We start from the raw sequence: 119,589 nt of genomic DNA, 5'->3' as shown, positions 1-119,589 counted from the left end.
TCAAAGTTGTTAATATATACTTTCTTATAACTAGAAGTTATAAAGAACAAAATTGTTAACTAACAGTTTTATATAACTTTATGAAATTTATATAACCAAAAGTTATAATAAAATATATTATAGCCTGAAGCTATGATAATAAGCATATAAATATTATTTATATATTATCAAAAGATTAATATTTTGTATATAAAGTTATACAAATAGGTAAGTGTTTGATAGTTTTATAAATTCCTATTAGTAGAAAAATTTACATATAGATGTGGAATTTTGGATTGCATGAAATTATGATATTTTTGTATTAGATGTGATAGTTTGGAATATTTTTTATTCTAGTTGTTTAATACACAATAATCTTTTGATTTAGAAAATTGAGATTTTTTGAATACATGTGAAATATATGACTTGGTCATACGATTAATAAACTAATTTTGCATGTCAGTTTTCTTTCTAACATGTTTTTATGATTGAAAATTTTTGAGTTGTATAAAATAATATATATTATTGCATGTTGTCACATATGATATTTTTATTAATGCAATAATTTCATTATTCAAGAATAATTTTTTCAAAAACAATAGATTCAACTATTTTTTTTTAATATATTTTGTTATATTTTTACATATATATTTAGATAGATTTGTAGTGTTTCAATTTAAGTTTTGAGATAACAAGATCCTTTAAATTATGATATGTTCTCTTGAAATTTTGATTTATGAATAAATTTTTGCACATTGATTTAGATCATAATAATATTTGAATAAAAAATTATTGATCTATCATTGCAATTAGTTTGATTATTGAAATACTTCATAGTTATTTCATGAATAAATTGTGTCACACTTACAAAATCCAATGTGTGTGATGTTTAAAAAATATATAACTTAAATTATCTTTTTCATATTTGTTTTAGTGTTATATATGCTCTCATTGTTTTTACACAACTTATTAAGTTAAGTCATCATTGATAACTAATATTTTTTTGTTGATTTTAACTTTTCCTCTATGATAATATTTCTTCAATTTTATAAAGGCGAGATCTTTATGATATCTTTTATGATTTGTTATTTTGATGAAACTTTTGTCTTGTTAATTGCACAACATTGATGACATACAATGTTAATACTATATCAGGTGTTAGAAACCTAATTAAAGGCTTCAGAAGAGCTTATACTATGTCACTAGTAGTATTTGATTTCATGTGAATGACACTTTATATGATGCTAGATCTAGAAGAATCTTGTAAGACCAACTTGGTCCCCTGAGGTAAAAAATCATACGGATGTACATTATAAAACCAAAAGTTTTTATTTAGTAACCAGTCTACCTATACACTTGAAAGATAGAATAACATGTTGTGCAAATTATCATTTTAATAAGACAATTTTCCCGTCGTTAGGTGGAGAAGAGTTAGTTCTAGAAAAATGACGTGAAATTATTTGGAATACATTGACTTTGGTTTATCTTGATCCTCATACTAATCAATGTGAACTGGAAACTTAAAAGATTATTTGTTTGCAAGAACTTGCAAATCAACTACTAAATGCTTTCATTGATGCAAAGAAAGTGACAAAATCATTTTCACTAACCTAGAATATTCCAATACGAATTGATGTCCTTGAAGGACAATTAATTAATGTGTTGATGTCTGTGAAGGACGATTAAATAATGAGTTGATATCCTTAAAGGGCAATTAAATAATGAGTTGATGTCCTTAGAAGACAATTAAATAATGAGTTGAATTTCCTGAATGACAATTAAATAATGAGTCTAGGGCACGCTTGAAGCGTGGTAGACCCTAAAAAGGCAAACACATTCCTTAGGAAAGGAAAACACAAGGAAATATATATGAAATGTGGCACTCTTGAATAAGTTGCATATAAAGTGAGTTAATAAAATCATGGTTCTAAAAACTGGATCGAACCAGCCGGTCTAACCACCGATCGATCACGGTTCTTGTTCAGTCTAGTCAATTGAGCTGAAAAGAGGTTGAACTGAAATCAGATCAATTGAACCGACGGTCTGACTGACGAACTGGACGAACCAGACGATTTAATTATTTTTTTCCCCAACATCAAAACGACGTCGTTTTGATGAGTATGAAATCTCATTTTCACATTTTCCTCACACCAACCCCTCTCATGGCTGCCCTAGAGCCACCCATTGTCGCCAGTAGCGACCTTCCACTGGTCAAGCGTTGCTCCCCTGGTGGCAGCTACCTCTCGATGCCCCCTCTATGGCACCCATCTCCCTATTATCTGCAAGGTGCTGTAAGGCCTCCCCACTATCGTCGATAGCGACCTCCCACTGGTCCGATGTTGCTCCCCCAGCGGCGGCCACCCCTCAACGTCCTTTCTACGACGCTCAGTTTTTTCTTGTTTGCTAGGTACTATAAAGTTCCCCCACTATCGCTGGCAACAACCTCCTATTGGTCGAACATCACTTCCCCCCTCCCCCCATAGAGTGCTATAACGTCGCCCTTCACTTCCCGGCAACCCCAAATTCACACCAATCCAACAGACCACCCCCTAACACCCGCACCAACTTATTAATTATTATATAAAATTTAGATAGAATTTAAATTTATTATATATATTTTTAATTTTTTAAATTTTAATATATATATATATATGACATCACCGGTTCAACCGTCGGTCCGACTAATAAACCGATAACTTTTCTAGTTCAATGACCGATTTGGTTCTAAAAATATTGATTAAAATAACTTATCAGTATCATGCAGCCCTAAAGAGGCACAATTTAAACAAATAACCCTATCAGAGACATATATTTTACAATTAGCTCTTGAAAATGTATAAGTACCTGATATTGATGAGATCTTAATTATCTACTTATATATGAAAAAAAAAATATTGAAATACTCTTATCATTGAGAATATATTTTCTTTCCAAGTGACTATTGACATCATAAGAAATGATGAGGATCCCAAAGTAAAAACTATGGATGAATGTCAACATAAAAAATATTGGCCAAAATAGAAAGAATACATCCCGAAAGAAATTAAACTCATTAGAAAAATGAGAAGTATTTGGACTTGTAGTCTAAATGCTTGAAGTTGTCAAACTTGTTGGATATAAATGAATATTTATAAGAAAGTGCAATGAAATCACGAGATATAAAATGTGATTCATAGCTCAAGGTTTCCTGCAGAGACCTAGTATTGACTACAGGGAAACATATTCTCCTATGATGGACGCAATCATATTTATATATCTAATTTGTTTAGCAGTCTTAGAAGGATTGAATTTGCATCTCATGGATGTCATTACTGCATATTTACATGGATATTTAGATAATGACACACACACACACGCACACACACACACACACATATATATATATATATATATATATATATATATATATATATATATATATATATATATATATATATATATATATATATATGTCCCTAAAGGATTTCAAATGCTTGAAACAACTAATTCAAAACATTATAGCATATACTCAATTAAGTTACAAAGATCCTTGTATCGATTAAGTAGTCCAAAGACATGTGGTACGATCACTTCAATGAATATTTTGAGAAGTATGTATGTATTATCTCATTTGTCTATGCATATTCATTATGTTGAATATTTGCAATTATTATAGTATATGTGGAATATTGAATTTTGTTGGAACTCCTTAATAGCTTACAAAAATAGTTAACTATTTGAAAAGTAAATTTGAAATGAAAGATCCTGGAAAACAAAATTTTTTCCTCGACCTGCAGATCGAGTACTTTTCAAACAAAATATTTGTTTATTAGTCAACATATACAAAGAAAGTCTTGAAACACTTTCATATTGGTAAATTACATCCATTAAGTTTTTCGATGATAGTTCGTTCACTTGAAGTGAAAAAAAACCCCTTCCATCTTAAAGAAGATAATGAAGATTTACTTGGTCCAAAAGTATCATATTACAGTGTTATTGGTGCACCAATGAATCTTGCAAATTATACATGACCAAATATTGCATTCCTTGTTAATTTGCTTGTGAGATATAGTTTTACACCAACTTAGAGACATTGGAATAAAGTCAATCATGTACTACAATAACATGAGTCTATGTTATTCCAAAGGATTAGAATCTTAATTGTTTGAATATGTAGATTCGACTATCTGTAAGATCCCCACAAAGCTCGGTCTCAAATGATGTATTGTAGACCCCTTTTAAAAAAAACAGGGGGGACATTTTTTTTGTTTGGGGGGAACACCCGGGAGAGGAAAAATTCTTCCTTCATTTTTTTTGAAGTAGAGGGGACCTCTTTCTAAACACAAGCAGCACGGGACGCTTGGTGATCCATCAGCTGCCCGCCCATGCTGGTGGTTGAGGGCTTCATGCTTGCTGAGGGATGAATAGGAGAGCCGGTAATGGCTTGAAGGACAAGATAGAAACAGGGGGGAAGAGGTTAAAAAAAAAGAGGTTTTTTTCAAGGAGGGTTGGTGTATTCGGCAGAGGAAGCAGAGGGGGAAACCGTAGAGGACACCAAAAGGAGCCATTTTTTGGGGTTGACAGCAAACGGGTTAGTGAATGCTATGCTTTCGAAATCAATTTTGATGTTTTATTTCATCTTGCCATACGTATTCTCATGATTCTGTTATGTTATTATTTGTTCAAGAACTGATATTTCACATACTGGTGCATGAGATAAAATATTGGTTTCAATGTTTTAATATTGAGAAGCAAGTTAATGTGACTATAAGATGGGATTTTCGCTACCTATTTATGCTACAAATATTCCCAATTCTTTTCCTTTCTACTCCACCCGGACAAACCAAACAATAGGAAATGGAGATGGAAGAAAAAAGAAAGGGAAGAGGTCTTACGGAGGGGATGTCTGAAAAGAGTATCTAGGTGAGAGAATCAAGGAGAAATAAAAAATAAAAAAACAAGGGAATGGGATTTTTTTTCCGGGATTAAGAGGAAGCTCTCTAAATGAAAGTTGTGTTTAATTAATTCATCCTTGAGGAATGTGGATGCATATAATCTCACGGGTGCCATTCTCGTTGTCTTCCATCAAAGCCAAGGATTTTCGCCTTTTTGGACAGGAGAAGCTGGTCAACATAGTTCTCGACGAAGGAAAACGCGTTGATGTATTTTTGTGGAGGAATAAGAAGATCTCCGTCGGAGTTCTTGGCAAAGTTGTGCAGCGATGAGGGGATGTCGGCGAGTCTGCACAGCGGGAGCATGAAACTTTTCTCTCTCATGAAATGTCATTAAGGCTAACTCCAGTTTGTCTTTGATTTTGGGAGCAACATTTAATGAGGGCACCATTAGAAGCCTCTATCCCCAGTTCTCATCATTAGTCAAATGTGTTTCTTTATTGTTTTATTTTTTATTTTCTTATTTATCTATTATTATTTTCTTAACCCATAAAAGCTAGCCATCATATGAAAAGCTATCTTGTACTCCATGTTCTAATTTCCATTGTCTCCACCGACACTACCAACCCACTACCAATCTCACATTTTTTCTAATTCTTTCACATTTTGATGTCCAAATTTAATCTTCCTAAATTTTAATTTTTAAATTTAATTTCCAAAATTCCGAATTCTTCAAAATTAATTTTCGAAACTTCATTTTCTCAATTCAAAAACTTCATTTTCTTTCAAATTAATTTTCAAAACTCCAATTTCTCTCAAATTTAATTCCCAAAATTTAAATTCCTAAATTTAATTTTTAAAAACTCCAAATTTTCAAATAATTTCCAAAACTACAATTTTTTTTTTTAAAAAAAAACTTTTATTTTTAAACAATTCTCCAAAATTCTAATTTCCAAAATTCCAATCTTCACATTTATTTATTTAATCATTATTATTTCGTTTATTTACTTATCTACTCATTTTTAAAATCCCATCTCTAAATAACTCTTCAAATTTTCAATCTAAAAAAAATTCCACTATTCACGTTCATTCGTTTAAACATTATTTTTGTTATTATTATTATTATTCCATATTCATTTATTTATTTATTTTAAAAATTCCAATCATTAAAGTTCAATTGTTCAAAAATCTGACTTTCGAATTTAACTTTCCATCTAAAAAATATTCCACTATTCACGTTCATTCATTTAAACATTGTTTTTGTTATTATTATTATTATTATTTCATATGTATTTATTTATTTATTTCTTTTAAAAATTCCAATAATTAAAGTTCAATTCTTCAAAAATTTGACTTCCGAATTTAATTTCCAATTTCAAAAATTCCACTATTCATGTTCATTCGTTTAAACATTATTTTTGTTATTATTATTATCATTCCATATTTATTTATTTATTTCTTTTAAAAATTCAAATCATTAAGGTTCAATTCTTCAAAGATCTGACTTCCCAATTTAATTTTCAATCTAAAAAATTCCACTATTCACGTTCATTCGTTTAAACATTATTTTTGTTAGTATTATTATTATTCCATATTTATCTATTTATTTATTTTAAAATTTTCAATCATTAAAGTTTAATTATTCAAAAATCTTACTTCCGAATTTAATTTTCAATATAAAAAATTCCACTATTCACGTTCATTCGTTTAAACATTATTTTTGTTATTATTATTATTATTACATATTTATTTATTTATTTCTCTTAAAAATTCAAATCATTAAAGTTCAATTCTTGAAAATCTGACTTCTGAATTTAATTTTCAATCTCAAAGATTCCACTATTTATGTTCATTCATTTAAATATTATTCTCATTATTATTATTATTATTCTATTCATTTATTTTACAAATTCCAATAATTAAAGTTCAATTTTTCAAAATTTCGTTTTCCAAATTTAATTTTTTATCTCAAAAATTCCACTATTCACATTCAGCTGTTTAATGATGATTTTCGTTATTATTATTATTCCGTTCATTTATTTATTCACTTATTCATATATTTAAAATCTTATCTCCAAATAATTTCTCAAAATTTCAATCTCTAAATTCAATCTCCAATCTCTAAAATTCTATTTTTCGCAATTATTTACCTAATCTTTATTATTTCATCATTATTATTATTCCATTCATTTATTTATCCACTTATTTGTTTATTAAAATTCTATTTTTAAATAATTTTTCAAAATTCCGATTCCCAAATTTAGTTCTCTGAAATTCCAATTCCTTTCAAATTTAATTTCTAAAATTCTCATTCCCACATTTAATTTCTAAAAGTCTGATTTTCAAATAAATTCTAAAACTTCAATTTTTAAGCAACCTTTGAGACTCCAATTTTTCAAATGAATTTCAAAAATCCGATTTTCTCTCAAATAATTTTAATTCCATTTTGGATTTCAAACAATCTTCTACTCCTCTTGATTTTAATAAGCATGAATGAACTTTTCATAACTCCGAAATAATATAATTTGTGACATTAATTCATGCAAAATAAATGGGCTGTGGTGGGGGCCCTACATAAGTGATTTCATGAATTGATTGATTGATTTGATTATCACACATGATTGATTCATTCTGCTTTATGACATGCATGAGATTATTCTTTTAATTGTGTACTAACCCTCTTTTTTTATAGCGCATTGATCGATTGATGCCAAGGTATGCCCCGTTCTCACTTCGGTCGATTCTTTATTGAGTGTTTTGATTCCCTGACGTGCATGATCACCTTGAGTATTCATAGATTTCCACATCAATTGCCCCAACAGCTTCATTTTATTAGTAGAGACCCGACTTTAGGGAATTAGAAGGGTGTTACAGTCTTTACCGAACCTTCCCAATAAGTAACCTGACCCTCGAACCCGATTCGATTTTTCGTAAATTATCTTTTCCAAAAATAAGGAGTCACACTTAGGGTTTTCTTTCTTATTTTGTTTACCCTTTTAAAAAAATAAAATAAAATAAGTGGTGACTCCAATTCATTTTTCTTAATCAATAAAATCATTTTTCAAAATAAAAATCGAGCTCGCCATCGAGTGGGAAACGCATGAGCCGAAATGCGGGGTCCACATGTATGTATTTATCTATGGTGGTAAGACAATATCGTGGAAAGCAAATAATGGAAACATATGGACTACTCTCCATTGGAGGTAATGCTACCAAGTTAATAATGTTGCATGCATTACACAGATTAAAGAATGATACATTAAGGGTGACAGAATCAAGCATATATCGCCCAAGTCTTCTACTTTCATTAACTCTAGAAGAGTGAAGAAATTGCTATTCGACAAGTAAGATCAAGTGGCAATTTAGTAGATCTATTCACAAAGGCATTGTCAACTGCAATACTCAAGAAGCTCATTGAAATACGTCAACTCAAAGATCTCCATGTTGTGCTACTAGAGAAAATATAATCATGTCAACTTAAGGGAGAACTAATTGATAAGAATATCACTACGTTGTACTTTTTTTCCCTTTGTCCAGGTTTTGTCCTATTGGGTTTTACTTGCAAAGTTTTTAACAAAGCAGTTGTAGTAATCCAAAAGAATATTGTACTCTTTTTCCTTCACTAAAGTTTTTCCTAATAAGATTTTAATGAGACATATTCTTATGATCATCCAAGGGAGGTGTTATAAAATATAAGAATTTATCGGATTATGGGAACTTGTGGATGATCATTCGTATTAATGTATATCTTTTTGTAACTCCTTATAAAAGATATACCTCTAATAAAACTTCATTATGTTATTTTCCTACATTTTAATTTTTCTTTTTTCGTTTTCTTCTCATTTCACTTTATTATATATATATATATTATGGAAAAACAAAAGTTCATGCATGATATTTTCTTGATTTAAAACTTGGATCCCCAAAAAAATAAAAATAATAACGCAAGTTATACAACCTGTTTTTTTTTCTCAAATATTTATTTTTAAAAATTGTTTTTAAGTTAAAAATAAAAAAATAAAAATTTAGTATTTTATAAATATAAAAGTATTTGACAAGTTGTTTTTAAAAACATTTTTGTTTTTAGAATAATTTTTCAATTTTGATTTTATACAAATATTGTAAATTTAATTTATATAATATTAATTAAATTAAATTCGAGTCTTATTAAAAATGAAAATAGTTTTATAATTACAAATAAATTAAAAATATAAATAGTTTTTTAAAGTAAAATTTGAATTATATTATTATAGTACAATTATAAATTACATTTTTAATAAAAAAATAACTGCATTATAAAAATATGGAGATCAACATTTTCCTAAATTTTTTATTTATTAAAAATGAATAATAATTTTTAATAGTATTGTATTTAAGATGAATTTAAAAACAATGACTTTATTTAACATGTGTTAAATTTTTCATTACATATATACATTTAGAATTGAATTATAAACAAAGTAATCTAGAATGAATTGATTTGATCAGCACTTAATTGGATCAGTTTTTTAAGTTCTAAATTATTTTTAAAAATATATTAAATTCATTAATAAATTTAATATAAAGTTTCACATGATTTGAAGTTTATTTTTCTAGTAAAAAAATTTACGAAAATATATTTATGTGCAGAAAGAAATAATATAGTTATTATATACAAATTTTTATCCATAATTTTTTTTTGTATGAATTGGTTCACTACTTGAGTTTCAGTTCATTTTTTAAAATTACTAAATTCGTGAATAAATCTAATGAATTAAGTCTTGCTTAATTTGGAATTTATTTATTTGGTAAAAAATATCAAAAAAATATGATCCTACTTAGAAAATAAAAAATAGAATCAATCTAGACCATTTTTGTCCTTTTTTTATATATTTTAAATGCATCATTATTTAATTTTGAAGTTATTTTTAAAAATTATTAGACTTATTAGTCAATGACATTAAAATGTTATTTGTTTTATTTTTACTTTTTATCGATTTATTACTTATTTCTTAAAATTTTTAATAGAATAAAAAATGCTAAAATATTTAACTTTTTTCTTAATAGTAAAAGTAATAAGTTATTTTTTCTTTACTTCCTAATACTTAATAAAATAAAATATTAAAAAAACAAACCATTTAAAATTCAACACTATTAAATACTATCTTAAGTTCTATTTAGAATTAAGTTAAAAAAAAAAAACACTATCTAAGGAGTGTTTGAGTGTTTGGTAAAACCTAATACTTATTATTTAATAATTTAAGTTAACTTCAAATTAAATTATACTTAAGTTGTTGACTTAAAACTTATTACTTAATTTTTACTTTTAAGTGTTAAAGTTATTTGATAAGATTAATTTAAAATTTATTTTAAATCATCAAATTGACATATTTATCATCATAAATTATAATTAGAGCAAAGAAGGTCGAATAACAATGAAGATTGTGGAGTAGCAAAAAAATCATGAAGGTAACTATGACAAATAATGATAAAAAGATAAAATAAAAACGTGAATTTAAGAATAAGTTAATCGTTTTTATTTATTACTTAAAGTTGTGTTTGATTTTAAATCATACTATTAAATTATTTTACTAAATATACTTAATTCACTTAATATATGAAATTAAGTTATTAAATCACTTTAAGTTATTAAATTGATTTCCCAAACATCCGTTAAGTCTTACTAGACTTGGTGTTTATTGACATAATAAAAAATTTGTACAAATATAATTATATGCAAAGAGGAAATTTGCCAAGTCATTGTTTCATTTATGACTTTTTAATATTGTTGAATTTCATAATTTTCTTGTGCTAATTAAATTGATTTTTTAATCTCAAATTATTTTTAAAAATTAATATATTTTATGTTTCAAGTGTGGTTTGATTTGAAATTTATTTGCTCAATGAAAATTTTGAGAAAAGTTAAAAGAAATTCTGATTTAAAAAAAAAAAATCATATTTGAAGATTTTTAAAAGAAGACAAACATCATATTTAATTTTATTTAATTTTATTTATTTATTTTTATAATTTTATTTTGTTTTGAAAACCAGTAAAAATAACTTTTATTTTTTATTTCATTTTGTTTTTAAAAAGTGAAAACACAAAATAATGTTCAGATGATACTATGAATTTTTAAAAATAAAAAATTATTTTTAAATCACCGTGAAACAATCCTATGACCCATGGGAGGAGTTTACTAATTATAGTCATCGATTTAGAAAACAAATTTATCAGGGTAAGTGTTGTAATTATGTAAGATATTGGGGATTTTAAGTAATTACACGAAGATCGCACTTGCATACGGAGGCTCCACCGGATACCGAGATTAGTCTTTAGCGGTGGGGGAACCTCACGTAGTAAAAAAAGGAGAAGCCACCGGCACATCAAGTTCCCAGTGATTTACCGCACCAATATCAAATGACAGACCAATGAAAATGCAGCATGGTGAGTGAAAAGTGAGAAGAGTGGTTGTATCGTGTGTGGAGGTGAAAATGGGGAGGGACTGGGACAGTAAAAATGTAAAAGGAGGTAAAGAAGAAGGGAAAAAGCATACTGAGAATGGGACAGATGGGGCTTTAGGTAAATTGACACGTATGAAAACCTGGCATTCCATAGACTCCCTACTAGCAAAGAAATAGAGAGATCGCTGGCCTCTTTACTCCTCGGCTCTGCCTCTCTCTGCGAGATCGGATCCTCAGCGATCCGGCACCCAAAAATCTTTGGAACCTTCTCGCATTACCAAACCCTAAGTCATCTCTCTCTTCCCCAATTTTGATCTTTTCCTTTTTTTCTTATTTTTTTGTTCAATAGTTTTCGTTCCTTGGATCCTTTGAAAACCCTAGGTTCTGATGTCAACTGCTAATTCATCGGCTCCCACTGGTCCGCATCTTTCGCCGCGATATTCACCGGACGGTCACAGTAGTCCCAAATCGCGGCGCTCGGCTGCTCGGGGCGCGGTGACGTCGCCCTGGACGCAGGTGGTGCGTGGTGAATTGGAATCGATCATCGCGGCTCCGTCTTCACCCGTATCGTCTCAGGAGCAAATTGTGGTTTCGTCTGATTGCTCGCCTACGAAAGCGACTTCGGATTCTCCGGCTTCGCCGGAGGATTCTTCGCAAGTGGAGGCTCAACTGGAAAGTTCTGATAACGGCAACGGCAATGCCGGTAAGCGGCCGGCGTGGAATAAGCCTTCGAATGGCGTTGCTGAGGTTGGGCCTGTGATGGGGGCCAGTTCTTGGCCCGCTCTTTCAGAGTCCGCCAGAGCTTCTGCTAAATCTGCGTCTGATTCATTGAAAAGTCCCACAGATGGATCCATCTCGACGCCGCCGGCTCAGGTTCACGTTCAGGTTCGTCTCTGAAACAATTACATGATATTTGGTTGTTGAGATAGAGTAGGAAACGGAAAATAAAAGAATTTTTAATCTTATTTTTTATTTCTCAAAAGAGGAAAAGGATCACCTGAACTAGTAAATCAAGTTGTTGAATCAGGTTGATTGCGTAGCCCCAGATAATAGAAAATCAGATAGTCATTCGTGCAATTTCTTTTGTTGTTTTAACCATTGTTTCAACAACAAACAATTTGTGTTGATGTGATTGATTGTTTACATATGCATATGTACTTTAGGGGAGTGGAAATGCATCTTCTCCTTCACACAAACAAGTCAATAATAATCCAATTCCTAGTTCCACTCCGAGCCATGCTTTACCCACACGCCAGAAATCTATGAAGCGCGGTGACCGCAGTGGAGGGAGTAGTTCTGCCAATGCCGGCCTCCCTCAGCCGGCAGCTCCTCAGGGCCCAGTAATGGAAGTGCCTCCTAATAACTCTTCTCCTAGAGATCATACGAACAGAAGTATCCATCCGGAGGGTGGACAAAGGGGTGGATTTGTGCCACAATCCCATAGTGGTAACGATTACCCACATCAACGGGGTTCTTATCGAAAAGGAAATAGTGGCCCTCATTCACGGGGAGATGGTTCTCACCATCACGGTTATGGGGGCAGGCGTGACCAGGACCGTGTGAACCATGATTGGAATCCTCATCGAAATTTTAATAGAGAACCCCATATGCAGCCGCGAGTTGTTGCTAGGGGCTTTATTAGGCCCCCATCACATTCTTCTACTCAGTTTATTGCTCCCCCTCATCTGCGACCTTTTGGTAATCCCATTCTTTACCAGGGTAAGATGTAATGAAGTTTTGCATTTTTGGTATGCAGGCATATGCTAATAACTGTCCTTTTCATTTTCAGAATTGGCATCTCCAGTGTCTCAGGTGGTGTATGTTCCAGCTCCGCATGCAGACCCCCTCAGAACCGTGCCTTTTGTTGCACCAATGCCTCATCCAATGTTTTTTCCTCCCCAGGATCATCAGTTGCATGCTAAGTTAGTTGCTCAAATAGATTATTATTTCAGGTACTTTATAGTTGTTGCAATTTTTTTTTAATGTAATTTGTTATTATCATCTGCCATTACCTTTTATTATTGTATTTTAAGACTGTCAGAAATTTTAACAGCTATTGCATCTCATATTTGTTTATTGCAGTAATGAGAATTTAATTAAAGATATTTACTTGAGGCAGAACATGGATGAACAGGGCTGGGTTCCTGTTAAATTAATAGCAGGCTTCAAAAAAGTGAGTTTTTTCTGGGGAAATATTTAAGTGATTTCTGCCTGTTTGTTTATGATGTTGCTTGACAGGTTTTTTGATGTGTTTCTTATTCTTCTTAAACACCTGTTCTTATTGAACATCTTGGATTACTGCTAATCCTTAGGTATGAATGGAATATCGTCCATCAATTTATGCATTTCTTTTCAAATGGAGAATTTTAGGTGGGTGATGGATTAACAAAAAAAATAAAAATAGATGCATCAGGTTATTTAATATAGGGTTCATGTGAAGACACTTATCTGGGTGTTTTCCTGCAGTTAGTAGTTATCCACCTTACTAAATTGTTCTACTCTATGTGGTAAAATTATGATGGTTTTCCTTTTCCCAGCTATGCTAACAGAGTTTGTTATTATGCTGCTTTTATGGAAGTATATAATCGCAAAGTCCTTTTTTGGATGTTTTCATTATTTTATATCAACACAATGTTTAGAAAGTAGTTGCAGGGTGGAACTCTAAAAGCATGATTTTGCATAGGGGAGTTGTTCTGACCCGGTACTTCACAATTCAGGACATTCTATTGTACTTTCCCTTTCTTTAGTCTGAAGCTATTTGTCTCCATATGACTTATGTTATGGTCCCATTGCCTGATTATAACCCTACAAATAGGATTACTCTATATTTGAAGAATGAGCCTTCATGCTTTATGGAAGTTGTAAAATTTCATTTAGTCTCTCTATGTTGTGGTCAGTAGTGCTTTATATGTTAACAAGCTACATTGTTGTTGTATTTGATTTTTGTCAAGTAAGCTGCTGATTTAATCCCAATCAGGAGCCACGGGACTGATTCTTGCAGATCATGGAATTACCTGCAAGCCCCACTTATGTTCTCCTGCCTTGTTATCTACATGGTGCCTTCAATTTGAACTGCACCAATGCCTACTAAGATGGCCATTACTATTATTTGTGAACTGCCATCTATTTTTTCTGATTCACAATTACTTTTTCTGCAAATGATACCATTTCTAACTTCCTACTAACTCTTAGAGTCTATTATTTTTTCTATTATCTTTCCCAGCTCAATCTCAAAATCTTCATATCAGTTGTGCCAATTTCATGGAGATGGTTTAACGATCATCTGTTATTCTGTAATGTAGAGTATCACTGATGTTTGCAAGAGTTTTCTTTACTTTGGTAGTTTTTGATCAATCAAAGGATAATTCAGGTTGAATGAGGGACTGGTGGTGGTTTAGGGTGTTATTGTGGTTGGTTGAGGTTTCGCAAAACAACAATCTTAACAGGGTGTTGAACAACTGTGGTTGGCTGGCCAGTTAGCCTTTTTTTTCTCTTCTGGGTAAATATCCTAGAAAATTTAAGTCCATCGTCTCTGCAAGAGAGCTATCAGAAAGCTTGCTTCAGCACATATTAGTTTTGAATTAGGCATTCCATCTCTGAATCTGTAAATGAACATTTTCTGCTTCTGGCCAACCACTGGGCCAAAGAAAGCCCTTGATACTTAGCCCAGGGCTTAGCAACTGTATTGTCACATGTAAATCTGTCATACACAAACTTTAAGAGCCCATTGTCATTCTCTGATGTTGTTGTTCCTGTTTTGGCCTTTGGGCAAAAGGTGGTATTAAGTATGATTCATGTCTCAGTTTGCCTGCAGCATTTGTGACTTCATGGATCAGGTTTACAGTAACTTCCGGTGCATTGGAGAGGAACAATAATGTAGCCAAACTGGACTTGCTTTCTCAAGTTCCGCAGTTTCCATGAAAGAATACTAAGAGAATCAGCCTTGATGTGATTTAGGACACATTGGCTGTTAGTTCTTCAATATCAAAAACAACATTATCTGTGAGTTGTAAAGTGAAGATCCAAGCTTGGTGTTGATTGGGGGGTGGTAAGATATGCTATACAGCATTAACGGATTGGTGGTCATGTAAAATATGCAGTGTGACTTTGCCTCAACATTCACAACTAAAACAACTGGTGTCATAAAGTTGGATTTCCAAAAATGACATTCATTATTTCTCCAATGTGTCCCTCGTTTTTTCACCCTTTTCTTTTTCTTGAAATCCCTCCTTTTTTTTAGTTTTTATTCCCTTTTTCTATTTGTGGTTTTTTATTTATTTATTTATTTTTAACTATGGAGAAAACTGATTGCTTTATCATTGATGATTTAATTCAACCTGGCTTTTTGCAGTTTAGGACATAAATTTGGACGTAACATAAAAGGATTGTAACTTCTTAACACAGTCTTGGCAGTTGAAATTAATGTGTGATTGCTGGTGTCTGGTGCAACTCTAGAACCTGGAGACAATTAGCCTAGTAGAGTTATCAGCTTCTTTTATTTTCCATTCATGCTCTCTGAAAGTGTTACTGGTGCTTCCTGGGATATTTAATGTTATTGTTATTTTAAAACATTATATGAAGTGCTTTGTGATATCTTGGCTCTACTCCAGTTTCCAAGAGATGAAGATGATATAATATGCTGCCTGTTCATGGTGTGGATTTTATCTCTGGTAGTTCATGTTTTGAATTTCACTGAGGCAGTGGACTGTAATTGTTGGTTCCTTTTTCTAAACTCCTGTTCTTTTCACAGGAATTGGAGGGGAATGGATTTGGAAATATTACTTTTGGACCAAGTCATTGGTTTTCTAGAATTGGAAACTATAAAATCCTCTTTTAGGATTTTATAGGTCTCAACTTTTGGTCAGGCACTCAGGATTTGTAAATTATAAGTTTTGGGGATTTGAGCCTCTTCTAGTGGAGCCTTCTAATATCACTGTTCCCATTGCAGCCTCAACCACCACTTCCGCATCTATCCCCACGATCACATCCACCTAGGCAACACCAGACCACCCATTGATACTGCCACAACCATTACTGTTGCCATCATCACTACTATTGGCACCACTTCCTTTGCATGCACCACCATGCTGCTGCCATTGCCATTTTATACCACCTCTACTGCTACTGCCGCTTGACTCATAATTACCTCTTTAGCCCATCTCAACACTGCTGCTACAGTTGCCACCACCACAACCTTCACTGCGCCACACCACAACACTGAAGTCAAGATTATTATTACTGCCACCAAATGCACGCACCATAATATCTAGTACTGCCTTTGATGTAGCCACCACTCCACTCACCACAACTGCTGTTGTCTGCATTGGCCTTCCACCTGTACCTCGCCAATTTCAAGTTGTACTTCATCTTTTAGGTTATAAAACATGACAAGTGAACTGACCTGACTGCTAAAGCAATACGCAACTTCACAAGGTTAATGAGTTCTGAAATCAATCCTACCCCCCCCAACCTCTTTCTTTCATCATCCAATCTCCAAGGAAAATAAAGAATAATCATGTAGGGTGGTGACCTTCTAGTCAATCAAGTCAAAGATGGCTTGCTCAAATCATGGGATGATTTCATATTCTCGTCTTTTGTTTTTGTCTGAGTGTTGTGCTTTATTTTTATGACTATAGGTCTTACATGAGCAACTCTAAACAATTGCATGGGGAGCATTATGAAACTATACAGTGTTCTTTTTTTTCTTCTTTTCCATAGGGTGAGGAGGGCAAGGGAGGCTATAGATTGCATTTGGAAAGCCTGTTCAATGTCTATGCAAAAGCATCTTACCTTAATGAACTTTTGATGATTTCATCTTTTGTTTTTGTCCCAATGTTCTGCTTTACTTTTTTGAGGCAATGTGACCATGGGTTTTACAAGAATGATTCTAAACAATTATATGGGGAGCACGATGAATCCATGCATTGTTTTCCTTTTTATTCTTTTTACTTTGAGTGAGGAGGGCAAGGGGTGCTATAGATTGTATTAGAAAAGCCTGTCTGATGTCCATGCAAAAGCATCTTACTTTAGTGATCTTGTGATGCATCAACAGGGTGTAATTGAATCATGAGTTGATGAACCCTTCTTTTTTTTTTTTTTGTATACTTTTGAAAGCCATATTGGATTTTGATGAGCCATTCTCATTGATATGATAGTGAAGTTCTTTTGGCTCTAATTTGTAGTGCGTGCTTCCTTATAATTTCATTTTAAAAAATAATCTTCTTTATTGGGCTGGTCAAAACATATGTTGGCCATTACATCATCTATAATTGGGAATAATTGATCTCTTTATCCATGTAGTTCTGTACTTCATCATTTGATTCTTTCTCAGGATGTGATTGTTCTTTTTGCCATTTTGACCAACATATTCATTGAAGTGTAAAGACTGTAGTTGTGGATGGTGAACCCTGTTCTTGAGCTACTGGCTAATACCTGCATGGGTACACAAGTAATTGGAGTTGGAAATTTAAAAATATAGACCATTTATCAATACATGAAATGTAATCAAAATATTGTAGGCAGGACTAATCCAAAGATCTGATGGAAGCACAGCTTTAATTTTTATGTTTACAGGTCAGGATTTTGGCATACTTCTGAAAAATCTTTTAACAACCTTTTTTGAAATAAAGGTCATATGTAAACTGCTGATATTTGCTTAAGTCTCTATTCATCTTTCATTTTTTCTTTACTTTCTGATTCATCAAGTCTATTTCTTGTCTGCATTTGTTTGTTAATTGCATGTATTGCTGTTGTAGAGGGTGCAACTTGGTTCCAAATGAGTCTTAACAATTCCAAATCAAAATTTAGGCCATTTGCTGTTCCCTTCCCGTGTGTGTGCGGCATGTGCGTGTGCATGTGTTTTTTTTTTTTAAAATTCTTTTCTTCTTGCTTTTCTCTTTTAAATCTCAATTCCTTATGGATGAATATTTCATGGTGTTGCACCTCTGCTACATCATTTTCTCAAGATTTTAAAGCAAAGTCTGTCCTTCTGGCTTCTTTTTCAGGTGAAGCTTTTGACAGAAAATATCCAGCTTATATTGGAAGCTGTAAGAACTTCTACTATTGTGGAAGTACAGGTATCTTTCTAATAGCTGCTTTGGGTTCAAGTAGACAAGGTTTACTGATTGTGAGATTAATTATACTGTGCCTTTACTTTTTCCTTTTTGCGGTATATCATGTTGGTTTTTCCCCCTTCATTTTCAATAATCCGGCTACTCTTTTGTTATTCTCATATTGTCCCTTCACCTTATATTATAGGGTGACAAATTAAGGAAGCGTGGTGATTGGATGAAATGGATAATGCCGCCATCTGTTCAGTTCTCTCCTCTTTCAAGCCCTCAGTCTATTGGAAGTTCTAGTTATGATACGCTGGCAGCTCGTTTCCAAAATGTCACACTAGGGGAGCAGACTACTAACCACAGTACTGTGAGGAGTGAAGCAGATGTCCATGTTGAGGCATTCTCAAGTAGATCATCATCTGGAGATTTGAATAGCCAGTCAAAGCCATACAGCAGCGAGGGGCCCAGCCAAGTTGGTGTTCAAGGAGGTCCTGATCGCTCAAATTCAGCAAAGAATTTCAAGTAAGAGAGACATGTGCTGGTGCACATCTTTTTGAGGAGGGTTGTTGGAGGGAAATAGGGGAGGAGGGAATTAATGACAATGGTGAATATCTTTCATTTTCTCGGAGATAGTGGCCTTGCCATGACATGATGAAATTGATTTCTCATGAGGCAGCAGACAGACAAACTAGAAAGGGGGAAAAAAGAAAAAAAACAAAAAAACCTACTAAGAAGTGATCAAAAGACCAAAGGAAAAATGCTTTTTGTGACTTGAGCTAGTACCATAAGTTTATTGGGATGTATGTATGGTTTTACTGGATGTTGCCTTTTTACCTCATTTTTATTGGTGGCATGGTTGGCATTTCCATCTGGGGAATTTTGATGCTATTTCCCCTCGCAGCCTCTCAGCTGTTTTTCTTTTTAATCTACGGGGTCAGGTTACCTCCAATTTTAGGAGGGAGACTAATCTAATGAAGAGTGATGGAAGAAAGGGTTTGGTTGGTGTGTATTTGCGTCCTGGCAAAAAAAGGAGGGTGGATCTGTTGGATGCTGCTGCTTGTGCTACAACTAAAACTTTACGCCAGTCAGGATCCTGGGTGACATGATCTTTTTTAGTTTTTACTATGTTGTTATATATATATTATATATACATATCTTACATTCATATGTATACTTTCTTTCTTCAAGACCGGTTGAAGATTTTACTACATAAAATTGGCCCCCTTGTCGGGCTCGAACCTTTGAAACATCCGGGTGAAGACTGGATTTGGCTGTGTTTTGCTTGTTAATTTCAAAATTGGGTGTCTGGGGCCTGACCTGCTCTGGATTATCAGATAAAGCCCAATTTTGTGCTTGCCTTTTATAGACAGTAGAACAAACGGCTCAGGCTGGGCACACAAGGGTAGTTCGTGCCAGTTTTAGAATGAAGACTGGCACACATCTTCCTTCTGCCCAGATGTGGCTAATTTATCTATAACCTGTCTGGTAATGATGATCAAGGTGCTGTGGGTGCGGGAGTTCACTTGTGTTTTCCCATAAGGTTTTAGGAGAAAAAGCCTCTTGTGGGTGGGATTTCACTGTGTTCACCACAGGGGTTTTTTTTGTAGCTGTTAGTTTCCTACTCGTCATCTTTGATTGATTTTATTCTTGTCCTTTTTCCTGAAGGTCCGGATACGGTTTTAAGTGTTATAATTTTCTTTGATGGTAATCTGTAGGTGGTGGTTGTTTGTGGAACTGGAAAATGCAAATGGAAAGTACAATTTCACTTTTTGTGAAGGCTTGATTTGTTGGGAGTGTAATGTGGATGGTAGTCCGTCCTACATCCCTCGGAAAATGGCCTTGCAGGAAATCATAGGAAGCCATATCTTGTGATGTCTCGCAAGATGTGATATATGGGGATTACTCAATTTACTTTCAGAGCTTCCCATTGAAATTCAAATTCAATATGACGCCCAAGTAGGTCATTTTATACTTTCAGTCAGGCATCTTTGCCAGAAATGAGGAATGTGCACTATGGTCAAAATTACAAATCACCTTGGCTTTGAATTTGGGCACCTGGTATGGGGAAATCTTGTACCAGAGGGCTGTGGAGGGGAAGGAGACGTGATTTGATTTTTTAAATTTCCAAGCTTTCTAGGCCCAAGGAGTTGTTATCACTTATCAGAGGCAGTTCTTGGCACCTGTACGATGGTTTAGATCATCTCCAAGCTTGTGCTGGCTGCTACCTGCCACAACTGTTGTTACATATTCTTCATTTGCTTAATTGGTAGTCCATGGAAAACCAATATGCAATTGCATGTTTCCCAGTTTTTTTTTCTATTTTTGGAGCGTGCTTATTAAAACCGAATTCCAAGTCATCAAGATCCAAACACGAGCTCATTGAATGCTTGCCTCCTAAGCTGTCTCCACATGTACTTTCTCTTCTCCTGGTTGCTGGATTAGCTATTTAATTTTACAGAGAATGAGCTGTAGGAGAGTAACATCTGAACAAATCTTATTCTCTCACTTTATTTATTTATTTTTTTCCATTACGGGGTCAGTTTTTTCTGCTTTCCCACCCTTACAAACAAGCTTCTGACGTGATAGAATGGCATATCCATTATCTTTTCCATACAGAGCTTTGGGCGAGACAAGGGTGAGATGGGTAGGCGGCATTGGCCACCATTTTGGGGTGGAGTTTATAAATTTTCAGGCCATTTGTGGTGGTTTGGCCAATCACACATGCATACCAGAGCGCAACGGTTAACGTGGATCTGCAAGTGGCTCAAAAGTAGGAGCTCACAGTCTTATAGATACGGCAACATGAGCCCTTCATTAATAATAATAATAAGAAAAACTTCCTTCTGGGAGGGCCGTTCCTCACTTCCTCTCCGTCATTGGCTTCTACTATTCAACGGGCCCACCACCAATCCATGGAATTGTCCTTGGAACTGGTGCAGTAGGTCTTTCTACTAACACCCAACGGTTTATGACACGGTGCACGCCTTGCTACAAAGGGTCATAGCCTAAGTCACATAAACATCACATAAAAGAATCAGAATCTGATTAACAAGAAAAAAATAAATATTACATATATACACACATATGGCAGTTTTCTCTGGATACTCAGCATGATGGTTTGATGGGTCGCGATCAAATCAAACCCACTAGAGGGGAGGATTGCCCTTCGCGAAATCAAGTGAACAAAGTACAATATTTTCACCCTGACTCTCTCTCTCTCTCTCTCCCCTCCAAACTAACCCTTATTTTTTTCTTATAAAAAAACCTTTCATTTTATAGGTTGCAGTCTATGCACACATATGGTGACTAGCATTGCCGAGTTTTCTAAACATGCCCATGTTTGATAGGCAAAACCAATTATTTGATTTTAAATAAATTTTATTATTTGATAGTGTTAAGTACGGTTTATTTTTTTAATATATTATTTATTTTAAAAAGATTCAATATTTTGACTGTTTGTTTTTATTCAATTAAAAATTTATGATAAATCATAAAAAATAAAAAATTTAAAATTTAAAATGTGAAAATAAATTACTCTAAAAAAACAAACGCTGGCAGAACCAGAACTTGGAAACAGTAGAATAGAAAACTATTTGAAAAGGAGTGGTGGTGGGGGCGTTTTTGGATTTTGGAGGAGAGACTTTGTAGGGTGTGTAGTACTGTAAAAGAAGAAGAGAGGTGGTGGTGTGAATAAGCTTGGACAGTCTATGCAGAGATGACAGCTGTCTCTCCCGGTGACTAGACTCTGTGACACTGATGATCTGACCAACCTCTCAATCCCTCCTGTCTTGACTTCTTCTGGACCCCTCTTTCCTTTGAATTTCAAACTTGATTTACTACTTGGTTCGTTGCCTCTGTGTCCTTTGCATCGCAGTAATTACATCACCCCTTCCTTCCCTTTCTTTCTTTTCTTTTTTAACAAAGTTTTGGCCACATTGATCACTGTAAATGACCCGTCTGGTGGACTTGTGTTGCTTTTTCCCGGAAAAATCCTATCTTTGCAACTTGATTTCTTTGTACCCCTCGTCGGATCAAAGGACGGCCAACTCATAGCGAATCTTGAAGCAATGCTTCACAAGCAAGAATCAAGCTACGTCAGCAGCCATAAGGCTTATAACTTCCAAGGACTTGCATGCTTCATATATAGATATATATATACTTGTGCAGACCCAGAAAGAAGAAAACAGCATCAGTATTAGCATTGATTGATTAATTGGTCTGGTACTTTGCCATCTATGTAGAAAAGGAAACATAGAATTACTCTAAAAATATGAGTCTTAAATAGAGCAAGTTTCTCTGGTGTTCATAGTGTTGGATCAAAAAAGCAATTTCCTTATATAGTTGGAAGGTGGGTCATCCCCATTCCCCACGAGAATGAGTAGAGAGATGAGAAGAAGTGAACAGGTGATCTACCCATTTAAATCAACTACTTGAAAAAGTTGGGAAATAAAGAAGAAATGAGAGTAACAGCACCAACTAAATCAAACCATTTAATCACTGGTTTCTTTACTCTTGTACTAGGTTCTTTCTGTATCTTTTTCTAACTTTTATTACTCCCAACACATGACCAATATAAAAAAAAAAAAAAAAAAAAGAGAAATGCTAAAGGAGCGGTGGGACGGTGAAATCTTTTATCCAGGAAAATGATTGCACACAACGAGAAAGAGAGATGGTTTCTCCAAGAAAAGCAAGTGCGAGACTGAGAGATGACCAGTGGCAGTCCATATTATCCCTCGAATAAAAAGGGTGTTGGATCAATTATTTTTACTTTTTGATTTATTTCTGACCATCTATATGCATGACACTTCAAATAGAGGGAGTTTTTATTTTTTATTTTTTCTTGAAATCTTGACAGTGGGTGTTTGCAAAAAAAGAGACGGAAGTTCAAGAGAATCTGCTGCTGCAGAATTTAGCTCAGAGACTTGTTCTTAGTGGCGGCATATCTCTCTTTATTTCTCTCCCGTCTCTCTAGGATCTCTCTCCCTCTCTCTCTCTGTCTCTCTCCTGTGGAATAAGGTCAGTCAAATCCATCAGTTTTCTTTCTTTCTCCATACACATATACACATGAGAGAGTGTGTATCGGGGGCGGCGGTTTACAGGACTCAACAGATGGACCAATGGCATTTCACTTCATCTGCCTCCGCCTCTACGGGCTCCTGGCTCAGCTCCACCCCACCACATCCCACCACCATTTTCAATATAAATTGGACAAGTGTTTGACAAGGGGTCACACATACTGATACATATCCATCACATTAACTTAAGTCTTCGATTTCTAAATTTACAGTAGACAATAACATACATCTTTTTCTTAAAAGGAAGGGTTTGTCTCTTGTTCCTAGAACTGCCCTAACTGTTTTTTCCATTGTTTTCTCACTGTACAATAAATTGAACTCGGTACTTGATCCAAGACTGAGTTAGCTTTTGCCATACTTTTTGGTCATCTATTTGTATAATATTCTTATGAAATGTATATATGTTTAGTTCAGGGTGATAACAGAATTTTAAGTATGGGAATTAGAATAGAATAAAATAAAGTAAGAGTAGGTTAGTAGAGTTGGGCCTGAGGCTCTGAGCAGAGGGGGGCTAAGGAAGGGATTGGGTTGGAGACTTGGAGTTGAGCCCAACTGCCCAAGCAAAGCAATTAATCCCTGAGAGTGAAAAGTGAAAGCACAGGGAGACTGGCATATTGGCACGCCCGTGGCGCGTGGTGAAGTACCCACAATATCACAATAGAGGTGACCATTGACGCTGCTACTGTACTAGTATACAAGCATCGAACACTTCTTTGTTTCTTTGTTTCTCTCTCTCTCTCTCTCCAAATGTTGTCATCAACAGGTGGCGAAGAAGCCAACTTGAGCAGCGGCAACAATAACAATAACAGAGTCTCGTCTTCGTCTTCAAAATCCTCATCAACCTCTTCGTCTCCATCACCCTTCTCACCAGCTTCGTCTGTGCTCCCAACCCCAAGAGGCAAAAATATGGAAGAGGTCTGGAAAGACATCAATCTTGCTTCTCTCCATGATCATCCCTCCCGAGAGGATCTCTCTGTGCTCACACGTCCCCAGAATCCTCACGCCAACTTCCGAGGTGTGATCCTCCAAGACTTTCTCGCTCGACCCTTCAACAAGGAGCCACCCACCAGTGTTGCTTCTCTTGACCAGTCCACCGTCACCGAGGCCCGCATCTACGGTTCTCTGCCGCCGCCTCCGGCCACTGTTTTGAGCTTGAATTCGGGGCCTGAGTTCCACTTTCTTGAAAGCTCCCACCCGGCGAGGCCACACTCGCATTTGGTACAACACAACCCCATTTCAAATGTTGCTTCCTTCAGCGCTCCTTTTGATGCTTTAGCTTCCTCTACCGGCTTGACCTCCTTTGGGAAGAAGAGGTTCTCGGAATCCGACAACAATTCCTGCGATCGACGGCATAAGCGTATGATCAAGAACCGTGAGTCCGCTGCTCGATCAAGAGCTCGAAAACAGGAACGTATCTTTCTACCATCTACCTTGTTTCATTATATAAAATCAAGAGCTTGCAATTGTTTTCTGAAGCTATGCTTTTGTTTTTGTTTTTGATTTTGATTTTGATTGCTTCATGTTTCCCATATTTGGCGATTCTTATTACAGGCTTACACGAATGAGTTGGAGCTTGAAGTTGCCCATTTGATGGAAGAGAATGCCAGACTCAAACGACAGCAAGAACAGGTAAATAACCATGAAATGGACCCACCATTTTTGGGGGTTCCCCCTATTGAGCTTTGAACACTTTGGAGTTTTACACCACAAGGTGGCTGGTCGGTTTTTATTGGTTTATTTGACGTTGATGCCTATTTTCTTTCTTTCTTTTTTTTTGGGCAGTTAACCTCAGCTACAGCCGCTCAACTTCCCAAAAAGAACACGCTCCATAGAACTTCAACGGCCCCATTTTGACGAGTATCAGTGCTTTTCTTTCCCTTAATCACCTCCCCCAGCACAATTCTCAGATGGGAGAGAGTGTTGATGGGTGTGGATGTTTTGTTGGCTGATGAATCTCTCTGCTATTGGATAGTTTTTCTAGGAAAGAACCAAGAGGGAATGAGAAAAGAAATGTTTTGGCATTTCCAAACAAGTAGGAATTTTGTTGGGTCTTGTTTTCCTTATCTGTTTCACTTGGCCATTGACCTATCATCTGTAGTCTTTATTTTCATTTTTTTTTTGGTTTTCTATGAATATCGATCATACATATAAATATATATATATATAAAACATATATATATATATATATATATAAAACATATATATTTGCTTCTCTTGTAGCAATGGGTGAGAATTGAGGTTCTTTTATGAGTGGTGGGGAAACAGCGGTTAAATGCTTTCGGGAAGATGTACAGTAGGAAAGATGGGACGTTTTGTTCTTTACTGACTATCACTGTCAACGTCTTCTCATCTCTTCCTTCTCTCCCCCCTCTGTCTGTCTTCCCCTTGAGGCCCATTTCTCGCCCTTTATGATTACAGGCATTTATGCACCCTTTTGTTGGATTCTGGTATTTTGCTTTTTTGCTTTTCTTTCCTGTTTCCATGATTTAAAAGTAGGAAACAATGCCATCCTGATTGAACCACAGTCCAATGAGAGGACACCTAACCCTGCACTACCAAAACCCCATGTGGGTCTCTCTTTATCCATTCATCCATCACTAATCCTACTTGTTTTTCTGTAATTCACTTTCTGGATGGTGTTTTATATCTTCGGCTAGCGCTTGTTAATCCCCTTTCACATCTCCTTTTCTTGATTGTACTCCTGATTCCTGATCCCCACCCCATTTATGATTCCAGAAAAAAAGCCTTGGAGAGCCCATGACATTAAACCAAACAAAACCCACCCATCTAAACCATGGGAAAAGCAAAACTAAACTTGAGAGGGTGGGTGGTCACATAGCTGGTACCAGAAGAAGCCTTCTCAATAATTATCACCCTATACTACTTTTAGGGCGTGGCACCACTACTGTGTGTGTCCCTTATCAAACAGTGTCGAATTGCATTACAAAAGGTCGATAGATTTTTGGAGTTGTCTGTGGGAGATTAAATTCATGGGTCAGGCTATGTATGGTACCCCCAGGTACATTTTTGGTACATCTGGTGGTTTCACCCTGGATTTTTTCATCTTTCCATCTCATATCATAGAATTTCGAATGACCAGGATGAAAAGTTTAATGGGCATCGATTGATTCCATATCTGCAAATTTTTCTACAGTACTGCCCTCACAAAGCCTCAGGAATTTACGCTATACTTGAATGTGGATTTGATGAATGTCATTTTCCATTAAAGAAAGGAAAGGAAAATAATTGGAAGTTGTAACTGTTAAAGAAGCTTTTGGTTTTACTGCGCAGCCACCGATGTTCGATGGACGAGATGATATTTAATATCTTGTATAGAGAAAGGGCCCATGAGATACGGCCTGTGAGATCAACCTCATTTAAAAAACTGACAGCTTCATCAACCTTTTCATCAAATGTCTGTTTCGCCCTTCCATAAATGAATCTATTACAAAGACGATCAAACGCTTAAACAGAATGTAAATTCAATTTAGCCTTATCCATCAATAAATCCGTTGTCGTCCAGCGGTTAGGATATCTGGCTTTCACCCAGGAGACCCGGGTTCGATTCCCGGCAACGGAAACATTTTGGTAGTTAGGGTTTTTCTTTTAAATTGAGAGGTTTTTAGAATTGTAATTACTTCCTGTAGAGTGAAGAAAGATCAAAACCCGATCTAAACTCCAAAAAATTGCATATTCCATGGGTTTGAAAGAAATTATTTTAGAAAAAGATGGAGAAAAGTATAAAGCTCCATTAATAACGAAAATATTTCTAAAAAAAAAGAAAAAAAGAATTGACTTCAATGAAAATTTTTCTCCTAGATATAAAGGGAAAAAAAAAAAACTTTCCTACATGGTAATTTGGAGAAGAAAATTTATGTGGTAACTTGGAGGCCAGGAAAAAAGGACCTACATATAGATTGAGAAGGTCTCCTTACCAATGATGAAGACATTTTGACATGTTCATGATGTCTCATAGATATATGTAATGTGAGTGTTTGTTGTGTTTATTTTAGACTACTTGATGATGGCTCTCTTATCCCACTTCATTTACTCATGACTTATGAATTTTATTTGAATGTAAAGTGGGACATGTTCAAGTCATTACATGTGTTGATTTAGATTTTGAAGGAAACTTTTGAGTCCATAAGGTCTATGACTAGTTATTTGTTATACTTTTTCTATTAAACTTGTTTGTTGAAGGTATATATTGTAGAAAGCAATTGCATTATCCATGAAAGTGGTAGAGCATATGGTAGTTATCAAAGTCACAAAGAAAAATATTTGGTTAAAAGGCTTTGTGGAATAGTTGAAATTAAGCAAGGAAGTTATGGTGTGGTCAAATTGTCATTCACTTGACAAAGATCAAGTTTTTCATTCTAGAACAAAAAAATATTGATATGAAATACCATAAAATTAAAGAATGGATTTCATTGAGACAAATGTTTCTATCGAGGGTCCATACACAATAGAATGAAGTTGATATGCTAACCAAAGTTCTTAAGAATAAGTTAAAACATTGCTTGGAAATTAATTAATTTTTAACTTTGTTAAAGATATGGAAGGTTAGAAGCTTTTACCTATAAAGAAGTAAAGTCTAGTACCTTGTGTTAAGATAGAGCCACCTATGATTTGGTGGTTTCCTAACACCTTGGTAATAGGCCCCTAAGAGTGCTTCATCACCACCCCTTGCATGAGCCAATATTGAATGTTATAAAAAGAGAAAGAAAAAAAAAAGAGAAAAAAACAAGAAAAAGAAAATAAAAGGCTAAGAATAAATATAGTTGAAAAAGTTCTAAGTACCATGAAAAAGGATAGTAAACTCTGCAATAATAGAGTTGAAAAGTAATCAGAGCTAACATAGAGAATGAAGTGGAAAGCTTTATAATGAGAAGGGCTAGAAAGAAAAATTAGCAAATCTCATAAATTGATATTCATTTACTAATAGAGAGAGCAAATAGGGAGACTAGAACTATTACAAAATTTTCTTGAAAAATTGAAGCTAACTCATGATTCATTAGTATTCACAAGTTTTTAATTTTGTTTTGTCTTTATGTTTGAGTCCTTTATTTTGTTCTTGTTTTTATTACTAAAAGACTAGTAACAAGTTGATGATGGTTATGATAATAACTTAAACATAACATTTTAAAGAGTTGTTTAGAACCTTTTCAATGGTTTAAACACTTATTACTGACCCATTACCTCATATTTGATGCTTTGACCCTTAATTTTGGCATTTGATAAGTTTCCTTGGTTTTTAGTGTATTTTTTCATTGATAAATAGGAGCAAATACTGCAAGAACACTTTCAAAGGTCTCAACAAGAGCATGGAGAAAAAGAGAAAGGTTGAGAAAGACCAAAAAAGACTAAGCTAAATGATAGGAGTAATCAATCATTCTAGAATACATGATTAATCACATTGAATGAGGATGTGTAATTGTTCCTACTTGAACTTGTGAAATAATCAATAAAAGGGCAGGAGGTTAAAGCTAAAAAAGAGGGCAATCATGATAACAATGAATAGTCTAGATAAGAGTGTGATCATCCTCTTCAAAGTTGAATGATTAAGCACTTTACATATTAATTCTTAATCATCTTAGCACAAAGAGGAACCATGAAAGAGTATGACTCAAGAAAATGATTAATTATCCTCATTTATGCCTCCAACAAGTGATTAGTCAAGCTATGGGTGAGAGATTCAATTGTACACACTGACTTTAATCATTCCGAGCACCACCATTTCATGTAAGGGAATCTAAGAGCATGCCTTGGAATTTATGCAATAATGGGCATAATATATTGATTAAAGGTTGTAGTGATCTATGTCCTTCCATATAGATATTGTCAACTCTAGGCCCAAAAAGCTCTCATGGCTTTAAAACATGTCTTTACAGTTAAGAGGAGTCACTATTAGTGTTGAGAACTTCTACTATCCAATATGGGATTTTAGGATTTTACATTTACTTCTTCATGCAAACATAACATCCATATTGTGTCCCATGAGATTGTGGGACCATTTAGAGAGACAAACACCCTTGTGAGGCTAAACAAAATCTAGATCGTCATTGATATCATTTGTAATAATTTACTCTTTCTTATATAGATATTACTTATTTAAGCCTAATGAGCTTTTACGATTTTAAAACACATTTACACAATTAAGAGGAGTTTACTACATATATATTGTTGGGAACTCTTCACTTAATTAATGTGAGATATCACATTTGATAATATCTATAAGGAGGGGGAGTAGGTACTCCTAAATATGTTTTGATGATAAAACATGGTTAAGTGAACTAATAGTTTTAAATCAAGTTAAGTTTCAAGTTTATATTAAGAAAATCAAAAGTAAATTTAGTCACCTAAGAAAATGCAAGGAATATGAAGGTTTGGATGTGTGAAGGCCCTTCAAGACTAGTATAACTTCCGTAAGATGTATTCTTTGGGTGCACTTAGGTTCTGAATATTTTTCATGCAGTCTATTATACTTGGTTATCATAAAATCGAGTGTTATTGTTCATATTTTTATTTGAAACTAAGTTAAACTTCAAAAACCTTAAGCAAAGTGATTCCAAATTGCCTTATAAAGCTCTTAAAAGATGTTGCTTAAATGTTAGAAAGCTTCAAGGTTGAAAAAAGAATGTTTTCGGGTTTTTTTGGTCAAATCGATCTAGAGGAAAGCCTAAATCAACTTAACTAGTTAGAAACCAATTGAACTGGTTGCCCTTTCCCAAGTAAGGCCTAGTTTAGGGTACAAAACTTCTCTCTTCCAGAGAGTTTACTTTCCTAGTCTTAGCTACCCCTTTCCTGGTCGAGGTCCAATCAAAGCTAAGAACCAACTATCATTTGCCATGCATTTAATGCTTAATGGCTAGTCAACTAGTCAAATCGAAGCTTGACTGTTCAAGGCCTGTTTCTAGAGAAAAAGGAGTTTGAGGAGGTTGAGAACCTATAAATTGAGAGCTCCTATGCATTTATTGACAAGAGAACACAAGCATTGATTTTCCGAACTACCATTTTTTCTCATTCAAAAACTTTTAACTGTTTGTGCATTGATTACTCATTTGTAAGTTACTTAAGTGCACAAAATTGTTCATCCTATCTTCTCTTATATTCAAACATTTATTATGCTAGGTTGAGCAATGTTTCAAAAATTGAATTAGATCTGTCGGTTTGATCAATCGGGCCATCGACCAAAGTTTGATCCGATATGGGTTGCCATCTAAACCAAGATAGCTATCAAACCACCACCAAATTGGACAGACCAATTGTTGAACCACTAACTTGGTGAATTAGTCTGCTAGTTCAAACTTGAACCCCCTTTAATTTTTTTGGCAAAACAAACCCAACCAAATGAGCCTTAATCCTAGAAGCCCAACTTCATGTGGGCTATTTGTTAGACCTTGTGCTGCTTCTTGGAATGTGTTTTTGGTGAATGACCAATATAAAGTTCGTTTTGAAAATTTCTTAAATGGAAACCAACATGAGGATTTGATGTTTGGGCCTAAGGCTCAAAAGATGACTAGAACACCACTTAACTACTTTTTAATTTATATTTGGCATTATATATTAAGAAATAATAGAAATGATTCTTTTCAAAAAATTTATAATAATAAAAGTGTAAATAATATAAGTAAAATAATGTAATATTTTTTAAAATTATAAAATAATCGGTGTTAGCCCAAGGGTTCTCCTAATTGTGTTTTAATGATAACAAATCATGGTCAAGTTGCTAATCATTTTGAATTGAAAAGAATTTCAGGTTTTAGTTTGAAAATTCAAAAGGATATTCGAGAAATTCATTAAAAGACCCAATGGATGCAAGATTAAGACAAATGAAAGACCCTTTAATCATAGGAAACATATATAAGATGAATGCATGAGTGCACTTAGGATTTTCATATCTTTTCATGCATTTTTAAAAACTCGTTTATGCATTAAAGTTAAATTTCGATTAAAACCCAAGTTTTAATATATGAACCTTAGGCAAATCACTTTAAATTTGACATATTCATTTACCTAAAGACCTTGCCTAAATGTTAAAAGTAAAAGGAATAGAAAAAGATAGGTTCTCAGGCCAAAAATGGTGAACCAGTGAGGCACTGATAAATCGGCTTAACCAGTTATAATATCGGTTGACTAGTTATGTCTTCCCGGACAAAGGCTAGTTGAGAGAAGCAAAGATATTCTCTATCTTCCAATAGCCTTTCATTCCCAGTCGATGGTTATGTCTTCCAGATCGAGGTCTAACGGTCATCTGTCATGCATTTATTGGCTAACGGTTAGTCAATCAGGCGACTCTCTGCTTGATCGGTCAAGGCTACTTTTTGGCATTTTGGCTCCCAATGCTAAAAATCTATAAATTGAGAGTTCCACTTTATTTATGAGTATAAGAACACCTACATTTATTTGCTTACTTACCTATTCTTGACTCAAAAGCTCTCATTCTTTTCTTGGTGCATTAAATCTCCACTTGCATATTCCTTAATGTACCCTTGTGATTCTTCCTAGCATTTGAATTGTATTTGAATCTTTGTTGAGCTTGGTTGAAAAGTTTAAATTTGTACTTGAGTGTTCTTATGAGTGTTAAAAGTTTCAAGTGAGTAAAGGCTTGAAGAGGTTGTGTAAGAGACCATTGGAGTCGAAATCCAAGTGTAGAGGTGTTGGAAGCTTGGTTGAAGCTTCAAGTATAGTGGAACCCTCACTTGGTTAAAAGTTTGAGGAGAGTGGATGTAGGTAAGGGATGTCAAACCACTATAAAATATAAGTTTGTTTTTTCTAACCTTATCTCTTTATATTTGTGCTTCTTTTGTTTAAATATATTGTATTTGAAAAATATTTTTTTAAACCCAATTCACCCCCCTCGTGGGTATTTTCCTAATTAAGATTAGTCTTTATTTTCTCAATAGACTATATAAATTTTAATTTATAGGTAAAATTTAATAAAATGTTAATATATTAATATATCTATATATTTAAAAATATTAAAGTATTTTAAATTTTAATTATATATAAATGATATATTTATAACATCACTTATTTGATTGCAGTTCAACCATCAGTTCGACCATTGAACCATAAACTGGTAATTTTTCCAATTCACTGACTAGTTCAATTATGAAAACATTGAGATTGAGTGAGATTAAACTTTTGTTTATTTAATGAGGTTTGAGTGATTTAGAGCTTCAAGGGTGTTGAATTTGAAGAGACTTGTACATGCCCATTGGAGTGAAATTAAACTTTTGTTTATTTATGAAACTTTTGTTTATTATTTATTTTTAAAAATTTTTAACTTAAAAAAAATTAAAATATTTGAATTTTTTCCTTAATATGTAATAAAAAAAATAAAATATTAAAAAAAAACAAATAACTTAATATTTAACACTATTAAAATTATTTTTTATTTAAAATTAAGTTAAAAAAATAAAAACCACCTAATCCTTTAAAAACATATTCTCCCACAATGAATCCACAAGGCCGACAACCAAGAAACAAGTCGCTAAGGTTACGGGTGACTGTTGGGTGACCAGCCGACTGGTTGATCAATCGGTTAACTTGACCAATAGCCACTACACAGTACACACTACCAAGTACCAACCAACCGATCGATTGGCCTGTCAACCGCTCATGCTACTGTGAATGCTTTATGCAGTTTTCCACTCCCAAATGATAAGGTCTGGCTTTTGTGTGGAACTCTTGGAAAATGGTAAGTTTTCACCAGCTTCAATGCTAGAATCGTTTCATCCAATTTGTAATTGAAGGCTACTTCCATGAATAGTTTGATAAATTTTCTTTTCAAAAAATGGCAAGTTGGTGTTTGTTTTTTTTTATTTTTTGTTGAAAGTAATTTATTTTCAGAATTTAGGTGGTTTGTTTTTCTATTTTTTCATAACTTATTATAAATTTTTTACTAAAAAAAAAAAAAATCAAAATATGTAACTTTTTCTAAATAGAAAAAATAACATATTAGTTTTTCTTTACTTTTTAATACTTAATATAAATAAAATACTACAAAAACAAATAACCTAATATATAACACTATTAAATATTAAGTTTCTATTTTAAATTAAGTAAAAAAAACAAACACCATCTTTTATAAAACAAAATACAAAAAAAACCTTGAATAAATTAATAATGTTGTTTAAATGATAAAATCTTCGTTTCCAACACAAGCTAATATATTAAATTAATAACCTCATTAAATACATAAAATAATAATATTTTAAAAATCCTTAAAAATTAATAATTAATAAATGATATAATAAAATTTAATGATATAGTATTAAGTAACTTTTTATGACTTTTATCTTTTCAAGTCACTCCTCGAGATCATCATATACTCGAAACCATTCTATCTGTTAGAAAACTCTTTACCTTTTAGGGCATTAAGTTTTGATATTAATATTTCTTATTAAGAGTCTTTCTATTTTTTACGATTAATAATCATATTTTATTTTTGTTATCATCAAATTTGATTTTATGAAACCTTGGAGTAACGCTACCATCAAAAAATATTTTTTTCAACAATGCGAGGGATGATGGTGACATGAGGAGATCAAATGCCTTTCTTGCAAATGTTACTGTGCAAATTTAAAAAGGGTATTCAAGAAGCTAGATATAGCAGGTCAGGTGGCCAAAAAACAAGGGAACTCTTTCTCTGTTGCAGAAGATATAGACAGTAAGAATACTGCAAATGATCCTGATCCAAGGGAACTGCAGATTGGAACACAGTCATAACCACATGAGAAGTCTGAATTGATAGATTTTACAAATGACTATTTAGAATCCATACCCCCTTAGAAGCCAGCTACATGGAAGGAAGAAAACCATATCACCATCTCTTCAGTTAGTTCCTCCCTTTTCTGAAAATTTTCTTCAGCTCCCATGGAAAACCTGCACACTGGACAAGTTTTCCGGCACATGTTAAACCATTTATCGATGCAGGCCTTATGGAACTTGTGCATGCATGGAAGAACTCTGGCGCCCTGCCCCATCCCCTCCCTGTATCTGGACAAACAAATACTACATAACTCACACTCATCCCCCTCACCTTCCAATTTCACTTCTGCTGAACCCCCCTTGGCCTTTTCCTGACTGCCCAACCCTACCGCCACTTCATAAGTTGAAGCTTCCTTGATGCTTTGCCGGGATCGCAGACCAATCAAATTTAGAATGAAAGCCAGCAGTTTCTTGACCATAACCATTGGGTTCACAAAGCTTAGACATTTCTATTACTTCTTTAATAACAGGGTTGGGGAGTTTTGAGAAAAAAGGTATGCAAGTGAGGAGTCACTTTGTTTGTTTTGAGTGGTTTGGAAGGGTTGTTAGATGATTTTGATTTTTGAGTGTCCAACACAAAGCAGTTGCACCTAATCAGACTCTTACCCTTGACCTTATTTTCGAATTAATTTTGGGATAGAAGAAGGTAAAGACCTAACACATACTCAAGCTTCATTCCCTTCTTGGGGTGAAGTTGTCATCGAGCAGCATGTCATCATTCAGTACTGAGGGAAATTAGCAGCAAGCATTTGCTATGTACATCAATATCTACTCACTCATGGCTCTATTGAACGCAGTCAACATACCTTGGATGTCGCAGCACTCCCGAAAAACACTTTGATAGAGCCATTTTAACCATCCTGATCTGTGAAAGTATCCTGCAGAAGTTTGATTCACTAGAGAGTATTTTATTGCTTCAGATATATCCCTGCAGAGGAAGAAGGATAGATGCATGATAGCTTTCATAGAAGAGCTATAGCCATTCGAATCTCAAGTTTCAACTTTCCACTGCTTCATCAGCCCAAAATATAATTGGCCGTGCAGCACCTAATCCCTTGGATTTTCACAGTCCAAAAGCCTTAGTGATACAAAACTGGCTAAGAAACCCTCCCATCTCAGACTAGATGCTCATGCAGAAAGTCATGGGAAAGAAAAATCAGAAATTTTCTTGGAAAGGGCCACAAAGAAAGCATCACTTGCAGAAAGCTTTGGTGAAAGGTTTAAAGGGGAAGGGTTCTTTGGTTGCACATAAGCAACATAGTCAAGGGCTGACCACATAAATAGAGGCTTCATCCATAATCAAGTTTTTGCCAGGTAAATCTTCAACTAACCTGATTTTCCACTTTTACAATAAGCATACAAAGTTCATTTCAGAGGGAAGCCACCATAAGATTTAAGCTCCGAGATGATTTTAGCACTGATAATTGTACTATTCCCAATCTCTTTAAGAGGATCTAATGAGAATATATCAGGTAATAAATACATAGAGGATACACAGTTCAGTTCTTCATTAGGCTACATTTCAGGAGAATCAAGAAATGTGGCATATGGTTGATAAGGAGTCTACCGATAGGAAACTTGGACATCCTTATCAGACATTTACATTCTATATAAATTTATCAGGTGAACCAAGGATTTCATAACTAGACAATTTACATAGCAGCTTAGATGGTAATTTAGCAGGGAAAAGATATAAAGAAAACCCATATCAAGAAGGTGGTCATTTAACCAGTTGATTTGGTACAATCTTCTTTAGCAAACTGCAAGTCTATGAGATGCATGTACACAATGAACTTAAGCTGGGCAGAATACAAACCCTCATGTATTGCATGTAATCCTCAAGGTTGAGCCTCAAGATGCTGTCATTGAGACTCAAATTCAGGAATTTTCAGTTGTGATGAGATTTAGAGGCAAAAATACAGGATGGCTGGTGGTATTTTCCTACAACTGGGAAGAGAACAAAAATTAACCTTCTAGGACTTGATTAAATTGCAGCACAAAGCTACCTGAAGAAACCTCAACAGATAAAATTTTATAGCTGTTTCTAGGAAAAAAGCACGCTCAACAGAGACAAGAAACAGAAAGCAATATTTCCCAACCTAACAACATAAACCCTCAATGTATAGAGCAGATACAAGAGTAATTTAGTAGTACAGAATCACTCCACTTGAAACATTATCTACCTCAAACATATTTAATCTGTAAAAGGTTCCAGCTGAAGATGCACTGAAGTGCTGATAAATTATTCACTAGATTAATTAGAAATATAGGATTTGAAGTAACAATTGACATTTAAACTGTTCAATTGACTGTGATCTTCCACTTGCTCTTGGAAAGAATAGTGCATCTGTTGAAAGAGATTGTCCAACTGAAACAAATATGTCAGACTATTGTCATAACCCACCAAGAAAATCCTCTTCTTGATGATGCATTAGATTTCATGTTCCAAAATTCAGCTAGAGAGTACCACTTTGATATTCCTTGTTGGCAGAATCCGAAGCCACATCACTGTCTGGTTTTTCAATGTCATCAGCTGCAAGTATCTTGCCATCCTTTGGCACCAGGGAAGGGATTCCATCCACTACCTATTAAACAAATAAGCATGAGAAATAAAATCTATTTAGATGTAGGACAACCCAAGGATGGTTGTCTATAACCAAATAAGTGCCTAGGTTTCAATCTTTTAGGGTTTAAGGAATGAAAAAAATTATGGTAGCGAGGAAAAGTAAAATAAAATATAAAGAAAGATAAAGAAGAAGAGAAAGGAAATTTAGAATCTCACTAAGGCCTTCTAAGAATCTCATTTAAGAGAAAATCAATGGAGTCTAATTTAAAAGAAAATCAATGGAGCCTCATTATTGAAAATAACAAGGTATGCAAAGAAAAGATTAATATTATTGATCATCAATACTTCATTAATCACATTTTACATCAATCTAACTGATATAGTAACTAATTCTCTTATTTCTTTCTTAAAATTATTATATCTTCCAAAAAAATCAAAATAAATCAGAAACCTCCATTTCAGAATTAGAAATTTACTTTATAGAAACTTCTTGTTGTAAAATTTCTAATAAAGAATACTTTTAAATTCTAAGGACTCAAAATAGAAACTTAAGAACAAAAAGATTATTTTAGAAAATAGAAATTATTTTTTAAGAAAAATTCTAAAACTTTCCTTTTTTCTTTTTTTTCTTGAATACACCCCAAAGGACTTATCCCCACCAACTCCTCTCCCCCCATTTGAAAGAACTCAACTCTGTCAAGTTGAATGCTTGATAAAACTCATAAAGGTCAGGATCAATCTTCTAAAATCAGTGGCCATAAAAAACCAAGTATTCTTTGAGTGTGGTTTGTTTCAACATTTTACCAAAATTTTCTGCCATCTGCCTCCTTGACAAGTTGATACAATTTGATCTTCAAGAACATTCTCAATCTCGTTATTTTGTTTACAGCAAGGTGGTAGTTAAATATCAATGTCCACACTCACATTTTCTAAATGACCATGATATGCAAGCAAATCTTCCACATTAAATATGGATTGAAAAGCAATTCTAAGAGAAGTTATAGCAAATAAGCATTTTCACCCATGTGCTTTATCACTCGGAGTGGGCCAACTTTCTTTAAGAGAAGTTTTTGATGTGCCAAACCGAAACCTTTCTGAACATAAACAAATTATTACTAGATCACCATCTTAAATTGAATAAACTTTCGATGCATATCTACTACCTCCATAATTTTTATTGTTAGTCTTAATATTTTCTCACACCTCTTTATATATGTTCCGGATATATTGGGCAAAAGGACCTTCCTCATTGATGTGAAATGAATTAGGCACTGGTAGAAGAACAATGGGTTGCTTAAGCTTTAACTCACATGCAACCTCAAAAGGAGAATACCCAATAGTGCAATTAGTGGCACTACTTTAAGCAAATTCAACTTGTGGTAGGATGTTGTCCCAACTTTTCAGTTAGTCCTTCACAAGACATCTTAAGAGATTACTAAGGTTGCAATTGACAACTTCTATTTGGTCATCACCATGTGGATAGAATAAGCTTGAAATTTTCAATTGAATGCCTAATTTGGTCCATAAGGTCTTCCAAAAGTAACTCACAAATTTGACATCGTGATGAGAAACAATAGAAGTTGGAAGTCTGTGTAACTGAACTACCTCTTTAGGAAACAAGTTAGCCACATAAGAAGTGTATGAAGCCTTCTTAAATGGTATAAAATGTGTCATCTTTGAAAATCGGTAAACCATAACAAATATAGAATCAAAATTGGGTTGTTTCCTTGGTAATTCAACTACAAAATCCAAGCTTAAATCTTCCCAAGGTCTAGTTAGAATAGGTAAGGGTTTATATAAACACGCATTTTGCTTAAAACCTTTTCCCAACTGGCATGCTGGACTTTGTTTGATAACCTTATAAACATCCTTCTTCAAGCTAAGCGAAAAGAATCAATCCACCACCAAAATAATAGTCTTATTTATCAAAACATGTGCCCTCACATGTCCTCCATGGACTTCCCATATTACATGATCATTATTTTTATAAAACTAGCACCCATCTAAAATCTAGGAATCAGCATGTGGTACTTCTGAATCATTCAAAAGAAAGGCCTAAACAGTTCCAAAATCAGGATAACAATGCTTCAATTTCCTCAAATCCAGTCATAGTGGCTGACATGTTCACCAAAAGAAGAGCATCTCAGCTACTTTATTCTGAACTCTGCACAATTCTTTAAATGGAAGGTGAATGATTGAAGAAATTCACTCCATTTTGCAGATCAACTATCAAATTTCTTTTGGGAATTAAGGTATCGCAAGGCTTCATGATCAAATTACAAAACAGACTCTCCATGACTAAGATAATACTGCCAATGTCAAACTGTTTGCACCACTTCATAAAACACAATATAAGATGTGGAGTATTTCTTTACTTCATTGAGTTTCTGAGTTTCTTATTAAAGTAAGTCATGGAGTGTCCTTCTTGGATAAGAATTGCTCCAATCCCCACATGGGATGCATTACAAGCCAACTTAGTCTTGATTTCCTCAATTGCCTTGCTTGCTGCCTTGGTCTAAATAAATGGACCAAATTTCATGCACTATGCAGCTGGGGCCATAATAGTGCTGAAATTTCGAATAAAAAATCAGTGGAATGTGACCTACCCATGAAAACTTTCCCTTGTAGGCACTGGCCAATTAAGGATAGCTTTAGTCTTTTCCAAATCAGCTGTGATTCCTTTGGAAGATATGACAAATCCAAGTAGGGCTCATGAAAGTGCATTTTTTCAAATTAATATCAAACTTTCTAGCCTTAATAGTCTACATTACTTGCCTTGAGCGTTTTTCATGCTCTTAATGTGATCAACTATAAATAAGAATATCATCAAAATTAACTACAAATTTCCCAATAAAAGAGCACAATACCTGAGTCATAAATTGCCCAAAGGTGCATTTTAATCCAAAGGGTATGACTAACCCTTCATATGGTACATCCTTGGTTTTAAATGTTTTCCATTTGTCATCTAACCGAATACATATTTGGTGATACCCACCTTCTAAATCAATCTTTGAGAAGATCATAGATCTTGCTAACATATCTAGCATAATGTTAAGCCTCAGAATAGGAAATTGACGCTTGATTGTAATCTTATTAATCGTATGACCATCCACACACATTCACCATGATCTATCCTTGTTAGGATGAAGTAGGAACACCACAAGGACTCAAGCTTTCTTGAATAAATCCTTTAACAAATAACTCATCAACCAATCTCTTCAACTCTGCATGCTTTGTTGGGCTTATTGAGTAAATTGGTAAATTTGGTGATGACGTACCAAGAACTAGATCAATAGCATGCTGTGTATCATGCAGTCAAGGAAGCTTATTAAGCAATTCTTCAGGGTATTCGCCTGAAAAATCAGTAAGGATGTTTTTCACTTCAACCAAAAATTCCTTACTTTTTTCTTTAAGCTTATTCACAACAAAAGTCATTTAAGGAAGAACAATATTAGTCTCCATACTTTCTTTTTCAAATTCATGCATAGTAAGCACCTTTTCCTTATTGTATCACTTCTTAATTGGTAGAACTTCCTTCATTGGATGGAGAATCTTCTTATGTTTGTTGTGCTCAAGAGTTTAAGCATATGGGGAGTCATCATCTTGCACTCTTTGATCAAAAAGCCACTATCTTCCAAGCAAGATATGGGCAACTTTTATTGGCATAACAAGGAATGTAACCAAACAACGAAAGCTTACCAAAACAAATGTATCATCCACTCATGCTACTCAATATGGATTTTATTTCATATTAAGCTTTTGAACAAGTTCTTATAAAGCTATATTTGAACTACTTCCCCCATCAATAGTTAAGGAGCATAATGTTCCTTGGCAAAAAACACAAGTGTGGAAGATGTTAGTTTGTTGTCAACTTCTTCCTCTTTTTCTATTAGAGCAAACAATAGATGTTGCATTACATCGCTATGACCTTCAGTTAAAGCATCATAATAATCACCTTCTTCTTCTAGTTGCTCTTTTTTATGGCTCTCAGCTTCCTTTGGATTAACTTTGGGTTCAGGTTTTGATTCTTCAATATAGAAATGTAGCCCTTTACTTAGACAGACAACAACATAATGACTATGTCTCCCACACTAATAGTATAATGGAGTTGTACTAACCCTTTTTTAGCAACATCCATGGGAGTTTTCCTTTAGTAAACTGTCCCTTAGCCGCACTCGATGATTGCTGATTAGTATCTCCCCCATTCACAAGATGAGGAGTGTTGGCATTTGTTTTTACATAGGGGTTTATTTGATACCTTGGTAGAGAAAGACCCCACTTTGTGACCCTTCCTTCTTTTTCTTGAATACACCTTGAAGGACTCATCCCCATTGGTAAGGGTAAGAGTAGCTCTCCCCTCACACCACAATGCATCAGCAGCACTTAAGGAATGTGGTTTATATCATCAGCATAGCTCAAAGAAAAGTTAAACAATTCGTTCAGGCTATGTTGGGTTCCTAGAAAATTCAAGGCAAAGAAAATAGGGAGAAAAACTATAAAGAAAGAAAATGGTTAAAAAAAAAAAAAAAATCTCTTGTTTGATTATCCAAAGAAAAGTTGAGGGATCGAACTTTCCTCACATTTTTTAAGAAAAATGGGAAGGAAAATCTTTTAGCATTTTCCCTCCTCTTTTCCTAGTGATTTTTTTCCCCACCTTTTTTCATGGCATTTAAGTATATGAAAATCATTTTTCTCAACATTTTTTTCTTACAACTTTCAAGGAACCAAACATAGCCTAAGGTTCTAATTGGATCGCAAAACTTTTGAAGGAAAGTAAAATGGAAAGAAAACAAAGAGGAAAGCAAGAGCAAAGAAAGATCAACATAAAATTGAAAATAGAAATGTTTTAAAAATTTAATAATTTATGATCAAATGTTTCTCCAAGTTTATTTCTCTTATTTTTTTCTCTCTTATATAAAGAACAAAGAATTGGAAAATGCATTAGTTTCTAACTAATATTTATCATATTTGATTTTTCTTCCTGTTCTCAGCAGTAAAACAAATATGAGCTTTTAGTTTTCTTCCTCTAAAAGCACTTTCATGGTCCAAAGACAGCCTAAGTATTCGAAATTGAAGGCAATTCTAGCAAAATTTGCACAACTTGGGAACATGGATTTTTCATAGCCTTATGTCACTTACAGAAAATAAAAACTTCACATCCCAAAACACCATAACCAAATATAAGGATAAATTATTCGACCAAGCCAATTCAGACGAGAAACCCATATCTGAAACATTTCAGTCATACATTAGAAGCAAAAACATTGAAGATACATGCATACCTATATTTTCTCAATTTCAATACATATACATAACAAAATTGCAATTGAAATTGAAGTGAAACTAAAGAGATTTAAGAATTAAAACTCACAGGATAAGAAACGCCAATGGCATCACTGATCAAAGAACCTGATTCCTCGCATACTCTGCGATAAAAAAAAAAAAAAAAAAAAAAAAAAAAAAAAAAAAGTCCTTATTTATTTTATTTAAAAAAAAAAAATTGTGAAAAAGAGTTTAGGGCTTTTCTGAAAATAACCGACCTTAATGGTTGCTTGGATAGTGGGCAAACAAGTATCTCAGAGAGAGTCTTGTTGATTCCAACCCTGGCATCTCTCAGAAGCACCCTGCTCACTCTCACCATTTCATTTCTTGTTTTGTTTATTTCCTTGGTAGGGTTTTGCTGCCTGGTCGACGGATAAATCACAAAGAGAGTCCAAACGGCGTCGTTTTTAGTTAAGACTTTAGGACAGCGTTAATTGTCCTCAACGACGTCGTTTCCAGCCTTGCGTCTTCGGAGCAAGACTTGAAAGACCGGGCAGATAGTGGGAGGCGACAGAGCGGAATGAGCTTCGATGGCGGAAATCGAATCGAATACAAGAATCAATCAAAACCCAGTTACATATGAATGGCAAGAATCTCCATTCGAGAACTCTTTCGCTTCAGAAGTTCCATTCTCTCTCATCCCACGATGGTCTCCTCCAAACCCAACATCTCTTCTTCTTTGTTTTGCTCTTCTACTGAAGGTAGAAAAATCTCTCGCTCCAATTCTTGCCTTGCCCTCCTCAAGACATGTCGGAACATGAGACAGCTCTCTCAAATCCAAGCCTATTTAATCATTTCTGGTCTCTTTCGCAAACCCTTTGTTGCCAGCAAAGTTTTGAAGGTCTCTGCAGATTACGCCGATGTCAATTACACTATCTTGATTTTCCGCAGCATCGATTCACCCGATACCGTTTGTGTCAATGCTGTAATCAAGGCTTACTCCATTAGTTCTGTGGCTCATCAAGCTCTGGTATTCTATTTCGAAACGCTGAGAAACGGATTTATGTGCAATAGTTTCACTTTCCCTCCACTGTTTAGTTGTTGTCGGAAGATGGGTTGTGTTGAATATGGAGAGAAGCTTCATGGGCAAGCTATTAAGAATGGTGTTGACAATGTATTGGATGTACAGAACTCAATGGTTCACATGTATGGTTGTTGTGGGGTTGTTGAATGCGCTGAGAAGGTGTTTGGTGAAATGTCTAAGAGGGATTTGGTGTCTTGGAATTCGATTATAGATGCGTATGCGAAACTTGGTCATTTGGTTCTTGCACACAGGTTATTTGACGCAATGCCTGAGAGAAATGCGGTTTCTTGGAATATAATGATGGGCGGTTATTTGAAAGGTGGGAACCCTGGATGTGCATTGAAGTTATTCAGAGAAATGGCCAATGCAGGATTGAGAGGGGGTGAAACGACTATGGTGAGTGTGCTTACTGCGTGCTGTCGGTCTGCGAGACTGAAGGAAGGAAGATCCATTCACGGGGTTCTTATCAGGACCTTCTTGAAGTCGAGTTTAATTCTAGACACTGCTCTGATTGATATGTACAGTAAATGTGAAAGGGTGGATGTAGCTCGTGTAGTTTATGACAGGATGACAAAGAGGAATTTGGTTTGCTGGAATGCAATGATTTTGGGGCATTGCATTCATGGAAATGCTGAAGATGGACTTAAACTATTTGAAGAAATGGTGGATGGGATACGATCAGAAGATGGAGAGATCAACCTGGACAAGGGTATAAAGAGAATTGAAGGGCAAGGACTTATCCCAGATGAAATTACTTTCATTGGTGTTTTATGTGCTTGTGCTCGTGAAGGACTGTTGGCTGAGGGAAGAAGTTACTACAGCCAAATGATTAATACATTTCACATAAAACCCAATTTTGCACATTATTGGTGCATGGCTAATCTCTTTGCTGGAGTTGGGCTAGTTCAAGAGGCCGAGGAAATCTTAAGGAGCATGCCCGAGGAGGATGAGGATTTGTCATGGGAATCATCGTTCTGGGCTGGTTTGCTTAGTTCTTGTCGTTTCCAAGGAGAAGTGTTTTTGGGAGAAAGAATTGCAACTTACTTGATTGAATCGGAGCCCCAAAATATCTCATACTACAGATTGTTACTTAATGTCTATGCTGTGGCAGGCCGATGGGAGGATGTTGCTAGGGTGAAAAAGATGGTGAAGGAAAGAGGTATTAAACAAATGCCTGGTTGTAATCTTGCAGACTTGAAAGAAATTGTTCATGAGTTCAAACTGGGAGAAAAATGGCAACAGGGAATGGAGGTAAACACAATGAGGGGTGAACTGGTTCAGAGTTAATATTTGTGGAGCATTGGTTCACTACATCCACCACTTAACAGGACTTGAAAGGCTAGTCTCTTTTGCCATTACATGCAAAGAGGATTATGAGGATGAGGGTGATGTTGCTAAGGTGAGATCATTCTTTAATGGCCTAAGCAAAGAATTCACATCAAATAAGCAGTAAGAAAGTGGATGAAACTCAAATTGACAGCATATGCTCTCTCTCCCACCCAGGGAATACAGGACATGAACATGATGGATGAAGTGCCTCGGTGACCCGGCTTGTCCTCATTAATAACTACTGCTGCAGAAGAGAAATGAGGTGTTAAGCAAGTTTATTGATGCTAAGCGCAATAAACATCTTGAATCATTCATAATCAATTTTTTTACTGATTGAATTGTAGCTTTGGATGATACTTTGATTTGCCATATATCTGGTTGAAAACCTGGTTTTGAAGCAGAATTTGTTTGCTTCAGTATCTATTTGAGTTAGTCAGCAGGGGCTTTTTGTAGTTTACATGGGTTAACATGAATTTGGAACCCAAATGATCCATTCTAATCTATTGGCCGGCATCTCTAAAAGTCATACCATGTGTTTTAAACCTCCTCTATGATTTTGTTTTTTTCAGTGTAATTCATTTTGTGTAGATGAAGTACTCCATGATTTCTGGCTGCATTTGGCTCTCTCTTTCAAGGTAGCAACTCGAAACTTGAAAGCATTATTTGACCAAAATTCTTCAGGAACTCATATTGATATTTTCCATAGTTCCTCTAGTCCTTTTTTTCATGGTTACTATGTTGTTTCGTGAAATATGCTTACAACATGATACAAAGGTAAGCTTTGTTAGCTCTAGTGATGATAGACTGGTAGTTTGTTTTATAAAGGCAACCAAAGCAGCTTGAGGAAAAGCATTAAATAGGTCACCAGATGTCAGTGATTTCCCAATTGCCAATTGGGCGTTAGGAAGTCATTTTTCTAGCTGCAAAAGGAACATGCAGACCATAAATTATGATTTGAGCAAGTTGTAATCTATGGGATGTATATTTGCTTTTGGCAGTGAACTCATGTAAACGACTCAGGTGGTATTTGTTTTTTTGGTTTTTTGCTGAAAGTAATTTGTTTTTAGAATTTAGGTTGTTTGTTTTTCTATTTTTTCATAACTTATTACAAACTTTTTATTAAATAGAAAAAGCCAAAATATGTAGCTTTTTCTAAATAGAAAAAATAACATATTAGTTTTTCTTTACTTTTTAATACTTAATAGAAATAAAATATCATAAAAACAAACAACTTAATATTTAACACTATTAAGCATTAAGGTTTTATTTAGAATTAAGTAACAAAACAAGCACCACCTTTTGAGATGAAATAGACTTCGATTTATGTGCCGAGACCAAGTGAAGTCTCCGGGATCATTAGTGGAATGCAAGGTGCTAGATTTCAAGTGCAAGTGCAATACGGCAGACGCCTTAGCAAGGTGAATGCAACTAAAAATACATAGCAATATTATAAGATATAAATAAATCCAAACCCCCATCCAGGCAACAAAAAGTTTAATAAGAATAAAAATGGTTTAAAAATATTTGAAAAGGAAAAATAAAACAAAATTGTTTAAAAAAAAAGAAAAATGAAGTAGATGGAGCACCTCTCTAACAAGAAGCACACTTCTTCAAGCACTATAGCTTGGGAAGCACAAGCACGCGTGCCTTTCACAACTGTCTATGTTCCAGATTTTATAGCCCTTTCAACAGAGCAATTCTGTTTCACTTTCTAAGATATGGCTTCCCTTTCCCACCATCTGTTCCTAAACTCACCTGTCATTCTGTTTCATTATATCCTGCTTGCCTTCACAAGCCACACTTACTGCAGAGCTTTCCAGTGCCAGCAGCTTATCACTCACAAAGCATCCTAAAAATATACTCAATTCACAAAATAAACTGGTGAAGCAAGAAATGCAGGGTCTAGAAAAAGAAAGTCATCATAGAACTGGGGAATCAAATGATGTTGGTAGCTGTTGCAAAGGCCACAACACCACGAATCCAACAACTATTATTTACATTTCAGAGTCTATAAGACCCCGGTCGACAAAGTCAGCTCCATGAATCCAAATCGAATTTCGTAAACCGCATCATTCAAATCCTTCCAAATGTACCCTTCGGTTTCTCATTCAAAAACCCAGGGGAATTCCCGACGGATCTCTTCCTCCTCCTCTGGAGTGTAATCATTTGTAATGTTGAAGGTCTTGCGTATGTACTCTACGGACTTTCCCTTCATCATGTCTGCAACTGTCTGGCATGTTAGCTCCAGCAAGCTCTGGATGTTCAAATAATTGGCAGCCTGAAAAAAAAAAAAACCAAAAATATTATACAGAAGAAGTAGGTGGTTCACATCACTATCAAAAGTCAAAACAAAAAATAAAACAAATCAATGCACAACAAAACTCATTTCCAAATTTGTAAACTCAAATGTAAAGATAAGCGTTACCCCTATATTGTTACTAAATCTGCTCACTATTTTGTACACTGTGAAAGAGGACTAGACTTGTTTGGAAACATTTTTTAAAAACAGTTCTCAATTGTTTTCAAGAATGATAGTTTGATTGGAAACTCGAATATAGAAAACAGTTTTCTTGGCTTATTCTCCACGAAGGTATGATTCATTTATGTCAATGTAAAAGTTTACAAAGTATTTTCCATATTTTCAAGCGTGACTCAAAACAATCTACAAAAAACAACTAAAAACATTTAGGGCATGTTTGAAAATATTTATTAAAACAGTTTTCAAAAAATTATTTATGTTTTGTGGAATAAAAGTCTGCTTAGGAATTTAAAATATTCTCAAACTTATTTCTTGTGTTTCCAAATATTTCTTAAAAATAATTTCAAGAAGCAAGAAATAAGAATTGTCATGCTAACCAACCTCAATACAGGAATATAACACAGTAGAATTGTAATGGCTTGGATTACAATTCAAAAACCAAATACAACCATTAAAAGGGTATGCCCTACGTCATTGTTCCATGCATGCATCACCAAACTATTGACGAGGTTCCATTAATGCACAGTCCAAACACGAATATTTGGGGGAAAAAAAGGACTTCAACATCACCAAAAGTGACATGAAATTTTACAACTGGAGAGATAAAACTGTACATATTCAAAACAGAGAATCTAGCAACTAAAACCCACTATAGTTTTGGGAACAAAAGCCTCACTATTCCCCAACGTATACACTAGAGCAAAGAACCCTAGGAAATCACAGAAAGATTATCACTCAAAAACTTAGAAATCAACAGAACATATTTTGACACACAAAGAAGAGCGACAAAAGAAACCCGAGCCTCATTACGTCCATGCGAAATTTACCAAAGCAATAGAAATAAAGATAATCAAAAACCGAAAAAATAAAAAAGAAGGAAAAAATCTCACCATGATGAGATGAAACAGAGTAGCCACATCAACCTTGACGAATTCGGCATCCCAGGCCTTGAGGTTATCATCGGCGCTGCGATCCTCGGACTTGGAACTCTCCACGTGCATCTTGCAGTACTCGATCACCATCGCAAGGATACCGCTGGTGACGTTCGGGAGAGGAATGGCGCCGTCGGAAAAACCGGCCTCGATCATGTGCTTGATCGTCTGCAACTCCAACGCCACGATGTCGTCCACTTCGAACGTCACGCCATCGGAGCTCATCAAGTTCACCTTCCTCGACGCCATCTCTCTCTCTCTCTCTCTCTCTCTGTGCAAACGAAAAGAGTAAAAACCAAAACCCTAATCCTAACCGAGTCGCCTTGAATCGAGCGGAGATCGGTGTCAGAGAAATCGCTAAACGAAAGAAGTTCCAGAAGAATGGTCTGTCATGGCAACCGTGAAAGAATGTTAACAGATTCCTCTTTTAAATACAGCTCCAATTACTCACAACTCTAAACAGACCTATCAACACATGCCACGTGTAAAAGTCTCTATCTAACACTAGTATCTCAAGAACTCAGCTTTCAGTTATAACTTGATAGCAATTTAATAGCTCAAAGCTAACCTCTCTCCTTTACCTAAAACATCGATTAAAAAAATTATGTTTTATTAAAAAAATTATCAAAAGAATTTTAAAATAGCAAATAAAATGAATTGAAATTTTTCAATAATTTAAAAAAAAAAATTGCTGCAGACTTTAATAAAATAAATAATTTCACTAATAAAATTTTAGGATTTTTTTAAATAATTAAATATAAATTACTTGAAAATGATAAATTTTTTTTAAAACTTATCTATAAAATAATAGCTCATCATTAAAAAAAAAATTAATAAAATATCAAGTATTTAAATAAAATAAAATATTATTAAAAATTAAATAATATATATTTTAAATAATTATATAATCATTTGTAAATTCATAACTACTATATTAAAGCTAAAATATAAACATTTAAAAAGGTTTTTTTCTTTTTTGGGCTAGGAAAGGCGGTGGGGGACAATGATGGTATATGCCTCTAGGCTCATGGTGGCTCTACTTGGCTTTTAAAATGCTTCCATAAATGACTAAACACTTTGCACGAGGTCATCGCTTATAGCTAGTGTTTGGCAAACCAATTTAATAATTTAATTTAAATTATTAAATAAATTAAGTACATTTGATAAGATAATTTAATAGTATAACTTAAAAGTAAAAATTAGTTTTAAGTAATAAGTAAAAACAAACTTATTCTTAAGTTCACATCTTTGTTTTGTCTTTTTATCCTCATTTGCTTTAATTATCTTCATGATCTCTTTTACTACTCCACGACTTTTATTGTTATTCGACCTCATTTACTTTAGTTATAATTTATAAGGATAAATATATTTAATATAAATTTTAAGTTTATTTTATTAAATAACATTAATACTTAAAGTAATAATTAAATAATAAATTTAAAATTAATAACTAAAATATAATTTAACTTAAAATTAACTTAAATCATTAAGTAATAAGTATTAAATTTTACCAAACATATCAAAGACACGATATACACGATTGTAACCCATGGATAAAGTTTTTTCTTTTTAGAAAACTAGGACAACAACTAATGATTGTGTTTTTATAGCAAATCCAAAAGTGGAGGAAAAATTTCAAGAAAGCAACTTTCTATTTTTTTAAAAAAAAATTTAATAGAAAAATAATATAACTCAACCAACATGGGTGTCACAGCCCCAAATATACCATATTGGGTGCTTTTTTTCCATCCAAAAATGTTTTGGTTAATTAAAAAAAAAAAAAGATATATTGGGTCAAAACTTCGCTTTCCTACCATAAAACCACAATTAGTAATTGAGACTTGTTTGATAACTATTTTTAAAAATAGTTTAAAAATTATTATATACTGTTTTGTAAAATAAAAGTTTGTTTAAGAACTTAAAATGTTTTTAACTTATTTTTCATATTTTCAAATATGTTTTAAAAAATAATTTTATAATCAATACTTTATTTTTAATCATTTTACATACTTATATAATTATTTTTTTAAATAGCTTTTAGAAAACAAGTGAAAATAATATAAAACAACTAAAAGATGTTTTCTAAAAACACCCTAAGAACAAAAAATAATTCGTAGTTGTCAAACGTATTTTCTTGTTTTTTTTTTCTAAAGAACAAAAAATGTTCTGGAACAAGTTACCAAAGAAACTCTTAGGTTTTAACTTTAAACTTAAAACTATTGTTAACTCGATTATAATTTTGACATTAAAAACAAAAAATAAAAAACCTAGACGTTGATATATCAAGAAAATGCTAGTTTAGTGATTATTTTGAAAAAAAAAACACATTGATTTTAATATATATCTTAAAAGTATTTTAAATTTTGAATTTGCTAAAAAAATAAAAAAAAATTGTAAGTATAATTTATATTAATATTAAACTAAATTTAACACGACCCTTATTAAAAATAAAAATAAAAATAAAAATATTTCAAAACTAAAAATAGTAGTAGGATTAGATATTATAAAATATGATCAATACTTTAGGGAAGATATAGTTGTATTTTATTCTATGATATCAATATTTTAGTGAAGATATAGATTGTAATTTTATAAAAACAAATATTATTATTTTAAAATTTTAATAGATCTGTAAGATTTTATTTAAAATGATTTATGCAAATCAAAAGAGTTTATTTTTTTTAATATGTAAATAAAAGTCTTTTCATCACATATAAACATATATTACCAAATTAATTAAAAGGTATTTTAAAATTAATTTTGTCCCAATTTTTATTATAGTAATTGGATTGATTCTTAGTTCCAAATTATTCCTAAAAATTAATAAACTTATTGACAAATCCAATGTTTCATGCTTCACTTGATTTAGATCATGTTTACCTAATTGTGAAATTCAAAAGATATAGTTGTGTATCGAGAAGAAATAAAAGAATTATCATGGATTGACTTTAGTCCACAAATTTATAGGTCCATGAATTTATAATCCAATACATTAAGTCTCACTTAAAAATTTAGAGTTATTTTTGTAATTCAAAAATTTAGAAAAATATAGTTCGACATGAAGAGTGTAAAAAAAAGGACCAAGGCCTTCAATGATACAAGATGCCCACAACCTGACTTAGTGAGTTAGAAGGCCAAGCAAGATCCTCTACTCACATTTTTTAGGAATTAGCCTACTAATGTCATTCACATATGAGTAGTGGATCTTCTCATGACTTGTCATTGCCACATATCCAATAGTTACATTGTTTGCTTCTACTCATATCACCTATATCATGCTCAAGAATCATATCACCTTAATACTTCTATTTACACCATTTCATGTTATGTGTCATCCCTTTAATGCACCAACAACCCTGTGCTTAGCTTTCCTTCAATGTCAAGGTGTCACTCATTTATGCCTCTAGTTGTCATGGCTTAGTGTCACAATCCTTCCTTAATCTCTCACCAAAACCAAGTAGTGTATCATGTTAAGCTCCTAAGAAAATGTGTCAATCTACCCACTAATGTGTATAAGCAGTCTTATTCATGCTATGCCCCCTCTTGAGGGACATGCCTGCTACGACATTACCCTTGAGTACAAAGCCATCCTCTTACCTCATGACCTGTATTCATTGTATCGTTAGCTCATGCATGTCAACCTTGTTAATTCATTCCATCTAAGGCACGCATAGCTTATGTTGTGTGTAACAAATGCGCCCCATGGCATTATGCTCATGGGTTGCACTACATTGATGATACTGAGCCCATACGTGTGTGTTAACAAGGCTCATCATTACACTTTCCTCATGTTTTAGGCTCCATTTCATGCTTTTAGTATGGTATAACCATTGCCACTCATGCTCCATCACGACCATTGAGAGAGTCACTCCCTCCTTAAAAAGCACTTTAAGCATTTCCCTTTTGACAAGAAGAAACATCTTAAGTGCTCCGCAAGCATAATGGATTTTCTAAAATTAAAGAGAATCTGTAAAATATTCTTCCATTTGAAAACTCCTTCTCAAGGCATCCTCTTTGAAAGAAAAATCTCAACTCAAGGAAACCTCACACTTGAATTTTCATTGAGCCAAGCCACCAAGGTGATGTCTTACGTGTGCACACTCATGTGCTGCCATCCTCGAGTCAACACCAAGCCACCACCTAGCACCTATCCCCTTGCACTAACATGCTCTTCAACCTCACTAGCCACCTAGCTTGTCATCTTGTCTTGAACATGACATGTCGCCCAACATGCCATAGGCACTAGCCAATACAAGTTGTCATCACATGACGCCTTGGTCCCACATCAACCTAGTTAAGGTACTAACAAACCACCCTCACCACGTGGAGTCAACACCCTCATCAACTTAGCTAGCAAATACTCATGTTCTTTCTCTTCAAATTACCACAAGGTTGTGTCCCTCTTCTAGCTATTTTTCCTTCTAGAGTCCCCTTCCTATGGACTAATCCTTTTATTCTTTTTGTTTTCCCCCACAGCTCAATGATCCAAGATCTTGTAAATCTCTCTCTTAAACTACTTTCAAATCATCAAAGGTGCACACGTGTACCACACCTTAGAGGGATTTTAATCCTCATGAAAAGGCTTCAAGAAGCTCAAATGAAGAGAAGGATGAACTTTCTATCCAAGGGCTTCAACCTTAGATGCAACCACGCAAATCTTCTTTATCACCTCGAAGAAATCATCATATTTAAGGATCAAGCCCTTCTATACTCTCTTCCTACCGACCTCCTTCCAGATGTGTGACATAGGTTTTATCAACACTTTGTTGCCCACTTAAGACTCTTAAGGGCCTCCTCTCTTTGTCAACAAACTTTTTCATTTGTTTGTTGCCTTTTTAAAAAATTCTTTAGCTTCCTCAAGCATTTCTTGCCATTGATACTATGTGTAGCCTATATTCTAGCAAACACCTCTAAAGGCATGTGATGATGTTGTTTAGTTGCCACCTCAAATAGGTTCAATCTTACGGAAGAACTTCTATGTAAATTATCACAGTTGAGCCACTTCCAGCAATTCCAGTCAACACTAACATGATGTCTTAAGTATTCTTCTAGCATAACATTCACCATTTCAGTCTTTTTATCTGTCTAAGGGTGATTTGCAATTAAAGACTTCAATTTTTTATCCCAATATCTTAAAGAGCTCTATCCTAAAGTTGTCGAGAGTCTATGGATTACTATATCTTTTGGCAATACAAAATGAGTTGCTTCATTAATAAGGCATGCATGCGGCGTAGGAACAAAAACAAGATATTTGGAAAATCAATCCATAACAACAAACACTAACCTATACCCTTGGACATTTTAAAAGCCAACTAATGAAGTCCATTAAGATGCTTTGTCAAGACTCCTCAAGGACAAGCAAAGGTTGTAGTAAACCTGCCTCTTTCTTTCTCTTCATCTTGTCAAGTTAACATAGTAAGCGTGAATTAACATATACAACCACATCATCTTTCATCCTTGGCTAATAGGCCAAAAGAGCTAAAGTCCATTGCTTTCTTGAATGTCCAACTCACTTAGTATCACAAGTCCCCCTCAAAAGTTCAACCTACCACTGGAACATAGAGTTTATGTCCTCTGACGCGCAACAAGTCTTACTCCAACCAATTCTTTCCAATACCATCATGCAAAACTTAATACACCAGTTTAACATATGTTGCGTCTAAGGATGTTTCTTACTTGATTCTAGCATCAAAGTCTATCATTTCACATAATAATGCTTTAATAAATTCTATCAATTCTTTCAGACTTAAGACATCCCAACTCCAGTTCTGCCTGTCAAGTTAGTGTTCCCATTTGAAATTAAAATCAACAAGAAACTCTTGTCACCTTACATGTTTAAGAGTCAACTTCTTATGAGCCTAGAAATAGGTGTTAGCCACAATATCCATCACCATCACAAATTTGGCACTCATTAGATATTGTTTCCAATGCTCTAGGTTTTGGGTCACTAGGGACATCTTCTCATGAGTTGAATGTCATTGCTCAATCTCATCTAACTTCCTACTCTTGGTAATAGAATGTATTACCCACATCTGTACTCTACTCAAAGCCTTGTTTGCAGCATCTATATGGACTTGGAATGGCAATTCCATATCTGGTAATCTTAAGACATGCTATGAAGAGACAACATCCTTCAACTTATCAAAGGCCTTTTGATATTCATCTCCCCAACACCACTTTTGTTCTTTCTTCAAAAGATTAGTTAGGGGCAAAACAATCTTTTAGCACCTACTGATGAAGCGACGATAGTCATTGGCTACCCCAAGAAAGGAGAGTAACTTAGTCACTAAAATCTTGCCTATATGACACTAAGTGACCCAAAAACTTGATCTCAGTTTGTTAGCAAACTCACGTTTCTCATTCTTTACATATAGCTGGTTCTACCTTAGCTATTGCAACACCTTACACAAACGCGCTACATTATCCTCCAATGTTTAGTTGTACACTACAATCTCATCCTCAGTTATCTATCTTGCTTCTTTCGAAACAACATTAGTGCCTTATATGATGCTCTTAAAGACTAGATCAAGCTTAAACTCCAACAACTCCAATTATTTCTTGAGTTCAACCAAATAAGGTTGAGACATTCAATAGGGCACCTATGCAAGAGGCTTAGAACCTAACATCAAATTAGTACAATGATCAATAAGCCTTCTAGGAAGGAGCTTCTTAGGAAGCTTTGGCAATATCACATCATTAAATCCTCATAGCACCTCCAACATAGCATCAAGCACCTCCACAACATGATTTAGTTTAATTTCCACTAATACAACCACTTAGGTACATTTCCTTTTCCTCAATCTCATCTCTACTTGCATAGCAAAGAGCATTCTTGTTTTTTCTTACCTGCCTATTTTCTGAATGTTGTTGTGCCATTGCACAAAACATGGTTAGGCTTCATCTATCACCAACAATTCATTCAGGTGTGGCAATAAAGCCACCTTGGCCATCATGAAAATACCAAGTATAAAAAAAAAAAAATCCATCCAAAGGGGCACTAAGTAGGTTCATTATACTTTCCTAGCGACCTAATTGAAACTATGCATTTTTTGCCATGCCATTAGTCTCTTATGTTTGACTATTTACAACTTTCAACTTGTTATCATCCCTACTAGGTGCTCAGCTTCAAATCCAACCTAGTTGCTTCTTTAATGTAAACAAAATTGTGAGTTGCCTCACTATCTACCATGGCCATTATTTTCTAGCCATTCATCATTTATTCGACATGCATCAACCCCTTATGCACCATCATAATTTTGCATCTTCTAGCATGTACATGGCAGTGATATTTGCTCATTCTAAGGAGTACAAGCAACATTAAAGTATTGTTTTATATTCCATAAGAAGATCTCTTAGTCTTTTGCATTATGAACCTCACCAAAGGGCTTAGGCTCTAAGACTTACACCTTTATTGAGGCCATTTTTACAACACCCAATGTGCTTTGGACAACAACCCTTTTCAATAGTGTGACATCCTCTTAAGGCAAATATATCTTGGCTTGGAACTCCTCCATCATAGCCTTGACATCAACTATGAGCCCAACAACTTTTTTCCTCAACAATTTATCATGTCCCTTCAACAAGTTCCTCTAAACTTCAAGTTCATTGAATATCTCATCCACTCTAGCAAAGAGAGTGGTGTCATAATCATTAAGGCCTTTGCCAACATACTTCTCAATACGAGTAACTTGCTTACATAGTGCCTCCATAGCAATACCACTAGCTATTTTACCTCTTCAACAAGGCTCTAATACCAACTCTTACAAGCACAAAAGTCTACCCCCAAAATTTATCATTGTGCGACACATAGAAGCCCTCTAAGCCAACTTTTTCCAACCCCTACACAATGTACAATACAAGAGCACACAAGACACACACTTATAAGAACCCTCCCACCCCCAAAACCCCAAACTTGTATTAACTCTCAAGTAGGTATAAGAAACAACCAAGGCCCTCTTTGAAAGAAAACTCCTATGGCTTTTCTTGATGTGTTCAAACAGAGAAGACCTAGCAAGACACTCTATTTATAGGTATCAAGCACTACCCATTTTTTAGGAATCAATCCACTAACCCTACTCATATCTAGGTAATGGATCCTCTCATAGCTTCAGCCATTGCCATTTATCGAGTAATTGCATTACTTGCCTCTACTCACACCACTTGTCACACTAGTTGCATTGCTTGCTTCTACTCATACCTCATGTACCATGCTCGTGGGACCACTCTTTTGTCACACCACCTTCATAGGTTTGTTTGCATCATTTCATGCCAGGAACCATCCCATTGATGTGCCAACCCTATGTGTCATGCCTTAGCGTCTTATAGTCCTCGCTTAGTCTCTTATTAATGCCAAGAACTGCATCATGTTGAGCCTCTAAGTGTCACTCATCCCATTAATGTGTGCATAGTTGACCCTATATATGTCAAACCCTCTTGGCCCACATACTTGTTGCAACATTGCCCTTGTGTGCTAGGCCCTACCCTTAGCCCATGGTGTACATCCATTGCATCCAAAGCATGCATAGCTCATGTCATATGTCACAACTATGTCCTATGGCACTATACCCAAGGTTGCACCATACTCATTGCATTGCATCCATGCATGCATGCTAACAAAGTTCACCATTACACCTTGCTAATGTTTGAGACTTCATAATGTGTTCATGGTGTGCATAGTCATTACTATTCATATTTCATCATCACCATGAAGGGAGTAACCTCCTTCCCTAAAGAGAATTTCAAGCATTTTCTCTTTTGAGAGGAAGAGACATCATACATACTTCCGTAGGCATAATGGATTTTCTAAAGTTAAATAAAATCCAAAAAATATTCTTTCACTTGAAAACTCCTCTCAAGTCATCCTATTTGAAATAAAAACCTTCAATTCAATGAAATCTTATACTTGAATTTTGTCAAACCGAGCCACCCATGTTGCGCTTAAGCCCACGATTGCCACCTTCAAATCACCACCAAACCATCAACTAGCCGTCAAGTCATCACCAAGCCACCTCCTAGCACTCATCCTCTTGCATTAACATTCTCCTCCCACACTCATAAGCACCCCAGTTGTCACCTTGTCTTGAACAAGGCATGTCACCTCACATGCCATAGGCACTATGCAGGGTGCTACCACATGAAGCCTAGGTCCCACATCAACTTAGTCAAGGTGTTAACACCTATCTATTAACATTAATGATCACTAGGTCTATGGTTATGAACTTATGTCCCACAATAAAAACAACAAAAAATAACATGATTAATTCAACTTCAAACCTGACCAAACCAAGACATCTTTTTGTTTAATGGATTGCATTTCTTAACGACAGAAAATGACAATATAAACCTTTAACAAACAGCCCATCACTCTGAAAAGGTTGGAGACATGTCACAAATACGTAAATGTGTTCCTTTGTTATGTTCAAGCATGTTCTAGATGAATAATAAATGTGCATAAATACGTAAGGGATGAAAAATCCAGTAAGTGCAATGGGAAATCCACCTGCCTCGTTTCAGACATTAAGAAGACAACTTAGTCAACTCAGACAAATTGGGATCACATTTATCTTTAAAGCAGGGGCGAGCAAAACCCAACTGTTTAACTCAAACAACACTATATCTTTGAAAAATTAGTCTATGATACACAGTGTGCTGGATCTGGAAGATATAGAAAGTTTACTTTACACATATAGGTAAATTAATGGACAGAAGAAATCCCAAAACAAGTTTCAAGTTATAAGGTAATTGCGGCAAATAGCCATTACCTCTGCATTAGGTTTTCAAGATATTTGAATCTCCAGACTAAAGAATCCTTTCATCTTGCCACTTAGGATTCCATGTATTGTGAGGGTGGAGGGCTTGTTCTTGTCTTCTCAGGACCTGCAAGTATGTTTATATCATACATTATACACCTTTGTATGAAGAAGTCCTCAGAATCCTGATGGTACCACATTAAGAAAACCCAATCTAAATTTTCATGAAAATTTCAAGAAAAACCAGCCTATTCAATGAAAAACTACAAGAACCAAATACTACAAAACAACACCAAGACAGATGACCCAGCTTGGTAATTGACAATCTTTTGAAACACTTTTTTTTTTTCTTTTTTTTTTATAGGCTGAAACTCTATAGCTATACTTAAGAGTCAATAAAAAGTTGAGAGTTTGAGGCAATGAAGGAAATATAATTTTAAATTTAGAAAAAGTGTTTCCTTTTAACTTATAGCTTAAAGTTAATTTTGACATTAAACAGTATTCTTAGGTTATTTTATCAAATATAATCTAATATGCTAATGACTTGATTGAGTCACTAAATCAGTTTACCAAATGCCTCCTAAGTCACCTAGGCAATTAATGTTTTGACATCATAACACCAGGCGTATATAAGAGAATCACAAAGCTGAACCCTTGATATATAAGGACATACCATAAACCCCACGGATCTCCACTTCTCGCCATTCTTGGACAAGGGCACAGCAGCAACACATCAGATGTGAGAGGAAATCATCAAACAAGCCTCCCTGTCAAAGAAAGGGATAATAAGAAGCAAAATATTCAAGGAAATTAAACATGCGACACTAAAGCTACCTGTTAATGATTAGATTGTGGGAGAATCTCAAACTCTAGAATAACCCCATTAGTTAATACCCCATCCTTGTATACTGGGCTAGCAGAAAGAAGATGATCAGGATCCAGTAATTAATGGATGACATTTGAATATCCATTCAATAAAAAATTGATCATAAATGAATCGGGATCATCTGAAGAAAGCATACTCCTTATGTGGATTTTTAAAAAATAAATTGTTCAAGGTAAATCTTCAAATGATATGATACCGAATTAGCCAACCATAATCATTGAGTTCACAGAACACTCTCTTAGGTCATCCTATATGGCTGCATAAATTATGACAAGGAGCACATGCAGGTGGAAATCATAATTCAGGGGTTCCTGTCTCAATCACAATATATCCCATATAAGAATCTGATAATGCAGCAGCAGAGAGGAGTTACCGTGATGTTCAACATGTTGCGAAGCTTCCTTCTGATACAGCAAGTATAGCAACAACATGATAATATCATTGAATATGCCATCAATTCATTACAGGCTTCTGCTGAAGCTGATGATCAGAGAAATCAAGGTGTAAGCTTCCAAAGCAATAACAAAGTCATGCATAGAATTTTGAAAATGTCATGCTATTTCAGTTGAAATTCGTAGAAGAGAATCAGAAGATAATTAAGAAAAGGCACCAATAGCATAAGCTTCAAAAGACTGGAAGGTGTATAAAACTCCAAGAGACAAGTTGTGATGTATCTCTTCGCATTTCAATCATATTGTCACAGAATTAATCCAAACTGAAATCCAATTATTATGATATAGATTAACAGTGAGTTCAGAAATCCATAACTCCCAAGATACTGCAATAGGTAAATGATACAGCAATGCTCATTTTAGCATTATGGAACATCAGTTCTAAGAGATTGTTCAAAAACTCACTCTATTGTATCAGTAATGGTGCTCTGCTGATAAAATGTTTTAATATCCACCAAAACAATGAAAGGAATATCCACCAAAATAAAGAAAGGAAGTTCCTTTTTTCCCCTTTCAAGAGGCCTCCTTCATGGAATCAGCCAGCAATCTGTAGTATCTCATTCAAGAAAGTCCAACAAAGCATGCAATTCAATAATTAGGACTAAGTGACTAATTCAATTATATGTTTATCCAACAGAAACTTGGCACTGCCATGAATTTCTCCAGTTTTCTCGAATGATGTGCTATTGGCTTCATACAAACATGTTAAAAAGCATTGGTCCTCCACGAAGAAAAGGCAAAATTTATTTTCATGTTACCATTTCTCAAATTATTCTGCATAGAAACTTTGTAAGTTTATTGAAATGAAATTATTCCACTGAAACAAGCAAACAAAAACCACAATTGCTTTACAAAGAGAGGCAAAACAATATTTCTTCCAGCTACAGAAGCCAAAGTTAGCTCCCAATAAATGCGAAAACATGACTTTTGATCACCCTGTTTTCCATAGGACTTGGTTAAGGAAAGGTAGGTCATTCCTATTCCCAGCTATAGAACTAGATGTTTTCTCCTTCGATACCTATTATTAGACCCTTTGGGAGTGCCTTGGGTCTCGGGCTAAATGGTGACACAACTGAGGGCTGGAGAGGCAATTTGTCTTGCAAGAAGGGGCAGTTGGGGCTGTCCTGATGCAATTAATACTGTTCTGGGGGTTACACTACTACTACAACTCCTCAAATAAATGCGAGAAGCCAAAGTTGGGGCTGTCCTGGTGCAGTTAATACTGTTCTGGGGGTTACACTACTGCTAGAAGCCAAAGTTGGCTCCCAATAAATGTGAAAACATGACTTTTGATCACCCTGTTTTCCATAGGACTTGGTTAAGGTAGGTCATTCCTATTCCCAGCTATAGAACTGGATGTTTTCTCCATCAATACCTATTATTAGACCCTTTTTGGAGTGACTTGGGTCTCAGGCTAAATCGTGACACAATTGAGGGCTGGAGAGGCAATTTGTCTTGCAAGAAGGGGCAGTTGGGGCTGTCCTGATGCAGTTAATACTGTTCTGGGGATCACACTACTGCTACAACTCCTCAAAACTGCCAGAGGACTGGCAGAATCTTATTAGAGAATTTGAATCGTAGGCAGTTGGCATGTAACTGCCCAGTAATTGCATTTAAATGCAGGGCTTGTTCATCAAAAAAATGGGTGGATCCCTTCATGTAATCAAATGAATTGCAGAGACTTGGTGTCTCATGTGGGCTGTTGTCTGAACAAAGCCCAAGCCCAAATTTCCTTGTATATTTCAGTGAGTTTGAAATAAGAAAGGTTTGGCTGAAATAGCCTGTAAATTGTCACTCTTTTGGTTTTTATTCAGAGAGGAAAATTTAGGAGAACGCCAGCCAAGTAGAATGCTTAGTGCCTCACACATAGCAGAAAATTTATGGTGAAAATTAGGTGTATGACAATTATTCAGATGGCTACCCCAACAGCTCCATAGAAAAAGGAAAGAAGATCAAAAACAGCAAACCAGCTTTATATTCTTAACATAAAAATAGTAATCCAGGTCAGAGGGTTGAACGAGCATGAAGAACTTTGAAAATCAGGGGACAGCTTCCATCTGCTACCATGGAAGAAGACTCAGTGCCACTGTCTATGGTGAACTTTTAATATCTATTTGGAATACTGAAGAATTAAGCAACCATGTCAAATGTGTATTTCTGCTGTAAACTAAATGAAAGTTGCATTTCATGCTATTGAACATAAGCATGTTGCTAGAGCACCTAAATGAACAATGTAGTTTACTTATGCCAAGATATATCCATTTCTACAGTACACAAACAATTAATAACTTTTATGATTCATGCTACAGAGATAACAGAACATATACATAGATTTGTCAGTCTTTACTAGATGTAACAACAGAGTAAATAAATGCAAACTCGTCAATAAATTTTGGACAGTATCCATAACTACTTACACATGTGCCTGTTAGTTGCCACACTAGCAATTTTTGAAAATGTGCCACAAGGATAGAAGAAAGTTTTTATACCTGCAAAGAATGAATGAACTGTTTAGAATTCCTTGAATTACATTACCAATAACAATATAGCATGCTTAACAATTTCATATAGGACCATCTATAGTAGCAAATATTGGAGCAAATACAAAGTAGACAGAGTCAAACCGCTAAAGAAAAAGAGAGGGAAGCATAGCCCCATGGAATCCACATCTTTAGTGAACAACCTCTTAAACTGGGGACCTTTCAGAGGAAGTTACTTGGGGATTCGAAGATATCAAAGAGTCAAAATCTAATGAAGTCCCCAAAAAATTCAGCAACAGAGGATGCTTCAAATCCCAGCTATCCAACACACCTCTGTGAGCAATACTTTACAGACCTAGGTTGTAGGCTAAACTGTGGATCAAGTGGCCTAAGCTAATACCTTCTTTATGTTCTCGCGTATAAAAAAAAGGGTCTAGTGCTACAATAAATATCTTATATACAAATATATGACCCATCAATGCATCCATGCAACCATGTGCCCCGTGATGGCATGTTCAACACCAGATGTCAAATACTTCAATAGATGCACCAATTGGCTCAGGTGGTCCAAAGCATTGCGGAGACAATAAGAAGTAACACAAAGTCCACGGTAAAGTTGCAGACTCAATAAATCCAAACCTCACTGGATTCTCTTCTTTGCTCAGGCGTCCTCCTCTATAAAGAAATTTTCTTTCCAAAAGAAGAGTATCTTTTGTTTTTCCAACTTTAGAACTTACACTTTTCAACTACCAGCTACCTTGTAAAAATGAACATGCTCATATAAAAAGGAAGAATGGCCTCAGACAAACTATGTGCATAAAATCATAGATTACTTACCTGTTGCTAATGAATTCAAAACACTTAGTATATGGTCCCAATTTAATATAAACCAATATAAAAATGTGATTTCATCATTCCTCCACCATTATTCAGCTCCACTCAACTCAACAAAGTCTTTGTCCAACTATTTGACATCCACTATGAAACCTAGTTCACACTTCTGTTCTATGTATTGCTATTCACATGCCCAAGCCCTAAAGCTTGGCTCAAGTGGCAGAGTAGATTTTCTGTTCAATTTCATAAACCTAAAGGTTATCTATAAAAGAAACATTGCTTAACATAATACTAGTTTCCATGACTTGTGACTAGATGTGTGGAGAGAGAAGATTTAATTTAGTAGATTAATTTGTACACATGTTTGTACTAATTGTCAGGTTGTATGAACAAAACTTCTGACCAGTTGAGGAGTTAATAGCCCCCATCCCTGTAATACAATTTTCAACAGAGAAATGCATGTAATTAACTGCACAACAGATATGACAACTCTGATGTTGTGGAACTGAATATCAAGTGACACAAGAGCACATACACAGAGAAGGTTCTGAACAACAACCAAGTAGATCAGAATGCCACTCTTCATGCCGATGTGAACCTCTAGTTGACAGAAGATCATGTCCCGATGATACCGAAGAAATGTTTCTGCTTAAAATAAATGGCATCAGAGACCCCCTAAATTTACAAGTATTAACTAAATGAAGCTTAAACATATCATGCAAACAATCATCCTGGAAAGGTTATACTGTGATAGAGAGTATTCCTGAAAAAATAATTGCAAAGAGGTGGGGAAGCTAAATTCCTCTAGTAAACAAGAACTTGTCAAGATGTAAGAATTTTCGGTACTCCAGCATCAGACAATTAATTTCTAGCTTGACAATGGCACAGGTCTCTGCATCTTTAGTATTGAACCTCTAGAGCATTAAAGTTGAACTCATGCTAGCCAGACGGAAAACTTTAGGCTAGTTAATATTTTCAATATTTAAACTATTTAGTTTTGCACAAACCATATTCAGTTGGCACTAATTTCAGAACAATTATACCTACATTGCACCATGCAGTGATAAAATTACATTTTGGGAACTATGACTTCACATGTATAGGTGGCAGTACCATAACATAATGAATATACATTCCGGAGCAATGATTTACATTTATATTCATTTACCAAAAAGGAAATAAAGAAAGGAAAACCAACCTTGAAGTTGTACGAATATCACTTCTCTTAGGATAGCTTTCATCAACCGAATATTCTTTATCACTATTGGCATCTGAATAATCAGACTCTGCCTTCTTGGAACTTCTTACAGGTAAATTCTTCTCAGGAACAGAATTTGCAGCAACAGCTTCCGTGACACCAATCAAATGCTGAATCACTTCACATTGACCCACATCATAGTTTGCTTGTGATCGTTGTAACTCTAATTGAAGCTTTTCATTTTCTTTCTTGAGTGCTGCATTAAAAGGCAGATTTGGGTAGGAACAAGAAAGTGTTTTTTTCAGCATTACAGTATCATTCGTTGACGGCTCTGGTTTAAGAATCACATCTTGCACTCGTTTATCCTCATCATCTAATGTATATTCACGTTGATCCTTTTCAATATCTTCGAGTCTTTCCTGCCAATTCCAGGGAAGGAAAAGTTAATCAAATTTAGGGGTTCACATCAATAAAATTGCAACACTGAGAAAACAGGTAATCATGGTCTGAATTCTGCATTAATGTGAACAAAGAATAAGTTCTCATCAATTTGGAGGCAAACACAGGCTTAAAAAAGTTAGACTCTCTCTCTATCTCTCTCTCTCTTCTTTTTTTGTGTGTGTTCTTTTATTTTTGGGTTACTTCCTTAATTCCAATCAAGAGCAAAAAAAGATTATCAACCTTTAAATTGTATGAATTGGCTTGCACTACTACTTTGTGAGAAAAAAAACAATATAGTCACTATAGGGCTCAAAAAGCAGTGGTCAGTCCATCCATGTTCCACTTATTCCTGCATTATATTCTATTATATATTACTCCAGCCACCATATCAGTGCAGTGATTAAATTCTACATTCTGTGGCAGGTCGGGCTGGCACCATGGAATGACCAAAAACTATTTGTAGCATAACAAAGCCAAGTCTTCCATATACTTCTGTAGAAAGGGCACCACCCTAACAGAAATATCAAACTGCAGAACTGCCCTTCACATACATTATCAATCTTCGAAAGAGGTTTTCTTTCATCCTCATGCTTGCAATTGGACAAGCACTGAAATTCCTGACTTACGAACTCAAACAAGACCAATTTTTATCAATTTAGAATGGTTTATGGAATGCACATCAAAGCAAACACAAAATTTTTTAAATTCTTTTTCAAAATTAAATTATTTTGGCAGATGCCAAATAAATCAAGTGACTCTTGATACCCTTCCTATCATGCTGTGAACCAACATCTTTTGGTAAAATATGCAAATGGATGAACTTCAAATGGCTAAACGAGATCAAAAGGAATTGAAAACTCATAAATAAAAGAGCTACATGGACATCCAACAAGATCAATACTGAACTAGAAACAGACTTTTTTGGGTGGATGGTGTAAGGAACCTAATTGAAGGAAGAAAAAAAAAATCTTAATTAGGATGCATCAGAAAATACTTCATAAATTTTTCATCAAATTTTCTACTTTGACTTCTCTCGATCCAATACCAAGTAGAATTTTAACCAAAAAAAAACAAAGAAAAGAAAAAAGAAAAAAGAAAAAAACCAATATTGCCCTTGCAAAGATAAGTAACAAATCAATTAAACAAATGAAAACCCCATCAAAATATCATAAATAAGCATCCAACCTCAAGCAAATAAGTAAATCATAGAAAAATAATAATAACAATAAAAGCAACAAAAATTTGATACCCTGACTCGAGCATTATCCACCAGGGTGATAAGAGGGATGATCTTCAAGTATCGATCAATCTCATTTTGAGCCTTCCTGAACTGGTACACAATGTTCCAACCCATTGCCAGCAAATACAGATAGCTCCGGTCTTGGCAACTGTTCACCAAAATGTAACCCCTTCTCAGTGAATCCTCAAGCTGCTCCAAAGGCTCCCTCATTTCTGGATACCTCTTAAGCTCTGAAATTTTGAGCTGCTCCAGCAAGTTTCCAATCAGCTTCAAATGCTGAGCAAATTGCCTGCAATTCTTTTTGTGCATTCGAGCTGTATTTGCAGCTGATACAATCATACCAATCAATCTAACCGCATCAACCCCTGTGAGCTGGGCGACATTGGCAATTTCTCCAAAATGTTCCCAAGTTGCCATTTTCAACCCTCCGATTAGCCTAAAAATTACTTATCTTCACTGAAAGTCCATCAACTCGAGAAGTAAAAGCTAAAGATCAATGGAAATTGTCACCAAATTGACCTCCTTTGACCTAAATCTTCAAATTATACAACTCAAGCGCCTTGTTTTAATCTATTTCTAGAAAATCCTCCCATTGATTAAATTCTCCTAAAACTGTTGAAATTCAATGCTAATATAAGATCCTCCACAGACATTACAGGAAAAAGTAGAAACGAACCGACTCTGTACACAGTCCAATTCCAAGCCGGATCAATACGTCCTTCACGAGATCTTCTCAGAAATGGCATTTTCACTCAAGATCGAAGCGGAGAATATTGCCGAATCCATTACAACTAAAAAAAAATAACGGAAAAAATTAGTAAATCAGTCAACCAAACCGCCAATATTGTCCGTTACGCTTCTTTACTCACTTTTATCAAAAACCAAAAAAAAAAAAAAAAAGTCCAAATAAAAGCAAACAATAAAAAAGAAAGATATTGTTTGCTTCGTCTCTTCAACACGAAGAAACAACAAATAAATAAACAAAATTCTAATAACGAAAATTTCATCTTCTGCCATAAAAACATTTTCAAAAAAAAAAAAAACCAGTAGATTCACTGTACTCCGGTCAAAACCGTAAGAAAAAATGAAAAAGAAAAACCTACAAGAGCATTGAAAGCTTCAGAATCCAAATGTCTGAAAAACTTACCTTCTCCGTTATCTTGTTATTTTCTCGGAGAGATCCTGAGAGAAATGTCAGAATCAAAAACGAGGGGAGCATTAATTTTCGTGGCTCATAGCCATCGATTCGCTCAAAAAACGAGCTTCATCCTCTCATCTCGTGTGTGGAGTTGAGCACAGAGGTTCACCTCTATCCTCCCCTCTCTCTCGCTCTCTCTCTCACAGACTCACGGTTTCGGTGTTGTTTTACTCCGCTTTGTAGCATACCACCCTTGGCTCCAAGCGCATACACCATGCCAGGCAAGCATGGATTTAGTGGGGGTAGTCGGTGAAAGTACCGAAAACCCTTCTCTATTCTCTAATATTACGAGAATATCCGCGATCTTCACGGAGTCTAAAATGCGGACAGGTTGACTCAACAAGATGACGTGGACCTCAAAATTTAATAGTGCCAGCTGACAGCTGGCCTTTAAAAAAGCTGCTGTAGTTTTGCTTGTGCCGAGAAATCTCTAGTCACTCTCACTTTTTGCGGTCAAAATCGTCCCAACATCTACGCCTCTAGCTAGACTTTTGATTGCCACCAAATATTATTTATACTCGGAATATTTTGTCAATTCTACTACTTTATCATCGATTGAGCTAATAATATTTTAATAAAATAATGGAAGAGAAGTTGAGTGGTGGAAGAGTGGATGGTGATAAGGGCAATTAAGTAATTTAAAGAGTAACTATAAACAGGAGGACGCATATTCCAGATGAACAAGCATTCTATGGCAACTGTCAAGTGGGTCCCCAGATGTACGACTTCGACAGGGACGCACATGACCCCCGCAATTACGTGTCACCTCTTCTTTCTCATTGACTCCTCACCCAACTAGTCAGTCCCCTCCACGCCCGTTTTCAATGCCTCCTTAAAAGTGCCATTATATTACTTCTAAATTATTTATTCCTTTATGTACTAATTATTTTTTATCATATACTTTCTATCATAGAAGATAAACACTTCTTCAATACTTTTAAGTTTTTCTTTTATCTATCTCACCTTCCTAAATTGATGTCTTACTTGCTCTTTATGCATCAATGTGAAAGTTAAATCACCTTATTAAACTTATCATCCACTAAAATTTGGGGGACCTCAACCCCGAGAATGGCACGGGTGGGTTATAATGAGAATAGATTTATGAATATGAAAATGAACATACATTAAAAAATATAATGAATATTAAAATTAGTCATGCATGATGTTAGATTGTATTTATTTTTTGATTAAATAAAATATTTTGATTTTTTATATTCAGTCTATAAATAAGTACCACCTTTGAGTAATATAGTCTTTTATATGTTTTTCTATCATACTACATTGATGTAATTTGTAGTAAAGGTGATTGAAGTTGTGCTTAATGTTCTATCCTAAATGGTCAAATTAGCAAAAAAGAGAGAAAAAAATAAAAAATAAAAAATTAGGTTTCCAATTTATGAACAACATTACTCAACTAACCTCAATCACTTTATACAAAAAAATTTGACATACAAGTGAAGTCACTCTTATCTTAATTATGAAGATCTAACCATATGATTGAGGATCTTATTAAAAACACAAGAGAATTCCCTTATCTTAACACTCCCCCTAAGAAATCACAACGAGACAAATTTAGAATAAGTTTACCCCATTTTAATCTCATCTCATTTATTCAAAATAATTTTCACTCTCATCTCATTTCAAATTTTTAATAAGGCTCTCATAACTGTCTCACCTTGTCCCACTTCAATTTAACTTTTTTATTTTTTTGAACATTTTTAAATTTAAAAAAATTGATTATATTAAAATAAATATATTTTACAAATAATAAAAATATGATAATTTTGTATGAAAAATATTTTTTATTATTATTATATATATTAAAAATAAAAAAAATTAAATTTAAATTAAATTAATTTTATATATAAATTAGATTGGGCGGGATGAGACAATATCTAAACTTGGGGTTAAAAAAAAAATTAAATTCACTCACTGTTTATTTAAATTTTAAATCTGTCCTATTTGAGACGAAGCAGAAGGAGGATCCAAAAAAGTTTACCTCATTACCTTCCCTATACTCCCAAGCATCTACATTATTTTTCACCCTTTAATAAATATAAATAAATCGGGAAAAAAAAAAAAGTGAATTATACAGATAACCTTTTTTATTAAAAGATAAATTAATGATAAATAAGAAGAAATTTAACAGAGAAATGGGACATACAGACAGAATTCACAGCTTTTGTCGGTGGGGTTGTTTTGATTTTTTTGAGTGATTTAGGGTGTGGGTTTAGGGTACCCCTCCTCCAGTAGGCCCCAAGGCCACCCTCCAGAAAGGAACACATCATTTACGTGAAAAAAGTAAGGCACAAAATGGAAACAAAGTGGCTTAAAGGCAAAAACAACTGCAGATGCACAGAAGCAAGAAAAAGAGTAAACAACAAATTTAAGTTTGGTGACTCCCACCGTAGCCTCTCTACCAATTAACCAACGTGCATCAAAAATCTTATCTCCTATCTTTCCCAAAAGGTTGCATTACCCAATCAAGAATTTGCATGTAACCCTAGCTACATGAAAATGAAATTTAACTTCATATACTTTATAAATAAACAAATAAATTCTAAAATTTCCCCTTTCAAATTTGATAAGATGGTGACTACTTTTGAAACATTATTCATAGGAATGGTAACGGACCAGTTGGAGATGTGTTATTCCAATTTCAATGTCGTTCGATTTATTTATATATATTATCATCCTCCTAAAATTAAAAAAAAAAAAAAAAAATTAGGCTAAGGTCGGGTTGCTCCACATAGTTTAATTTCTTTTTTCATTTTTTTTTTTTGAAAATTTTAATTTTATTAAAAATAAACATGATTTATAAATAAAGGAATGTTAGAAATATTTATAATTTATTTTAATAAAAAATAATATTTCATTTTAGTTAATTTTTTTTTAAAAGAACAACTAAAATAATTTTTTTATTTAAAATTATCTATAATATATGACTATGTTTGATTCTTGAAAAATTTGAGGGAAAATGTAAAAGAAAAGAAAAACGGAGAGAAAAAGTAAAAGGAAAGAAAAAGTGAAGAAAAATAAAAAATAGAGTTATATGATGTTTGTTTTTTTACTTAATTCTAAATAGAACCTTAATGCTTAATAGTGTTAAATATTAAGTTGTTTGTTTTTGTAATATTTTATTTCTATTAAGTATTAAAAAGTAAAAAAAAAAATCAATATGTTATTTTTTCTATTTAAAAAAAATTATATATTTTGGTTTTTCCTATTTAGTAAAAAATTGATTATAAGTCATAAAAGAGTAGAAAAACAAACAACTTAAATTCTAAAACTAAATGGCTTTCAGTAAAAAGCCAAAAAAACAATTAAACATGATAAAATCATTTTTCTTAATAATTTTTTTTTCTTTGTACTTTTCAAAAACCAAACATAATCTATAAGATGGGACATGATAAAGTCGTAGTCAAACCTTCACGGGCTTTTAAAAACAACTTTTCAAATCATCTTTACCTCAAACCTTTTCTATTAGGACTAGCACGAGGCTAATATTTTCATCCTATATCCATAGCTAACCATTCATCCATTGAAGAACCATTGCTTTTATTTGTCTAAAGTATCTATCCATATATACTCGCTCACAAGGCTTATGCGACCTAATCCTCACAAAAGCATATAAGACAGAAAGAATATGTAGCGAGATTCAGTCGTGGATTTGAGAGAACACCAAAACTCTAATTAAAATATTTTTGTGTTGAAAGGAATCTCTTCAACGTGGACTTACCGTAACCGTAAACTAGTTTTCTTTTTCTGGTTGTTTACATGTTGCTTTTGTCCCTCAACAGGTCTCTTTCAACTGCGACATTTCAAGGTAGTCCATAGTTTTTAAGCCATCATTCTTGTTATAAGGCTCTTAGGTTTATTTTTCAAGTTAAGGTCCATATTTTTTTCTAAGTCACGCAATTTTCTATACATTAAATTATTATTCCAAAACCAAAAAAAATATTTTCTACACTTCACATGCAGGGCACTGTGTAGTGCCAATCATGCGGCGGCCGTGGCCGTATGTGAAGTGGGTGGTTCACGGGGATAATGTCTTTCTACTCAGAGAAAGGGAGGCTTGTGACTTAGAAGTGGGATTAGAAAAACAAGATGGGCAAATGGGTGTTGGTGTATAAGGTTGGAAAGTGAAAAGGGTCCAAGAAAAGAAAGAAAAAAGTTTGGACACTTTCAGTGGGGTGAATGTGATCCCATTTCCCTCTCTAACTCAATCTTATCGTATATGAAATAAAGTTAGGGAATACCAATAAAAATAAAATTAGCATTTAAAAATAAATATATTTTAATATTAGTTTTCCCATTTGTATTTATATATGTCCATACTCCATAGAGAGCCAAGTAGTCAATTAGGTATCTTTGGGTGAGGACAATTTAAGTCATTAATATTTTTTTGATGCCATCTCACGTTCATTTGTGGTCCTTGTTTAGGGATTAGACACCATGGCTGTCCATCATGCATTGCTGTTGCGCCTTCACTTTCGTCTTGGTCCTTCAACTCTACTTATCCATCTTGTTTGGGGCAGCCGCCTACACAGTGGACACTCAAAATTGACAGAGCCCCCGGAACCACGGCACCCACTACAACTACTTTATCAGCGTGCTTACAGTCCTCCCAATTGCTTTATCCACATCCCACGTTTAGTTCCAAATATCCCCCCGCTCGATTTATTTATTTGAGTTTTTTCATTTCTAAAGACATAAGGAAACACATGAATGATGAAAACTTTAAGTATTAAATTGTAATAACTAGCAACATATTGTGTAGATGTTATTCATTTTGGATTAAAAGGACTCTCATGGTTTTAAAACGTTTTTATATGATTAAGATAAATTCGTACTTATATAATGTCAGAAACTTTCTATTTTATTTGATGAATCACTCATATGCAAATACAATATCATTATTATATCCCATGAAATTATGAGATTAAATGGATATACATCTCTCATGAAGTTAAACAAAACCCTTACACCGAAATGAAGAATTAATTTTGATACTATTTATAATAATTGTTTCATATTATGTAATATTATCAATTTTAAACTTAAAAGACCCTTACAATTTTAAAACTTACATAATTAATAAAAGTTTATACTTATATAACATTAAAATTTTTCTCATTGTATATAACATTACTAAAATCAAGAAATATGATCAATCACATTATATCACATACATATTTACGTTACTTTATTTTATATCAAATTTGATATCAATGTTTTATATCTTAATCTTATTTAAAAAAAAAAAAAAATTAGCCGCATTATTTATATTTTTTTATCTTACTATTTATATTTTCATTTGATTATATTTTTTATACAAATTTTAAAGGTTGAAAATTTGATAGACCACCTTAAAATTTTTCGATTTTAAGATATTTAATGGAGAATGATGAGAAACCCAAAAGCCCACGATAGGAAATGATGAGAATGCATGTGGGTCCATGTGTGGGTGTCTGATTATTTAGTAGGTGGGAGAGAGGGAGAGGGGGAGGGAGAGGAATTTGTGGGAAGAATATCTAGTGGGGTATAAAAGGAAAAATAATCATAGACTATCATAACATATCAGCACCCAACTTTTGGCAATCATCAATGTTGTAGACCTAACACTTCGCCTCCTGATTTATGTCTCTTTAAACAAAGCCCATCAGGTATTACCGTATTAGCATCAAACTCCACGTCTCCATCCCCTGCCAACCACCGAAAACTATGTGTAACTTTAATGCCTAATTCTTTAGGGGCATGTTTGGCTCCTCCGACATACATCTTTCTAATTGAATGAAAATGAAAATGAAAATAAAAATTAAAGTCTTATTTTAATAATTAGTTATGGTCAAATCTTTCGAACTTTGGCTCCAATGTCACATCCGAAATTATATGCGGAGAATTAAACAATTTAAAAATACATAAATTTTTAATTAATTTTAATTATATTTATAATTTTTATAAGATAATTAAACACGGAAAAACCATTTTTTTAGTAACTTCTTTTTTTCCTTAATATTTATATAGGGAATCAATTATAATAACAATAAGATTTCGGTATTAAATCTTTAATACTTTATTTTCAATTTCATTGAATAATTTGTAGTTAATTATTATGAAAATTTTCGATAATGTGAGTCCAGCTGTAAAGGAAAATAAAAACCATTATCCTTTCTTGGCTGGGTAAACCTGGAATGGTTAGTGGAGTTGTGAGTGAAATTTAGAGATGTGGGATTGGATTGAGGTGCCAATTTAAGATTCCTCTGGTTGGGAACGCAAGTGGAATTGGAAAGGCCAAAGTGGGTGGTCTAAAAAAATTATAAATGGAAATGGCTCTGAAATCCTACATCTTTGAACTTAGTGGGAGACATCCAATTTTTTTTTGGTGAATCATGAAAAATGTGCAACTCACGTGCTACAATTTTCTACTAGATTTTCTCAACTCCCACTGCACAACATCCCAATGACAGTAAAATGATAAAATCTGGTCCCACGGACCGGACCGGACCGGTGGGATGGCCGGATGGGCTACCAAGCCCTCTGGTCCTGACTTCGTGGATTAAGTCTGCTGATTTCGAGGACCATAGTAGTCGAATGGGCTTTGAGCCCAAGAAATGCTCACTCACAAAGGCTTAAGCCACGTGTTCGGCTGTGACCAGTGAGAATGGTTTCTTCAAACATATTTCTAGTTTTAAAAAAATAAAAATAGCTAATATGTTTATATTCGAATTTTTCCGATTCTGAAGGTGCTTGGATTTTTTAAAGGGTTAATTGTTTAAAGGGGTCAAAATAACCCCAATATTTGCAAATATATCTCATTAGTCAAAAAGCAAAAAAGTTTACCTGATTGAGACAAAAATGTCATTCTTTTTTTTTCTCTCCAACACATACAACTTCTCATATTCTGCTTCATTTACAGAACGACTCCTCATATTTTCCAAAAAATTTCTCTCATCATCTTCTTCTACTTCATTATCTTCCTTTGGTGCACAAAACGAAAAGGCCATTTCCTCTTCCGCTTCATTTACAGAACGAGTCATCATCTTTCATTATCTTCTTTTATTTCATTATCTTCCTTTGATGTACAAAACAAAAATATCATATTTCCTTCAAAAACCCTAGAAAATTTCTCGTCTATCCTTTCATCATCTATTTCATTCTGAATCCTTGGAAAAATTGTTATTATATTTTTTTTCAAGTTATCTCATATTATATCTTCAAGCATGAAGGAAACAATGAGTTCATTGAAGAGTGATAGGAGAAATTTTTTTTAAAAAGTGGCGTCAAAGCAAAAATGGCAATTGCAAACAAAAGAAAAAAGTGAAGTAGAAGAAAGTGAAGCAAATGAAAGCAAAGCTACTGAGCAAAAATCTCAATTACCAACAAAAGAGGCAAGTGATTCTGCTAAACCGGCGAGTGTAGTCTTCACATTTGATAAATTATTGAAATTTTTAGAGATGCTACGCAATAATATTTGAATATGGTTAAGTTTATTAGTTAAATGCACGAAAAAAAATTTAGGATTTATTGAATTGTATTCAAAGTATAAAATTGTTATATTTATAATTTTTTTTTAGTTCTCCATTGTTATCAGTTATATATTTTGAGTGAATAAATTTAGGTTTGTTAGCTCATGTTTGAAACTATTTGGGAACCATTACAGTGTGTTGAAAAATAATAAATTGCATATTAATATTGTTTTAGTTTTATGTATTATTATCAATCATGTGTTTAGAGTGAATTGATATAATCAATGTAATAGCATCTAATTAAGGATAAGTTTATATTTAATTTATGAAAGGTGTTTGAGTAGGTCTATGTTCCAAATGCAAGTAGATGATATTCTTGTTGACTATGTTAATGAGTTTCACCCAATTCATTCCATGAAATGGTTTGAGGTGGACATCGTCTATGTCCCTATTAATGTCCGAAGTATGCATTGGGTATTGGGAGTAGTTTACCTTGCTCAGAGGATAATATTTGTGTATGACTCATTGATAGACATTAATAATGATAACCGACTAAAATTAGCCATAATACCTTTAGCTAAAGTGTTATCACGTATTTTGCATGTTACATCATATTATGGGAAGAGTGGTGATCCTAAGCGTGAAGAACAGTGGGACATTGAACGATTGCATGATACAGTAAATTGTTTTTTGCCATCTTAATTTTGATTACTTGTGTTTCATGCAGTGGTGATTGTAGGATGTTCTTGATTAAATATGCAGAATACTTAATGCATGATCATCCATTCAGCTTACTGACCGGTGCCCACATTGATTGGTTTAGAGAGAAAATGACAACTGAAATGTTCTACTTCAAAAATTTACCCATGTAGTGGGTTTCATTTTGATTATGTACAAGGTTTACATGTTGTTGAGTGTTGATTGTTATTTTGGATGAATTTGACTTGATGCTCAAAGTTACAATTTTTGTAATGTAACTATAACTGTCAACTTAACTATAGTTAAGTTATTTGTTAATGCAATTCAACAATTGTTAAGTTTAGGTGAATATTTTGAGTGTGAATTTAACCTCAATTAAGTTATTTATTAATGCAACTCAACCATTGTTAAGTTGAAGTGATAATTCCAACTGTAAACTTAATTGTGGTTAAGTTCTTTGATAATGAAACTCAACTACTGTTAAGTTCAGGTGAAAATTCTGATTGTGAACTTAACTGTGGTTAAGTTTTTTGTTAATGCAACTCAACTACTATTAAGTTCATGTGAAAATTCTGACTATGAACTTATCCAAAGTTAAGTTATTTGTTAATGCAACTCAACTACTGTTAAATTTAAGTGAAAATTATGACTGTGAACTTAACTGTGGTTAAGTTCTTTGTTAATGCAAGTCAACTACTGTTAAGTCCAGGTGAAAAAATGAACAAAGAACTTAACCACACTTAAGTTCTTTATTAATACAACTCGACCATTATTAAGTTTAGATGAAATTTATGACCGTGAATTTGCTTACCATCATTTGACCTTGCCATATGGATGAATCTTTTCAACTTCTTTGAACGAACTTTTCACTTTTTCAGGACTAACAATGGAGTCTCTATTTTTTACCAACAATGTTGAAGTCAAATTTTGAATTTTCAAGAAACAGAAAAAAATAAAATGATAATATAAAAAATAAATTGTTGGTTGCTTACACTTTTTTTTTTCTTCATATTTTTGTGACCAAGAATGAAGAATAGATGAAACAATGATAAAAAGTTAAACTTGTTCTCTGTAGGAAAAAAGAGAGAATCAGCAACCAATGATCGAATAAAAAAATTAGAACCTAATCTGCTATAAAACAAAGGGAAAGAGAACGTTGTCTTGGAGGGAAAAATGAGGGGGAAAAGGGAAATGAGAAGTTATATGTGTTGGAGAGAAAAAAGAAGAAGAACATTTTTGTCTCAATCGGGTTAATTTTTTTGCTTTTTGACTAGTGGGTTATATTTGCAAATATGGGGGTTATTTTGAGCCATTTAACCAATTAACCCTTTTTTAAAATGCTTAGAAAATTATTTTAATGTCTTCTAAAACTAACCCATTTTCCTGATTAATTTTTTTGTTTAAATTCTTATATAAGTAAAATAATAGGGTGTAATTTGAGTGAGTTGACTCGATCCAACTCGATGTTTGGACATGCTTAAGCAATCATTTTTAATACTCAAGTCAAACTTGGGTTATATTTTTTTTCAACCAAGCTTAATTTGAATTGAACTTAAGCTAATGTTAGAACAACTCGAACTTGATTTAATATTTTTATAATATTCATAATGTATTTTATCTTATATAATAATATTCATTTTTTTTTTTTTAAGACAAAAATATCAAATTATATTATATAATATGTTTTTCATTTTTTAAAAATATATGTAAATTTACGTTGATTTTTTTGTTGATATCTTGAAATTTTGTCATATTTATTATTTAAAGTTTTATATAAATACATTAAAAATGATTTTTAAAAAATATTATAGATAGATTTTGATTATGCAATCAACCAACCTTAGTTTAACTTCAACAACCTGAATTCAACCTGAGTTTAGAAAAATAAAGTTGAGTTGAATTTAGCTTGATTATTTCTTAATTCGAGTAGTTGATCCAAATTGTAGCCTTATAAAATAATAACTTATATGAAAAATATTATTTTCTTAACTTTTATATTAAATTATATTTTTAAGTTATAAGTTTTTTTAATAAAATTAATTAAAAAAATATAAAAATTATTATTGAGTTTTAAAGAATAATCTTTTGAATTTTATAATTCATAAGTTGATCCAAATAGGGCTTTAAACAATGCTACAGCCAAAAATATCTTCACCATTTTATTTTATTTTATATAAACTTCAATGTTGGCTTGTCTTAAATTCTTCATTTCCACATTATTTATATAAAAAAATATCCATAAATTAATTAGTTATTAATAATTAATTTGTTTATTTATCATTTTATTTTTATGAAATATTTTTTATTATTTAAGGAATAACCATGATTATAATTTTCAGTATTTACATAGAAATTACACGACTTTTAGAAGAATCATGTTTCTCATCATCGTCAATAACAAGTCTCAGTCCCAAAAATCAAGGGCCCATATCCGACCAATTAGTAAAACAAGCAGGCTCTGAAATTGGGCCTCATAGTCCATTTACAAGGCACAATTTCATCTGCACTGTTGATCTAGCCAACTAGATCCCCAAAAATTATTTCTAAAAACCCGAAAATACCCCTCATTGAATTTCAGAAAAACCGACGCTCACCCGTAATTAATAGCGCGTGAAAGGTTCATCCAGTCCTGTCAAGCATTAAAATACATCATGAAGAATGGCTGATTGAGGCCTACCCTTAACCGCCCCTCATCCACAATTTAGTCAAAAAAAAAAAAAAAAAAATTTTCATTTCCCTCTCAAATCTGATATTTAAATATTAAATTAAACTTAGAAAGGAAAATCGATCCTTATTGAGAAATTAACACCGCAATCTCAGTGGTCAGTGGACCCTCAGATCTACACCGTCAGGCCCAGAACTCAAAGCAGACTGGCCCAGTAAAATTGCCGCAAATAAAAAAGCGCCACGTGTTCCTCCAGCTAGATATCGAAACATATTCGCCATTTTCCACGGTGTTTTTTTATTACTCCAGTAACTGTTGATGAAAATTTTGGCGGGCAATCACAATAAATTCAAAACCAAACCCTAGAGATGTCACATCTCTTCCCTCACTCTATCAACTTTCTCTCTCTGTTCTCCCTCCCTCTTTCTACTCCCTCTCTCTCTTCGTTCCTCTGCTGCTCTATCAGTGGCTAGGGTTTTTCCCGATCTGATCCAGTGCTCTGCGTTTTATCAGGTTGATCTCAATTTTTGAAGGGATTCAATTTTTCTGCCATTTCTGCTTTCTGTGATGAATCTGGTCATTTTCTCTGTTCTTTTGTTATTTTAATCGCGTCATCATTCTTGATTTTCTTGTCTGCGATGAGAATATATGCGAATGACCTCTTTTTGTTATCTAGGATTTTGTGCCTGTGATTGGGTGCTCGTTAGCGTTGAGGTGAATTTGGTTTGCATTCTTCGGTGGAATCAGGTAAACTTTTTTGTGATATATTCGGTGTACTGATGAAAAGATTTATGAAAATGTGATGGATTGCTTTGGTTTATTTGTAGAAACATTTGATCTTTGCTGGATTTTAATGGGATTTTTGGATTTGTGTGACGCAGGTTAAATTGATGGAATTCTAAGTTTATTTTTGGTTTGAAATTTAAGACCTATAAGAAGAGCATAAAAGAGGGAAAAGACCAGAAATCGAGCAGGAAAAGGAAACAAGAAGGGAATATTATGGGGAAAGTATCTCCAAAGGAGAGGGGAATGAAGACTCCGAAGCAGAAAAGGCGACAGAGGAATTCAAGCAACAAGTACCTCAGGCCGGGAGCTCTCGCCCAGCTACGGTATAGTAAGGCTGCGACAAAGTCATGTACCGACCTTGTAAAGAAACAAGTGGCGGTGTTGGATTCCAAGAAGGCAGATAGTGATATTGCACTGGGAGGTGAGGCTATTGATGAAAGCCTTCCGATTGCATCTCCTGAGAAGTTTGGATTTTCACCTGTGATCGGGCAGCTTAAACAGAGTAGTTTGATGGGAACGCCAAGGACTCCTAGGTTCGATGAGTGTGAATCCGAGTCAAAGCTGGAGTCTCTTCCTATGGATTTATTGGTATTTCATGTTGCTCTCGTAGTTAGTAGCCCTCGTTCTTCTGTGATATACTATAATTTGCATATGCTTATTTCCTAGTTGGTGCTAATCATGCTATATACTCTTTGTCTATGACAAGTTAAAGAATGAATTGATGAAATTTTGCTTGGTCTTCATTGGGAGCTTGAGTGTGTAACAGTTGTTTTGAGGGTTTTCAAGAATTTGAATGCCAAAACCCCTTTTATATTGCAGATTGGGACTTTTCTTATGCTTCTCTATTTTCAGCTTAAATTTATAGATAAAACGGATTTGTGCATATAAGTGGGGCTAGGGGGATGGACAGATGGAACAGCAATGATAAAGGATCTTCTGAAACTGACAAAAGTTGGTAAAGAAGTTCCATTTCTAATCACTCCCAGGATAATAATGCACATGTTTAATAAAATCCAAGATTTAACACTCTGTAGACTGGAGTCTTCAACAGAGAAATTGATGCATTTCTCTGGATGCTAGCCTATAGATGTGTTCATAGACATGAGTATCATGTTTCAACATAGGTATGTGGTGTCAAGACACTAATACTCCTCAATAAGCATAGTAGTAACATGTTTGGTGTTTATTCTTTCCAGAATTTAAACTGAGATCTTCATGGTATTAATATTTCTTAATATTAACTCTGCGGAAGTACTGATTTCAATTATTTTGTGAAATTTGAGGTTAAAATACTATGTCACCTGCACCATGACCAATTGAGGGCTGTTTTTCATGTCTCACAGAGGATTAGGAAGGCAGTAAGCTCTCTGTTCCTCTCTTTCTTTCACTCAGACACAGGTCAAATTTAAATGCATATTCAAGATGGATAACAGCGTTTATACTATTGGGACAGGTTTTGCTTGCTAGGCAATTCCACTTCAATTACACAACCCCAGACCGCTCACGACAGGAGATGTTAAGGACAATGACTCCACTCCCAACAGAGCACTGGCCTTTTGTAAGGTAGACCTACAACCCCTAGTTGTTTTTTATGTTTTCCTTTTGTCCCTCTTTCTTACTGTTATGCTTATATTGATTCTTCTGCATTGTTATCTTTGAACTGGTGTCATATTTGCAGTAAGGGAGATGGAAAGGGTGTCTTTCTGGCTAGTCCACATACCCCAAAAGCACCAAGGCATGGTCCCCGGCCACCTTCTCGCTTGAAAGTTACTGAGATGCGGCAGATTGCTGCTGTTCTCTTCCAGGAGTCAGCATTACCTTCAAGATGCATGGTTCCATCAATTTTACCAAAGCCCCTCTGCAAGTCCTTGGCATCTAATCGAGTTCTATTCTATGAGGACGAGTTGTGTCAGGCTGTTGCTCAGAATAAGCTTCTCTAAGATCTTCCTTTCCTTTTTGGTTTCCATGTATATAATTTCTTCCCTATCCCTATACCTACAGGCTGTAGTTAGAGTATGCAAGTTTTGTAGTTTTCTGGGCAGTGTTAGGTTTTATGGAACTTCAGGTTTGCATTGGGACTTTAAAGATTTGGGTTGACTGTTATGGGAATAATATATTTCAATCTGGTTGCTTGTATAGTTTTCTAGATACTTTTGAAAGAGTGGGTAGTTGATTTTCTAAGTAAGAAAGTAGTATATTGATTCATATCAACATTGATTGTCTCTCATCTTGAGAGTATAATGTACAAGGGATCTGTCCTTATTACATGAACTGCATCTTTTGCATCTCCCCCTTGATGATCTAGATCTCTTTGTAGACTTTTGTTAGCATATTTTTGTGTTTGTGGATAATGTAAGTCTGTTGTTTGAGGTGCATGGCTGATAGATTTGCTGACTTTAAATGCATTGATCAATGAAATGTCATTGCTTCATGCTAATTTTAAACCAAAGGATTGATTTTATTTCTTGGATGCTTAAACCAAAGATAACTAACTATTCACAATGGGCATGGTAGCTGGTTTTGGAAATTGAAACAGGTGGGTATACTATGATATTAGGACGCCCTTGTTTGAAAATTGGATTCTCAGAAGTTGATACGCTTGTTGAGGACCTGGTTGGTGATCTCATAGGTTTTCTCTGCTGGATGGTGACTATCCCATAATAAATATTAGGAGACATTTGTGCATGTATAAGGGCTGTGTGGGTTACACAGCATTGGTACCTTAATAGTTGCAGTACCACAACATCCTTGGTTGGTCACTTCAAATTCTGTGAAGACAGTAACAATATTTGTTGATTTCTTCAATTACCTGCTATGGCGTGTGGGCTGCCTGCAATAATTCGAATGGGATGAATTCAAGGTTGGATGAGTATGATTCACCAAACTAAGTCGGGTTTTGAATAGATATCCAAGTAGACAACTGATTGAGGGAGACGAGTTCAGAGGAGAGGTTGGAGTCAAAGAGCAATGCTGCTTGGTTGAGTGACTCTGCACATTACTGAGCAGCATTGCTTTGTAACTCCTCTTTGTATACCTCCACCTAATGGTCTTTGTGATGGCACACACCCTATTTGGTGATGCACTTAATACTGAAACTCTTCTTGCTTAATTCATATATTGCCTGCCAAATTTATTTATTTTTCAGCAAGAAGGAAAATGAATGTGGACTCAGCTCATCCTAAAGTGTTCAGAATATAAATCAGTACCCTGCATGTTGTTGCAAGAAATGACTCCACCTGCATGAAAATCGAATCTGAACTCGCTTCCAACGCACAATTGGAACATGGCTTTGGTTAATATTTTATCCATTTGATCTTCTTACACTACTGCTTGTAACTTCCCTATGTATGTTTTGAACATCTCTACGTGGTCCGGTAAACAATGAGACACTAACATGGAGAAAAAGAGAGAGCTTTTCTTATAACTCAATATGTATCACTGTAGTCTTAGTAAAATTACTAATAATCGATGCATTAGGGGTGGATATCTTCGGTCTTGGAACCTTTTCTAGGTGTTGTGCTTTTTAAATTTTTAACCCAATCTACCTCCTATGTTGATTTCTCAGCTAATAAATTAGCTAACTTTATGCTCCCTAAATTAATAGCCTTTTGAAAATCAATTTATTAAACTATTAGATATATGAAAAAAAAAACCTCAAAGAAGTCCTTGAACATGTACACTTAAATCTTAATGACTATAGAAAGTAACACAACAAATTTTATCAAGGATCATATTGGTTTGATTATAGAAACTTCTACTTCTAAAACGCAACTTAATCCATTGAGCAAAAATCCTAACCAAAACAAACCAGGGAATCAATCCAAACCAACCCGTGTGGCTTGGTTTGTGCCCGGAAAAAATGGCCGCCCCTACGGAAGAAGTCAAAGGGAGCTCTCCATTGCTAAACCTTCCTGTTGGTTTTTCTCTAAAGAAGTCCTTTCCCAATGGCAGGAAATTGCCGTAGAGTTTTGAGGTGGTTGTTATTGCCTGGATTCATGATCGAATCTCCAAACACACGATGTGTGTTTAGTTGGGATCATGGCAACAGCTGCTACATTATAATGGAAGAAAAGATACATGTAGAGATGGAGAAGAATGGTTAAAGAACAAGAAACATGTCTTTGGGGAAGAAACTGCATGACTTCCTGAATGATTTTTCTCTGGGCTTCTTCCAGATGGCCACCGCACCATAAGAGAACAGAAGAAGAGACTGGTGATATGGAGATTCTTATGCCATGAAATGGTCAACCATAACTGGAAACTCGAGCAAAGAGCATTAGATGTGGCCCTATCCATTCAATAGGAAATGCCCACCAATTATTGCAACCAAAAAGAGCGCATTAGATGTACACAAGGATACCCTGATCTGGGATTTCTCATTTCAATGACTGAAACTGCTTGGCAGAAGTAATACAATCTCCATGATAAAGAAAGTTGACATGCAGATACAATTCAACACTTGAACACATTTTGATTTTTAGACATATTTCATTCATTTGATGATTGTTTCAGGACTCATGATCTTAAAAATCGATCAACACTGCATTGGTTTGTGTAATAGTTCACAGTGAAAGGTCATATATATATGTGTGTACACTTATATACACAGTAAAACATAGTAGAAACTGCAATGAGGAAAGAAAAAAATTGTAATATCAACTCCTAAATCATGTTTATAAATCCAATAATCCATATTTTTATCGATTAACATAACAACTTAAAGAACTCGGGAAACTATTAACTGTCTTTGCGTTGGTTGACTTGATGCACAAGAATCAGCAACGAAACAAGTTATTAAGCAGTCACAAGAAATGGATGCTGGCAAACACTACACTCTATGGTCTCTGAACCAGAGGTCGGAACCTGGACCTGCACCACCAATAAATGAAATGCATTCGGGTAAAAACCAAATGGCAACATAAAAGATGAACCTAGATTACACAAACCATTAAAAGCGGTATTGCATGCATCTGGTGAACATAAGTCCAGTTTCACTATTCCAAATAGAAATGGCAAAGTTACAAGATACTGATAATAAGGAAAAAATTGGACAGGGATGGAAACCTGCAAATGGACTGTGCAAGTTGGACAGGCAACCTCCCTCATCTGCATCCCAGATCCATCAGACTTCAAACCTGTAGATCAGCACATGTCAGGTATTTCACAAGGGAAAGGGGAAACATTTTTCTTCAGCAGAGAACAAATGACTATATGTACAAAGTTATGTGCTCCATCTAAACATGTTTAGAATCGTAGGGTTTCACCCAGGAAATCAAAATTTAAATTCAAACAGATAAGGGAGAAAAAGCATCTTCAACCAAGAAAACTAGCCTATATCTCCTTGGCTCTTCTAATGGAGTGCCCTGTTCCCTGCTGAGGTGCCATAGGAAGTCCGTAATGGGGATTTGAAAATTTGTGACAAGCAATCCCCACCAAAGAAAATATTCTGGGTAAAAATGGCACTTGTGTACCTCCACTCTTTGATTTTTTAGTATTCCCACAGGCAGTAAAATCAGTGGCAGGGAATGCTACCATACAGTTCCTAGTCTACTAGACCTTAACTGCTTCTCATTCAATGTTCTTTTAAAATAAAATGAAACATGATGGTCTTGTTCAGAAGTAACCTGAAGGACAATATTTTTAACAGTTATTACCTGATGATGTCTTGCATTTTCTGTCCATCTCCTCCTGTATTATCACCCAAAACAATTGTATATTAATAGAATTTCACATGACCTCTTATAAAAGAATGCAACATCTCTAGATATAATCTCATATTAGAAAAGATTGTATCCAAAGATAGTAAGAAAAGAATATCATTCAGGAAACAATAAATTAATAATGCAGTGATGTAGAATAAATTCAAGATACAGAATCAATGTTTTAGATTCTCAGGGTGGAAAGCTCAAAACACCTGAAGCTTTTTTGCAAGATCTTCATGTCTCTGTAATCCAGAAATTCTGTGAGCAGCTTCACTTGTGCTACTTAGTCTTTGGGTTACTTCCGCCTATAAAGCAAATAGACAATTGGATCAGTGCCAGAAACAAACAATTTAGATTTCCCAACAGGGAAATTTACCAAAAGTTCATACCATGCATTGGTCACAAACTCGAACTGGTTGAGCACCCTCCTCTGCAGTGAGGGCAATTCTACCTTGAGTACACTTGTCACAGAAAATATCCCCACAGTTCCTGCAGTGATGCTGAGATGAAAAGGAATCTCATAAGGATATTAAATTGAAAGAAAGACAAGTATCTTAACTTAAGCAAATCCTACAGCTAAAAGTCAGTAAATAATAATTCATAAAAAGCTCAAACCTTTCGCACAAAAGGTCCAAAATCTATGCAACAAGCTGTACATTCAGTAACTGCTTCATCAGGGACCTAATTACAATAGAAATTGAGAAAAACAGAAATAACAAACTCAGTAATCAATTCTTTTAAAGTTGAATATTCATTCAAAAACAAAAAACCTAGTTATCAGTGTAATAACACAATCATAATCTAGCACCTTATTAGGATGTGAGACTTTTAACTTGTAAGCAATAAAATAAATATAAAATTTGCAAATACAAAGTTAACATTTATTTGAAAACTATATCCGTGCAAAATGCAAAATAGAAATAGTATGTGAAACACAATGAACTGCTCTTTTGCATGCAAGAAAGCTTGACTGCATATGTAAGCCCTAGGTTATTTTCCATAACTAACATTTTCAGCACATTCTTAATTATTTTTAATGGAGAAGAACCTCAAGATATATCAAAATCCATGGCAAGGCACTAGAAACAAGCCTGTTTACTGGGAATGGTCATTTATTTTCTTTCCACCTACAACAAAGGTAGTAAAAAGAGTGGGAAAGGAGCCTTCCTCCTCTTAACCATGTAGTATTGATAATCCTATCTTCTAGCCAAAGTAAACATTGCAGAAGATTAAAATAAAAAACAACCATGTTTAAACTAAAACATTAAATCCAAGGAGAAAAGCATCAAAATAGACAATGAATTCTGCACAGTAAAAGCAGAGAATTACAAACAAATAACTCAGGGACCAGGTTTGAGCCCCTTTGAGGCATTTCTTAATATAAGTTTGTTTTACCTATATATAGAAAACAGAGCCTTTCAAATCAAGATTTACAGGTTCAAAAATATGTTATGACAGTCCTGTCTTAGCTTACTTTAACCTATCACAGGTAGGTTGTATAAAATTATAAATATAAGATGTTGACCACATTAAAAGATACAAGGTGTACCACTAAATCAAGCAAGTCATTCTACTGGTTCAACCAAAAATGAAAAGCCAGAGACCCACTTGACCTCATTTCCATGGAGTCTATTGTCCCTCAAATTAGTTATCTTAACCAGTGAACAATAATATGTTGTTAACATGAGTTTAGTAATTACAATTAGTTTGATTACTAAACTGATAATTGTTCGTGTGAAGGACATGCAACATGCCACAATCTTCCCCATTACTTAAAGTGGGAAATCATCATGGAGATTTTATACCCAATCTTATGATAATACCAATAGGCCTGAATCTTCAAGTTTGGTTGATCTGGATATGAAATTAATGCATGAAAGAATTAGGATGCTTAGAACCCTGCAATGTAAAGAAATAACTGAAGAACTATATATTTTACAGACATACATATAATCTGTAATTCAGAATTTTCAACAAGAAAGGTTGCCAAGGTTATTTTCAGCTCTAGGTGCTAATGAAAAATGACCATTCAGATGTGTAACTGAAAGATAAAAATGTCAGCTTTACTACAAAACAATCACTAGCATACAGACAGGCATAGAACATTTATAATCTACGGTTAATGATTTAATGAAAATGTTTTGATGACTCATCTTAATAAGTAAAAAACAGATGAAAATCAAAATTATACCCAATGATCCTTCTCCTCATTGCTAGACTTCATCATGTTTATCCAATCAGAAAAGCCTCTTTTTCTGTCTGCATATTGCTCAGAGACCTTGAAAGAGTCAGAAGAATTGTTCCTTGTATCCATCTCATTGAGCTGCTTTCCAAATAAGAAACAAATTTTAGTTTCAAGGCTCTTTATATATATATAGATGTAGGCAAATAAGAATATTATTAATAGCACCTAATAAAAAACAAAGGGCATCAAAGTACACAAAGAATATACAAAGGTATGGAAATGACAATGGGTAGGAGAGGGTAACAAAAAGCACTACGTTCCCATAACAAATTGCCCAACCAATCAAGAAATTCTAAAATAGACATAGAAGCTCCATCTAAAAACCTCCTAGCCCAAATCCAAAGAGAGCATAAGAAATAGTTTCTGGGAGCTTGATCTGTTTATTCCACATTGACAAATGCTCTACGATTCCTTTCCTTCCAAATGGCCCAGTAAGGCTCTCTTATCTTTGCAGTTTTTCCTGTGTTACTTAGCCATAAACACCTGGCAACTCAAGTTTTCCCTACTCAATCACAGTTTAATAGTTTTTAGGCCTTTCTGTCAGACACCTTGTATCAGGGTTGGACATGGTCACCTCAGCTGGGAACTTAATCACATAAAGGAACAACATGTAGAAACATAACCAGTAACATAAAAGGGAAAATGAAAGATGTGAACACCTCAGCTGGGAACCTTATCACATAAAGGAACAATTTAGAAACATAACCAGTCACATAAGAAGGAAAATGAGATAAATATGGTGGAAGGAATAATGTTCCAAACTATTTATCAATTTATGAAAAAAAAACAAAAATGAAGGGAAGATGGTAATATAAATTTTAACAATATAAAAAATTTCTTTCCATTTTTAATTTTCCTTTGATATATATTATTGGAATTTTAGCTAAAATATAAATTGAATGAACATCTGAAGAACTTAATATTTAGTTGCAGAGTGACATGCTAAATTTGATGTCATCAGCCAAATGTTTACTTTCAGACAATGTTAGGTTCCTAAAAAAAATGCACAAGATTGAAGATTAACAAGTTGGCTACTGCTTATGATTGAGACCTCAAGGTATTTTAAGGCTTCAACAAAAACAAATTCAAGTTGGCCTTCAGAAAAAGAAATCAAGTGACTGTTAATCAGCATTTTCATCAACTTTAAAGTTTTAATCAGCACTTTCATCAGTTTTAGATTTTTACATAAGCAGCCTCTGTTGGTGATTTTTAATAGACGTTCCTGTGTCTATAATAATAGAAAGATCAATAATATTACCAATCAAAGCTGCCTGAGATGCATAATAGAAAGATCAGTCAACACATTCTCTAACTGCAAGGCATTCTTGCAAAATGATGTGGATGCATGATCACCTTCTACAACTGCACATACTATTCCTATACTGGCAACACTCAAATGTTCATTCCATTAGCAAAGCTGTTATTTGATTTCATGCACGTCCCCATAGTTGTCCCATTATCAGATTTTCACAACCTACCATTGAATGTCATGACTAGAATCACAGGGAATCAACCAAATGGTTGAACTAGCTCAAGGTGAATCTCATGAGGAAACTAATAATACATAACTAATGGCAATCTGTCTAAAACTATTGATGTGTAAGTGTCAAGCTTGGCACCATGTATTTTCAAATAATCACTGAATTGAACCCCCAGAGTATAGAACTCATCACTCTGCTCATATCCAATGATTTTCCAAATAAAAACATGAGTCATGGTTAGTCTGCACCAGAGTCACTGGTAACTTCCATTGACACCCCAATAATCATTCTTAGATAGAGTTTAATATTCAAAATTAATCCCTCTTTTTATTTCTAGGTCAAGGAATGCATCAAATATTAGGTTTATGAACTTTCCTGCTTGTCAAGTTTTTGATGGATGCGATGCCAGCATATTTAAAATCAGTTGGAGAATTTAGCACCAACAGCCAAACTACTAGATAAAGATGCAAAGAGATCAATTTCTCCCCTCTGATATTTCAAAATTACTAAGCAAAGCATGCAAGACGCTAGCAAGATTTCACTTTCCAAGTGCACTACAACATATGCAAGTAGAAGCATTTAGTTGCAGTATTATTCTAACATATAGCAGTATAAGGTGGTAGGCTTCAAGCTATGCTGGTATGCTTGATGATAGTCAACATGTCTAGTGGTATCGATCTTGTTCAAATGCTTTCCGTAGAAGATCCAAACGATTGGCGGATTTTGATGGAGTCTTGCAGCATTTAGTAGCAGTATTATTCTAACATGTAGCAGTATAAAAAGTTTTACAGAGCTATAAGCTGATGCATGTGAGTCAAACATGGGCATGAAACTGAAAAATAAAATAGGGTTGTTCCAACCTGAACTGATGCTGCTGTCAGAGTGTCCAGAATGATGTTCACAGTATAGTTGTTTGACTGCAGCCTGATACGTCTTGGTTCAATGTCAATGGAGCTTTTAGCCCAGAAAGCAAAGATGGATGAATCCAATACCTTAAATATGAAAAAAAATTAACAAAATTGTCTCAAAGAAATTTCAGTATAAGTTATTCACAAGTGAGGTGCAGCCTATTCATTCAATATTAATAATAATGATACTAAAAGAAACCAACTTACTTCCCATTTTGTCAACATCTCAAGTGGGTATATTCTCAATGTTCGCCCACTGGGAGGATCAAGCATTCGAATCCCATCCAAACCAATCTGAAATATGATCATAAATCATAACATAGTTTAGATAAAATAACTCAATATTTGATTTTAAAAACATGGAATTCATTGGAGAAAACAAATATCAGCACCAGCCCAGTTTAAATTCTATGAAAGCCTGTAAATTGGGATGGTATATAAGTTACAAAGTACCAATACTTCCCAATAATGAGTTAACATCTCCAAAATAACAATTGAATGCCATATATTTGGCTAGGAATCCAAAATAATGAATAATAACAATGGTATAGATGTTAGCAGATGAGCTATTAAGACAAAATCCTCCATCACCACCAGAGAAGAGAGAATCTAATGCTTCATGTCATATAGCTCTTGGCTCCCAAACTTACTCTGAAAGAAAAGATAAACAAGAAGAGAATCTTTTCTAGTTCTCAAATTTCTGCAAACCTAATGGCTGACCTATAGCATTTAAAAAATTGTTTTTTAAGACTGCATGAATCAAATAAGAAAATCCAATGTGTTTAACCCTTAATTTATTTAAACTTTCAGTTGCTAGAACTACAACATAAAAGACAATGACAGAAGGTCAACATAAAAGTATGTAAATTGTCAAGATGATCAATAAGAATAAGCAAAACCGACTGGTTTGACCAACTAATATAAAATGAACCCATCGTGTATATGGCTAAGAATTTTGCATAATTTTAAAATAAGCATTGGGAAAAAGAATTAAAACCAAGAAATCTTAAAACATTAATTTTGTTCTGCAGTAAACCTGGCAAAGAACATCCATGTTGCTCTGCCCTCCAGCTTCCGCCAAAAGCTTGACACGAAACTTCTGCACCCCACTCTTCGTATCGTTCTGAACCTCGATTTTTGGTGTGGCTTTCACAATCTTATTCACCGGTCCTGATCCCACCTCGACATTCGCATTCAAAAGGCTTATGGGTCTCCCATAATCATCAAAGGCCGTCTTCATAGATGGCTCAGGCCCACTTCCTCGACCACCATAAGGCTCCATCTTACTACCATCATAAGCATAAACGCCGCCACCATACCCATCACTGCGAAACCCGGCATGACTACCACTTTCATCAAAATAACCTCCCCGACCGTCAAATTTCATGCCACCCCCATGGTTGGGCGGCATTAAAGTGCTGGCTTGGCCGGCTGAAGTTGAATACGAATTACCCGGAAATAATGAATTCATATTGGAATTATGAACAGGGTACGGAGGATCATAAACGTGGGACGTCTGATTCTGGTCATATGGTTGAAAATGATTAGAAAGTGAAGATTGAGAAGAAAGCTCGGAAGGCTGAAAATTAGGGTTTGGGGGGCATGTGGGGGCTGTAGGAGGGTGACCGGAGACATTATCAGAATATTGAGAATATGAAGAATATGGAGAGGAATAAGATTGGTAGTCGGAGGAGAAGGGTGGGGCCGATGCTTGAAGATCGCTGGAATTAGAGGTAGGATTAGGATCAGAATGTTGTAAGTAAGATTGATAGTATTGGTAATACGAAGCAGTTAGATCACCTTGTTGCATCTCTGAATTCAAGGGTTTTCCGATTGGTTTGCAGAGAGATTACTATGTCAATCCAAATTTTAGGATTAGGGTTTCTAAATCTTTGAAATTCGATTCCGCGTATGGAATTGAAATCAATTGCAATGCATATGGAGCAAACCCACCCAACCAACCGTTGACGCCTAGATTCAACCAACAGGAGGCCTTAGGGTCGGTTCTGATGGGCGACTGGATTGCATGCGTGGTCGAAAGCGTGTCACGATTTGATTGGTGGACAATTAAGAGTTGTTTCTCCACGTGGACTGCGGAGATGACCCACATCTCATCTTCACCTGAGTTGGCGTTCGCTTAAACCCCACGTAATGAACATCGTCCACGTTACGCCTAAAGTCGGACCCGACGACCCGGCATAACAGGTGGGTCGGGTTCCGACCCGGAACGATTTTAATGACGAAACGCATCGTTTCGACGAACGGAAAAAAGTAAATTGAAGGCCAATTATGTCAATGTGGAACTTAAACTCAAACGGAGAAACCCACTGGGAAAGTGACAACTAAATAGCTGATAAGTTCAAAACTGCGCTGGGATCAAGCGGTGCTTCCTTATCATTCTTACACGTGGACTGAACACACACGTCACTCCACAAAAGCTACACGTATGAAAAAGCTTCATCACTCTATTTATACAGGATCTCCACTCTCGGCTATCTCCCGTAAGCTGCTTACAGTCTGTTGTAGTGGTGATGGGGGCTTTGGACTACTTCTCTAATCTCTGTGAGTGTAGGAGCCTGCATGAAAGCAAGCAGCTCCATAAGCTCAGAAAACTCAAGCAACTCCAGGTACATATACATTTCCAAGCTCTATGTCATTTTAATCTCGACGGCTGATAATATATCATGTGTTGGTGTTGATATCAGACGGTCGAGATAAAGGTGAAAATGGACTGTGAAGGGTGCGAGAGGCAGGTGAGGAAGTCTGTGGAAGGAATGAAAGGAGTGACCCAAGTCGTGATCGAGCCCAAGCTGAACAAACTCACGGTCGTCGGATACGTGGAACCCAAGAAAGTGCTCCACCGTGTCAAGCATCGAACGGGGAAGAGGCCAGTCATGTGGCCTTACGTGCCGTATGATGAGATTCCCCACCCCTACGCACCAGGGGTGTATGATAGGAAGGCCCCACCCGGGTACGTGCGAAACCCCTCCCAAGATCCCCAAGTTTCCAATCTCGCACGTGCCAGTTCCACTGAGGTGAAGTACACCACAGCCTTCAGTGATGACAACCCCAACGCATGCATAATCATGTGAATCAGTCACATCATCACATGTACCATACATGCATGCATACATAGGTCCCCGCCATACTCACCTGTTTTTATTTTTTATTTTTTATTTTGTTGTCTGGTCTGTGTCACTGTCACATTTGCTTAATTTGTAGTGCTTTTGGACAAGGCTGAGTTTTGAAATAATTGATTTTAGTTTTTATATTTTATTTTCAAAATTAAGAATATTTTAAAAACAAATATAAGCAAAATCAAATGTTGGATTCAACATTTATTTATTTATTTTCACCAAATTAATCACTTATTTTTGGACTTACGTTTTTTAGTGTATGATTATGATTCAAGATTAGGGACATGTCTAATTATAACATAGACATGTTTAGATTCTACATTTATATCATTATAAGGCAACTAAGGTGGCGATTATATTATTGATTTCTAATTATAATTTGGGTTAATTTCATTTACATTTCCTAATGTTTTAGTTAAACACATAGTTTGGAATTTCATCATATAACTTCCCTTATTTTGAGTAAGAGGAGAGGACAGGGAGTACACAACCAAACAAATGTTAGGGCTTCTAGTAGTAAAACCTGAACTAAGCATATGAGTAGCTCAAAACCTAGAGCTGACATTTCAAGTGGAAATTAATGTTGGATCTCGGCTATCCAAAAAACATAGATGGAAGCGAGAAATTGTAAAATGCAACACAGCGAGGGGTGAACCAAGCATTTGTGTGAAGGAAGAAGCAAATCAATCGGAATGGAGACAGAGAAGAAAAATGAAAGAGAGATTTTTGAGTCTGCAAACAATAAGCAATAAGCAACAACAACTGCAAAACTGTTGTGCAATAGCTTGTAGTTTAGGGGTGAGTGAAAATAAAAAATGAAAATGATAAAGAAGATATTTAATGAAATTTCAAACTTATGAGACTAGATGTATTTCATCGATATTGTTGTGATAAATCACAATAAAAATATTATAAGGAGAAAATAATAAGAAAAACGAAAATCAAAACACACAACAATTTATGTGGTTTGACTTTAAGTCTATATCCATGGGCGAAGACGAATAAGAACTTTCACTATTGTTAAAGAAAATTACAACTCTTCAAGCTTTCAAATCCCAAATACCCAATTTATACCAAAAAAAAAAAAAACTTACTATTTTGATCAAAATCTCTACCTATATATCTTTCCTAATTACAAATGAAGATTCTATATAGGAAGCAAAGTGTATAATTGTCAAAGATACCTTTTCCTAAAGAGAAGATCTCATAATAGGATATTTTCTATAATAATAGGAAATCCACTTTCAAGAATATCTTATATTAGGAAACTATTAATAACTTTCCAAATTGACACAAAATACAATTTAAGACACTTTCTTACAATTTCCACTTTGGCTCAAATTCCCAAGATTCAAACAAACTTGAAAGTCTTCCAAATTACTTCACTTCCACACTCCATAGGGGCCTTTAGATACTACTAACACCAAAGTCTTCCAATTAGGTTTTTTTGGGTATCCGTCCCGTCCCTAATGGAACGGAGTTCAATTTTAATAAATAAGTTTGGGACGGGTTTGAGATTTTTTTTAAAAACCCAGGACGGGTTAGGGGTGGGTTCGGGTATTGTCCCGCCCTGCACCGCCCCGATTATATATAAAATTAATTTTAAATTTTAATTTAATTCAAAATTTAAAATTAATTTAATTTAATTTTTATTTTATTATTTTTAATATATAGATAATAATAAAATAAGTTATAAAAATATAATAATTTAATTATTTATAAAATATATTTATTTTAATGTAATTAAAAAATTTTAAAAAAATTAAAATTAAAAAAAAAAGTTAAACGGGGCGGGGGCAGAGCGGATATGAGAATTTATCATACCCGCCCCGTCCCGTTTAATTTTTTAAATGAGACGGAAATGAGAATTGTTTTGAATAAATGGGACCGGGTTGGGATGGGGCCGACCCGTCCTGAACCCGTCCCATTACCATTCCTAATTGCCACTGAATGGTGGTGCTAAATAAGAGAGGGAGAATTATTGATTTATAGCAAGGGTAGTGCCAACATAGGCCTTTTTGACAATGGTATTATGTAGTTTGTAGTAGAGTTCCCATCCATGATACTAATGGTGGTGGAGGAGAAATCTTTAAGTCAATGTAGATTTTTTCAATTTCTCCCTCAATGTCGACCTTTCTAACTTAATTGTAATTATTTTGAGCTTCCAAAATCTTGTAAGTTCTACACTACCGTTTGTTCTATTACGATGCCTACTACAAGTAAGGCAATATTTACATACCTTGAATTAGGTTTCAATTGTTAGGTCTACATGAGGAATTCTGGTTTTTCTTATTGACTTGGTTACACTTCTTTTATGGTTCAATAGTATACACTAGGCTTGGGATTTATAATATTTAAAAATATTTCCAAATCTATTATATTTTATAAAATGTCAATTAAAAGTTGTCTCTTGAAAACACAATTATAGTATAGTTACATTATGTTGATGTTGTTTTTTAAAAAACACAATTTCAAAATATAAATTTTGTAAAATCAAAAGTTGTTTATTTAAAAGATAACTTTAGTTGTTTCTTCAAACAATAACTTTTTATTTGATTCATTACAAACTACCGTAAATTTAAGAATAATTTTTCAATTATCATGTTCTTAAAAATATTTTCCAAGAATTTTGTATATTTTCTTTTTCAAAATTTTGATTGTCATTGGCTTGCAATTTTATCTGTCATTTTTATGAGCTAACTTATGATTTATCTTTGGTTTGTTCTCCAATCTTATCCCACACGTTGTTCTCCAAAACTTTAGCATCTTATACTACATGTTAGGTTATTTATTAAGATATGATTCATCAATTCTAAAATATTTATAATATTGATGCATAGAAATAAACAATTATGGGGTCACAATAGCTCTATCATTTTCTCTCATGGTCACAACTGATAATAATAAAATGTCTTTTGTCAAATTTGATCCACAAATGATCAAGTAAGGGTATGTAGTGAACACATTCAAAAGCTCGAAAATGACTCATTATGGGTTTAAATCTTTAACTTATGAAAGGATGAAGTAAAACTTTGCTTTTCTTGTAGTAACGTGTTATTAAACATGAGCTACAATTCTAATATATTTTACCTAAAATCTACGATACATTCTTGTTATATTGTATGTTTTGATATATGTTTGTAAGTTATTAATTTTTCCTTTTTGTTAAGTTGTTTTACAATGAAGTGCTTGGATAACTTAACTAACAATGATATTTACATTTTCTTAGATATTTTAACAATTTAGTTTATGTATATACGATGTCATCATCTTATGTAAATATCTAATTTTTCTTTTAATTTCACTTTCAACTTTACCCTCGAGTCCTTTGAGCTTGTTCAAAACTTCTTACTTTTGTTTCAAAAAATACACCCATGTAGACCTTGAGAGAACATTTGTAAAGGTCACCATATAACCATCTCATTGATTGATGTTTGTTTCATTAGATTGGACACATGAATGGATAAGGTTGAAAGGTTCTTTAACTCTAAACTTTGAATCTTCATATAGAAAGTTGCTGTGTCTTACTAAATTGACACACAATGCAAATAGTATTTTCATGGATATCGAGTTGGGAAGACAACTAAGCATAAACCTATTAATTATTATATTTAGCTTGTGATAACTAATATGCATTAGCCATACATGCTACAAATCTATAGTCTTGTTCTTTCATGTTTTATTGACAATGTTGATTTTATTGACATTGTATAGATTGACTTTAGGTTTTCTTTTCTCCCTTTTGTGATTAGTGTGTCAAGTGTTTAAGACTTCAATATATTTTGACATTTTTAAGACTAAAACACCATATAATTACTCGAGATTATTAGTTGCGATATCAACATTAAATTCTTCTTCGTTTTTTGGATATAAAAACATTCTAGAATTATACTTGATGAAGATCACTAAGATAGGGAATAATCATTCTCTTGTCAACATGAATAATGTATAGGAAAAAACATCAAGTTGTTAGCAGTGACTATTACTTTATCTCCTTTATATTCTTATAAACCAAATAACTTTTTCTTATCACTTATCATTTGATCAGAACAAGTTGAATTAATTAATGGGTTATTATTGTAGTTGATTGCTCTAACTATAGAGATTCCCATAAGTGTCTATTCTCGAGGCTCTATTAGAGTGACATTCACAATTGCTTCTTTTGAACATCTTTTTTAAGAGGACTTTAATGTCTCAAATGATACTTGGAAATCTCATTCATTTTTGACATTTTCTTGGTGACTTGCAATGTCACCATGTTAAGTTTAAGTTAATTAGCTTCATTTTTAATCAACAATTTATCATATAATAAATCTTTTTGTCACAATTGAACCATTTAAGATTGTGTTCTCCAAATCCTTTCTATTGCATCGCATCTCTATTTCTTCTCTAAATTCCCTCTCTTGATCTACACTACCTCTCTATTTTGCCTTATTTTTCTTTTTTTGTTTGCAGGGCGTTTAGACCACTAACAGATTGTCATCTCATTGACAACAACTTCTTCTCAAAGAACTATGATAGAGTATCATTTGTTCTTGCGAATAGAAATGCTGGTGCATCACACGCTATTTTAGGTGTCTTTAGATCCTCGACATGACCACTAGTTTTCAATACATCTTGGGCATGGACAATGTGTTCTCCATTTCAATCCTTCATTTCTTGAGTCTTTCACCATTTTTTTTAAGGTTGACAAAGTTTAACATTATCTATCAATATGACTTGAAACCAATATGCTTTTCGCGAGTTTGAGTTAAGTATAATCGAGTTTAGATCAAGTTCATATCAAATTGTATAACATGTTTAATAAATAGATAGTTTTTTTAAAAATATTTTTTAATATTTTGTAAAATAAAAGTTTGTTTAGAAACTCGATATGTTTTTGAGTCTTTTTTTTATATTTTTAAATATTTTTTAAAAACAACTTTTATATGCAAAATTTAATTTTTAATCATTTTTATATTTATATAATTATTGATTAAAATAATTCTAAAAAAACAAGTGAAAATAATTAAAAATAACTAAAATATGTTATTCGAAAATACCATATTTCCTATTTTTAAGAATATAAATTTGTTTTTTGTTTTTTAGTTACCCCACCTTTTTTTCAGTTATTTTTTTTTTTTCCTAAAGAAAGGAAAACTGTTTCTAAAAAAAGTAAGGTAACCAAACAGGGCCTTGATTTTGTAAACCCACCGGTCATGCAAGAAGCTGTGTGTATTAGACTAATCAACTTTGCAACACCTAAATTTTCTGGTCCTTGACCATGTACTGCCCTTGTTCATATAGTACTTCTGGCAATTGGTTTTTGACCACTTGCTCTAGTGCTAAATTGCAGCTGTGGACTCCAATAAGTGTAGAGAAGACAACCCACAAGAATATTATCTGAGGATCACAATGCTAGTTGTGACAATGACACAATGCAAGCAGAACAATGGACAACCAAAGTAGACTCCTACAGTGAATGAGGTGAGTATTTTGAATCTTTGATCCTCATCCTCTTCCTTCACAATGGCTAGCCGCCCAACTTAATCATCCGAGAGGGGTCGCATAGCCCCTCAAACATCCTTTGTTTTGCACAAGTACCTCGACTCAGTATAAAGGACTCACTCCTCAATCAGAATCGAACATTGCAACTTATGACATCGCCCTTTTCTTACTGCACCAACACTTATGTGACCATTTGTTCAATTATTTCTCTTAAATGATGGTGAAAAATAGCAATCAAAATGATTGGTGAGGACCACAATGATTGAGACAATTTATAATAGCTTGTTAAAGCCCTTTTGGAATATGTTTCAAAAATGGTTTTAAAAAATAGTTTTTGAAAGTTTGTTTTATGATGTTTTATATAATAAAAGTTTGCTTGAAAATGTAAAATATTTTTAATTTATTTTTAAATATATTTTAAAAATAATTTTTATGTTTAGTGTTTAATTTTTAATCATTTTAGATATTCATATAATTATTTTAAAATCAATCCTTAAAAAATAAGTGAAAGTAGTGAAAAATAATTAAAAAATATTTTTTAAAAACACCGAATTTTCTGTTATTAAAAATAAAAAATAAAAAATAATTTTAACTTAGAGCCTGTTTGGCAAAGTTTTTAAAAACGATTTTTTGTTTTTAAAGACATAAAACAATTTTTAAAAATTCATATCATTGTTTGGTTATTGTTTTTTGTTTCCAATTTTTAAAAACAAAGTGAAATAGAGAATAACATTTAGAGAATAAATAAAAGTGGTTTTCATCCGTTTTTAAAAACAATTAAAAAAACACACACTCTATTATTTCTCTTTATATAAAATTATTATTTTTCGTTTTTTTCGTTAAATAAATCAACTTTAAAATAAACAAGACTTAATGTATTGGATTTGTTAACAAGTTTATTAATTTTAAAAAAAATTAAAACTTAAATGATAAACTCCTTAATACCAGGAATTTATTAATATAATAAAATATATTTTTTCTAACATATAATCAAATATTATATTTTCTACTAAAAATATAATTTATGATTTTATTATAATATTATTATTTATGTTTTACTAAAAACTATATATTTTTTAATTTATTTGTAATTACAAAATTATTTTCATTTTCAATAAGACTCCAATTAAATTTTATTAATTAATATTATATAAATTGAATTTAAAATATTTTTACAAAACCAAAATAATTTTTTTTAAAACAATTTGTTTGTATAAATCGTTTTGTTTTTTATTTTTAAAATCCTTTTATAATAATAACTTCCCAAATATCCTTAGTTTTATAAAAAATTTTAAAACTTTTTTTTTTAAAATTCTTTAACTTTAAAAAAGTTTCTAAAAAAATAAACAAGAAATCATGATCAAATAAAAAATTTAAAAAAATTAATTAAAGTCTTAATTGACTTGTATTAAAAATGATTAATAATTTTTTTTTATCTTATAGAAAATTTTGTTTCACTACGACAAAAAATTTATTTCATAATTAAAAAAATATTTATTTTTAAATCATATCTAAATTTTGGATTTAATTTTTATTTTTTAATAAGACTTAACTTTAATTTGATTTTGAGTGATTTCATACTAATTTTAGGAAGCGTTTTTAGTTTTTTTAATATCTTAAAGATAAAAATTTTTAAGTATTAGAAAAATTAAAAACACTTTTTATAATCACTTTCAAAACACACTCATTATATTATTATAAATTAATTTTATAAATTTTTTATAAAATAAAAAAGTGATACATTGTTTTTTATAATATGGTATTAGGTGGGAAGCCCAATTCATATTTTTAATTGGATTTAATTTTCTAAAATTCGGTGCGAAAGGTATGATCGTAAATAAATCACATGGTTTACAGGGGTCACCTACTTATTGAAACGACGCCGTTTAGATTTTCACACAAACCCTTCCTATATATACCCCTTCACGCATATTTGTAATTCTCTTACCCGGCTCCCAGTACCACTCTCCTTTCCGCGCCTACCCTAAGAAACCCTAGACCGAGTCGGGTGTAAATTTCTTGATGAAACCCTAGATATTGATTTGGCCTAGGGACCGAGCAATTCTTCCTGAGAAGTTTATTGATCTCCGGTTTTTCCAATGTCTCGGTGTTTTCCGTACCCTCCACCGGATTTCAATGGGAACTGTACTCGCGATGTGGCTGTGATTGAATCGATTAAGGTTTGTTGAGCATTCATGCTGTCTAGAGCTTCTGCGTTTATGCTCAACTGCTTTTTTCGGTTCATGATCATGATTGTGATAGTTGTATCTTGCCTCTGTTCTTGTAATTCGATCATCTAATTTTCATCATTATATATTAAAAAAAATTATTTGTTGGAGTGGAAGATTTAATTACTCTTTAAGGAAAAAAAAAAGAACAACCAAAAGTGAAAAAAACGGGAAGACTATGGTCTTCCTTTCAATAGGGTTTGTTTTCTTGGCGAGGAGGTTGGCGTTCCTTATTGATAGGGTTATTAGGTTTTGGAACCCTTTTTTGCTATGTGTTGTTAGTGGAGTATGTGAAACAGGTTATAGAAATTGGGAAATTTTAATCATAATATGGAAGAAAACTAGAGTCTTCATAAATGGGTTTTTAGGTAAGCTACTGAAAAATGAAGGTTTAGTGTTTGGGGTTCCGGTGTCTTATTTTGTTTTCAGCATCAGGCATGTGAAAAGTGTTTCTGTTCGTCTTTTCTTCCTTTTTTTGGTTGTTTTGTTTGGGTTTAAACTCCAGCTTATCCTTTCCTGGGTTGTGGTCTTATTCTGTTTTCAGCATCAGGGGTGTGGAAAGTGTTCTGTTCTTCTTCTTCTTCCTTTTTTGGGTTGTTGTGTTTGGGTTTAAACTCCAACTTATCCTTTCCTGGGTTGTGGGTGGTTTGGGTTTGTTGTTGTTAGTTGTTGGTGTTCTCCATGAACCGCAGATTTTCATTACTTATAATGGATAAGCAATTAATTCCTTATAATGTATAAGCAATTTGTACTATAGCAAGTCATGATTTGATTACCACAACTAACCCGGGCCTGGAGTGAGTGGAAGTAGTATCTATCAGATAAGAGTTGCTACCTAAAAGCAGTATAATTTGATATTTTGGAGGTGTGATCTATAGGGAAAAAGTGCTCTCATTCTCATTTTGTTTGAAATGTTGTGACAAAAAATTTACACAATCCTTAGTTCTATAACGATGTGTGCCATTAAGATGGTCAAGTAAGCTGCCTGGTTAATTTGTCTGCAGGGCAAATTAGTCTCTGGGTTTCTCTGTCTCTGGGTTCCTTTGCAGAGATTTAGTGTGTATGCTGCTCCCTTTTAATTTTACTGTAGGAATTCTATGTCGGGGGAATTATGATGTGCAATATATCTTTGTACAAATGCTTCTCTTGAAGAAGACTGGCGAGTTGGTTGCATCACCAATTCCCAACTATGATGCTACGATTTGTATTTTCTTAGGAGTGTCATGTTAGGCTTGTGCTGGAACTCCTCACAATATTGTATTTATTCTGTGTTATGATTGAAATTAAGTTCTTATTGGGTTGTTAGATATGTTAGTATGGTATTCCACCAATTTCTTTATCATGCTTGAGCCAATGCCTTTGTAAACACAATATGCAGCATTGCATGCTGCATATTGCTTTGTTTGTGTGAATCTTGTCTGTCTAAGTCTGTTCTCTAATTAATGATTACTTTGGTGATGTGAAGCTCCAGAGAGAAGAGAAGAAGGCCCAAACAGAAAGGAGAGAAGAGAAAAAGGTCAAGAAAGAAAGGAGAAAAGAGAAGAAGCGGGAAAAGAAGGAAAAGCAAAAAACCAGGAGGAATGGAGAGATTGAACATCAAAAGAAAGGTCATAAGAAGAGGCGCAAGGATGATATGAGCCAAGAAAATCAGAAAGGAGGAAACCATCAAAACAGTAGGAAAAATGAGACGGATCATTTTGAGAAAAGTACCCTTACTGAGGAACATGGACATCCAATTGGTTCTGAGAATATTTGCTACTCCTCTGATGGGAGCCTGAATAGCAACAAGAGGCAAAAATACAGCTCACCTCCCAATGGCAAGCATAACTCTGGTGAGTGGGTTTCTGTTTCTTCCTTAACTGGAGGGGCTGTGTATTTGTTGGGTTTGTTGTTAGCTTCAAATTAGCATTGATTCTTTCCTCAAATTGTTATTATAAACTGTGAAGGAAACATTTTTCGGATCCGTCTGCCTCTCCAAAGGCACAAAGATCTAGAAGTGCTACCCAGCAAAGGACAGCCTTGCTCTGCCCTGGGAAGGACTGATGTCTTTGTGCAAGAGATGTGCGATCTTGCTCCTAAACCTGGCAGAAGAGAGGGAGAACCTGTCTGTTTTGCTTCCGGGATTACTGGCCAAGGCCTCGACCACAAACTAGGCAGAAAAAATCCCTGCCCCTCTTCTGCGGCACATGAAATTTTTGGTCAGAAGCCTGAGATAGCGCCTGCATCAATCTCATCTGGCAGTGACTCTTCTCTGTTAGAGCTAAGGTTTAAGGATTTACTTGACTATTCGGTTCCACCTCTAATGCAGAGTCAGTTCCCTGCTTCTGATAATCAGGACTGGCTGCTTGAGACAAAGCAGAATCACAACCTTGCACCTGAAAGATGTGAAACTAACCATGATGGTGGGAGTTATGGAAACTCAGCTCAATGGTCACGAGTCTGCTACTTGCCTGAGGTGGATATATATGCATTACCATTCACAGTCCCTTTCTAAATGAGAGGCAGTGTTCCTTTGTGCCAGTTCTCAATTGTTCCCTTTTGCCTGGGCCTTTGGTCTACATGCAACATTGGCTCCTGGGCCATTTCAAAACTGTTTTTGTGGAAAATGAGATGTGGGGGAGCGGAAGGGGAGCTTACAAACTTTGTGCCATGCTCAGTGCAGAAAAAAATTGGGTATGTTAGCCCATTTAATCTGTTCACTGTTCCATGTGCCATGTGCTATGTGAGCAGCCGGTTTTAGCTTCACTTGTTGTGCCTCTTGTTTCCCAAGAGGATTGCTAGTTGCTAGAGTTGTTTTTGTAGGGAGTTTTTCAAAAAAAGGTTGATAGATGACCTGGATCTGTGTGCTTTAACAACCAAGAGAAAAAAATAAAATAAAATAAAAAAGGGTGTCTGTTAGATGACATGGACCATTCTTTTTTAATCCATAATAATATGATCATCCAATTTTCATCTTTTCATCTGTTGCCTAGTCTGTCACTTTTCCAATTTTTTTTTTTTCTCTGGTGGCCTACGAATATTATTTGTCAAGCTTGTATTTGCGATTTTTAAGAGCATGAAGAAAAAGGCTTCTATTGTCAGTGAATTAGATTCAAGGGAACAGAGGCATCAATGGCATAACTTTTTTTTTTTTTTTTGTGACGAAGTCACGATCCCCCTTTTTGGGTTTGCCCGAGAACGGCAAGTCAATGGACCAGGGGCATTTCTACCTACGGTTCTCAACCCTCTTGAAACAAAAAAAACTTGCTATGGGCGGATGGCTCCACTGGCACTTACATGTTGGGAGGTGACCGCAGAGTATATGATACACGAGTTTTGATTCAAATCGATCATTAAAATATCCGTTTTAATCATTTTGTCAAATTATTAATCAAAATGATTCATTTTTTGGTTCACGCTACGTGTCGGAACTTTGAAGTGACACGTTGAAACGACGGATTTAGTACATGTTTACAATTTGTATTTTCAAATTGTGATTTTTAATTTTTATAAAACTTAAGATAGTTTAAAATTAATTTAACAAAAATAGAAAGTCATTATTTTGAACAATAACTTGCAAAGATGCATATGATTGTTTTAAAATTGGTCAATTTAACCATAAATTCATGGTTACTTTTAATATTTATTCCACATCTTGAAAAGACTATTTACAAATCTTAAAAAAATGAGGGTCATTTTTTAAAGATTGGAAATTATTTTAATTTTTGGCACAATGGGTACCATTCGTAAATTGGGTCGAGGCTCCGGATTTGTCTTTGGAAGTGGGCGGGACGGGTAGATTTGTCTTTTTGCCACTTAGACGTATAGAAGGGTGCGTTTTCGTCCGCTGGAGGACGATCGTGTAAGCCCGAAGACGATCTAACGGTCCAAACGAAAGGAGAATATGAAGCTGCGTAGGCAGCGAAGCAGAGGATCACACCGATCCGAGGAGCACGACTGAAAGGCATTGGCAGAAGCGTAAAGTCAAACGCAACATTCCTAAATCCTAACCACAATCCGCAGAGTTACAGAGAGGAAGAGGAGAGCGGAGAGAAGGATGGTAGAAAGAGCTGAAGACGAAGAGAAATGGCTGGCCGCCGGGATCGCCGGCCTTCAACAGAACGCCTTTTACATGCATCGCGCTCTGGTAACACGCTCTCCTTCTCTACCTATGTTTGGTTTGACGGAAGATAGAGGAAAATGTTCCCCAGATTCGTTCCTTTTTTCCTTTTTTCCCTTTCTGAGAAACGCAGCCTAATTTTTTCCCTTTTTTTTTTGACTTCTCAGGACTCGAACAATCTGAGGGACGCCCTCAAATACTCGGCTCAGATGCTTTCCGAGCTTCGTACTTCGAGGCTCTCCCCTCATAAATACTACGAACTATGTAATTTCTCCTCACCGATCCGATCCTCCTTTGTGTCGATCGAGATGTAATTTAATTTGATTTAATTATTTATTTATTTTTACTTTAAGATTTGAAATCTGAAGAATAAGGGCAAGATTTTCCTTTTCTGTATGGTTTTGAAGACATGCGAGCATTTGATGAATTGAGGAAGCTGGAGATGTTCTTCAAGGAAGAGGCAAGGCGCGGTTGCTCTATTATCGATCTCTATGAACTTGTGCAACATGCAGGCAACATATTGCCTAGACTGTAAGTGAGAAATGGGATGGGTTCAACCCCTTGTTTTTATTTTTGATTGTATATGGGGTGTCTTTTAATTTTCTTGGTTATGAATTGATTTTGCCACCCCATTGGTGATAGATGGATTGTTTACTGTTTGATTCTTGTGTGATTGTTAGATAAATTTCCCGCTCAATGGGTAACTTGGAATACTCTGATATTAGTTTTGGCATAATTGGATGGATGGACCATGATTTACCATGGAGAGGGTAGAGAGGCTAAGGGATTTAACCCCGATTTTGACCTACTTTTACACTGTATCCGTGGTCCTCGCTTGTATCCAGGAAGCTCGTGGAAAACAGAATCTTTGTAGTTTTTTTATTTTCAGGCGAACACCCATCCTTGGATCTGATGGAAATGGCTAAGTCAGTGTGAATGCTTCACTTTTGTGCTTAGCCCGCATTATGATTTGAACCTGTTGTAAAACACGTTGTCTTTAGTTTCTGATACTGTTTCTTGTTCATCTTGATCAAGAACAATACACCTTCTTCTGTTGCCATTCTTTTAGTCAGACTTTCATTTTCTGGTTTACTGACTTATCATATATTATTTTGTTTTGGGATTCCATGTACCTGCACTATGGACTCAATTGTCATTTCCCTTCCCGATGAACCTTTCTTAGATCCTGTTTTGAGATTTTGCAGAAAATGCTGAGGTCTGAACTGCATTTGTTTGCTAAACTTTGCCTGGTAGATGCTCATACATACTGCTAATTTGCTGTATGTGAACTTTGCTTCAGAGAGAAGTTTGGACAAGCACCTAATAATGTCTATAGAATGATTTAAGTGGGAAAAGGATGTTGAGGGCAATGAATTGAAATCCAATTGTTTGCTGAGGAAAAAGGATGTGGCACATACTTGGTGTGTTGCATTTATCATTGAGGGAAGTAACCCTTAACCTCTCTTCTTCATGGAGAACAAGTTAATACCTTGCTTGTGCATATCATTCCAGCCACAGGTGATAGGCAAAAACCCCAGTACTCCTTCGGGATTCACCTCAGGTTGACATCTGCATCATGTGGGTATCCGTGCTGTTAGGCAACTATGCCGAGTGTGATTTTTGTCTTAGCACGAGGTAAATGGAGATATTTGAGTTGGGTGTGCATGTGGTAGTGCATGATGATTGGCATCATATGGTGTCACTGGCCCTTTAACCACATTGCAGTTTGGAAAAATCCTTAGTCTCATTGAAGCACACAGTACAAATGGATACATCCACATTGAGAGTGGGATTAGATTTTAACAACAGAAAAAAGAAAGTTGAGCTATAGTGAGGAGGAATTTATGGGTCAAGTTGGAAGTTCGAAAAGAGCAAGAAATTTGGAACAAATAAAAGAAATTAACAAATTTTGTAAAGGAGCATGGGAAAAACTATGCATGTAATGGCCAAATCCATAGTCTCATTGAAGCACAGAGCACAAGTGGATACATCCACATTGAGAGTGAGATTAGATTTTAACAATGGAAAAGAGAAAGTTGAGCTATAGTGAAGAGGAAGTTGTGGGTGAAGTTGGAAGTTCGAAAAGAGCAAGAATATTGGAAGAAATAAAAGAAATTAACAAATTTTGAAAAGGAGTATGGAAAAAAATACTTCTTGAAATTGGAAATATGATTTCTGTTCTGGTAGGGTGAATATGTGCTGCTGGTTCCAGTTACATGGGAAAGGCAGTAACACTGGTGTTATTGGTGGTGATGAGAGGCTTATTTTATTTTATTTTTTTGATAGGAAACGGTGATGAAAGGCTTATTAGTGCAGAAGAGTTAGAAATTGTACTTTTTTTCTTCAAAGGTTTATTTGCTGTAGTAATTTATTACCTTGTACTTTTTTTTTTAGAGCATTTTCTCATGGATCTTCTGTTCTTTCTTTATCAACTTATTCTAATAGATCCCTTGACCAATCTAGATGTTCTGCACATGTTGATGCATGGTTACTTTTAACTTGTTATAATGTTTGATCCAGAATTTTTATTCACTGCTAGTGCCATGTAACAGCAATATAAAATATGTAAAAGTAAGATCACCAAAGACTATTTTATATTATTGTTTCTTCATATTATATTTCTGCCTTTTCTACTGTGGTTAGGATACATTGGTAGTTAAATTTTTTGAATCACATAATAAGTGGTTCAATTTATTGCCTTTTCAGCCTATCTATCTGCTTTTTATTTTTCTCTATGTAAGCTATTTAAATATTTATCTCTTGCTTCATTTTTTGGCTGTATGTTTTTCTTTGCAATTTGGATTGTACATTATAGAGATATCAGTTTGTATAAATTTTATTTTTTTCATGTAATGTTTCCATGTCTTAATTTTGAATTCTGTGTTCTCTATTCCCCAGGTATCTTCTCTGTACAGTTGGATCTGTGTACATCAAATCTAAGGAGGCTCCTGCTAAGGATGTTCTTAAGGATCTTGTGGAAATGTGCCGTGGCATCCAACATCCTGTACGTGGCCTCTTCCTAAGGAGTTACCTTTCTCAAGTCAGTAGGGATAAACTACCTGATATTGGTTCTGAATATGAAGGGTAAGAAAATCAATTGGTGAATTTGTGTTGCATTTTGATTTTATATAGTAGGGAGTTCATTTTTGTGGCTGAAAGTAAAACTCAGTTTCTGGAGACCAGTGAAGATAGGAGGTTTTGAGGAAAGAAGATATGTGGTAGAATGTTAGGAGTCAGCTGCTGCTAGATGCTGGTCACTCAGATTTTGTCCTATTTGTCAGAATTTGAATGTTAAAGACCATTTTTTGGTTTTATTGAGCCACCAGGATCATAAGCAGTTGACTGTTGTATGCATCCATATGATGTTGAAATGTAAGGGAGAGAAATAGTAAAAAATGAGTTATTAATTCAAAAGTATGATTGTTCTCTCCTTAGCCTACTGGTATTGATTGAGCTGTGTATGGCTTCCTTGACTTGTGCAGGGGTGCTGACACTGTCATGGATGCTGTAGAGTTTTTACTCCAAAACTTCACAGAGATGAACAAACTTTGGGTGCGGATGCAACATCAGGTTGGTTGAAATATTTATGGACTGTTACCTGCTCTCATGTTTGGACATGCATCATGCCACAGTGCTTGCATGTCTTAAAGGTAAAGATAAATCATGAGGGCATGATTTGTGGTCATGCAGGTGTTATAGTGCTCTTGTGAATCATTCATACTCTTAGCTGATCCTGAGTTGAGGCTTGCAATCGGCCTTTCTGGTCTGCAGGGACCTGCACGGGAAAAGGAGAAACGGGAAAAAGAACGGAGCGAGCTTCGTGATCTTGTAATACCAATAACCTGAAACTAGTTACGTCACTCCAATAGAACTGTGTGCATATTCTGTGCACTGATAACCGACTACTCTTTTGCCGCTGATCTTTTCATTAGGTTGGGAAGAACCTGCATGTCCTTGGCCAGCTAGAGGGTGTTGATCTCGATATGTACAAAGAAACAGTCCTTCCCAGAGTTTTGGAGCAGGTCTGATCTATTTAGTTGTCTCTCAACAATTTTTTTTGGTCATTTTCGTTTTCTTCTTTTATTTGTCATTTTGAAGGCGTGATGTGTGGCTTTTGCATGACAACTATAACATAATGGAGCCTACATGGCATTTGTCTTTGATAGGTTGTCAATTGTAAAGATGAGATTGCCCAATTTTATTTGATGGATTGCATAATTCAAGTCTTTCCTGATGAGTACCACTTGCAAACTCTTGAGACATTATTGGGGGCTTGCCCCCAGCTTCAGGTGAGTAATACGGTTCTTATTGTTTTTGTTTCGCAGTTTTTGTGCCATTCCCATTTTCACAATTGTTGTCAGTTGGAGTATGTGATTGCCAACTTCTGTATCGATGAAATTTCTGTACCTTAAGGCTAATCCAATCAGTTGATTGCATATAATAATCACCACTAAGACTAGGCTGCATCCGCAAATTGTCCATGGCTACTGCCATACTAGTTGGCCACATGTTATTTATCCACCAATTGACCCCATGCTCAGGAAGACCTTATCCCAATTGTTGTGGGTTGGAAATCCTGTTTTTCTGTTCCAGTTGATTTAGGACCATACATTTGCTTATTGTTACTCCTTAGCACATGTTGAAAATTTTCAAGACTGAAGTTCCTGGGTTTGACTAAAGGTTTTGTTGTAGCTTATTACATCTGGTTCATCATTAGGTTAGGAAAAACTAACGCCCCAACTGATTAATCAAAATAAATTCAGTGCATGTTAGGTAGAGAAATGAAAAAAAATAGACAAATAGAAACTAGCTTTTGGAGCCATTTTACCATAATTTACTAGGTAACTCATGGCATGAATCCAATTCTAGGATTGGAGAGACAACTTAGCAGATTACAAATAAATAAATGCAGGGATAAATAATAGGAGGGATTTGAACTCGAGGTTTCTAGTTAATGATAGCTTAGGTACCATGTTTTCTTTTTTTTTTTTGATAAGTAGCTTAGGTACCATGTTAAGCTACTGACTTTCCTAAAAGTTTAAACTATTAGGATATGCATGAGGAACAGTAGGTTAACAGTAACACTGAAAGAGATGAATGTTGCACTGGAAGAGTAATCGTATTATTGTTTATATATTAGCACATGATCCTTCTCTCTCTCTCTCTCTCCCCCCCCTTATGCCTTCTACTCACACTTCAGCACCAGTCAAGACCTAAAACATAGACTTTCACTTCATTGATGGAGATATAGCAATTGGTTGGAAAGAAAGACGTATTCCAGTCCCTTGTTTTGAATTTTAGAAACATTTTGAAATCATTTATTGTCAAATTTATTTTTCCATGATATTTTCCTTTTTCATGTTCATAAATATAGCAAATTTTAGTACATTGACAGTTTCCTTTCCTTTCCGTGTTTGCATATATCAGCCATCAGTTGACATCAAGACTGTGTTATCACAATTGATGGAAAGGCTTTCAAATTATGCTGCTTCAAGTGCAGAAGTGAGCTACTCTTATGCTATTTTCTTGATCTTGGCTTCCAAATATAGTTACTGATGATTTCGTATTGCAGGTGTTACCTGAATTTTTGCAAGTGGAAGCTTTTGCCAAGCTGAGTAATGCCATATGGAAGGTAAATTTTGCTTAGTTTCATTGAAGAATCCAAAGATTGAAATGCAATTGAGTGCTGTTGATTATAAAAGAGAGTTTCTACTGGATGCCTTTTTTATATGCTTGTATACTTTGATACCTATAAAAAAAATGTGCTTGTATACTTCAATGCGCCCTTTTGCCATGTGTTGAGAGAGTTTGTACTGGGTGCCTTTTTTATATGCTTGTATGCTTCGATGTGCCTTTTGCCATGCGTTGATATTAAAAAAGTAAAAAAATAAAAGGAAAAGAGAGTTTGTACTGTATTTGTTTATTTATTTTTTTCCTTTTGGTTTTAACTTTCACAAATGAATTCCACCTTGAGTGGCTAAAGTTAAATCTGATTAAAACTTTTATAGATGTGATAGCAATTTGAGTTTGGTTATATGCTTGTGTACAACTTTTAGACCCCCTATTCCCATAAGACAAAGAAGCAATGATAGATATAGGCAATAAATGTCATCAATTTCTTCTGCTACAAAACTTGGGTGCTGATATTCTCTGACAGGAGAAACACTAATATAGAAAACTTTGTGTTGCTTTTTCACTAACATCTGATGTATGGGATGGAGTCAATCTGCGTTTTTATCCCAAAGCTTAATATCTTGGCTTGCATTTTGTTGTGTTCTTCCCTTTATGTCTATTTCTTCTTTACACGTTTGTGCAATTAGGTATATAAATGGACTAAAGTAGGAGAAAATGTAATACTTAATCTGTTCATTCAGGTCATCGAAGCACAGGTTGACATGCCTATTTTTGGAGCTGTAACTCTATATTCATCTCTTCTCACTTTTACTCTGCATGTGCACCCTGATCGGCTTGATTATGTGGATCAAGTTCTGGTATGTTTCATTTATAAACTCCTTTCTACTTTTGCGGGCTAGGTTCCAGTTTTGATTTTTTTATTTGAAAACCAAGATTAAGGATATCATCACCTAAGCATATGTGGTACCCTCGACTTTGCATTTTCTATTTGTACCATAATTATTTTCTCCATTGTATGCCTTCTTATGTATGTATTACATTATTTCTTTAACGCCACTTAGCTATACCTGGGGAATCAGCTAGATAAGTTTGATTTGGGGTCAACACCTCTGAGGAATCCATACACAAAATGAGGTTGGATTCAAGACTTTCAAACCAAGGGATGGACAGTCAAAATGCACTTGATGAAACAAATTAAATGTTAAAAAGAAAAAAGGGTCTCAGTCATGTGCCCATCGGTAATGCATGAGGCTAATACTTCAAATATATAGTGTGCCACTAAATTTATGGTGTAGCCTGTGATTCCCCCATGTTTAGGCATGAAAGTGATTGGAACACAAGCTTGTGATTGAGTTAAAACTATTTTTGGGACTTGGAGTGGAATCATAGATTTAAAAGGTGTGCTTTAAGTGTGTTTGTTCCTTCCAAGGTGGGCTTCTTTGCTTGGGAAGCTTCTTGGGGGAAGGTGCTCACTCAAGACCAACTAAAGAGGAGGGGCTGGAATTTAGCTAACAGGTGCTCCTTGTGTTGTGATGAAGAAGAGACGATGAATCACATCCTTATTCACTGTTCTAAGGCGAAGGTTTTGTGGGACCTCTTGTTCTCCCTATTTGGTGTTAATTGGGTCCTCCCGTTATCGGTTAGAGACACTCTTTTAGGTTGACATGCTCCCTTTAAGGATAAGAAGCATAGTAAGGTTTGGCGGGCAGCTCCTCTTTGCTTATTTTGGATGGTATGGAAGGAATGAAATAGGATAGTTTTTGATAATGAGGTCCTATCTCTTCAAAGGTTGAAAAATTCCTTCATTTGTAATCTCTTACTTTGGGCTAATTCTTCCATAGTTGAAGGCCCCTTTTCTTTGTTTAATTTTGTGGACTGGTTGGGTTCTTGTTGAGGGCTGGTAAGGGTTTGTCTTTTTTGTTTCCGGTTTTTTGTAGGTGTTGTTTGTATACTCCCTGTATACTCTGGGTTGCCTTTCTTGCCCATTTTTAATATATTTATGTGCGTTTATCTATCAAAAAAAAAAAGTGCGCCTAGGCTTAAGGCACAACCACTGTTTAGTTATAGTGCCTCGCTTGCCAAGACATGCGCTTTATTGAAGAGGTGCACCTTGTCGACTTTACTCTTCTTTTTTTGAACACTTTTATTCTTGAAATTTCTAATTTTATATTGAAATTTATATAATTTCATTACCTTTTTATTGAACGCTTTTTTTAATTGTTTGGAATTTTAAATTTTTTATTGATTGGATTAGATTTTGAATCATATTTTATAAAATTGATATGCATCCTAGGTTGCATTTCACTTCACTCAGACGCACGCCTTGTGCCTAAGCTATAGGAGACTTTTGCGCCTTTTAAAACTATGAGTGAAATAAAATCTTGATGGCTTATTCCTTAGTGAGAAAAAACTATTGTATGCTTTGTTCTATGCCAAGAAAAAGGATATATCCTTCTCTTGATTTATAAAATTAAAGAAAGAAAAAAATGATACTCTTTTGATAAGGTCTGGCACTATTATTAAATTTCATATACATGCTTTACATAAGTTCTGTTCATAAAACCATAGGAGTTGTTTAATAAACTTCATATTTTTATGGATGAAGTTCAATGCTGGAATAATTGGTCTTCTCCTTTTTTCTTCAGGGAGCATGTGTTACGAAACTCTCCAGTGCTGGAAAACTTGAAGATAGCAAATCAACAAAACAGATTGTTGCACTACTAAGTGCTCCATTGGAGAAATATAATGATATTGTGACTGTCCTGAAGCTTTCAAATTATCCCCGTGTCATGGAATATCTTGACAACAGAACAAATAAAGTGATGGCAATCGTTATAATTCAAAGCATTATGAAAAACAAAACGTGTATTGCTACTGCTGAAAAGGTATGTTTCTTCTATTGATGTTTGTTCTGTTCTTTTCAGTGTCCTCCCTAATCATGTGCCACTACTTGTTCTATGTAGGTTGAGGCATTGTTTGAATTAATAAAAGGGCTTATCAAGGATTTGGATGGGGATCTTCATGATGAGGTTGTTGCAAGTTATCTTTTAGCCATCTTTATTTACTTGGTGATAATAAAGACACTTCTTTAAATGCTTATTGCTTTTCTCCCAATACATGTTTATTCCTTGTAACTGTCTTATTTCTAGCAATTTCATTGCTTATTTTCTTTTTCTTTTTTTATTCAATTTGTTACTTACAACTGATCCTTCATAACATGGTAGTATTTTTATGGAAATGCTTCTGAAACTTCAATTTTTTTAATCATTTTTTACCTTCAGCTTGATGATGAGGATTTCAAAGAAGAGCAGAATTCTGTTGCACGTCTTATCCAGATGCTGTATAGTGATGATCCAGATGAGATGTTACAGGTAATTGATTTGTTAAGATTTTCATGCATGTTACGTGCTCTATATGTATCAAGGTTTTTGTTTTTTACATTATTCTTTTGCATCTGTGGATCTTTTATAGTAGTGACTCTTGTGAGTTTTCTCATGCATTCTGTTGGTGGCTTCTCTTGTGGATGTCAAACTTGGGTTGTTGAGACCCTTGTGGCTACTTCAATTTGTTTTTTATTTATAACAGGGTTAACTACCAAATCCTTCATTTTTTTTTATTCAAACAAGATTTTCATTTGGATGGACTGCAGTTTATACTGGATTTGAATAAGTTTACCTAAATGTGATGTTTTTGTGCGGCTTCCATAGTCTTCCATGAAAACAGTGTTAAAGTGGCTTAGCAGCTTCAGAATCATGCTTTCCAAACACTCATCTCTTTATTAATTCCACTTATTTATCGATTAGATGTTCAATCTGAAAGTCTTTTATTGCTTTCTAATATGTTTCTGTCGTCACTTTTCACTATTGAAATGTGATTTCTCTTCTTTAGCTCAGTTTCTAGTGTTCCTTTTTCTGGTGGGTATATACCCATGTATGTATGTATGGTTTGTGTGTGGGTGGAAAGTTTTCCATCTAACTCTGAAGCAATGCTCACCTTCATATTGGTTTCACTTTATGTTTTTTTAGTTGATTACACCGTTTATGAACTTCAGCACCTTTTTCAAAGTTGTTAGCCATTATTTATGTTGTGATTTTCAGATCATATGTGCTGTGAGGAAGCATTTCCTGACTGGAGGACCACAACGTCTACCCTATACCATTCCCCCCCTTGTTTTTTCTTCTCTTAAGGTTTGGTTCTGTTTTCACTGCTTTTTATGATGCTGACATATTTTTCTAGATGTGATAACTATCATTAAAGCTCCTGAAACAAGCATGGTGTGATTATATGTACTAGCCTGCATAATGGCGAGTTAAATTCAGGATATGTACTTGAGATATGTGTTATGGATACACAATAGAACATTGAAAATAAAGCCAAACAAATATGGACTATAGCTGTCCATTTGAACTCTGTGCATATGCATAGGTATGGGTTTGGTGTTGGTGTGGGGGGTTAGCATGTCTATGTTATATCAGTACATGGGCTTGTGGTAAGAATATTTTTTGATAGGTAATTTTTTTTCTTTTCTTTTTGTCCTCATTGGGACTTGAACTTGGAACCTCCCGCAAACCCACCTCAACCCTCTACCACTTGAGCTAGGCCCCAAGGACTTTGTGGTAAGAATATTTAAAATATGTTGAATGAATAATTTACAATTCACTAAACAAAACATGATTAGAAGTATCAAAAACTGCCAATCTAGTATTATAATTATTCATAAGACGCAAGATCATTGCCCTTAACACCTAGCTCAAGTGGTAAAGGGTTGAGGTGGGTTTGTGGGAGCTTCTAGGTTGAAGTCCTAATGGGGACAAAAATTTACCTATCAAAGATAAAAAGGATGCAAGATCATCCATAAATGTGGTATGAATTGTTTTTGATCAATGAAGCACTATAAGGTTTTAAACAAATAGAGTTTACTTATTGAAATACGGAGTAAAAATTGTTTTGAAATAGTATAAAAGGCAGTTATACACAACTGAATTTATGGTTCCAAGCATGGTTATTATCCCGCTTGTCCAAGGCTTCAAACCCATACTTGCTAGATGTACTTCCTCAAATTACTATTTACAATAGTTTTTTGAATTCCAGATTTTAGACATTTTAATATGGAAAAATGAAAAAGATTTAAAAAATAAAAAATAAAAATAGCCCTGTCCTTGAATTTGATAAATTCTTCATAGGATAATTTCATGTTTCAAAAGTGCTTAAAGGAAAATAAATGAATTAGTTGGTGCATTTTTTTTCAATCTTCTTACCCTTTTAGATGTGCTACAATAGCTAATAGGTGCATGTAGATTCAGAAATTCTACCTCAGGTAGTTGGGGAAATAGATGGTTTTTGAAGCATGCTCCTTGATGTATGTTTGTTTATGACACCATTTGCAGACTCTCACTATCATAGGATTGCTCATATTTTTTCCAAAGCTTTTTGATAAGCAACAGTCATATAATATTGATAAACTAAAACCTGTTCAATAAAATGTCATGACTCATAAGGATTGCCATTTTGAGTCATTTCACATTTTTATGGGCACTCAGGCACATTGTTTGTGCTCTGGTCTGTAATGTGCAGTTGATCAGGAAACTGCAAGGTCAGGATGAAAATGTTGTTGGAGAAGAGGCATCGGCTTCACCAAAGAAAATTTTCCAGCTTTTAAATCAGGTAATCTACTGAAGGTCTTCTCTAAGAAGTATATAGACAAATTAATGTAATAAACACAGGCGGGTAATAAACATTTGCAACCAATTGCATATGTGGCCCTTTTCCCATTGTGTTGATGCCTCAAAACTTGATCTTGGTATCAGTTCATATTTTATTTGATGTTATTAGCTTGTTATGAGTTTCTCTTGCTGCACTGGCATCTAAAATGTCTTAGATGAGCTTTGAAATGGATTAATATTGCCTGAATTTGTTTATAATTTTGTTTTTTCTTTGTTTCTACTTTCTATTTGTGAGAATTGGGGAAGGGTGTGGGGATGTGTTGGTCAGCTTTTCCTTAATTTTCCTTGCAGCTCTGTGTCTCCACTACTTTATTCTGCAGTTTGTATCTATGCATTCATCTTCCTTACTATATTTGGTGATTTATCTGTTTTTTTCTTTCTTTTCCAGACCATTGAGGCTTTGTCAGCTGTTCCAGCATCTGAACTGGCACTGCGGTTGTACCTGCAATGCGCAGAGGTACATGAGTATGTTTTGTGTTAAAAATCATTGGAGGACCATGTAACAAAGCTATGTTAGCTCTAACCAGCATCTTCTTTTTGATTTTGTAATATACAGGCTGCAAATGATTGTGATTTGGAACCTGTTGCTTATGAATTTTTCACCCAAGCTTACATATTGTATGAAGAAGAAATTGCGGTACTTGATTTCTGACAAGCATTTTCTGGTTCCTGCTCTTATTTTTTATTCTTGGGAACTAATCCTGGTTTATAGGGTTTTTTGTAAGCATGCTTCAGAAACATATATATGCTTGTTTATTCTCTTTCATATGCATATTGTACTAGGATTCCAAAGCACAGGTGACTGCTCTACACCTAATAGTAGGGACTCTTCAGAGGATGCATGTCTTTGGTGTTGAGAACAGGGATACCTTAACACACAAGGCCACAGGGGTAATATTAGTAGAATTGCATCTCTTTATAAAACCAGTTCAGCCTGTCTCTGCTGAAACCCTGATTTGAAGCTTTTATTTTGAGCAGTATTCTGCAAAGCTGTTAAAGAAGCCTGATCAGTGCAGAGCCGTTTATGCATGCTCACATCTCTTCTGGGTTGACGATCAAGATAGCATCAGAGATGGAGAGAGGTGCATTACTATATCCTTGACATTTACAAAGCATAACATCTTGTGTTCTCTTTTGTTGGATGCGCTTTTAGGTGCTATTTGTATATGTCCCATGTACTTTGATGCGTCGTCTTTGGGCGCTTTTTAATATATTTCTACTATTTGCTTATCAAAATAAATAAATAAATCATAAAAAATAAAGCATAACATCTTCTTCCTTGTTCATGCTGCTTCATCATCCCTGCATGTCATGAGGGTGCTTTTGACCAAGGGAGGTAGAGGGTTTCAATTTGCCCCCATGGACAGGTCAACTGGCAGATGCTCCTGCTCAGGAATGGGAGGTCCTAGATTTGAGCCCTGATACATGGTGTCCTCAGATGAGGGATGCATGCTATGAAGTGCTGATTTCTGCCCCTATTAAAAGAATTTTGTGCAACTGGGAAAGAAGAGGGAAATGTGCTACTGCTGAGATTTATCTTGAATTTGTTCTTTTTTGTTTCTCCAGGGTCCTGCTCTGCCTGAAGCGTGCTTTAAGAATTGCAAATGCTGCTCAACAAATGGCAAATGTGACACGGGGAAGCAGTGGATCTGCCACGCTCTTTGTTGAAATTTTGAACAAGTAAATAGTTGCACACCTAATCTAACTGAAGTTCCTCTTTTTTTAGTTACTGCAGGTTTCGCCTTTTAATTACAAAAGATTGAGAAACTTGTACTTTCAGGTACCTCTATTTCTTTGAGAAGGGGAACCCACAAATCACTATTGCTGCAATCCAGAGCCTGATTGAATTAATTACAACTGAGATTCAAAGTGACACTATGTCACAGGATCCTGCTGCAGATGCATTCTTTGCCAGCACGCTAAGGTACATCCAGTTCCAGAAACAGAAAGGTGGTGCACTGGCTGAGAAGTATGAGTCCATTAAGGTGTGACTTGCTGAATTTTATCCCACAGAGGTACCTCTATCATGTAACAGCAGCAGACAAGGTAACATTTTTCTTTCTTTGTTTCTTTTGGACTGAGGTTCAAAATTGTATTTTGTCCTTTTGACTCTTCCCTCACCAAGTGACATTAGATGGCTGCTATTTCCTAGTGTAGGAAGTAGCAACCTAGTCCAATGCAATTTGGATTATCGTTATTTTGTCAAAGGGAAACACATTGTGCTTAGGGTTCTATTAATTCCATTATCACACATATATTGCTTTGGAAATTAATGATTATTTTCATCATTATATATATTTTAAATTTTTTGTTCGTGTGAAGAAGTAAATCCTCATTTGTTGAGGTTATTTGACAAGAATAAGATGGTGTAGAAATCTGTATTGACACTGAGTTTTATGTCAGTAAATGGTACCAATCTTTCTTAAAACATCAGTTTCTCTACCTTCTGAGATGTTATTTACTTCTGGAAAGCATTTTTCATTCTTGTATCCTGTCCCCATGTTCTGTTTGAATTTTGGATGAGGAAGGCACTCTTTTCAGCTGCCATGGAAGAATAGGAATATTAGATGTGAAGGTTATATATGGTTCCCAAAAAATATCAAGGAAAGAAAAAAACTGTTAAGGAAAATGATTTTAAAAATTATATATAATAAAATTAATTAGAAAATTGTTTTTTTTTTTTAAAATTATTTAGTATTTATATAAAAAAACTAAAATAAGTTAAATAAATTTGAAGTAACATATAAAAATAATTTATTAGTTTTAATTTTATTTTTTATTTTATATTTTTCTTGACTTTTTTTATTCTCTATTTTCCTTCCTTTACATTTTATTGGGAACCAAACATAATTGAAAATTCTTAAACTCAACAGCACGGGCCTTCTAGTAGGAAATCAACCAGCCATCTCCTTGTGGAAGCTATTGTCTGAATCCTAGCTTGTGAATACTGTACCAGTAGAATTGGTGTGGCTATTTGTTTATCTTTTTCCCTCTGTTAGAGGTGAGAAATGTGGAAGAAATACAAGTATTAGACATGATTATGATTGGTATTATACAGACCTGCCTTCCCAAGATTATGGTATCAGCTTTGAGTCACAAACTGGGGACTCAGTCAAATACGATTTTTATGAAATGTTCATAGATTGTCCTTTCTAGGATCATCATCCACCTGTTGCATACTTCTTCTGGAAGGGTGTCAATTAGAGGCCTTGTCGTCCACCCATGACCCTTTCCGAAGCTCTAATAGTCCTATGGTAGCGAGCAATTAAGATATTCTTTTGAGTTAGGCTCTATTCTCTGGTTCCTGTCTGGTAGGGATTAATTGTTATCCGCAAGTGTTATTTTGGCGGCAGGAAGGTGAACGTTGCAAAAAACGCTCATTTGGTTAAGGAAAAAGAAAACATCTGACAGTGATGATTGAACTAGAGAAGGATATCTCTTGTTTGCTATCGGGTGGAGCCCATGTCCTTACTTTTCTGTGATTCAAACCTTCCTCCCCAGTTTGGTAGGATGGTGCCATTATAGACCAAAATTCCATTATGGTGCAGTTCGGACTTGTAATAAACATTAGAACAAGCATATTATTATCAAATCCTCCTACCTATTATCCTACTGTAATAATTCCTGCAATAATGCTTGTTAAGATTCTTCACCTATATTGTGGCAATTTCACCCAGAAGGTAATGGGTTACTCCTACAGCACGACTTTGGTACAATGTTTGTGGCTCTTGGCATTCCATTCAGTTTGATAATGATTGAAGAGAAAAGAAAATATCAACCCTAATGAAGATTCTCATAGAAATAAGAAAACTATAGCAAGGATCCTGCAGATAAAACTATGGCAAGAACCTGCAGATTTCAACTATGAGGAGACGTCACAAACATAGCCAATTGTCAGCACCTTGAGTATATTGATGTAAGAACAAGGCCTCACATGATGACACCTTGTACCCATGAGAACTTATGACATGCATGATGTGTTGCCATGTTGCATACAAGGTGACGAATGGGATGCTTACGAGACTGGATAGCATGTTAGTGCAAGGGGACTAGTGTTATGGTGGCTTAGTGGTAACTTGAGGGTGACGCAGCGTGCAGTGGTATGCAAGGCACCAATGGATGATTTGACTCGGCCAAAATTCAAGTGTGAGATTTCATTGGGTTAAGATTTTTCATTTAAAGTGGATACTTTGAGAAAGAGTTTCCAAGTGGAGGAATAATTTTCTGGATTCTTTAATTATAGGAAATCCATACATTTGTGGAAGCACTTATGATGTCTCATGTCAGAATGAGAAATGATTAAAAAGCTGTTCAAGAGGGGGATGATTCTCTGAAAGTATGGCGATAGAATGCAGGTAGCAATGGCTATGCCCCACCAAGGCACAACATGGAGCTTTGAACATGATGAGTTTGTGATGATAAGCCTTGCTAGTAATCATATAAGGATATAATGCCATGAGTGTACTGCAACCCATGGGCACAATACCATGGGCTATAGCTTTGGCACACAACATGAGCTATGCATGCCTAGCAATGCAACAGATGTAGTGGGTTGAGAAGAGGGCTTAATACAAAGGCAACATTATAGAAAGTATGTAGGCCAAGAGGGAGCTTGGCACACATGGCGATGTATACAGAGTCTATGGGTTAATGCAACAGATGTAGGTCATGAGTCAAGAAGAAAGTTTATTGGAAGGGTAACGTTGTAGAAAGTAAGTAGACCAAGAGGGGACTTGGCACACATGACCTTGTATATACACATCTGTGGGTTGCAATTCACACATAGACTAACATGATGCAACACTTAACATCAGTGAAAGACCAAGCAAGAGTTGCGGGACCTTAAAATATGACACTTCGAGGCATGAGGGTGTAACACCTTGGTATTGGAGGAAGCCCAAGTAAGGGGCTCGTAGCACATCATGTATATGACACCTGATAGGGAATGTTAGAAAGCATATGAGATGAGGCGCACAGTGGATTGAAATGCTTGCTA

General features: G+C 34.5%; 11 protein-coding genes and 1 non-coding gene across 16 annotated transcripts; 8 read left to right on the top strand and 4 right to left on the bottom strand.

Annotated features, from left to right (window-relative positions):
• The first annotated feature begins 11,457 nt into the window (after positions 1-11,457).
• LOC117912578 (la-related protein 1C) lies at positions 11,458-19,598 on the top strand. 2 transcript variants are annotated; one of them, XM_034827219.1, is made up of 6 exons: positions 11,458-12,176; positions 12,455-12,989; positions 13,081-13,243; positions 13,374-13,464; positions 18,296-18,367; positions 18,549-19,598. In XM_034827219.1, the coding sequence occupies exons 1-6, from the start codon at positions 11,679-11,681 to the stop codon at positions 18,873-18,875; spliced, it is 1,686 nt and encodes a 561-aa protein (XP_034683110.1). In that variant the 5' UTR covers positions 11,458-11,678; the 3' UTR covers positions 18,876-19,598. The 2 variants fall into 2 exon arrangements, with proteins under 2 accessions (XP_034683110.1, XP_034683109.1); XM_034827218.1 differs by having other exon boundaries at positions 12,455-13,010.
• Positions 19,599-24,116: 4,518 nt separating this feature from the next.
• Positions 24,117-25,551, top strand: LOC117913160 (protein FD). Its single transcript, XM_034828104.1, has 3 exons — positions 24,117-24,831; positions 24,976-25,053; positions 25,207-25,551. Exons 1-3 carry the CDS (start codon positions 24,172-24,174, stop codon positions 25,276-25,278), a joined length of 810 nt encoding a protein of 269 aa, XP_034683995.1. The 5' UTR covers positions 24,117-24,171; the 3' UTR covers positions 25,279-25,551.
• A 1,381-nt stretch (positions 25,552-26,932) lies between these two features.
• TRNAE-UUC lies at positions 26,933-27,004 on the top strand. Its single transcript has one exon. It is a non-coding gene; the product is annotated as a tRNA-Glu (tRNA).
• Positions 27,005-36,212: 9,208 nt separating this feature from the next.
• Positions 36,213-42,481, bottom strand: LOC117912962 (UPF0434 protein msl4429). Of its 2 annotated transcripts, none has more exons than XM_034827784.1 (4): positions 42,307-42,481; positions 42,138-42,192; positions 36,668-36,785; positions 36,213-36,568 (listed from the first exon to the last, which is right to left on the bottom strand). In XM_034827784.1, the coding sequence occupies exons 1-4, from the start codon at positions 42,405-42,407 to the stop codon at positions 36,459-36,461; spliced, it is 384 nt and encodes a 127-aa protein (XP_034683675.1). In that variant the 5' UTR covers positions 42,408-42,481; the 3' UTR covers positions 36,213-36,458. The 2 variants fall into 2 exon arrangements, with proteins under 2 accessions (XP_034683675.1, XP_034683676.1); XM_034827785.1 differs by having other exon boundaries at positions 36,671-36,785.
• A 79-nt stretch (positions 42,482-42,560) lies between these two features.
• LOC117912961 (pentatricopeptide repeat-containing protein At3g51320) lies at positions 42,561-44,967 on the top strand. The gene has a single exon (XM_034827783.1). It carries the CDS (start codon positions 42,672-42,674, stop codon positions 44,397-44,399), a length of 1,728 nt encoding a protein of 575 aa, XP_034683674.1. The 5' UTR covers positions 42,561-42,671; the 3' UTR covers positions 44,400-44,967.
• A 1,368-nt stretch (positions 44,968-46,335) lies between these two features.
• LOC117913453 (SKP1-like protein 1A) lies at positions 46,336-48,238 on the bottom strand. Its single transcript, XM_034828435.1, has 2 exons — positions 47,811-48,238; positions 46,336-46,719 (listed from the first exon to the last, which is right to left on the bottom strand). The coding sequence occupies exons 1-2, from the start codon at positions 48,099-48,101 to the stop codon at positions 46,546-46,548; spliced, it is 465 nt and encodes a 154-aa protein (XP_034684326.1). The 5' UTR covers positions 48,102-48,238; the 3' UTR covers positions 46,336-46,545.
• Positions 48,239-57,381: 9,143 nt separating this feature from the next.
• LOC117912763 (protein MID1-COMPLEMENTING ACTIVITY 1) lies at positions 57,382-66,511 on the bottom strand. The gene is made up of 8 exons (XM_034827462.1): positions 66,280-66,511; positions 65,142-65,923; positions 63,452-63,870; positions 62,789-62,898; positions 61,357-61,428; positions 58,861-58,967; positions 58,275-58,368; positions 57,382-57,728 (listed from the first exon to the last, which is right to left on the bottom strand). Exons 2-8 carry the CDS (start codon positions 65,547-65,549, stop codon positions 57,676-57,678), a joined length of 1,263 nt encoding a protein of 420 aa, XP_034683353.1. The 5' UTR covers positions 65,550-65,923; positions 66,280-66,511; the 3' UTR covers positions 57,382-57,675.
• An 11,023-nt stretch (positions 66,512-77,534) lies between these two features.
• On the top strand, positions 77,535-80,318 carry LOC117912297 (F-box protein At4g35930). 2 transcript variants are annotated; one of them, XM_034826832.1, is made up of 6 exons: positions 77,535-77,676; positions 77,840-77,910; positions 78,045-78,537; positions 79,233-79,307; positions 79,403-79,512; positions 79,628-80,318. In XM_034826832.1, the coding sequence occupies exons 3-6, from the start codon at positions 78,163-78,165 to the stop codon at positions 79,887-79,889; spliced, it is 822 nt and encodes a 273-aa protein (XP_034682723.1). In that variant the 5' UTR covers positions 77,535-77,676; positions 77,840-77,910; positions 78,045-78,162; the 3' UTR covers positions 79,890-80,318. The 2 variants fall into 2 exon arrangements, with proteins under 2 accessions (XP_034682723.1, XP_034682724.1); XM_034826833.1 differs by having other exon boundaries at positions 77,535-77,739.
• Positions 80,319-82,467: 2,149 nt separating this feature from the next.
• LOC117913142 (protein FREE1-like) lies at positions 82,468-90,264 on the bottom strand. Its single transcript, XM_034828081.1, has 10 exons — positions 89,322-90,264; positions 88,493-88,579; positions 88,238-88,369; positions 85,843-85,974; positions 84,267-84,332; positions 84,041-84,151; positions 83,864-83,956; positions 83,604-83,637; positions 83,014-83,084; positions 82,468-82,818 (listed from the first exon to the last, which is right to left on the bottom strand). The coding sequence occupies exons 1-10, from the start codon at positions 90,093-90,095 to the stop codon at positions 82,744-82,746; spliced, it is 1,575 nt and encodes a 524-aa protein (XP_034683972.1). The 5' UTR covers positions 90,096-90,264; the 3' UTR covers positions 82,468-82,743.
• Positions 90,265-90,816: 552 nt separating this feature from the next.
• Positions 90,817-91,467, top strand: LOC117913527 (heavy metal-associated isoprenylated plant protein 27). Its single transcript, XM_034828519.1, has 2 exons — positions 90,817-90,912; positions 90,991-91,467. The coding sequence occupies exons 1-2, from the start codon at positions 90,817-90,819 to the stop codon at positions 91,375-91,377; spliced, it is 483 nt and encodes a 160-aa protein (XP_034684410.1). The 3' UTR covers positions 91,378-91,467.
• Positions 91,468-98,862: 7,395 nt separating this feature from the next.
• On the top strand, positions 98,863-102,095 carry LOC117913067. 2 transcript variants are annotated; one of them, XM_034827970.1, is made up of 3 exons: positions 98,863-99,089; positions 100,609-100,969; positions 101,084-102,095. In XM_034827970.1, exons 1-3 carry the CDS (start codon positions 99,009-99,011, stop codon positions 101,629-101,631), a joined length of 990 nt encoding a protein of 329 aa, XP_034683861.1. In that variant the 5' UTR covers positions 98,863-99,008; the 3' UTR covers positions 101,632-102,095. The 2 variants fall into 2 exon arrangements, with proteins under 2 accessions (XP_034683861.1, XP_034683860.1); XM_034827969.1 differs by having other exon boundaries at positions 100,603-100,969.
• A 994-nt stretch (positions 102,096-103,089) lies between these two features.
• Positions 103,090-116,906, top strand: LOC117912852 (vacuolar protein sorting-associated protein 35B-like). Its single transcript, XM_034827604.1, has 22 exons — positions 103,090-103,263; positions 103,404-103,500; positions 103,644-103,767; positions 106,135-106,320; positions 106,719-106,806; positions 107,008-107,064; positions 107,169-107,258; positions 107,403-107,525; positions 108,664-108,738; positions 108,809-108,868; positions 109,611-109,727; positions 111,516-111,755; positions 111,834-111,899; positions 112,152-112,241; positions 112,968-113,057; positions 114,445-114,534; positions 114,982-115,050; positions 115,150-115,230; positions 115,377-115,484; positions 115,572-115,675; positions 116,160-116,273; positions 116,374-116,906. Exons 1-22 carry the CDS (start codon positions 103,174-103,176, stop codon positions 116,582-116,584), a joined length of 2,370 nt encoding a protein of 789 aa, XP_034683495.1. The 5' UTR covers positions 103,090-103,173; the 3' UTR covers positions 116,585-116,906.
• Positions 116,907-119,589: the final 2,683 nt, after the last annotated feature.

This window comes from Vitis riparia, chromosome 4 (assembly GCF_004353265.1).
Source record: "Vitis riparia cultivar Riparia Gloire de Montpellier isolate 1030 chromosome 4, EGFV_Vit.rip_1.0, whole genome shotgun sequence".
NCBI classification, from domain to species: Eukaryota; Viridiplantae; Streptophyta; class Magnoliopsida; order Vitales; family Vitaceae; genus Vitis; species Vitis riparia.
Note: the sequence above shows the minus strand (reverse complement) of the source record. Positions and strands in the feature narration are given on the sequence as shown.

Coding starts and splice junctions, on each gene's coding strand:
- LOC117912578 (XM_034827218.1), top strand. CDS start 11,679: ATGTCAACTGCTAATTCATCGGCTCCCACTGGTCCGCATCTTTCGCCG. Junction 13,011..13,080: donor TAATCCCATTCTTTACCAGG/GTAAGATGTAAT, acceptor TTTCATTTTCAG/AATTGGCATCTCCAGTGTCT. Junction 18,368..18,548: donor CTACTATTGTGGAAGTACAG/GTATCTTTCTAA, acceptor CTTATATTATAG/GGTGACAAATTAAGGAAGCG.
- LOC117913160 (XM_034828104.1), top strand. CDS start 24,172: ATGTTGTCATCAACAGGTGGCGAAGAAGCCAACTTGAGCAGCGGCAAC. Junction 24,832..24,975: donor GATCAAGAGCTCGAAAACAG/GAACGTATCTTT, acceptor TTCTTATTACAG/GCTTACACGAATGAGTTGGA. Junction 25,054..25,206: donor TCAAACGACAGCAAGAACAG/GTAAATAACCAT, acceptor TTTTTTGGGCAG/TTAACCTCAGCTACAGCCGC.
- LOC117912962 (XM_034827784.1), bottom strand. CDS start 42,407: ATGGTGAGAGTGAGCAGGGTGCTTCTGAGAGATGCCAGGGTTGGAATC. Junction 36,786..42,137: donor CCATTGGCGTTTCTTATCCT/GTGAGTTTTAAT, acceptor TTTGTTTAATAG/GTAGTGGATGGAATCCCTTC. Junction 36,569..36,667: donor CAACAAGGAATATCAAAGTG/GTACTCTCTAGC, acceptor TATTTGTTTCAG/TTGGACAATCTCTTTCAACA.
- LOC117912961 (XM_034827783.1), top strand. CDS start 42,672: ATGGCAAGAATCTCCATTCGAGAACTCTTTCGCTTCAGAAGTTCCATT.
- LOC117913453 (XM_034828435.1), bottom strand. CDS start 48,101: ATGGCGTCGAGGAAGGTGAACTTGATGAGCTCCGATGGCGTGACGTTC. Junction 46,720..47,810: donor CTCTGTTTCATCTCATCATG/GTGAGATTTTTT, acceptor TTTTTTTTTCAG/GCTGCCAATTATTTGAACAT.
- LOC117912763 (XM_034827462.1), bottom strand. CDS start 65,549: ATGGCAACTTGGGAACATTTTGGAGAAATTGCCAATGTCGCCCAGCTC. Junction 62,899..63,451: donor GATATTCGTACAACTTCAAG/GTTGGTTTTCCT, acceptor TATTTTAAGCAG/AAACATTTCTTCGGTATCAT. Junction 57,729..58,274: donor GGAGATCCGTGGGGTTTATG/GTATGTCCTTAT, acceptor ACATACTTGCAG/GTCCTGAGAAGACAAGAACA.
- LOC117912297 (XM_034826832.1), top strand. CDS start 78,163: ATGGGGAAAGTATCTCCAAAGGAGAGGGGAATGAAGACTCCGAAGCAG. Junction 78,538..79,232: donor CTCTTCCTATGGATTTATTG/GTATTTCATGTT, acceptor GTGAAATTTGAG/GTTAAAATACTATGTCACCT. Junction 79,513..79,627: donor GAGCACTGGCCTTTTGTAAG/GTAGACCTACAA, acceptor TCATATTTGCAG/TAAGGGAGATGGAAAGGGTG.
- LOC117913142 (XM_034828081.1), bottom strand. CDS start 90,095: ATGCAACAAGGTGATCTAACTGCTTCGTATTACCAATACTATCAATCT. Junction 88,580..89,321: donor ACATGGATGTTCTTTGCCAG/GTTTACTGCAGA, acceptor ATCATATTTCAG/ATTGGTTTGGATGGGATTCG. Junction 82,819..83,013: donor CTTGCACAGTCCATTTGCAG/GTTTCCATCCCT, acceptor TTGGTGGTGCAG/GTCCAGGTTCCGACCTCTGG.
- LOC117913527 (XM_034828519.1), top strand. CDS start 90,817: ATGGGGGCTTTGGACTACTTCTCTAATCTCTGTGAGTGTAGGAGCCTG. Junction 90,913..90,990: donor GAAAACTCAAGCAACTCCAG/GTACATATACAT, acceptor TGTTGATATCAG/ACGGTCGAGATAAAGGTGAA.
- LOC117913067 (XM_034827969.1), top strand. CDS start 99,009: ATGTCTCGGTGTTTTCCGTACCCTCCACCGGATTTCAATGGGAACTGT. Junction 99,090..100,602: donor CTGTGATTGAATCGATTAAG/GTTTGTTGAGCA, acceptor GGTGATGTGAAG/CTCCAGAGAGAAGAGAAGAA. Junction 100,970..101,083: donor CAATGGCAAGCATAACTCTG/GTGAGTGGGTTT, acceptor TAAACTGTGAAG/GAAACATTTTTCGGATCCGT.
- LOC117912852 (XM_034827604.1), top strand. CDS start 103,174: ATGGTAGAAAGAGCTGAAGACGAAGAGAAATGGCTGGCCGCCGGGATC. Junction 108,869..109,610: donor TGAGTAATGCCATATGGAAG/GTAAATTTTGCT, acceptor CTGTTCATTCAG/GTCATCGAAGCACAGGTTGA. Junction 112,242..112,967: donor ATCCAGATGAGATGTTACAG/GTAATTGATTTG, acceptor TGTGATTTTCAG/ATCATATGTGCTGTGAGGAA.